General features: G+C 42.9%; 2 protein-coding genes across 3 annotated transcripts; one reads left to right on the top strand and one right to left on the bottom strand.

Moving 5' to 3' along the window:
- Nucleotides 1–52602: 52602 nt before the first annotated feature.
- LOC109898162 (prostaglandin G/H synthase 2) lies at nucleotides 52603–71666 on the bottom strand. Of its 2 annotated transcripts, none has more exons than XM_020493000.2 (10): nucleotides 61245–61367; nucleotides 60788–60904; nucleotides 60543–60686; nucleotides 60186–60329; nucleotides 59610–59791; nucleotides 57510–57593; nucleotides 57155–57401; nucleotides 54873–55159; nucleotides 54442–54589; nucleotides 52603–53542 (listed from the first exon to the last, which is right to left on the bottom strand). In XM_020493000.2, exons 1-10 carry the CDS (start codon nucleotides 61306–61308, stop codon nucleotides 53130–53132), a joined length of 1830 nt encoding a protein of 609 aa, XP_020348589.1. In that variant the 5' UTR covers nucleotides 61309–61367; the 3' UTR covers nucleotides 52603–53129. The 2 variants fall into 2 exon arrangements, with proteins under 2 accessions (XP_020348589.1, XP_020348590.1); XM_020493001.2 differs by lacking the exon at nucleotides 61245–61367 and adding an exon at nucleotides 71448–71666 and having other exon boundaries at nucleotides 52605–53542.
- On the top strand, nucleotides 71456–120844 carry LOC109898161 (cytosolic phospholipase A2). The gene is made up of 18 exons (XM_020492998.2): nucleotides 71456–71927; nucleotides 88731–88866; nucleotides 89789–89870; nucleotides 90165–90313; nucleotides 90448–90564; nucleotides 91010–91047; nucleotides 93001–93145; nucleotides 94038–94174; nucleotides 94373–94595; nucleotides 94736–94850; nucleotides 100295–100432; nucleotides 100608–100697; nucleotides 101474–101539; nucleotides 107699–107944; nucleotides 114945–115129; nucleotides 118109–118298; nucleotides 119641–119798; nucleotides 120471–120844. The coding sequence occupies exons 2-18, from the start codon at nucleotides 88834–88836 to the stop codon at nucleotides 120606–120608; spliced, it is 2250 nt and encodes a 749-aa protein (XP_020348587.1). The 5' UTR covers nucleotides 71456–71927; nucleotides 88731–88833; the 3' UTR covers nucleotides 120609–120844.
- The last annotated feature ends 23335 nt before the right edge of the window (nucleotides 120845–144179 follow it).

The raw sequence follows: 144179 nt of genomic DNA, 5'->3' as shown, positions 1-144179 counted from the left end.
AAAAGTAGCTACACATCAGTCAGTGCTGTCTGCTGATAGAATGCCCATTCATGAATTCTGATTCAAGTGGAGAAGTGCAACTGAAGCACAAAATGTTTCTGATGAGGAGCAGGAATTAGAATAAGAAGCATTTTAGATCTGCATTCACGTTATTAACATTATGGGTTTCTTTTTTTCTGTGTGAAAAACACAGAATTCTGCATTAATGTGACCCTTGAGTACTCCAAACAACCCCAAACGGATACCTGAAATAACCCCAAACAGGTACCCCAATGTACCCCAAACAACCCCAAAACAAGGTACTGCAGGGCGTCTGCGGCCAGATTAGAAGATATATATATAAAAAAAAGATTAATATATTAGTTTTCTTACCATGAGGCAGAGAGAAAACTCTGGGTGCCTGTGGGGTTGTTTGTGGTACTTTAGCGAACCTGTTTGGGGTTGTATGTGGTACATTGGTGTACCTCTTTTGGTGTACTTTCGGGGACCTGTTAGATTTTTTTGTGGTGATTAGTAGAACCCTTTCAGACAACCCCTTATCTACCATTTTATTGCAGGTATTTCCCTTTTATTCATATGAGTGTGTAACTGGCTAAATGGGACGGGTGGAGGGTGTTGTTAAACCCCGGGGATTGTTTGCATTTCAAATTAGGGCGATGTTACACAATGTAAGTGCTGATGAATTTACCTGCAAAAAAGCAGAGAAACATTCACACAGATCCGATACCTGTATTTTGGTTATGGGGTCTGTAAAAATGAAGGAATCATGAATACAGTGGCTTTCGAAAGTATTCACCCTCCTTGGCATTTTTCCTATTTTGTTGCCTAAAGAACCTGGAATTAAAATGGATTTTGGGGGGTTTGTATCATTTGATTTACACAACATGCCTAACATTTTGAAGATGCAAAATATTTTTTATTGTGAAACAAACAAGAAACAAGACAAAAAAAACTGAAAGCATGCATAACTATTGGATGCATGCTTTTTTCATTATGTTCCACTGTTCCGACCAGCAAAATGACGGTCCGAACCGGTTAGAACCCAACATTTTTTAAGGTTTGTATCATTACTTTCTGTTACTTTTTAAACCTATGAAATCTTGATTTACTTTTTTACTTTTTTACAATTAGACTTTTTTGGGGGACTGGGAAAAAATTCCCCCGAGTGTAAAATAACATTATTAACCGGTTTCCATGCTTTTAAAATAACAGTTTTGTTCCTGAATTGTATAGATCACTTTTGTTCCCAGTTCTGAATCTGTTCCTTGAATATTGTCATTATTTTCCAGTTTAACCAGTTCTAACCTCTGGTTTGTATGAGGCTTTATGACCGGCTTTATGTCAGCTTCTGTAAGCTTCTGCCATAGACTCACCACTAGGAGGAGCTGCAGGAGCACAATGGTGTAACAGATTATATGTATATATATTTTTTATGTAACCTTTATTTAACTAGGCCTTTGGTTGTACTCACTCAGGGGGAAATCCATCCTGGTCCTGGCTGTAAATGCCAAGCAGTGAATGACTTAATCCAATCGTTTGTCTAATATAACATAACATAAGACATAGATTAATCTCAAGACTTTTAAGGTCACAAAATGTCCAAGAAAGTTTTGAATTGAACTATCAGATACTTTATAGAGACTTTACTAGAGCTGGGATTAGTGGCCATTCTGTAGTATCAGTGGAAGTGTTCTGACATCTTCCTTTTCACTGTAAAGACTGAAATAAGACATGTATGGGAGAGTTTAACATGCTAATATAAACACCAGCATCTGCAGTAGCAGTGGATGCGTAGCCAACACCTCTGACTCACAGTTCTATTGGCAACAAACTCTGTGACATTTTATAACCAACATGAACACAACTCATCAACTCACTGCAATATTTTATGTTTTCCCAACTTGCCAACCAGCCACCGCCCACTGGGACATCAGGGCAAGGCAGGGCAGGAGGGCTGTTCTAGTTACTTCCAGTATTATGCAGTGGCGACCCTTCATTCAGGGCAGGTGGGACAGAGCCTGTTTTGAGACTCACATTTCTATAAAAATAAATAAATACAATAATAATAATAATATATATATATAAAATCTGTTGTGGTGGGGCGAGCCAGCAAAAAATATGCGCATTGTGCCGTGATTGGCTCAGTGTTCTGTCACTCATGGGGACACTACGTCATCGCAAAGTGTATGTCCTTAGCAAGGGTAGACATCCAAAATGTCTGCCCTTTGGGTCTTGCCATAGAGTTATATTACAAGTTCCCTTCCAAGAAGTCTCAAGGTTATTGGCCACAGATAAAAGGACGTCAAATCACGTTATACTGTAGCTTTGATTGGACTGATCATGTCAACATATTACTTTCAAAGTCTTAGTTAGCAGTCATCATAATGAATCAAGGCAACAATCTACTGGTAAATCCTTTGTAATCCTTGTCATATGAAAATAAATAATTAAGGGAAATTATATATAAAACGTATCATTGCTCATTGGCCATTGGACACAAAGATGACAAAACAATGATTCGTTTGGAAGGAATCAGTGGCTAACTGCAAGCAGTGCAAAGCAACCAGTAGCCTGCTATTCAATGGAGTGGCTGTGTGTTCTTTTCCCGAGTTCCCACCAAAATACCCAGAGAATGCCAGACTTTGAAGAGAAAGTTTGATGACAAAACTGCCACGCCACCTTCATGTTTAAGTGAGCACATCACAAGCCAAGGTCCAAAAATGTCTTGTTTGCTGTTGCATAAATGATGTAATATGCAAGGGAGATATGCATACTGTAGCTAGGAAAATAATACTAAGTGTATGTTGTGTAGTAAGCTGTTAGTAGCCCATGTGCCTCACCCTAATAATTTTGTCTATTTTCACCTCTTAATTTCACCTAATATTACTGTTCTGACTCGATGGTGCTGCACATGTGGCCTATAACCTGTTCTTGAGAAATGTCATCATCTAATATTGTAAAAGGTTTCATTGTCTGCTTATATGTCCTGTTTATTTATCCTATGGTTCTGATTTGGTGTACAGGGAAAATAATGTAAGAGCAGCCCATGTTCTGCATTCTGTCGCTCTACTTTTCAAAAGTGCTGAACACATAGTTATATTAACTACGTCCGTCATAGCTCACTCATTAATATTTTAATTGAAATTACGGAATGCCTCTTATCTGCTCATCGTTCCCTTATGCCATAGTTTGCACATCTCAATTGTCAGTAGAAACCACATTTGTTTAAGAAAGTCAGCCATATTGGCTATGTTTTTTTTTAAAGGCAGTAAACAAGGCTGTATTAATTGTTTCGCTGCCAGACAAGACTCCAGGTGTAGCGGTGGTAAGGTGGTGGTAAGGATTCACTCCATTATGCTGGAAAGAAAGTTCTACTGTTGGGACAGCTTTATGTCGGCCCTAACAGTTTGTGGGAACCGCTTGTCGCCGTTCTGGTACAATTAATGAATTGTTTAGTGTAGTGTTGTGTTGTGTCTTTGCTGGCAAGCATCTACATTTTTGTGGGGGAGTTTGTCCCACCAAGATTTACATGCTAAAATCACCACTGGTGTTATGTATAGTAGTGATGATGTGATGTATAGTAGTAATGTGTCAGTTTTGATGTATCAAATCCTGGTGTGTCAAAACTGGGCATTGACGTGTCACTGTATACAATAAATGGTGAACCAACTGTGCCTGACAGGTGTCACTTGAGTCTGTCCCTTACAATCCCTTCTCCCAGAGAGGATCTTTGCTTCCCCCTCTGCTTTTCACCCCACTTACCACACATTTAAGATGGGTTGTTTAGGCTCCTCGTAGTGTATGCTGTGCTCTTGTATGACTCATCCATATACAAATGTTTGAGGTTTACCATGTATGTTATGGTATTATTGTTGGATGTTTCAAGACCTGGTTGACTAATTCACTTATGAAATGTCCTAGTTGAAGCTGATTTTAGATTTCTAAAGAAAAGTAGAATGCCACAAAGGTAGTTTGTTATTAGAAATGATTTTACGCTTTAGAAGTGGTGAGACAATTTCAAAATTTTCAACCAATTAGTTGCCATTAATTAGTGTGCATTAAGTAGTCTCTAAAACATTCCCATATTTTGTGAGGAAATATGAGAGGACATCTGCTCTCTCCCATACGTCATTCCCTGCTTTCCGACTTCTTGGTCTGTAAACATAAACATACACATAAACATACACAACCATCTGCTGGTCTTCAAATTGTGCAGCTGTAAAACTTTGTGAGGGTTGTAGGTGACAAGACACATTTCTTTAGCCTCCTAAGGTTGAAGAGGCTCTGTTGCGCCTTCTTCACCACACTGTCTGTGTGGGTGGTCCATTTCAGTTTGTCAGTGATGTGTACGCCAAGAAATGTTAAGCTTTCCACCTTCTCCATTGCGGTCTCGTTGATGTAGATAGGGGGGTGCACCCTCTGATGTTTACTGAAGTCCACGATCCATAGGGGGCACAAGGGCACGTGTCCCCTCAGATAATTTTTTAAAAAATTATGTAAATGTTTTATTGACTACTAAATTTCATTTTGAAGCTTACGTTTTATTATAATTAGAAGATCTATCAGATGTATTTTGTGGAGGGGACACACTGACTGGACCAGGCTAAGGCTACCCCCCCCCCCATTCTCCTTAGTAAATGGTTCCTTCCAAGGTGCACCATGGAGCTAAAATATGCTAGATACTCTAGTGCGTGCAGAAATTATCGTCAACATCTTTACCTAGCCAACTAGATAGGTTCCCAATCTCCAAAACTAGCTACCAAGCCATTTCAGGCTATCAATCAAGTTTTTCTTGATTTTTTATTTAAGCTTTATATTTAACAAGGAAAGTCAGTTATTAAGAACAAATTCTTATTTACAATGATGGTCTACAATCTAGAGTAGATTGTCGTACTATTTTAGCTGGCATGTCTGCTGGCAAGGTTGATAGATTTTAGAAAAGCAAGCAATCACTAAATGTACATAATAAGATTCACATTCCTTTCAATCTTTTAGCCAGATTTTAGCAGAGATGCAGAAAAGCATATTGAGTGTTATGATACTATATACCAGTGTGGCAGTTGTACTAAATTCCTAAGACAAAAAAGTTCTTAAAGAATCAATGTGCATCAATAATTAAAATTACAACAATGCTGAATAGGTGTAATGGGCGTAAACAAAGAGGAGCTCTCTAGACAGTGTGAAAATCATTCAAGGGCATTTTTCACCTAAGTGGGATAACAAGTTTATCAACTTAAAAAAAAAAAAAAACTTCCCCATGTTTCCCTCAACTGCACTGTATGATATACCATTTTGAAGTGCTGAGTCTGTACTTTTATATATATATATATATATATATATATATATATATATGTATTATGATTGATTAGAAACTAAAAAAGCCAATCTTGAAAATGTGACATCAGCTCACCTTCCTGAATTAATCTATTTGCATAGGGAGCAACATGTCACATTTTCTGAACTATCCAGACAAATGAAAAATTTTCTGTGCCTGTGTACCTCGTAGCTGTGCTTGCAATAGCACACAGGAAATGGGAGCATCTAGCAGATGAAACGATAGCAGTGTCATCTCACTGTTATGTTCTCAGATGGATTTATAGTGCTCAACAGGAAAAAAATACCACTTTCTCTTGTTGACAGAAGGATGAAATCTTGCTGGAAACTGAATTTGTAATGAGTTGGCACACGTTTGAATGGTGTCTCTGCATCTCTCAGAAGACATTTGGCAGAAAAGTTGTTCTGTCACGAAGAATTATCATATTTATTTTACAGTTATAAAAAAGGTGAAATCTTAGAGTAAATTATTTATAATTTGATTGTTACTCTATGTAGAATGCATTCCTGTCATTTCAAGCCATATTCCCACTTTTGTTGAATAGGAAAAAAATCATATATGATTTTTCATATTTCAATATTTCAGAATATTTGCACTATTATGTACTTGAGGTTATGTGAGAACACCTCAGCAATGTCTAACTATTTTTACCAGAAAGGTGAGTTCTAGACCTTTCTAAATGCCTCTCAGTGTTGTGTGCTATGAAAAATGGTAGAGCTTCAGCATTCTCTAGTCCAGTGGTTCCCGCGAGGGTACAGCAGGTGATCTGCACTACCCTCCTCTTCCTAAAATTGGGCGTATTAATAGTATTATAACCATTTCACATGACTTTTCACAATGCAAATTATTGATGATAATAATAGGTTTAAATATGTTACATTCACTGCTAAAATATACAACATTTGACTGCCAAGATACACTATATATACAAAAGTATGTGGATATCCATTCAAATGAGTGGATTCAGCTATTTCAGCCACATCCGTTGCTGTCAGGTGTATAAAATAGAGCACACTGTCATGCAATTATCCATAGACAAACACTGGCAGTAGAATGGCGCACAATCGGCCCAGCGTCATCTGGGTTTGGCAGGTGTAGGCAGTCATTGTAAATAATAAGTTGTTCTTAACTGACTTGCCCAGTTAAATAAAGGTTAAATACAAATTTTAAAAGTCTTACTGAAGAGCTCAGTGACATTCAATGTGGCACCGTCATAAGATGCCACCTTTCCAACAAGTCAGTTCGACAAAGTTAACCCACTGTTCCTAGGCCGTCATTGAAAATAAGAATTTGTTATTAACTGACTTGCCTGGTTAAATAAAGGTAAAATTAAAAATAAAATAAAAAAAGCTTACAGAACAGGACCGCCAAGTGCTGAAGCATGTAGCGAGTAAAAATCGTCTGTCCTTAATTGCAACACTCACTATGGAGTTCCAAACTGCCTCTGGAAGCAACGTCAGCAAAATAATGGTTTGTCGGGAGCTTCATGAAATGGGTTTCCATGGCCATTGGACTCTGGAGCAGTGGAAATGTGTTCTCTGGATTGATACGCTTCATCATCTGGCAGTCCGACGGATGAATATGGGTTTGACTGACGCCAGGAGAACACTACCTGCCTGAATGCATAGTGCCAACTGTAAAAGTTGGTGGAGGAGGAATAATGGTCTGGGGCTGTTTTTCATGGTTCGGGCTCAGCCCCTTAGTTCTAGTGGAGGGAAATCTTAGTGAGAGCGGATTTGTGAGAGCGGATTTCTTCATAAGTGTCAGCTTGAAGCGAGCCCTTGCTCCTATGGTGTCCTATAGTTTGTAACTTACTGCAAATAATCAGTCGCATCTGATGTCATATGGAATGAAGCCTTATGCCCAGTTCCCTTAACACTTCCCCAGGGTCATATATTTCATACATGACTCTCACTGCCATAAATCTCCACACCTAGCCGCCGACTAGGGTGTTTCCATGACAACTATCACTATGACCTATGACACCAATCAACTATGACTGCGATCTTGTGTTGTGAACACAGATAACACCACCCCTCTCTCCAAAGGTTTTGTTAGAAATATCTCAAGATCATGCTGGTGTGTCCACTGTGTGTACAGTTCCGTTTCAGTTTCCGGCATCGTTATGACCATCACAAGATAGCTCATAACATGAGTGAGTTCCATTCAGTGGTACCTCTGTATACAGTAAATTGTGATCACCATCAGGACTTTCCTCCAGCTAACCATGATGCTCTATGTGAAATCCAAGGCTGTACATAAGATAGATGTTGAATATGAATCAACCACAATGTGAGTGAGTACAGTAGCAGCTTTCATTCAGCTTGTATTCATAAGTAAATAGTGACCCACAGTAGGTTACACCGCCAACTAATTGCTTAGTCAGAGCTCAGTTTCCCATCTGCCAGCTCGATCCAAACACATTAATGACTTGGATGTGTTATTCAGCTGCAGTCCCAGTTACGTGCTGAACGAAGACACCAATTAGACTACGGGTAGCTGCATCGTGTAGAACCTGATCCAAGCATAGCCCAGGACAGCCCAGCAGCCCTGCCAAATATTGTTCCTAAAAGCCTCAGCCAGTCCAGCAGCACTGGCAAATATTGTTACCTAGGAAATGGGGTTTCCCAGAGCACTCTAATAAAGCCAAATTACTGTTAAACCAGGGGTTATCAAAACGACACGTCCAGTCAGAGACGGAAAACTACTGAGGGAAAACGAGCCAAATGATGACATTTAGTTTTTTTGTCATTTACTGCTGTTTTTGTGGCTTAAAACACCCTAGAGTCTATGTCCACTGTGGAAAGGTGAGACTCTCACGAACACTTACAACTCGGTTGTTTTGCTATGGGACGCCCACACAAGACTCGTCTGAAGGTCTCCAGTACCCGTTGAAAGAAATATATGGAGGTATATATGGAGACTGTTTAATGCCAAAATAAGGGGTCAAATACATATACTTTTTTTTACAAATGTTTATTTGTCTTTCTTATATCTCTCAGATATAGGACAAGCACTTCAGAACAAACTTCCTTTAGATTTTTGGGGGGGACTATGTGTTGTTCCATGTAGTAAATATGTTATTCAATGCGTTTGTATGAACTAATAGCAGTAAGGCCAAATACAGTTTTTCATTGAATACTTAAAGATTATTTTTTTAATATATATTTGAAGGGGTCTTAAAATTCAAAATCAAATAGCAAAATGATCCTTGGTATGACCTTCTTAAAACAATTCCATATAGCTTAGTAGAACCCCCTTCCACTGCTTAGTAAAGGGCTTAAACTAATGCCCCCGAGTGGCGCAGTGGTCTAAGGCACTGCATTGCAGTGGAAGAGGTGTCACTACAATCCCTGGTTTTGGCCAGGGTAGGCCGTCATTGTAAATAAGAATTTGTTCTTAACTGACTTGCCTAATGAAATAAAGGTTCAATTAAAAACATTTAAAAAATGGGTTAACTTAAATAATACATTTGTGGCAATAGAGGAAGAACAACGAAATTGGAGCTTGAACCATATTACAGGGCAAGGGCACCTGCACCTGTGCAATATACTGTAGATACCTTGAACCACCCTGTCCCCTTGAATCATCATGCCATCATCTAGACAAATAAGTTGTGCACCTCTGACATATACTAAACAAAAATACAAACGCAACGTAAAGTGGTTGATCTCATGTTTCATGAGCTGACAGAAAAGATCCCAGAAATGTTCCATACGCACAAAAAGCTTTTTTCTCTCAAATGTTGTCCACAAATGTGTTTACACCCTGTTAGTGAGCATTTCTCCAAGATAATCCATCCACCTGACAGGTGTGGCATATCAAGAAGCTGATTAAACAGCATGACCATTACACAGGTGCACCTTGTGCTGGTGCCAATAAAAGGCCACTGAAATGTGAAGTTTTGTCACAAACAAAGTCTTGAGAGAGCATGCAAATGGCATGTTAATTTATCTACCATAAGAGTTCAAATTTGAGATTTTTGGTTCCAAGCACTGTGTCTTTGTGCGACGCAGAGTAGGTGAAAGGTTGATCTCCGCATGTATGGTTCCCACCGTGAAGCATGGAGGAGGAGGTGTGATGGTGCGGGGGTGCTTTGCTGGTGACGCTGTCTGTGATTTATTTAGATTTCTAGTCACACTTAATCAGCATGGATACCACAGCATTCTGCAGCAATATGCCATCCCATCTGGTTTGCGTTTAGTGGGACTATCATTTGTTTTTCAACAGGACAATGACCAAACACACCTCCAGGCTGTGTAAGGGCTATTTGACCAAGAAGGAGAGTGACGGAATGCTGCATCAGATGTACTGGTCTCCACAATCACCCGACCTCAACCCAATTGAGATGGTATGGGATGAGTTGGACCTCAGAGTGAAAGGAAAAGCAGCCAACATGTGCTCAGCATATGTGGGAACTCCTTCAAGACTGTTGGAAAAGCATTGCAGGTGTAATAATAATCATGGCCTCTAAACCTTCAAGCTGCATACTGGATCCTATTCCAACTAAACTAATGAAAGAGCTGCTTCCTGTGCTTGGCCATCCTATGTTGAACATAATAAACGTCTCTCTATCCACCAGAAGTGTACCAAGCTCACTAAAAGTGGCAGCAATATAGCCTCTCTTGTAAAAGCCAAACATTTACCCAGAAAATATCAAAAACTATCGGCCTATATCGAATCTTCCATTCTTCTCAAAAATGTTAGAAGCCTGTGTTTCAGACATAAGGAAGTGGATGGCTGCAAACGTTCTACTTTTAAACTTGGACAAAACGGAGATGCTTGTTCTAGGTCCCAAGAAAGAAAGAGATCTTCTGTTGAATCTGACAATTAATCTTGATGGTTGTACAGTCATCTGAAATAAAACTGTGAAGGACCTCGGCGTTACTCTGGACCCTGATCTCTCTTTTGACGAACATATCAAGACTGTTTCAAGGACAGCTTCTTTCCATCTACGTAACATTGCAAAAATCAGAAACTTTCTGTCTAAAAATTATGCTGAAAAATTAATCCATGCTTTTGTTACTTCTAGGTTAGACTACTGCAAGGCTCTACTTTCCGGCTACCCGGATAAGGCATTATATAAACTTCAGATAGTGCTAAATACGGCTGCTAGAATCCTGACTAGAACCCCAAAAAATTTGATCATATTTCTCCAGTGCTAGCCTCCCTACACTGGCTTCCTGTTAAGGCTAGTGCTGATTTCAAGGTTTTACTGCTAACCTACAAAGCATTACATGGGCTTGCTCCTATCTATCTTTCCGATTTGGTCCTGCCGTACATACCTACAAGACGCAGGCCTCCTAATTGTCCCTAGAATTTCTAAGCAAACAGCTGGAGGCAGGGCTTTCTCCTATAGAGCTCCATTTTTATGGAATGGTCTGCCTACCCATGTGAGAGACGCATTCTCGGTCTCAACCTTTAAGTCTTTACTGAAGACTCATCTCTTCAGTGGGTCATATGATTGAGTGTAGTCTGGCCCAGGAGCGTGAAGGTGAACGGAAAGGCTCTGGAGCAACGAACCGCCCTTGCTGTCTCTGCCTGGCCTGTTCCCCTCTCTCCACTGGAATTCTCTGCCTCTAACCCTATTACAGGGGCTGAGTCACTGGCTAGCTGGTGCTCTTTCATGCCGTCCCTAGGAGGGGTGCGTCACTTGAGTGGGTTGAGTCACTGATGTGGTCATCCTGTTTGGGTTGGCACCCCCCTTGGGTTGTGCCGTGGCGGAGATCTTTGTGGGCTATACTCGGCCTTGTCTCAGGATGGTAAGTTGGTGGTAGACGTTTTCCCTCTGGTGGTGTGGGGGCTGTGCTTTGGCAAAGTGGATGGGGTTATATGCTTCCTGTTTGGCCCTGTCCAGGGGTATCATCGGATGGGGCCACAGTGTCTCCTGACCCCTCCTGTCTCAGCCTTCAGTATTTATGCTGCAGTAGTTTATGTATCGGGGGGCTAGGGTTAGTTTGTTATATCTGTTGTCCTTCTCCTGTCTTATCCGGTCTCCTGTGTGAATTTAAGTATGCTCTCTCTAATTCTCTACTCTCTTTCTTTCTCTCTCTCGGGGGACCTGAGCCCTAGGACCATGCCTCAGGACTACCTGACTGTAACGGGATTCTTCCTGGGAAGGAGAGGCGGACCAAAACGCAGCGTGGTTATTTATAAACATCTTTAATAAAGATGATAACTTGAACAATATACAAAACAAGAACACGTGGAAAACCGAAACAGCCCGATCTAGTGCAACAAACACAAAGACGGGAACGATCACCCACAAAACCCAACACCAAACAGGCTACCTAAATATGGTTCCCAATCAGAGACAATGACTAACACCTGCCTCTGATTGAGAACCATATCATGCCCAAACACAGAAACAGACAAACAAGACATCCAACATAGAATGCCCACTCAGATCACACCCTGACCAAACAAAACATAGAACATACAAAGCAAACTATGGTCAGGGTGTGACAGTAACCCCCCCCCCCCCCCCCCCCAAGGTACAGACTCCGGCCGCAAAACCTGAACCTATTGGGGAGGGTCTGGGTGGGAATCTGTCCGCGGTGGCGGCTCTGGTGCTGGACTTGGCCCCCACTTCACTATAGTCTTAGACCTCCCCATTGTCTGCTTCTGTGGCCTCCTAACCATGACGACCCTTCTAAATGAACCCACTGGACTGAGGGGCAGCTCGGGACAGAGGGGCAGCTCGGGACAGAGGGGCAGCTCTGTACTGACTGGCGGCTCTAGCAGATCCTGGCTGACTGGCGTCACTGGCGGATCCTGGCTGACTGGCGGCACTGGCGGATCCTGGCTGACTGGCGGCACTGGCGGATCCTGGCTGACTGTCGGCACTGGCGGATCCTGGCTGACTGGCGGCAATGGCGGATCCTGACTGACTGGCGGCACTGGCGGATCCTGGCAGACTGGCGGCACTGGCGGCTCCTGGCAGACTGGCGGCACTGGCGGCTCCTGGCAGACTGGCGGCACTGGCGGCTCCTTGCAGACTGGCAGCACTGGCGGCTCCTTGCAGACTGGCAGCACTGGCAGCTCCTTGCAGACTGGCGGCACTGGCGGCTCCTTGCAGACTGGCGGCACTGGCGGCTCCTTGCAGACTGGCGACACTGATGGCACTGGGCAGACGGGTAGCTCAGGCGGTGCTGGGCAGACTGGAGACTCCGGCAGCGCTGGACAGGTGGGAGACTCCGGCAGCGCTGGAGAGGAGGATGGCTCCGGCATCGCTGGACAGGCGGGAGACTCCGGCAGCGCTGGACAGGCGGGAGACTCCGGCAGCGCTGGACAGGCGAGAGACTCCGGCAGCGCTGGACACGCGGGAGACTCCGGCAGCGCTGGACACGCGGGAGACTCCGGCAGCGCTGGACAGGCGGGAGCACCTGTAGGGATGAGAGGGAGAGACAACCTGGTGCGGGGTGCCACCGGAGGGCTGGTGCGTGGAGGTGGTACCGGATAGACCGGACCGTGCAGGCGCACTGGATCTCTTAAGCACCGAGCCTGACCAACCTTACCTGGTTGAATGCTCCTGGTCGCCCTGCCATTGCGGCGAGGTGGAATAGCCCGCACTGGGCTATGCAGGCGAACCGGGGATACCATGCGCAACGCTGGTGCCATGTGAGCTGGCCCAAGGAGACGCACTGGAGACCAGATGCGTAGAGCCGGCTTCATGGTACTTGGCTCGATGCCCACTCTAGCCCGGCCGATACACGGAGCTGGTATGTACCGCACCGGGCTATGCACCCGCACTGGGGACACCGTGCGCTTCACAGCATAACACGGTGCCTGCCCGGTCTCTCTATCCCCCCGGTAAGCACAGGAAGTTGGCGCAGGTCTCCTACCTGGCTTCGCCACACTTCCTGTGTGCTCCCCTCCCAATAAATTTTTGGGGCTGACTCTCGGGCTTCCATCCACGCCGCCGTGCTGCCTCCTCATACCAGCCGCCTCCAGCTCTTCTTTGGGGCGGCGATATTCTCCTGGCTGTGCCCAGGGTCCTTTACCGTCCAACTCATCCTCCCATGTCCAGTCCTCCTTGCGCTGCTCCTGCTGCCGCTGCCTGTCACCATGCCACTTGGTCCTGTTGTGGGGGGTGATTCTGTAATGGGATTCTTCCTGGGAAGGAGAGGCGGACCAAAACGCAGCGTGGTTATTTATAAACATCTTTAAACAATATACAAAACAAGAAAACGTGGAAAACCGAAACAGCCCTATCTGGTGCAGCAAACACAAAGACAGGAACAATCACCCACAAAACCCAACACCAAACAGGCTACCTAAATATGGTTCCCAATCAGAGACAATGACTAACACCTGCCTCTGATTGAGAACCATATCAGGCCCAAACACAGAAACAGACAAACAAGACATCCAACATAGAATGCCCACTCAGATCACACCCTGACCAAACAAAACATAGCGCATACAAAGCAAACTATGGTCAGGGTGTGACAATAACATGATGACTCCTTGCTGTCCCCAGTGCACCTGGCCATGCAGCTGCTCCAGTTTCAACTGTTCTGCCTGCTGCTATGGAACCCTGACCTGTTCACCGGACATGCTACCTGTCCCAGACCTGCTGTTTTCAACTCTCTAGAGACAGCAGGAGCGGTAGAGATACTCTTAAATGATCGGCTATGAAAAGCCAACTGACATTTACTCCTGAGGTGCTGACTTGCTGCACCCTCGACAACTACTGTGATTATTATTATTTGACCATGCTGATCATTTATGAACATTTGAACATGTTGGCCGTGTTCTGTTATAATCTCCACCCGGCACAGCCAGAAGAGGACTGGCCACCCCTCATAGCCTGGTTCCTCTCTAGGTTTCTTCCTAGGTTTTGGCCATTCTATGAAGTTTTGCCTAGTCACCGTGCTTCTACACCTGCATTGCTTGCTGTTTGGGATTTTAGGCTGGGTTTCTGTACAGCACTTTGAGATATCAGCTGATGTAAGAAGGGCTATATAAATACATTTGATTTGATTTGTGTAGCTGATAGAGCGAATGCCAAGAGTGTGCAAAGCTGTCTTCAAGGGAAAGGGTGGCTTCTTTGAAGAATCTAAAATATTACATATATTTTGATTTGTTTAACACTTTTTGTGTTGCGGTCTATATTCAGAACCACATTCCTGTCCATCTTGGAGACGATATCATGTTAAATACTGTTGAAGTAATATGGCTACAGGTTCATCTGCCTCACCTTAAGCCCATTCTTGTGGGAAGCTGCTATCGACCGCCAAGTGCTAATAGTCGGTATCTTGATAATATGTGTGAAATGCTTGATAATATATGTGATGTCAACAGAGAAAAATATTTTCTGGGTGATTTAAATATTGACTGGCTCTCATCAAGCTGCCCACTCAAGAAAAACATCAAACTTTAACTAGTGCCTGCAAACTGGTTCAGGTTTCAAGTCAACCTACCAGGGTATTTACAAACAGCACAGGAATTAATTAATCAACATGTATTGATCACATCCAAATACATAGGATATAGTGATCACAATATCGTAGCCATATCTAGCAAAACCAAAGTTCCAAGGAGTGGACCTTATATATGTAAATAATATCAGCTGGTCTGTGTCATTTATTTATATCTAGGCAAGTCAGTTATGAACAAATCCTTATTTACAATGACATCCTACCTGGGAACAGTGGGTTAAATGCCTTGTTCAGGGGCAGAACTACAGATTTTTTACCTTGTCAGCTCAGGGATTCAATCCAGAAACCTTTCAGTTCTTGGCCCAATGCTCTAACCACTAGGCTACCTGCCAACCCGTGAGGAGCAACCAGACGCTGCACTTAATATATTTAGGAAATTGCTTATTCCAGTTACAAATGAGCACACAACCATTAAGAAAACGACTGTAAAAACTGTTAAATCCCCTTGGACTGACGAGGAATTGAAAAATGGTATGGTTGAGAGGGTCTGGCAGCCCAACTGATTGGCAAATGTAATTGAAAATGTAGAAATCGTGACTAAACTAAATTAACCTTTTTAGGATAGGGAGCAGCATTTTCACTTTTGGATGAATAGCGTGCCCAGAGTGAACTGCCTCCTACTCTGTCCCAGATGCGAATATATGCATATTATTATTAGTATTGGATAGAAAACACTCTTAAGTTTCTAAAACTGTTTGAATGATGTCTGGGAGTATAACATGCATATAATTGGCAGCTTTGGAAAGAAAACACTCTAAGGTTTCCAAAACTGCAAAGATATTATCTGTGAGTGCCACAGAACTCATGCTACAGGCGAAACCAAGATGAAACTTCAACCAGGAAATGGGCAGAATTTTTGAAGCTCTGTTTTCCATTGTCTCCTTATATAGCTGTGAATGCGCCGGGAATGAACCTGCCCTTTCTATCGTTTCTCCAAGGTGTCTGCAGCATTGTGACGTATTTGTAGGCATATCATTGGAAGATTGGCCATAAGAGACTACATTTACCAGGGGTCCGCCCGGTGTCCTTTGTCTAAATTGGTGCGTAATCTACAAGCTGCACGCAGTCATCCAGTGATTGAGAGGAGAGAGGAGGCTTTCAACGAACGATATATCATGAAGAGATATTTGAAAAACACCTTGAGGATTGATTCTAAACAACGTTTACCATGTTTCAGTCAATATTATGGAGTTAATTTGGAAAAAGTTTGGCGTTTTGAAGACTGAATCGTTTTTTTTTTGTAGCCAAACGTGACGCACCAAACGGAGAAATTTCTCCTAAACAAATAATCTTTCAGGAAAAACTGAGCATTTGCTATCTAACTGAAAGTCTCCTCATTGAAAACATCTTCAGTTCTTCAAAGGTAATGATTTTATTTGAATGATTTTCTGGTTTTTGTGAAAATGTTGCCTGCCAATGCTAACGCTACATGCTACGCTAGCTGCGCTAGCTGTTACACAAATGCTTGTTTTGCTATGGTTGAGAAGCATATTTAGAAAATCTAAGATGACAGTGTTGTTAACAAAAGGCTAAGCTTGAGAGCTAGCATATTAATTTCATTTCATTTGCGATTTTCATGAATAGTTAACGTTGTGTTATGCTAATGAGCTGCGGGGATAATTACACTCCTGGATACAGGTTTTTTTCATAGCTAAATGTGATGCACCAAACGGAGCGATTTCTCCTAAACAAATAATCTTTCAGGAAAAACTGAGCATTTGCTATCTAACTGAGAGTCTCCTCATTGAAAACATCTGAAGTTCTTCAAAGGTAATGATTTTATTTGAATGATTTTCTGGTTTTTGTGAAAATGTTGCCTGCTAATGCTAACGCTAAATGGTACGCTACCTGCGCTAGCTGTTACACAAATGCTTGTTTTGCTATGGTTGAGAAGCATATTTTGAAAATCTGAGATGACAGTGTTGTTAACAAAAGGCTAAGCTTGAGAGCTAGCATATTAATTTCATTTCATTTGCGATTTTCATGAATAGTTAACGTTGCGTTATGGTAATGAGCTTGAGGCTGTATTCACGATCCCGGATCCGGGATGGCTCGACGCAAGAAGTTAAGGAGAAGTCTATCTTTAATTCTGTGAATAACACTAGTATCTTTTATCAATGTTTATTATGAGTATTTCTGCTAAAATCACCAGATGTTTTGGAATCAAAACATTACTGCACGTAAGGCACCAATGTAAACTGAGATTTCTGGATATAAATATCCACAATATCGAACAAAACATACATGTATTGTGTAACATGATGTCCTATGAGTTTCATCTGATGTAGATCATCAAAGGTTAGTCATTCATTTTTATCTATATTTCTGCTGCTATGGCTGTGTGTTTTTGTGACTTGACTCTGACCTAACATAATCGTTTGTTGTGCTTTAGCTGTAAAGCATTTTTTAAATCGGACACGATGGGTAAATTAACAAGATGTTAAAAAACCTCAAATGGATAGGGGAGACGCTAGCGTCTCAACTGGCCAATTGCTGGGGGAAATGCAGAGCACCAGATTAAAATAAAATGCTATAAAATTCTAACTTTCATTAAATCACACGTGTAAGATACTCAATTAAAGCTACACTCGTTGTGAATCCAGCTTTTAAAAATGCTTTTCGGCGAAAGCATAAGAAGCGATTATCTGATAGCCTGCACCATCTGCACCAGTAGTAAACAAAGAAGATAGCATAGCAGGCGCTACACAAAATGCTGAAATAAAATATAAAACATGCATACCTTTGACAAGCTTCTTTTGTTGGCACTCCAATATGTACCATTAACATCACAATGATTAATTCCGTCCATATATATCCAAAATGTCCATTTATAAAGCGTGTTTGATCCAGAAAAAAACAGCTCACAAAAACGCAATGTCACTACAAAATATTTCAAAAGTTGCCTATAAACTTTGCCAAAATATTTCAAACTACTTTTGTAATACAACGTTAGGTATTTTTAAACGTTAATAATCAATCCAATTGTAGACGGGGCAATCTGTATTCAATACAGGAAAGAAAAGAAACCAGCACTGCTTTTCACGTCTTGCCCAACTCACAAAAGTGTCCCCAGTTCCGAGTTGGCCTACTTCTTCATAGCACAAAGGAATAACCTCAACCATATTCCAAAGACTGGCAACATCCAGTGGAAGCGGTAGGAACTGAAAATAGGTTCCTATTAAATATCCAATGGCAAAGACATTATAGGGAACAGAGAGGGGGGGGGGGGGGAAATCTGAAAAGTTAGTCCTCAGGGTTTTGCTTGCTACATAAGTTCTGTTATACTCACAGACATGATTCAAACAGTTTTAGAAGCTTCAGAGTGTTTTCTATCCAAATGTATGAATAGTATGCATATCTTATTGGCATGAGTAGCAGGAAATTGAAATTGGGCACGCTATTTATCCAAAAGTGAAAATTCGCCACCTAGTTATAAGAGGTTAAATTACACTTTGTGAAAAAAGACAAACTTGGCTCATTCATTGAATCACATGGCTCATTCATCGCAAAACCCAATGATATTGCCAACTACTTTAATTACCTTTTCATTGGCAAGATAAGCAAGCTTAGGTATGACATGCCAGCAACGTCAGCAACAAACGCTGACACTACATATCCAAGTATATCTGATCAAATTATGAAAGATGAAAATTACACTTTTGAATTCTGTAAAGTCAGTGTGGAAGAGTTGAAAAAATGATTGTTGTCTGTCATAAATGACAAACCACCCGGGTCTGACAATCTGGATGAAAAATTACTGAGGATAATAGCGGACGATATTGCCACTTCTATTCTTCAATTTGAGCCTACTAGAAAGTGTGTGCCCTCAGGCCTGGAGGAAAGCTAAAGTTATTCTGCTACCCAAGAATGGTAAAGCCCCCTTTACTGGCTCAAATAGCCAACCAATCAGCCTGTTACCAACCCTTAGTAAACTTCTGGAAAAAATGGTGTTTGACCAGATGCAATGCTACTTCACAGTAAACAAATTGACAACAGATTTTCAGCACGCTTATAGGGAAGGACACAACAAGCATAGCACTTACACAAATAACTGATGATTGGCTGAGATAAATTGATGATGAAATTATTGTGAAGCTGTCTTGTTAGACTTCAGTGCCGCTTTTGACATTATCGATCATAGCCTGCTGCTGGAAAACCGTATGTGTTATGGCTTTACACCCCATGCTATAATGTGGATAAATCATTACTTGTCTAACAGAACACATAGGATGCTCTTAATAAGTTATTGGAAGCCTCTCAAACATAATCAGGAATTCCCTAGCCTAGCTGTTTAGGCCCCTTACATTTGTCAATCTTTACTAATGACATGCCACTGGATTTGAGTAAAACCAGTGTGTCTATGTATGCGGATGACTCAACACTATACACATCAGCTACTGCAGCAACTGAAATGACTAACAAATGTAACAAAGAGCTGCAGTTAGTTTCGGAATGGGTAGCAGGGAATAAGTTAGTCCTAAATATTTCCAAAACTAAAAGCATTGTATTTGGGACAAATCATTCTCTAAACCCTAAACCTCAACTACATCTCGTAATGAATAATGTGGAAATTGAGCAAGTTGAGATGACTAAACTGCTTGGAGTAACCCTGGATTGTAAACTGTCATGGTCAAAACATATTGATACAACAGTAGCTAAGATGGGGAGAAGCCTGTCCATAATAAAGTGCTGCTGTCCCTGCCATGCACTCTACGTCTCATCATGTGTCTCCCTAACCTGCCGATACTCCTCCAGTGCTCTCGCTCTCTTTGTGTTGGTGTATTTGATTGTGTGAGTGGAGATAGGTGTGCTGGAGTCAGAGCAGATCCCCATCAGCTGCAACCTGTTCCATAATAAAGACCTCTTCAAATACTCAGCCCTGCCAGATTATAGCCTCTGCTCAGTCAGTCTGCATTTCAAGCCGTTTGTTCCGTTTGTTCCATAGAGTGTATTATGCTGTGGTGCCTGTTTTCCCCAGCTTGACTTTGCTTTTTTCTCCACTAGAGTTCCGCCCGCTCTGACTCTGGTCCCTGTCGCCAATCCCTCGTCTCGTCAGTCCTGCTCTGGACCTCCACTCTACTGCTTTCTTGGGTTTCACTCCGGACCTGCTTACTCTGTCCCTGCTCCCTTTGCCACAGACTCAGCCTCAGTTCCTGGTTCCTGGCTACCTGCCCAAGCTCTCCCTGGCCTGCACCCCATCTCCCCCTGCTTTTCAATAAATACTTTGGTTACCTTATCCCTGTCTCCTCATCTGAGTCTGCACTTGGGTTCACCTGCTCCACCCCGCATAACAGCTGCTCTGCCTAAACAACTATCAACAAGGCAGGTCCTACAGGACTACTGTTCAGTAGTCTGATCAGGTGCCACAAAGAGGGATTTAGGAAAACTGCAGTTGGCTCAGAACAGGGCCGCACCCTTGAAAGTACACAGAGAGTTAACATTAATGACATGCATGTCAATCTCTCATGGCTCAAAGTGGAAGAGAGATTGACTTCATCACTACTTGTTTTTGTAAGCGGTGTGGACAAGCTGAATACTTGCACACAGTTCAGACACCCACAAGATGTCTCTTCACACTCCCCATGTCCAGAACAGACTAATAGACTTTATTTTACCTTTTTTTAACTAGGCAAGTCAGTTAAGAACAAATTCTTATTTTCAATGACGGCCTAGGAACAGGTTAACTGCCTGTTCAGGGGCAGAACGACAGATTTGTACCTTGTCAGCTCGGGGGTTTGAACTTGTAACCTTCCGGTTACTAGTCCCATGCTCTAACCACTAGGCTACCCTGCCGCCCTGGGTATCTGATGCAAGTAGATTCAGATAAATTAAAAAAACAGGTAAAAATACACCTTATGGAACAACGGGGACTGTGAAGAGACACGCTCAAAGGTACAGACACATACGCATACATTGTGATATTGTATGGTGGTATTAAACATTTTGTATTGTAGATATGTAGTGGTGTAAGGTTATATGATGTACTGTTTTAAATTTAGTTTTATGTATAATGTAAGTGCTAGCATGTTTGGACCCCAGGAAGAATAGCAGCAACATTTTTATTTATCAATTCTTATTTACAATGACAGCCTTGGAACTGTGGGATAACTGCCTTGTTCAGAATAGATTTTTACCTTGACAACTCAGGGATTTGATCTAGCAACCTTTTGGTTACCAGCCCAACACTCTAGCTACTAGGCTACCTGCCACCCCAATGGGTGTGTAACGGGGATCTCTAATAAATACATAATTCCATATGTGTTATTTCATAGTTTTCTTATCTTCACTATTATTCTACAATGCAGAACATTTTTAAAATAAAGAAAAACCCTTGAATGAGTAGGTGTGTCCAAACCTTTGACTGGTACTGTTTATAGCATTAAATTAGCATTTACCACACCCATTTCGCTCCCCATATCCTATTTTATGCCACCATGAGTGAGAAACCTACATTTAACTGCCAAAATAAAGGAACTACCAAGATGAAGTGTCTTGATAGGGCATTGGGCGACCACGAGCTGCTAGAACTGTGCTTTGTTATAGAGTCTGTTTTATTTATGGTGGTGGAAAATGCTGTCTCATAATTGTCTCCCATAATTGTTCAATTGGGTTGAGATCTGGTGACTGAGATACACACTTTAAACCCCTATGCTCCCTTGAGAAGCCTCTTTCAAAGCGACAGAGATATATTTTTCTAGTCATGGTTGCCAAAATAATGGGCAACTGAACATTTTATACATGGCCCTAAGCTTTGCTTAATTAACACAGGAACCGCACCTGTGTGGAAGCACCTGCTTTCAATATACTTTCTATCCCTCATTTACTCAAGTGTTTCCTTTATTTTGGCAGTTACTTGTACATGCCAAGTATACACCATATATTGTGTTCCCTACAGCTTAAAGAAAAGAGCTGAAGCTCTAAACTATGCGTTCAGTCTCCAGTCCTACCTACCTACAGGTTATGGAAAATGTGCTTTTTTAGTATTTACCCAGTAGGATTCAAGGAGAAAGCTCCCACTTTTATGTCAAAGATAATACAACAAAAATACTACAGTATAGTACAGTCATTTCCGCAAACACAATATTCACTGGAGTGTTTTTACGCTAAAATACTACAGTGAATATTACAGTAAAATCTGCAAAAAGTCTACAGTGTAGGTTGCGTAGCAGCCTAGCAGTTAAGAGCATTAGGCCAGTAACCGAAAGGTTAGGTGAGCTGACTGCTGATATGCCCTTAAACAAGGCACTTAACCCAAATTGCTCTGATGTAAATAGTATAGTAATATTACATTATAGTAATATTACAGTATAGCATTTTTTTAAACTTGGGACCAGACAAAATCGAACCCTCATAGTGCTATGCTTAGATGTTGTCTTTATCCGCTCACTGCCATTATCTGAGGGGTATACCTAGTGTCTAATCTAGTGTTTAGTTTACACTTTGACTCCGATACCCAGATGTCTTGCATAACGTATCAAACATGTAAGTTGTCCGTTGACAGGAACCACCTTTCCGGAGCCATATAAGGACTCTCTGGGAATGATGTAAGACCAGCTGTGACTGAGGAGTTTTAGGCCCACATTAGACAAACACTATCTTTGAATACGCGCTGGAGGGCAGGCAGCTCCAACACATCACGCACAAAAACACACTCAAATACATACAGTATACAACACACACTGTGACATCACATACAGTATATAGTACCGGTCAAAGGTTTGGGCACACCTACTCATTCAAAGGTTTTTCTTTTTTAAAACTATTTTCTACTATAAGGGCACAAGCCGAGACCCGGAAGCAGACACAGGAGGCAGATGGTTGGAGTCTTAGATATTTATTAATCCAAAAAGGGGTAGGCAAGAGAATGGTCGTGTACAGGCAAAAGTTTAAATCCAGTTCAGAGTCCAGTAGGTACCGAAGGGCAGGCAGGCTCGAGATGAGGGCAGGCAGAATGGTCAGGCATGCGGGAATGGAGTCCAGAAAACAGGCAAGGGTCAAAACCGGGAGGACTAGCAAAGAGAAGAGAAAAAGTAGTACAGGAAAAAACATGCTTGTTGACTTGACAAACATACACGACAAACTGGCACAGAGAGACAGGAAACACAGGGATAAATACACTGGGGAAAATAAGTGACACCTGGAGGGGGTGGAGACAATCACAAGGACAGGTGAAACAGATCAGGGTGTGACATCTACATTATAGAATTATAGTGAAGATCAAATCTATGAAATAATACATAATGAATAATGTAGTAAGCAAAAAGGTGTCAAATAAGTATTGAAATGTATTACAGGTGACTACCTCATAAAGCTGGTTGAGAGAATGCCAAGAGTATGCAAAGCTGTTCTTTGGTCTGATGATTCCACATTTCTTGTGAAAGCATGGAGCACTGTGAAGCATGGAGGAGGTGTGAAAGTGTGGGGGTGCTTTGCTGATGACACTGTCTGTGATTTACTTAAAATTCAAGTCGCACTTAACCAGCATGGCTACCACAGCATTCTGCAGTGATATGCCATCCCATCTGGTTTGCATTTAGTGGGACTATAATTTGTTTTTCAACAGGATAATGACCCAAAACACACCTCCAGGCTGTGTAAGTGCTATTTGACCAAGAAGGCGATGGAGTGATGGAGTGCTGCATCATATGACCTGACCTCCACAATCACCTGACCTCAACCCAATTGAGATGGTTTGGGATGAGTTGGACCACAGAGTGAAGGAAAAGCGTCCAACAAGTGCTAAGCATATGTGGGAACTCCTTCAAGACTGTTGAAAAAGCATTCCAGGTAAAGCTGGTTGAGAGAATGCCAAGAGCGTGCAAAGCTGTCATCAAGACAAAGGGTGGCTACTTTGAAGAATCTCAAATATAACATATATTTTGATTTGTTTAACACTTTTTTGGTTACTACGTGATTCCATATGTGTTATTTCATAGTTTTGATGTCTTCACAATTTTTTGAAATGTAGAAAATCGTAAAAATGAAGAAAAACCCATGAATGAGTAGGTATGTCAAAACGTTTGACTGGTACTGTATTTCGTACATCAATCATATGCATCACACAGACATCCTTCAAGTGCACCTTCATGGTACCCAACAGTACAGTGTCATGCCAACATCATTAGTAAGTCCTATACATAGACTGCTAATAGAACAATAATCATTGTCTTAGTGACAGAGAAGACCAAACAAGCGAAATAATTATGGGATTGTCTCTTATAAGTGGGGTAATTGCTAATTAGACTCTCAGCTGAAAGTAGGCTTGAGATATCAGTCAGTCAGCTAGACTTGTAAATTGTGAAATAAATAGCCTAACGCTGCATGCCTAAGACATATTGCATTGGTAACTTGATCTATTATTAATTAAGATTTTTTTAAAGTGTTATTACAATATCATCACAAATATATATTACAAGATTTGCACATGCTTCCAGTTATTACTGGCAAATAATGTAATCTCACCAAGAAATTCCAATATACTGGTAGTCATAGAAGCATACAGAAAACAGAATATCACACAATTTATCACAAGACAGCAAATGACTACCAATGCTACTACTGTAACTGTGTAATGTATACTCAACGTAGGCCGATTGTCTACAATGTGATCACTAGTCTAACTGCTGTAAAATTCTACATTACGCACTACACAATCGAGGGATAGTATAGTGTGTAGTATAGTATTCTACAGTATACTATGAAATTATAAAGTAAGCACTACACATTATCAAGGGTTACTACAGTGTGGAGTATATTATTGTACAGTATATTACAGTTTACTACAGTCTGCTATATAATTCTATAGTAAGTACTTCAGTATTCTCTAGTAAACTGTAATATTTTTTAATGTAGGATTCAATGTAAATAAAGACAACTAAGTAAGTTATACTGTCTATGACAATGAGAACCATTTGGGCTCAATGATCTATTCTCTAGTTTTCCATAGCTGTACAGTTGAAGTCGGAAGTTTACATACACTTAAGTTGGAGTCATTAAAACTTGTTTTTTTCAACCACTCCACAAATTTCTTGTTAACAAACTATAGTTTTGGCAAGTCGGTTAGGACATCTACTTTGTGCATACAGATTATTTCACTTATAATTCAATGTATCACAATTCCAGTGTTTACATTCACTAAGTTGACTGTGCCTTTATACAGCTTGGAAAATTCCAGAAAATGATGTCATGGCTTTAGAAGCTTCTGATAGGCTAATTGACATAATTTTAGTCAATTGGAGGTGAACAAGTCCTATATCGACATAACCTGAAAGGTCACTTAGCAAGGAAGAAGCCACTGCTCCAAAACCTCCATAAAAGAAGCCAGACTACAGTTTGCAACTGCACATGGGGACAAAGATCGTACTTTTTGGAGAAATATCCTCTGGTCTGATGAAACAAAGATAGAACTGTTTGGCCATAATGACCATCGTTATGTTTGGAGGAAAAATGGGGAGGCTTGCAAGCCGAAGAACACCATCCCAACCGTGAAGCATCGGGGTGGCAGCATCATGTTGTGGGGGTGCTTTGCTGCAGGAGGGACTGGTGGCATTATGAGGATGGAAAATGTGGATATTTTGAAGCAACTTCTCAAGACATCAGTCAGGAAGTTAAAGCTTGGTCGCAAATGGGTCTTCCAAATGGACCCAAAGTTGTGGGAAAATGGCTTAAAGACAACAAAGTCAAGGTATTGGAGTGGCCATCACAAAGCCCTGACCTCAATCCTATAGAAAATTTGTGGGCAGAACTGAAAAAGCGAGTGCGAGCAAGGAGGCCTGCAAATTTGACTCAGTTACACCAGCTCTGTCAGGAGGAAACGACCAAAATTCACCCAACTTATTGTGGGAAGCGTGTGGAAGGCTTCCCGAAACATTTTACCCCAGTTAAACAATTTAATGGCAATGATACCAAATACTAATTGTGTGTATGTAAGCTTCTGACCCACTGGGAATGTGATAAACAAAATAAAATATTAAATAAATCATTCTCTCTACTATTAGTCTGACGTGTCACATTCTTAAAATAAAGTGGTGATCCTAATTGACCTAAGATAGGGAATTTATACTAGGATTAAATGTCAGGAATTGTGAAAAACTGAGTTGAAATGTATTTGGCTAAGGTGTATGTAAACGACTGTATATGTAGTAAACAGCCAGTCACAGATAATGTACAGAGCTTTGTCCATCTCCAGCTGGACAACACAGCACATGACTGAGAAGCCCAGTCACACAGCAGCAGAGTATCATGTTTAAAACTATTTGTTTTATTAATCTTTGGTCCTCTGTCCAAAACAAACATGCAAGTCCAGGCTGGATCCATAGCTCCCTGAAGGCATGCTGACTTAGAGTTCTAAGTCAGGCCTAGAAAGTAAAACCCCAAACAACATCCTAGATATTGACTCCCCATCGATTCACACACTGACTGATCTAATTCATCTCTCCAGTCACAAACACATATCAAACTCCAGAGGCTTGAGTCAATGCTTCAGGATCCACTGTATCTGCACTGTTTCATAGTGATTAGTTCCAGCACACACAAGCACGCCAGGGAGGCACGTGTGCAAACCCACACATACATGCGAGCACACACACAGGCACACACACCTAGAAAGACACATGTCAGATTTAATGAGTCATGAGTCATGTTCATCAGGTGTCATCCCATCCGAAAGCTGTCCGCCCCCCTCACAATCTATAGTCCTTCCTAACTTCAAAGAGCTGGGCGTAGGACAGCCTGTCATATGTCGTTTCACTTGGCACGTCATGGCAGGAAAATGACCTGATTGTGCGTGCAACATTATTAGTGTTCCCCTTTCCGAGTGGCCTGGAGGGAAGGCTTACTGCTGCAGAGGGCCAATGTGGCATGCCCATACCTAGGCTATGAGCTCTGAGAGGAGCAAGCGGGGGAACACATCGGTCTTTGTGTGTGTGTAATGAGCGTGATTGGGTCGTGAGTGCTGGTGTGGGAGAGTATTGGGGCGATAGACCTGTGTGTTTTCCCGCTGACCGCTCCTTGCCTCTGCCTCTCCTCCACCTACGCCTCGCATCTGCTGGCCCAAGCCCCAGTGTGGACGCTGACACTGTGCTCTGGGGAAAGAATTACGTGCCGGTCCTCAGGTAGAGGGGAGCCGCCGAATAGGCTACTGGGTCCTGGACGCCACCACCATAGTCTTATATAATGATGGCCTTCCACACACATGAGGGCCTGGCAGGGAGATGACACTGCTAATTGTGATTAATGCTAATGATGTTCAACAGCCGGTCATGTTATGTAGATGCTAAATGTAAACGCACCAGCAGAGCACACATGATATGGTGCCAGTCTTTGGCTGTCAAATAAGTTTTGTTCTTTGTTCAAATTAATATTTTTTGTGCACTGTGTTGTCATTAGATGTGTTTATGTAGGGGGAATATGAGAGTATCTTCACATAATGTGTGAGCCCTTTGAATGGGTGCGTGTGCGTATCATAAATATATGGTGTGTACTGTATGTGTATCTGTATGCATGCGTCTCTATGTCTCGGGGAATGTGTTTATGTGTTTGTTTTGAATGTGTGCTGTAGCTGTGTGGTGACAACCTGTCCATACCTGCCCCAGGGGAGCCTCTGATTGGTTATCTCTGGTGCATGAGGTCACACTCTCAGTCTCACTGAGACCTGATTCTCAGACATGATCTGAGCAAACAAAGAGCACTCTACTAATGACATAAACTTCCCATAACACTGCTCTGTCAGACAGACAGTTACCTGGCTGTGTGTTTATGTTTTGCCTGTCATGGGGACACAAAAGCACTGTATGACACTAGTAGTGAGACGAAGCCTACTGGCACTATGAGTATTAATGTGCCTGGAATCTATCCAACATACAGTGTGGGATTCTGTTTTAAGTCAAAACACTCATCACTCATCATTGACAAAGTGTATCTAATGAACTAAAAAAAACAAGTCCCTGAGTCCAGCACCTGATTCCCTTTTTTGTTCATGCTGGGTTGAAGCTTGTTTGGGTACCCTTTCTATCCAATGTATCTAAAGAACTTTCAGTTGATTGATGCCTTGTTGTTTATCTAAGGTGTCATATATCAACAGATGACATTCCTGAAGAGGAGCAGAGAGATAGTGGCTGGCATGTGGACATACTCTGCGCGTTTGTAAATTCGCTCTGGCTGTCTACTCTGATTTCAGAGCACTCTCGTCTGAATGTTCCAGAGTGCAGAATAACTCATGTTATCACCAACGCTCTGGATAACATGAAAACAGCCTAAACAGCTCTGCTAGGGCAAGTAAAATGGTCAGAGTGAGGTGTTCTCTCATTTATGTCTGGAAGTAGCTAGCAAACTAGCCAACTTTCCCCAACTACCTCTAAGCCAAATGGAGAGAGTTGTTATAACTGCAGTCAACTGAGTGTTGCTCTTTTAATTAGGAAGCGTGGTGCCATCTGTAGATTAAGGAGTGTGTTGAAGTCTGTTAGCTGTCAGTCAAACTGTGTAAATGTGAAACCGAAACTAACCTTGATGGTTAAGGTAAGTAATTAATTCTGACTGGTTTCATTGGGTTAATTAGAATTGGGTTAATTTGCCGCCTCAATAGTCTAGGCAAGCTCCTGGAGAGTGGCTTGGCTGACAGGCTTCAGAAGCATTTTGATGCAATAGGAGCCTTAGGGGTCAACCAGACAAGGTTCCAAAAAAACATGGTCCACCAAGGACAACATTCTGAGATTGACAGAAGACACTCAAAGAGCTTTTAACAAAAAACAAGTTACCATTGATCTATTCTTCGACATCGAAAAAGCATTTGACAATATGTGACACAACGGGCTTATGTACAGATTACAGGACGCCAACTTGAAGTTTCCAAAACAGATGGTTGTGATTTTAATCAGTTTTGTAAACCAGTGAGGGTAGGGGTAGCTACGTCTGACAGGTTCTCCCACAGGTGAGAGTTCAGATATTTATTACCTCAATCCTAGAGAGGGCCAGGTCCCTCAGTTCGCTGCTACCTGTGCTACTGAGCATCATCTTTCAACTTCCCCCATGGAGCAAAAAAGCTCCAAAGAAGCACAAATGACATTTTATCCTGGGCAAACACGTGGAGAGTGAAACTGAACCCGATAAAAACCCAGTGTGTCCTATTCTCCAAGACAAGAAAGAGAAACAAAACAGTTGACCTCGCACTCTATGGGCAGACACTTCAGACCACTCCCCACAACCAAGTTCCTGGGTATTACATTCCAAGAAGACATTAAGTGAAGCACACATATTGAGAACCTGGCGAAGGAGCCCCTATAACAGCCATCAAAGTATACATTTATGTAATTTATACCAAAGCTATATAATATAAGATAATTAGTTTGGTGCTTACTTTTGTCCTATTTCACATATATACAGTACATATACAGTACAAGTGCATGTGTAAATTGGATTTTTTTTTGCATATCCCACTCCCCGAGACACACTTGGAGAGTGGGGTCAAAGCCAGGGATCAGCCACCAGGGGCACATCTTGTGTTTTTAGATAGAATTCAGGCTATATTAGAACAAATCCAGACAGGAACTATTATTTTAGCAGGTGTCACGTTCTGACCTTTATTTCCTTTGTTTTGTCATTATTTAGTATGGTCAGGGCGTGAGTTGGGGTGGGCAGTCTATGTTTGTTTTCTCTATGATTTGGGGATTTCTATGTTTCGGCCTAGTATGTTTCTCAATCAGAGGCAGGTGTCATTAGGTGTCTCTGATTGAGAATCATACTTAGGTAGACTGGGTTTCATTGTTTGTTTGTGGGTGTTTATTTTCCATGTCAGTGTTTGTTTCCACACGGGACTGTTTCGGTTTTCTTATCTATTAACTTGGTTATTTTTGTATTGTTGTCGTGTTCAGTATTTATTAAATATAATGGACACTTACCACGCTGCGCATTGGTCCGACATTTCTTACTCCTCCTCAGACGAGGAAAGCCGTTACAGAAACACCCACCACAACAGGACCAAGCGGCGTGGTGACAGGCAGCGGCAGCAGGAGCAGCGCAAGGAGGAATGGACATGGGATGATGTGTTGGACGGCAAAGGTTGCTACACTTGGGAGGAGATCCTGGCGGGAAAGGATCGCCTCCCATGGGAACAGGTGGAGGCAGCTAGGAGAGCAGAGGCAGCCGGAGAGAGTAGCCGGCGATACGAGGGAACACGGCTGGCAAGGAAGCCTGAGAGTCAGCCCCAAAAATGGAGGCACACAGGGAGTATGGCGAAGCCAGGTAGGAGACCTGCGCCAACTTCCTGTGCTTACCGGAGGGTGAGAGAGACCGGGCAGGCACCGTGTTATGCTGTGGAGCACACAGTGTCCCCAGTGTGGGTGCATAGCCCGGTGTGGTACATACCAGCTCCTCGTATTGGCCGGGCTAGAGTGGGCATCGAGCCAGGTGTCATGAAGCCGGCTCTATGCATCTGGACTCCAGTGCGTCTCCTTGGGCCGGCGTACATGGCACTAGCCTTGCGCATGGTGTCCCCGGTTCGCCTGCGAAGCCCAGTGCGGGCTATTCCACCACGCTGCACTGGCAGGGCGACCGGGATCATTCAACCAGGTAAGGTTGGGCAGGCTCGGTGCTCAAGAGCTCCAGTGCGCTTGCACGGTCAGGTCTATCCAGTACCACCTCCACGCACCAGCCCTCCGGTGGCAGCTCCCCGTACTCGCCCTGAGGTGCGTGTCCTCGGCCCAGTACCACCAATGCCGGCACCACGCACCAGGCCTACAGTGCGCCTCGCCTGTCCAGCACTGCCAGTGCCTTCCTCCTCTCCAGCGCAGCCGGAGTCTCCCGCCTGTCCGGCGCTGCCAGAGCTTCCGTCCCTCAGTCCAGAGGCACCAGAGCCCCTCAGTCCAGAGGCGCCAGAGCTCCTCCGTCCAGCGCTGCCAGAGCCTTCCTCCTCTCCAGCATTGCCGGAGCTGCCCGTCTGCCCAGCGCCGCCTGAGCTGCCCGTCTGTCCAGAGCTGCTAGAGTCTCCCGTCTGTCCAGAGCTGCTAGAGTCTCCCATCTGTCATGAGCTGCCAGAGTCTCCCGTCTGTCATGAGCCGCCAGAGCCGCCAGTCAACATGGAGCCGCCAGAGCCGCCAGTCAGCCAGGATCTGCCAGAGCCGCCATTCAGCCTAGATCTGCCAGAGCCGCCAGTCAGCCAGGATCTGCCAGAGCCGCCATTCAGCCAGGATCTGCCAGAGCCGCCATTCAGCCAGGATCTGCCAGAACCGCCAGTCAGCCAGGATCTGCCAGAGTCATCAGCCAGTGCGGAGCTGTCTTTCAGTCCTGAAATACCCCTAAGTCCGGAGCTACCCCTCAGTCCCCGAGCTGCCCCTCGGTCCCGAGCTTCCCCTCAGTCCAGTGGGGCCATTTAGCAGGGTCGCCGTGTGTAGGAGGCCACGGAGGCGGACAATGAGGCGGAGAAAGACTGTGGTGAAGTGGGGTCCACGTCCCGCGCCAGAGCCGCCACCGCGGACAGACGCCCACCCAGACCCTCCCCTATAGGTTAAGGTTTTGCGGCCGGAGTCCGCACCTTTGTGGGGGGGGGGGGATACTGTCACGTTCTGACCTTTATTTCCGTTGTTTTATCATTATTTAGTATGGTCAGGGCGTGAGTTGGGGTGGGCAGTCTATGTTTGTTTTGGATTTCTATGTTTCGGCCTAGTATGGTTCTCAATCAGAGGCAGGTGTCATTAGTTGTCTCTGATTGAGAATCATACTTAGGTAGCCTGGGTTTCACTGTTTATTTGTGGGTGTTTATTTTCCGTGTCAGTGTTTGTTTCCACACGGGACTGTTTCGGTTTTCTTATCTATTCACTTGGTTATTTTTGTATTGTTGTCGTGTTCAGTATTTATTAAATATAATGGACACTTACCACGCTGCGCACTGGTCCGACATTTCTTACTCCTCCTCAGAGGACGAAAGCCGTTACAGCAGGTGACCAAAATCAAACATTAGATAAGATTGACAGACATTGTAATGCAAAAGGAAAATTAAGGGAGCCTCCAAAGAGACTTAAAATGTTCATCTCTACAAATAATTGACAGAACCTGGAGATTACTATTCCCAACTACAAAGGATTATTCCTTTTTTTCTGAAAGTAAGAAAAGTTATTCAAAAATTGACATTTTTATTTCAAAAAATGCGCTCAACAATTTACTGGATAAAAAAATGTTTTATATAGTGATATCGGATCATTCTCCGGTATCATCTTAAATACACCGACAGAAAATTATACAAGAGACTAAATTCACAAATTCTACAGCTCAATGGCAGAGTCATGTCTTAAGTGTAAAACTAGCAATAATCCATGCTTTCTGGGAATGCTACGAAGTCCAAAAGTTACGGGCAGAGCTAGAAAGTTGGCTATCAGAAGTATTACAATGTAAACCTACTTTGAATCCATCTGTCTGCATATTTCTAGACATAGCATATGGGGTGTAGTGAGATAACTAATTGGCTGGATGATTCTCTTCTCATCACTCATCTTGAAAAAACATGCACTAAAAAGCTGGAAATCATTCCGCCCCATTAACACAATGGAGAAATCAAATGATTTTTATTGAAATACAAATACAATTTGAGGCCATGTGGCAAACAATAATGCAGGCACTAGGGAAGGAGGTGTGAATCTGGGCAGATGAGATGTAGCTGTTGTTTGTGTGCATCTGTAAGTTGTTATTAATATGTGTAAGTTTGTATCTGGTGTGAGGAAAAAATGAAAGAAAACGGAGAAAAAAATATTATTAAAAAAGATGGCTTTCACGAAACCATGGTGGTTGCCATGTTACCACGAGGTTGCCTAGGCAGAGCGTTCTTGTACATTTTGTGATTATGTAATCATAAAAATAAAATAAAATACTTTTTTTTTATGAACATTTTATTTTTGATAATGTCTTCAAGTTACATGACTTTGATTTTACAGTGCCTTCAGAAAGTGTTCAAACCCCTTCACTTTTTACACATTTTGTTGTGTTACGGTTTTTATTACTTAAAATTAGATTTTTTTGTCACTGGTCTACACACAATAACCCATAATATATATTTTAAAATGTGTAAAATTAAATATGAAAAGCTGAAATGTCTTGAGTCAATAAGTATTCAACCTATTTGCTATGGAAAGCCTAAATAATGTCACGGTCATCGTATGGAGGGGACCAAAGCGCAGCGTGGTGTGAATAAATACTTTAATGAAAGGATGAAAAAGGACGAAGTACACTAAACAAAACGAACGTGACTGCTATTGAAACACTGTGCTAACATGCAACATAACATAGACAATAACCCACAAACCCAAACTGGAAATGGCAACCTAAATAGGTTCCCCAATCAGAGACAACGATAAACAGCTGCCTCTGATTGGGAACCAATCCAGGCCACCATAGACCTACAATATGCCTAGACTAGACACACACACCTAGACAAACAAAACTATAGATGAGACAAAAACACACCTACCACCCTAGTCACACCCTGACCTAACCAAAATATATAAAGAAAACAAAGAATACTCAGGTCAGGATGTGACAGTAACCCCCCACAAAGGTGCGGACTCCAGCCGCAAAAAAACGAATCTAAAGGCGAGGGTCCGGGTGGGCCTCTTTCACGGCGGCGGCTCGGGTGCGGGACGTGGACCCCGCTCTACCTCAGTTTTGGCCCCCTTAGGTGGTGCCTTAGGAAAGGGGACCCTCGCATCGAGCCCCGGACTGAAGATCATCGTAGAGGGCGCCACTGGACGGAAAGGTGCCTCTGGACTGAGGAGCGACTCTGGCAGCTCCGGACAGCAGGGCGACTCCGGCATCGCCGGCATGACAGGTGGCTCTGGCAGCTCCTGGCTGGCTGACGACTCTGGCAGCTCCTGGCTGGCTGACGGCTCTGGTAGCTCCTGGCTGGCTGATGGCTCTGGCAGCTCCTGGCTGGCTGACGGCTCTGGCAGCTCCTGGCTGGCTGATGGCTCTGGCGGCTTCTGGCTTGCTGACGGCTCTGGTGGCTCCTGGCTGACTGGCGGCTCTGGCGGCTCCTGGCTGACTGGCGGCTCTGGCAGGTCCTGGCTGGCTGACGGCTCTGGCAGGTCCTGGCTGACTGACGGCTCTGGCAGGTCCTGGCTGGCTGATGGCTCAGGATAGACTGGCGGCCTTAGCAGCTCAGGACAGACGGGAGACTCTAGCAGCGCTGGGCAGGAGGAAGGCTCTGGCAGCGCTGGACAGACGGGAGCACCTGTAGGGATGAGATGGAGAGACAGCCTGGTGTGGGGGGCTGCCACCGGAGGGCTGGTGCGTGGAGGTGGCACAGTCTTCACCAGACGACCCCAAGACGAGTATGGAGAGCTGACCCAGGTGACATCAAATCCCCGACACGCTCCATCGGGCGGCTGTCGTGCCTCAGGCACCAAGACAGCACCTCCCTCATAACTCTCTCCTCCAATCTCCCCATTAACTCCTTCACTGTCTCTGCTTCGCTCACCTCCAATACCGCCATGCCAGGCTCTGGTTCCATCCTTGGCTCCTTACGGTAAGCAGGGGGAGTTGGCTCAGGTCTGACTCCTGACTCTGCCACACTGTCCCTGTGCTCTCCCCCCCCCCCCCCCCCCCCCAATACATTCGGGCTTCCAGCCGCGCTGCCGTGCTGCCTCCTCATATCTGCGCCTCTGCTTTCGCTGCCTCCAGCTCTGATTTGAGGCGGCGATATTCCCCTGGCTGTGCCCAGGGTCCTTCGCCGTCTAGAATCTCCTCCCAAGTCCATGAGTCCTGCGTTCTTTGCCGTTGCTGCTGGCCGTTACCACGCTGCTGGGTCCATTGTAGGTGGGTTATTCTGTCACGGTCGTCGTAAGGAGAGGACCAAAGCGCAGCGTGGTGTGAATACATACTTTAAGGTTGGAACCAACATGCAGTACCTCAAGCAGGAAGAGGCCAGAACCATTAGTCCGCCAGCTCAGGAACTAGCTACACTATTCACAGCCGTGTGTAATGTTTAATGTTATTGCATTGCTGGACTTTTTGAAACTTCCTACATTTTATTTTATTTTTGGTACAAATAAAAGTATTTGTCTTTAATGTTTATTTGTTTTAACTGTTAGTGATATTTTCATAAGTACATTTGTGTTTACAACATTAAGACTTTATGTATGTGCTATGAATGACCAAAGGTGTCAGACATTATAGTAAGTACAGCGTCAAATGATACGAGGCATTTATGTATGTGTTATAAATTACCAAACGAGTCTGACTTTAAACTACAGTTGAAGTTGGAAGTTAACATGCACTTAGGTTGGAGTCATTAACACTCGTTTTTCAACCACTCCACAAATGTCTTGTTAACTTCTTGGATATAGGGGGCGCTCTTTTAATTTATGGATAAAAAAACGTGCCCGTTTTAAGCGCAATATTTTGTCACGAAAAGATGCTCCACTATGCATATAATTGGCATCTTTGGAAAGAAAACACTCTAACGTTTCCAAAACTGCTAAGATATTATCTGTGAGTGCCACAGAACTCATGCTACAGGCGAAACCAAGATTAAACTTCAACCAGGAAATGGGCAGAATTTTTGAGGCTCTGTTTTCCATTGTCTCCTTATATGGCTGTGAATGAGCAGGGAATGAGCCTGCCCTTTCTATCGTTTCTCCAAGGTGTCTGCAGCATTGTGACGTATTTATATGCATATCATTGGAAGATTGGCCATAAGAGACTACATTTACCAGGGGTCCGCCCGGTGTCCTTTGTCTAAATTGGTGCGTAATCTACAAGCTGCACGCAGTCTTCCAGTGATTGAGAGGAGAGAGGAGGCTTTCAACGAAGAGATATTAGTTAATTTGGAAAAAAGTTTGGCGTTTTGATGACTGATTTTCGTTTTTTTTTGGTAGCCAAACATGACGCACCAAACGGAGCAAATTTCTCCTAAACAAATAATCTTTCAGGAAAAACTGAGCATTTGCTATCTAACTGAGAGTCTCCTCATTGAAAACATCTGAAGTTCTTCAAAGGTAAATGATTTTATTTGAATGATTTTCTGGTTTTTGTGAAAATGTTGCCTGCTGATGCTAACGCTAAATGCTACGCTAGCTGCGCTAGCTGTTACACAAATGCTTGTTTTGCTATGGTTGAGAAGCATATTTTGAAAATCTGAGATGAGAGTGTTGTTAACAAAAGGCTAAGCTTGAGAGCTAGCATATTAATTTCATTTCATTTGCGATTTTCATGAATAGTTAACGTTGCGTTATGGTAATGAGCTTAAGGCTGTATTCATGATCCCGGATCCGGGATGGCTCGACGCAAGAAGTTAACAAACTGTAGTTTTGGCAAGTCGGTTATCTACTTTGTGCAGAGAGTACTTTTTCCAACAATTGTTTACAGACATATTATTTCACTTAGAATCCACTGTATCTCAATTCCAGTGGGTCAGAAGTTTACATACACTAAATTGACTGTGCCTTTAAACAGCTTGGAAAATTCCAGAAAATGATGTCATGGCTTTAGAAGCTTCTGATAGGCTAATTGACATCATTTGAATCAATTGGAGGTGTACCTGCGGATGTATTTTAAAGGCCTACCTTCAAACTCAGTGCCCCTTTGCTTGACATCATGAGTGAATCCAAAGAAATCAGCCAAGTCTGGTTCATCCTTGGGAGCAATTTCCAAATGCCTGAAGGTACCACGTTCATCTGTACAAACAATAGCACACAAGTATAAACACCATGGGACCATGCAGGCATCATACCACTCAGGAAGGAGATGCGTTCTGTCTCCTAGAGATGAACGAACTTTGGTGCGAAAAATGCAAGGACCTTGTGAATATGTTGGAGGAAACAGGTACAAAAGTATCTATATTCACAGTAAAACAAGTCCTATATTGGCATAACCTGAAAGGCCACTTAGCAAGGAAGAAGCCACTGCTCAAAAAACGGCATAAAAAAGCCAGATTACGGTTTGCAACTGCACATGGGGACAAAGATCGTACTTTTTGGTGAAATCTGGTCCTCTGGTCTGATGACACAAAAATATAACTGTTTGGCCATAATGACCATCGTTATGTTTGGAGGAAAAAGGGGGAGGCTTGCAAGCCAAAGAACACCATTCAACCGTTAAGCACAGGAGTGGCAGCATCATGTTGGTGGGGTGCCTTGCTGCAGGAGGGACTGGTGCACTTCACAAAATACATGGCATCATGAGGGAGGACAAATATGTTGATATATTGAAGCAACATCTCAAGACATCAGTCAGGAAGTTAAAGCTTGGGTCTTCCAAATGGGTCTTCCAAATGGACAATGACCCCAAGCATACTTCCAAAGTTGTGGCAAAATGGCTTAAGGACAACAAAGTCAAGGTATTGGAGTGGCCATCACAAAGCCCTGACCTCAATCCTATAGAACATTTCTGGGCAGAACTGAAAAAGCGTGTACGAGCAAAGAGGCCTACAAACCTGACTCAGTAGCATCAGCTCTGTCAGGAGGAATGGGCCAAAATTCACCCAATTTATTGTGGGAAGCTTGTGGAAGGCTACCTGAAAAGTTTGACCCAAGTGAAACAATTTAAAGGCAATACTACCAAAAACTAATTGAGTGTATGTAAACTACTAACCCACTGGGAATGTGATAAAAGAAATACAAGCTAAATAATTATCTCTACTATTATTCTAACATTTCAAATTCTTAAATGAAAGTGGTGATCCTAACTGACCTAAAACAGGGAATTTCTACTAGGGAATGGTAAAAAACTGAGTTTAAATGTATTTGGCTAAGGTGTATGTAAACTTCTGACTTCAACTGTATGTACAGCGTCATGTGATATAGAGTCTTTATCGATGTGTTATGAATGACTGAAGGTAACTCACTTCAATACTCAACTGAGTATTATAGGAAATTACATAAAAGTGTCAATAAATAGGTTATTAACGTTCTTCTGATTTATGAAGATTATTTCATGATCCACAGGTTACTGTAGAGTGTGAGAGGTTTTTAAATGGTTTGATGGGCCTGCAAAGTTTGCGTTTGGGTTTGTGTGTGTGTCAGAACCAAGCTGATTTGGAGTAGTCCAACCTAAGACTACCGCACCAGGTACTCCTCTTCTGTTCTCATGCTGGAGACCAGGGCTTGACTTCAACCTGTTACAATGGTGCCAACATTTTGTGGCTGATCTTTCAGCAGGGGAGTGGGTGAATGTGTCAAAGACCTGACTGGGCCCAGCACCACAAGGTATGGCAAATTTTTGTTGTGTGCGTGTTTGTGTACTGAGGAAGAATGTAACTTGGTTCCAGAAGAAATACACTTACAATTTCTTTAGGTTGGGGGCTTTCATCAAGATAAGTGTTTATTTGTCTAATGTTGTCCACAAGATATTGCACACGTAGAATATGTAAGCCTAGGATGTCAATCATTCAAGTTGGCCTTAGTGGGAGTGACCATATAATTCTATTGGAGTGACCGTACTGAGTAAATTATTTGTCATCGTCACTATTTAACACAGTCAAAAAAAGTCATAATTATTGCCAAACCTTGCCCATTTCCTCAATGTATATCCTCTTAAAATGTTATTTTAAAACTAACACTAAATCATGCATTGGTCCACCAGACCTTCCGCCTATTTGGGCTGAAGTGTCGGGAACGAGATTAGGTGTAATGTGACTAACATGACATCACTTTAGAGTGTATGCCATCCTTCAGCACAACATGTCACCCTTTATAAAGCTGCTTATATCATATTCGACATAATGGGTTATGTCACATTTGACATTGGTGATTAAATCACACAGTTATGCCACATTTATAGCATAACTGACATAGGGTTACAGTTGCTTTGTAACACATGTATGTAGTGCTTAGGAAGGCTTTATGAAGCCTTTATAAGTTGAAAGTCATTTAAAGCGAGAGCCAGATAATTGTATGGATGGTGTATAGAGATGATGTAATCATTCAAAAATCATGTTAAACACTATTCTTGCACACGGCGTGAATCCATTCAACTTAGTATGTGACTTGTTAATTGAGCTAAGTTTTACTACTGAACTTATTTAGGCTTGCCATAACAAAGGTGTTAAATACTTATTGACTCAAGAAATTTCAGCTTTTTATTCACTATTAATTTGTAAAAATGAATTCCATAATTCCACTTTGACATTATAGGGTATTATGTGTAAACCAGTGACAATTTTTTAATTTGATACATTTTGAATTCAGACTGTAACACAACAAACTATGAAAAAAGTAAAGGGCTGTGAATATTTTCTGAAGGCATTGTAGATGCCTGGGAGGGTGGGAGCTCAGTCCCAGTGATGTACAGGGCCGTCTTCTCCACCTGGAGGGCCTTGCAGTCAGCAATCCCAGACCAAGCTCTCGACGGTACAGCGGTAGCATCTGGAGAGGACCCAGGGTGGCATACCACATTTCTTCAGCCGTTGCACCCTCTTAACTAGAGTGGTAGTGTTATTGGTCCATGTAACATTCTTGGTGATGTGGACACTGGGGGATTTACAACTGCTGACTCTCTGCTGCAGTCCCATTGATGTGAATCAGGGAATTTTCCCTCCTCTGCTTCCTGAAGTCAACAATCAACTCCTTTGTTTTGCTGACGTTGAGGGAAACGTTGTCGTCCTTGCACCACAACTCCAGTTCACCTTTAGACTGACTCGTCGCTGTTGGTTATCAGGCCTACAACCTTGGTGTTGTCAGCAGACTTTGTGATGGAGTTGGGGTCGTGCTAAGCCATGTAGTTGTGGGTGAACAGGGAGTACAGCAGAGGGCTGAGGACACATCCCTGGTTGGCCCCTGTGTTAAGAGTCAGTGTGGAGGAGGGGTTGTTGCCAATCCTCACAGCCTGTAGTTTGACCGTCAGGAAATCTAGGATCAAGTTGCAGAGGGTGGTGTCCAGACCCAGGGCTCTGAGCTTGGTTTTGAGCTTGGAGGTAACAATAGGGTTGAATGCTGAACTGTAGTTAATAAAGTTTTTTCTCACATAGATGTTCCTCTTGTCCAGATGTGTTACTGCAGTGTGAATAGCTATGGAAATGGCATCTTCCGTGGATCTGTTGGTGGATAGGCAAATTGGAGTGGGTCCAGCATGCCTGGCCTTGATGTGGGCCATGACCAGACTCTTGGCACACTTCATGATGACTGAGGTGAGTGCGACAGAGCGATAGTCATTTGGGCATGTCACCTTGTTTTTCTTAGGCACTTGTCTTATCTTATTAAAGTAAGAGTGTGTGTGTGTGTGTGTCCATCCCTATCTAAGTTTGTAGCTCTGACAGCAGATATGCGTCCCGTTTCAGGAAAATAGGCGTATATCGTGTGTCACAAGAGTCCTTCTGAAACATATGAACTTTCATGTGCCTTAATAACAAACTTGTATGCCATCTGTAAATATAAATAAAATTGTTAAATTACGAGCCTAGTTGGTTTAGCCACAGAAAAGCAACCTTCAGCAACCTTCCCACTAGCCATGATTGGCTGAGATAATGAGTTCAGATTGGTCTGCCATATAGCACGCGTATGTCTATTTAAGAAGGTTAGTATGTGTAGGTAATTCTGTCTAACGCTGCTTTAAAAAAATATATATATTGCTTTATAGAACTGCATAAGTGTTGCTCTCCACTTTCTGGAGGACCGAGTTTTGAAATCAGTGGAATTAGAATATGATAGCTAAGGAGATGGAGAAAATGCCTGTCTCCGGATTCCATTTTCCAACTAAGTGAAACCATGGCATCCATGACAGGGAGAGTGTCCAACCATGATGTATACGGGCTAGCTACATTTTCAGATGTTACTTGTTTCTAATTTTGACAAAGTCGTTTTCATTTCAAGTTAAAGTGTACTGTTAGCTAGCTAGCAAGCGTGCGCTGGCTGGCTGGATCACTAGACAACATTACGTGTATGATCTTATTATTAATTTCTCAGAGCCATTTGCTAGGCTAGTTATAACCTAATATTAGCTAGCTAACATTGAACCTGGTTGGTTAGGTACCTGCAGGTTTATGCTGGGTAGTAACTTAATGAGTTGGGGTTCATTGTTTAGCTAGCTAGCTACATGCCTTAACAAAGGACTCCACTATGCAAGTGTCCTTTAGAATAGAATGTCACTGCGACAACTGTTAGCCAGTTAGATTGGGTGCTTGACTGCTGTTAGGACAGAATACTTTGATCAACCCTTAAAGAGATTGGTGGAGCTAAAGCTTAAGAGAGTGAACGATGCTGAATGGGTGTAGATAAGAGCTCTCCAGTAGGTACCAAAGCAGTCAAGGCCATTTTCTCGAAAGTGAGGTTATAAGTTTATCAACTTTGATAGCAGAATTACTTTCCCAATGTTCCTCAAATGCAGTGCATGATATACCATTTTATCTCTGCTTTTATTCAATGTAAAAAAGCACATTTTGCTACATAAGACCGAGTCAAGGCGGTCGGTCACATATGGAGGACAGAAAAGGGGAGAGAGGGAGGTTTGGCAGCACTGAGACAAGAACCTCTTCAACTACACTTTTTATCTATGCACAAAGTGCCCTCTTAAACAAAAAGACATGAATGAGGATATCACAGTGATGAAGTAAGAGGACTGAATAGCAACCTCTGCTGCAGTGTCATTTAGCAAATGTGAAAAGATAATGGAGTCATGTATTTCATTATAGACAGTGTTTTATTAGAACAATAAGGAGTCAGCTCAAGATTAAAAAATCACAAAGAAAATAGAGAGTATCAAAGTACAATGGACTTTACATACCTAACTAGCTTTTCCCTTGCACAATAAGTGGAGAAGCATCTGTAAGTTAGGTGGAATGTAACATTGTAACATGCAGTTAAGACGGAATGTTAGAGTCATGTTGTCAACTAAAAGTGTTGAATTCAAGTATCAGTTGTTAAACAAAGTAAAATGACAAACATAAACAATATTGCTAGTGCTATTTCTGAGGTCAATAAAATAACAGAATACATTAAATTAGCTCTTAGAATAAATATAACCCAAACGTGAGGATTGGTTTTCTTTAAACTTACAAAAGTCATGTCAAAACAATGAGACATTACAAAAAATGTTCTCAACAACATTTCTCAATAACGCTTCCAGAATACAATAAATTAAATAAATATTAACATAAATAAATACATTAAATGCTTATACATTTAAATGCTGAATTGTCTTATCTGAGCTCAGTGGTCCTTTCTCTTAGAAGTACTGTGGGGTTGCGATCGTTACTTCCCGAATGTGCAGTACTGGAATTATTGACATTGGATCCATTGTCTTTTACGTCGGGCACATGAAAGGATGCCAAAGGGCAGGGGCCCTTGATGTTGCTGCACACCAGCCTCTGTAGGGACGCTGTGTTGATGATGTTAAAGCCAATGCTCCCACCGAAGGTGCTGGGCTTCCAGTACTCTGGCGAACAAATGGGGTTTCCCATCAGGCCTTTCAGGGAATAGGGGGCGCCCATCTCCACCATGGTCTCCCCAACGATGGCATTGGTTCTTTGCTTCTCCACCAGCAGGCCTGGGTAGAACTCCACAGCATCCACATGCCCATACATCTCCTCCAGCTCTGCAGCCATCTCCTTATCAAATCAAATTTATTTATATAGCCCTTCGTACATCAGCTGATATCTCAAAGTGCTGTACAGAAACTCAGCCTAAAACCCCAAACAGCAAGCAATGCAGGTGTAGAAGCACGGTGGCTAGGAAAAACTCCCTAGAAAGGTCAAAACCTAGGAAGAAACCTAGAGAGGAACCAGGCTATGTGGGGTGGCCAGTCCTCTTCTGGCTGTGCCGGGTGGAGATTATAACAGAACATGGCCAAGATGTTCAAATGTTCATAAATGACCAGCATGGTCGTATAATAATAAGGCAGAACAGTTGAAACTGGAGCAGCAGCACGGCCAGGTGGACTGGGGACAGCAAGGAGTCATCATGTCAGGTAATCCTGGGGCATGGTCCTAGGGCTCAGGTCCTCCGAGAGAGAGAAAGAAAGAGAGAAGGAGAGAATTAGAGAACGCACACTTAGATTCACACAGGACACCGAATAGGACAGGAGGAGTACTCCAGATATAACAAACTGACCCTAGCCCCCAGACACATAAACTACTGCAGCATAAATACTGGAGGCTGAGACAGGAGGGGTCAGGAGACACTGTGGACCCATCCGAGGACACCCCCGGACAGGGCCAAACAGGAAGTATATAACCCCACCCACTTTCCAAAGCACAGCCCCCACACCACTAGAGGGATATCTTCAACCACCAACTTACCATCCTGAGACAGGGCCGAGTATAGCCCACAAAGATCTCCGCCATGGCACAACCCAAGGGGGTCTTATAGTCACGCTCTGACCATAGTTCTGTTATTTTATCTTTGTTTTAGTATGGTCAGGGTGTGAGTTGGGTGGGCAGTCTATGTTTATTTTTCTTTGTTGGTTTTTGAGATCGGCCTAGTATGGTTCTCAATCAGAGGCAGCTGTCAATTGTTGTCCCTGATTGAGAATCATACATAGGTAGCCTGGGTTTCAGTTTTGGGTTGTGGGTGTTTGTCTTCCGTGTCAGTGGTTGTCGCCACACGGGAGTGTTTAGTTCATTTCACATTTATTGTTTTGTATTTCGTAGTGTTCAGTTTATGTTTTAAAATAAACATTATGGACACTTACCACGCGGCGTTTTGGTCCTCCAATCCTTCTCGCTACTCCTCCTCAGAAGAGGAGGACGAGATCCCTTACAGAAACACCCACCACAAAAGGACCAAGCAGCGTGGTAACGCGCAGCAGCAGCGATCGCAGGACTCCTGGACTTGGGAGGAGATTCTGGACGGCAAGGGACCATGGGTACAGGCTGGAGAATATCGCCACCCCAAAGCTGAGCTGGAGGCAGCGAAAGCCGAGAGGCGGTGGTACGAGGAGGCAGCACGGCGGCGCGGCTGGCAGCCCGAGTGGCAGCCCCAAAAATGTCTTGGGCGGAGGCACACGGGGAGTGTGGCGAAGGCAGGTAGGAGACCTGCGCCAACTTCCCGTGCTTACCGGAGAGATAGAGGGACCGAGCAGGCACCGTGTTATGCCGTGAGGCGCATGGTGTCCCAGGTGCGTGTGCATAGCCCGGTGTGGTACATCCCAGCTCCTCATATCTGCCGGGCTAGATTGGGCATCGAGCCAGGTGCCATGAAGCCGGCTCAGCGCATCTGGTCTCCAGTGCATCTCCTCGGGCCGGTGTACATGGCACCAGCCTTACGCATGGTGACCCCGGTTCGCCAGCACAGCCCAGCCCGCACTGGCCTGGCTACGGGGAGCATTCAACCAGGTAAGGTTGGGCAGGCTCGGTGCTCAAGACCTCCTGTGCACCTTCATGGTCCGGTCTATCCGGTGCCACCTCCACTTACCAGCCCTCCGGTGGCAGCCCCCGCACCAGGCTGTATCTCCGTCTTCTCCCTACAGGTGCTCCTGCATGTCCAGTGCTGTCAGAGCCTTCCTCTCCAGCGCTGCCAGAGTCTCCCGTCTGTCCTGAGCTGCCAGAGTCTTCTGTCTGTCCTGAGCTGCCAGAGTCTCCCGTCTGTCCTGAGCTGCCAGAGTCTCCCGTCTGTCCTGAGTTGTCAGAGTCTCCCGTCTGTCCTGAGCTGCCAGAGTCGCCCGTCTGTCCTGAGCTGCCAGAGCCGCCAGTCTGACCTGAGCTGCCAGAGCCGCCAGACTGTCCTGAACCGTCAGTCATCCAGGAGCTGCCAGAGCCGTCAGTCAGCCAGGACCTGCCAGAGCCGTCAGTCAGCATGGAGCTGCCAGAGCCGTCAGTCAGCATGGAGCTGCCAGAGCCGTCAGTCAGCCAGGAGCTGCCAGAGCCGTCAGTCAGCCAGGAGCTGCCAGAGCCGTCAGTCAGCCAGGAGCTGCCAGAGATGCCTGTCATGCCGGCGATGCCAGAATCGCCCTTCACTCCGGAGATGCCGGAGTCTCCCGCCTGTCTGTGTTGCCTGAGTCTCCCGTCCGTCCGGTGCTGCCGGAATCTTCCGTCCATTCGGGACCCGTGGCGAGGGTCCTCAGTCTAAGGTCGGCGGCGAGGGTCGCTGCTCTTAAGAGTCCACGGAGGCAAATAGAGAGGCGGAGAAGGACTATGGTGGAGTGGGGTCCACGTCCCGCGCCAGAGTGGGGTCCACGTCCCGCGCCAGAGCCGCCACCACGGACAGACACCCACCCAGACCCACCGCCCCTTTGGGGGGGGGGGGGGGGTACTGTCACGTTCTGACCATAGTTCTGTTATTTTATCTTTGTTTTAGTATGGTCAGGGTGTGAGTTGGGTGGGCAGTCTATGTTTTTCTTTGTTGGTTTTTGAGTTCGGTCTAGTATAGTTCTCAATCAGAGCCAGCTGTCAATTGTTGTCTCTGATTGAGAATCATACTTAGGTAGCCTGGGTTTCCGTTTTGGGTTGTGGGTGTCAGTGTTTGTCGCCACATGGGACTGTTTCATTCATTTCACGCTTATTGTTTTGTATTTCGTAGTGTTCAGTTTATGTTTTAAAATTAAAATTAGGGACACTTACGACGCTGCGTTTTGGTCCTCTGATCCTTCTCGCTTCTCCTCCTCTTCTGAGATCCCTTACACTTATCCCCTGAGAAACACACAGAGAGAGAGGGGGAAATGTTACATTACTCAGTCTGGCTTCTGGGAGAAAGGGTTATGTTAGGTACTCTACTCAACCTGGATTATCTCAGTCTGAATAAACTGATGTGGACATAATGATGATGACACACTGATGTAATGTATCTACATCTGACCTCGTGTCTTGCCATCTGTGTTTTTGTGTTGACTGTGCCTTTAAACAGCTTGGAAAATTCCTTGAAATGATGTCATGGCTTTAGAAGCTTCTGATAGGCTAATTGACATCATTTGAATCAATTGGAGGTGTACCTGTGGATGTATTTAAAGGCCTACCTTCAAACTCAGTGCCCCTTTGCTTGACATCATGAGAAAATCAAAAGAAATCAGCCAAACAACTGTACGCAAGTATAAACACCATGGGACCATGCAGGCATCATACCACTCAGGAAGGAGATGCGTTCAACATTGTAAATATGTTGGAGGAAACAGGTACAAAAGTATCTATATTCACAGTAAAACAAGTCCTATATTGGCATAACCTGAAAGGCCACTTAGCAAGGAAGAAGCCACTGCTCAAAAACCACAGTAAAAAAGCCAGATTACAGTTTGCAACTGCACATGGGGACAAAGATCGTACTTTTTGGAGAAATGTCCTCTGGTCTGATGAAACAAAAACAGAACTGTTTGGCCATAATGACCATCGTTATGTTTGGAGGAAAAAGGGGGATGCTTGCAAGCCAAAGAACACCATTCAACCGTGAAGGACAGGGGTGGCAGCATCATGTTGGTGGGGTGCTTTGCTGCAGGAGGGACTGGTGCACTTCACAAAATACGTGGATATGTGGATATATTGGATATATTGAAGCAACATCTCAAGACATCAGTTAAAGCTTGGTCGCAAATGGGTCTTCCAAATGGACAATGACCCCAAGCATACTTCGAAAGTTGTGGCAAAATGGTTTAACCTGTTATGGCTGCAATCCCCCTATCGGGATAAGTGTCGTCAACAACCGCTGAATAGCATAGCGCTCTATACAAGAATTATTACTATACATATTTATATTCATGAAATCACAAGGGCAATATAGGAAAACACAGTTTAGCCATTTGTTAATCCACCTGTCTTGTCAGATTTTGAAATTATGCTTTACAGCGAAAGCAATCCAAGCGTTTTTTGTAAGTTTATCGATCGCACGATAAAACGTTAAGTACACTTAGCATCAGGTAGCTCGGTCACGAAAATCAGAAAAGCAATCAAATTAATCGTTTACCTTTGATGATCTTCGGATGTTTTCACTTACGAGACTCCCAGTTACACAACAAATGTTCCGTTTGTTCCATAAAGATGATTTTTATATCCAAAATACCTCCATTTGTTTGTCGCGTTATGTTCAGAAATCCACAAGAAAGAGCGGTCACGACAACGCAGATGAAAATTCCAAATAGTTTCCATTATGTCCACAGAAACATGTCCCAAAAAATATTATCAATCCTCAGGTTGTTTTTAAAATACATAATCGATAATATATCAACCGCAAATGTCTTTCACAGTAGGAGAGGGGAAAACAATGGCTGTCCAAATTCTGTTGCGCAAGTAAAACTCATGTGACCACTTGTTATCGTTCTGGCTCATTTTTCTAAATAAAAGCCTGAAACTATGTCGGAAGACTGTTGACACCTTGAGGAAGCGATAGGAAAAGGAATCATATCCCTTTAAATGGAGCAAAGGGAGGCTATGGAACATGGAGTTTTCAAAATAGAAGCCACTTCCTGATTTGATTTTCCTCAGGGTTTCACCTACAATATCAGTTCTGTTATACTCACCGACAATATTTTGACAGTTTTCGAAACTTTAGAGTGTTTTCTATCCAATACTAATAATAATATGCATATATTAGCAACTGAGACTGAGGAGCTGGCCGTTTACTATGGGCACCTTTTCATCCAAGCTACTCAATACTGCCCCTGCAGCTATATGAAGTTAAGGACAACAAAGTCAAGGTATTGGAGTGGCCATCACAAAGCCCTGACCTCAATACTATAGACAATTTGTGGGCAGAACTGAAAAAGCGTGTGCGAGCAAAGATGCCTACAAACCTGACTCAGTTGCACCAGCTCTGTCAGGAGGAATGGGACGAAATTCACCCAACTTATTGTGGGAAGCTTGTGGAAGGCTTCCCGAAAAGTTTGACCCAAGTGAAACAATTTAAAGGCAATACTACCAAAAACTAATTGAGTGTATGTAAAACTTCTGACCCACTGGGAATGTGATGAAAGAAATACAAGCTGAAATAAATAATTCTATCTACTATTATTCTGACATTTCAAATTCTTAAAATAAAGTGGTGATCCTAACTGACCTAAGACAGGGAATTTCTACTAGGATTACATGTCAGGAATTGTGAAAAACTGAGTTTAAATGTATTTGGCTTAGGTGTATGTAAACTTCTGACTTCAACTGTATGTACAGCGTCATGTGATATAGAGTCTTTATCGATGTGTTATCAATGACTGAAGGTAACTCACTTCAATACTCAACTGAGTATTATAGGAAATTACATAAAAGTGTCAATAAATAGGTTATTAACGTTCTTCTGATTTATGAAGATCATTTCATGATCCACAGGTTACTGTAGGGTGTGAGAGGTTTTTAAATGGTTTGATGGGCCTGCAAAGTTTGCGTTTGGGTTTGTGTGTGTGTCAGAACCAAGCTGATTTGGAGTAGTCCAACCTAAGACTACCGCACCAGGTACTCCTCTTCTGTTCTCATGCTGGAGACCAGGGCTTGACTTCAACCTGTTACAATGGTGCCAACATTTTGTGGCTGATCTTTCAGCAGGGGAGTGGGTGAATGTGTCAAAGACCTGACTGGGCCCAGCACCACAAGGTATGGCACATTTTTTGTTGTGTGCGTGTTTGTGTACTGAGGAACATGTAACTTGGTTCCAGAAGAAATACACTTACAATTTCTTTAGGTTGGGGGCTTTCATCAAGATAAGTGTTTATTTGTCTAATGTTGTCCACAAGATATTGCACACGTAGAATATGTAAGCCTAGGATGTCAATCATTCAAGTTGGCCTTAGTGGGAGAGACCATATAATTCTATTGGAGTGACCGTACTGAGTAAATTATTTGTCATCGTCACTATTTAACACAGTCAAAAAACGTCATAATTATTGCTAAACCCTGCCCATTTCCACAATGTATATCTTCTTAAAATGTGATTTTAAACCTAACACTAACTCATGCATTGGTCCACCAGACCTTCCGCCCATTTGGGCGGAAGTGTCTGGGAACGAGATTAGGTGTAATGTGACTAACATGACATCACTTTAGAGTGTATGCCATCCTTCAGCACAACATGTCACCCTTTATAAAGCTGCTTATATCATATTCGACATAATGGGTTATGTCACATTTGACATTGGTGATTAAATCACACAGTTATGCCACATTTATAGCATAACCCTTTAAACAGCATGACATAAGGTTACAGATGCTTTGTAACTTGTATGTAGTGCTTATGAATGCATTATGAAGCCTTTATAAGTTGAACGTCATTTAAAGCGAGAGCCAGATAATTGTATGCATGGTCTACAGAGATTATGTAATCATTCAAAATTCATGTTAAACACTATTCTTGCACACGGAGTGAATCCATTCAACTTAGTATGTGACTTGTTAATTAAGTTTAACTCCTGAACTTATTTAGGCTTGCCTTAAACCTCTAGTGTCTCCCCATCCCGCATGAGGGAGCGTAATCATCGTCTGACACTAATTAGCATAACGCAGCGGACATAAATATTCCTAGAAAATATTCCTATTCATGAAAATTACAAGTGAAATATATTGAGACACAGCTTCGCCTTTTGTTAATCACCCTGTCATCTCAGATTTTCAAAATATGCTTTACAGCCAAAGCTAGACTAGCATTTGTGTAAGTTTATCGATAGCCTAGCATAGCATTTTGTCCAGCTAGCAGCAGGTAACTTGGTCACTGAAATCAGAAAAGCAATCTAATTAAATCGTTTAACTTTGATGAGCTTCGGATGTTTTCACTCACGAGACTCCCAGTTAGATAGCCAATGTTCCTTTTTTCCCAAAATATTATTTTTGTAGGCGAAATAGCTCCATTTGTTCTTCACATTTGGCTGAGAAATCACCCGGAAATTGCAGTCACGAAAACACAGAAAAAGATTCCAAATTAGCTCCATAATATCGACAAAAACATGGCAAACGTTGTTTATAATCAATCCTCAAGGTGTTTTTCAAATATATATTCGATAATATTTCCACAGGAAGAATTAGTTTTTCAGTAGGACCGATTGGAATAATGGCTACCTCTGTATTTTACGCGAGAATCTCTCTGGGAGCATCAGGTGACCACTTGCACAATGTAGCCGCTTACGGGTATTCTTCAACATAAATGCGTAAAACTACGTCACAATGCTGTAGACCCCTTGGGGAATACGGAGAAAAGTAATCTGGTTGATAGTCCATTCACTGCTCAATAGGGACGCATTGGAACGCAGCGCTTTCAAAACATGAGGCACTTCCGGATTGGATTTTTCTCAGGCTTTCTCCTGCGACAATATTTTTGCAGTTTTGGAAACTTTAGAGTGTTTTCTATCCTAAGCTGTCAATTATATGCATATTCTAGCATCTTGTCTTGACAAAATATCCCATTTACTACAGGCACGTTATTTTTCCAAAAATGAAAATACTGCCCCCTAGTCACAAAAGAATAACAAAGGTGTTGAATACTTATTGACTCAAGAAATGTCAACTTTTTATTCATTATTAATTTGTAAAAATGTATTCCATAATTCCACTTTGACGTTATAGGGTATTATGTGTAAACCAGTGACAATTTTTTTATTTGATACATTTTGAATTCAGACTGTAACACAACAAAATATGAAAAAAGTAAAGGGCTGTGAATATTTTCTGAAGGCATTGTAGATGTCCTGGAGGGTGGGAGCTCAGTCCCAGTGATGTACAGGGCCGTCTTCTCCACCTGGAGGGCCTTGCAGTCAGCAATTCCCGGACCAAGCTCTCGATGGTACAGCGGTAGCATCTGGAGAGGACCCAGGGTGGCATACCACATTTCTTCAGCCGTTGCACCCTCTTAACTAGTGTGGTGGTGTTATTGGTCCATGTAACGTTCTCGGTTATGTGGACACAGGGGGATTTACAACTGCTGACTCTCTCTGCTGCAGTCCCATTGATGTGAATCTGGGAATTTTCCCTCCTCTGCTTCCTGAAGTCAACAATCAACTCCTTTGTTTTGCTGATGTTGAGGGAGACGTTGTTGTCCTTGCACCACAATTCCAATTCACTTGCCTCCTCCATTTAGACTGACTCGTCGCTGTTGGTTATCAACCTTGGTGTTGTCAGCAGACTTGATGATGGAGTTGGGGTCGTGCTAAGCCATGCAGTTGTGGGTGAACAAGGAGTACAGCAGAGGGCTGAGGACACATCCCTGGGTGGCCCCTGTGTTAAGTGTCTGTGTGTAGGAGGGGTTGTTGCCAATCCTCACAGCCTGTAGTTTACCTGTCAAGAAATCCAGGATCAAGTTGCAGAGGGTGGTGTCCAGACCCAGGGCACTGAGCTTGGTTTTGAGCTTGGAGGTAACAATAGGGTTGAATGCTGAACTGTAGTTAATAAAGTTTTTTCTCACATAGATGTTCCTCTTGTCCAGATGTGTTACTGCAGTGTGAATAGCTATGGAAATGGCATCTTCCGTGGATCTGTTGGTGGATAGGCAAATTGGAGTGGGTCCAGCATGCCTGGCCTTGATGTGGCATGACCAGACTCTTGGCACACTTCATGATGACTGAGGTGAGTGCGACAGAGCGATAGTCATTTGGGCATGTCACCTTGTTTTTCTTAGGCACTTGTCTTATCTTATTAAAGTACGTGTGTGTGTGTGTGTGTGTGTGTGTGTGTGTGTGTGTGTGTGTGTGTGTGTGTGTGTGTGTGTGTGTGTGTGTGTGTGTGTGTGTGTGTGTGTGTGTGTGTGTGTGTGTGTGTGTCCATCCCAATCTAAGTTTGTAGGTCCTACAGCAGATATGCGTCCCGTTTCATGGAAAATAGGCGTATATCGTGGGTCACAAGAGTCATTTTTTATCTAAATGCGTTTTTTTTTCCAGAAAGGCCTTCTGAAACATGTGAACTTTCATGAGCCTTAATAACAAACTTGTATGCCATCTGTAAATATAAATAAAATTGTTAAATTACGAGCCTAGTTGGTTTAGCCACAGAAAAGGTCAGCAACCTTCCCACTAGCCATGATTGGCTGAGATAATGAGTTCAGATTGGTCTGCCATATAGCACGCTTATGTCTATTTGAGCTGGTTAGTATGTGTAGGTAATTATGTCTAACACTGCTTTAAAAAATATATATATTGCTTTATAGAACTGCATAAGTGTTGCTCTCCACTTTCTCGAGCACCGAGTTTTGAAATCAGTGGAATTAGAGTATGATAGCTAAGGAGATGGAGAAAATGCCTGTCTCCGGATTCCATTTTCAAACCAAGGGCATCCATGACAGGGATAAGTGTTCAACCATGATGTATACGGGTAAGGTATTAATTTCTCAGAGCCATTTGCTAGGCTAGTTATAACCTAATGTTAGCTAGCTAACATTGAACCTGGTTGGTTAGGTACCTGCAGGTTTATGCTGGGTAGTAACTTAATGAGTTGGGGTTCATTGTTTAGCTAGCTAGCTACATGCCTTAACAAAAGACTCCACTATGCAAGTGTCCTTTAGAATAGAATGTCACTGCGACAACTGTTAGCCAGTTAGATTGGGTGCTTGACTGCTGTTGTTAGGACAGAATACTTTGATCAACCCTTAAAGAGATTGGTGGAGCTAAAGCTTAAGAGAGTGAACGATGCTGAATGGGTGTAGATAAGAGCTCTCCTGTAGGTACCAAAGCAGTCAAGGCCATTTTCTCAAAAGTGAGGTTATAAGTTTATCAACTTTGATAGCAGAATTACTTTCCCAATGTTCCTCAAATGCAGTGCATGATATACCATTTTGTCTCTGCTTTTACTCAATGTGAAAAAAACAAATTTTGCTACATAAGACCGAGTCAAGGCGGTCGGTCACATATGGAGGACAGAAAAGGGGGGAGAGAGGGAGGTTTGGCAGCACTGAGACAAGAACCTCTTTAACTACATTTATCTTTGCACAAAGTGCCCTCTTAAACAAAAAGACATGAATGAGGATATCACAGTGATGGAGTAAGAGCTGCAGTGTCATTTAGCAAATGTGAAAAGATAATGGAGTCATGTATTTCATTATAGACAGTGTTTTATTAGAACAATAAGGAGTCAGCTCAAGATTAAAAATACACAAAGAAAATACTTTAAGGGTTAGAGTATCAAAGTACAATGGACTTTACATACCTAACTAGCTTTTCCCTTGCACAATAAGTGGAGAAGCAGCTCTAAGTTAGGTGGAATGTAACATTGTAACATGCAGTTAAGACGGAATGTTAGAGTCATGTTGTCAACTAAACGTGTTGAATTCAAGTATCAGTTGTTAAACAAAGTAAAATGACAAACATAAACAATATTGCTAGTGCTATTTCTGAGGTCAGTAAAATAACAGAATACATTAAATTAGCTCTTAGAATAAATATAACCCAAACGTAAGGATTGGTTTTCTTTAAACCTACAAAAGTCATGTCAAAACAATGAGACATTACAAAAAATTTTCTCAACAACATTTCTCAATAACGCTTCCAGAATACAATAAATTAAATAAATATTAATAAATACATTAAATGCTTATACATTTAAATGCTGAATTGTCTTATCAGAGCTCAGTGGTCCTTTCTCTTAGAAGTATTGTGGGGTTGCGATCGTTACGTCCCGAATGTGCCGTACTGGAATTATTGACATTGGATCCAGTGTCTTTTACGTCGGGCACATGAAAGGATGCCAAAGGGCAGGGGCCCTTGATGTTGCTGCACACCAGCCTCTGTAGGGACGCTGTGTTGATGATGTTAAAGCCGATGCTCCCACCGAAGGTGCTGGGCTTCCAGTACTCTGGCGAACAAATGGGGTTTCCCATCAGACCTTTCAGGGAGTAGGGGGCACCCATCTCCACCATGGTCTCCCCAAAGATGGCATTGGTTCTTGGCTTCTCCACCAGCAGGCCTGGGTAGAGCTCCACAGCATCCACATGCCCATACATCTCCTCCAGCTCTGCAGCCATCTCCGTATCCCCTGAGAAACAGAGAGAGAGAGAGAGAGAGAGAGAGAGAGAGAGAGAGAGAGAGAAATGTTACATTACTCAGTCTGGCTTCTGGGAGAAAGGGTTTATGTTAGGTACTCTACTCAACCTGGCTTATCTCAGTCTGACTAAGCTGATGTGGACATTATGATGACGACACACTGATGTAATGTATCTACATCTGACCTCGTGTCTCGTTTTGTCTACAGAACAAGTGTTAGTGAAAACGATACAAGTTTGAGAGCTGTTTCATAAGCATTTAGAGATCGAGTTTGCATACTTGATGCAATACACATAGAAAGTACTTCAAACTCATTCAACATCTTCCTTTCTCACTCTTACTCCCTCTGTGTGAAAAAGAGCGAGAGACACTCTCTCACACACACACACTTTTTGTTTATTCTCACACTGTCATTAAAGAAAAGCTTCTTCTTTGTGAGAGGAATGCAGCAGGCCTGTGTGAGGCAGTACAGTTTGTCGACCTCCCAGACGCCCCTCTGCCTCTGCCTGTTTACACCCGGCTCTCTGACATCACTAACTGCTTACACTATCTTTAACTAAAGTACACATCTGTTTGCCTTTGCTCCCTTAAAAGGAGCTCAGTATTGCTCCAATATAACTTACAGCAGCAGGCTCAAATCTGCCCAGGCTAGTTTTATTACTATTTTAATGACCTTCCATCCATTCCCTTTACAGGCCTTAATTGAAAGCAGTATACCACAGGATGTCACACCTTCTACTGTTAATTCTACTCTAAAAAGTGAATTACACTAAATGATCACTGTATTACAATCTTATCACTGTATTACAATCTTATCACTATATACTCAATCCCAATGCTTAGGATGATAAGTGTTTATGTAATAGCTGTGATGCTAATGGTGGTTCTCACCTGTGAGGTCTTCGAATGAGATGTATGGCTTCATGGAGAAGCGTTTCCTGTAGGCATTAAGGGACTGGTAGCGCATCTGTCTGCTGTTCTCTATGGACTTCAGAGCCACCATTAGCACTGCAGGGGGGACATTACGACCTCCAGCAACCTAAGGAGGAACGAGGGACAAGATGTAAGTCGACCAGCCTTCAATAACGAGTTTCTCTTTATTTTGAATGACTGACATTCCCTCAGGGTAAGCACCTAAAGTAAAATATCAAGTCTGCTTAAAACTCACATAATAACATGCAAGAATACCATTATCATTCACCCACATTTCAACGTTGGTTCACCAGGCCCCATTTACATTCCTAATTCTGAACCACACCTTAAGCAGCCACCCAGAGCCCACAGTGTACAACCTAAATCCCACACAGAAAGTGCCTCTTTACCCGTCCAGCAATCTGCTTGGTGAAGGACTCCACCAGGTTGGTGATTCCATGTGTGGTGACCACAGAGGTGTTGAAGACAAACTGTGGGTAGGAGTAGACCTGCTCCTGGATGTGGAAGGCGTCGGGCATCAGTGGGTGCCAGTGGTACAGGGTGTTGAACTCTGATGCGATGCGGTTCTGATACTGGAAACGCTCTTTGAAGAGAAGCTCTGGGTCGAACTTCAGCTTGAAGTGGTAGCCACTCAGGTGCTGCACGTAGTCCTCGATCACAATTTTGATGGTCTCACCTACAGCAAGGAGCAAGGAGAGGGGCAATTAGTTATCACCTTTGTTGTTTCTTTATATATGCATGCATCTACTCTTTACTTCAGGTTGTCCCACTGGAACAAAATCCCTTTTGTCAAGAGGGAAGTTATTAAAAATCTCCATAAAGTCAATTTTGACATAATATCAGAGTGATATCAACTCTCAAGTGTTGTTTTGGCGCCATTAAACTGCTGTCATGTTAGGCTTATTTACACAGTGACCGATCGACAACTTTTGTTAACTGACATTAACACATTTAACATTTACATTTTAGTCATTTAGCAGAGCTCTTATCCAGAGCGACTTACAGGAGCAATTAGGGTTAAGTGCCTTGCTCACTCAATCTCAATCACACTCCAATGCTGTTCATTGACTACAGCTCAGCGTTCAACACCATAGTACCCACGAAGATCATCACTAAGCTAAGAACTTTGGGGCTAAACACCTCCCTCTGCAACTGGATCCTGGACTTCCTGATGGGCCGCCCCCAGGTGGTAAGAGTAGGCAACAACACATCTGCCACGCTGATCCTTAACACTGGGGCCCATCAGGGGTGTGTACTTAGTCACCTCCTGTATTCCCTGAACACCCACGACTGCGTGGCCAAACACAACTCCAATGTCATCATTAAGTTTGCTGACGACACAACAATGGTAGGCCTGATCACCGACAAAGATGAGACGGCCTATACGGAGGTCAGAGAACTGGCAGTGTGGTGCCAGGACAACAACCTCTCACTCAATGTGAGCAAGACTAAGGAGCTGATCGTGGACTACAGGAAAAGGCGAGCCATACAGGCCCCCATTAACATTGATGGGGCTGTAGTGGAGTGGGTGGAGAGATTCAAGTTCCTTGGTGTCCACATCATTGTCCAAACATACCGAGACAGCTGTGAAGAGGGCACGACAAAACCTTTTCCCCCTCAGGAGACTGAAAAGATTTGGCATGGGTCCTCAGATCCTCAAAAGGTTCTACAGCTGCACCATCGAGAGCATCCTGACCGGTTGCATCACTGCCTGGTATGGCAACTGCTCGGCATCTGATCGTAAGGCGCTACAGAGGGTAGTGCGAACGGTCCAGCACATCACTGGGGCCAAGCTTCCAGCCATCCAGGACTTATATAATAGGCTGTGTCAGAGGAAAGCCCATAAAATTGTCAGAGACTCCAGTCACCCAAGTTATAGACTGTTTTCTCTGTTACTGCACTGTTTCTCTGGTACCGGAGCGCCATGTCTAGGACCAAAAGGCTCAACAGCTTCTACCCCCAAGCCATAAGACTGCTGAACAATTCATAAAATCGACAATAATATCAACAATTTATGTTGACACCCCTCCCTTTGGTACACTGCTGCTACTCGCTGTTTGTTTGTTACTTATGCATAGTCACTTCGCCCCCACCTACATGTACAGATTACCTCAACTAGCCTGTACCCCCACACATGGACTCGGTACCGGTGCCCCCTGTATATAGCCTCGTTATTGTGTTACTTTTTATTATTACTTTTTATTTGAGTGTACTTGGTAAATATTTTCTTCTTCTTGAACTGCACTGTTGGTTAAGGGCTTGTAAAGTAAGCATTTCACAGTAAAGTCTACATTTCTTGTATTTGGCGCATGTGACAAATAAAGTTTGATTTGATTTATTATCAAGGACTTCATGTAAAAGGAGAAGGCCACTTCCTGTGGTCAGACCCATAGAGAGGAAGTGAAAACAATGAGCACTACTGTAAATATGGGTCCACACTTTGGTTCATTAGGTCGAAATACAATAGAATTTTGGGTCTGGATAGAATTTTGTAGAATATTGGGTCTGCATACAATATAATAGCTGTTTGCAAATAAATGCAATATTTGATGGGCACAAGCTACAATAGACAATGTAAGATCTGCAGGATCTGACCACATGGCTTCCTTGTTATAATAAGCAGCAAGTCCTATACATCTCTCTTCACATACTGCTCGATTAGACTGCTTACCAATGAGAATGAGGCGAGATGTCTGGAAGAGCCTATCATCATCCCAGTCCGGATGTACCTCCTTCAGGACATCACAGACTCGGTTGTGTTCTCTCAGCCAGATGGTAGCATACATCATAAGACCAGGCACCAGGCCGAATGCCTCATGGCCCACAGCGAAGCGGTGAGACTCAGGGACATGGGGAGGGTAGTGCATATCCACCCCTACCTCCTTCACTGTAGGTGGGTACACCTCTCCCTCCAAGACCTATAGAGAGTAAAGGTAAGAGAAGAGACAGTCAGCTGGGAATATGACAAATAGAATCTGTACAGTGATGTTCAAGGTTATTTATAGTTGACTAGATCTGTCCAGTACCTGAAACTTCAGCTTGCCATCCTTGAAGAGCCGCAGATTGTGTTGCCTCTCAAGGTTATCACCGTAAATGTGACCCAGGTCCACCTGGAAATCAAGCACATACAGACATAGGATCTTAATTTGAGTAAATTTGCTACAGCAGGAAAATAATCCTGCAGCAACAGGAAAAGTGAATTATTATGTGGATTATAATTCATGGATATTTTTGTAAGGGTTGATACATTTTTAGTAAGGGAAAATAAAGTCTGAGTTTTCAAAAATGGAAATTAAACTTCAGAAGCTTTTTTAAAACTCAAATATACTACAAAGTTTACATTTCCTACATTGCAGGAAAGCTCTCCTGCAACAGGGTGATCAATTTAAGATCCTACATACAGTGTATTCTGAAAGTATTCAGACCCCTTGACTTTTTCAACATTTTGTTATGTTACAGCCTTCTAAAATAGATTTTAAAATAATTACTACCTCAATCTACACACGATACCCCATAATGACAAAGCAAAAACGTGTTTTTAGAAATGTTTGCAAATTAATAAAAATAAAAAATATCAGTACTCAGTACTTTGGTGAAGCACCTTATAGCCTCGAGCAGCAATTATAGCCTTGAGTCTTGTGTGTAACACTACAAACTTGGCACGCCAGTATTTAGGGAGTTTCTCCCATTCTTCTCTACAGATCCTCTCAAGCTCTGTCAGGTTGGATGGGGAGTGTCGCTGCACAGCTATTTCCAGGTCTCTCCAGAGATGTTCGATTGGGTTCAAGTCCTGGCTTTAGCTGGACCACTCAAGGACATTCAGAGACTTGCTCCGAAGCCACTCCTGCATTGTCTTGACTGTGTGCTTAGGGTCATTGTCCTGTTGGAAGGTGAACCTTCACCCCAGTCTGAGGTCCTGAGCACTCTGGAGCAGGTTTTCATCAAGGATCTCTCTGTACTTAACTCCGTTCATATTTCCCCTCTGCTGACTAGTCTCACAGTCCCTGCTGTTGAAAAACCTCCCAACAGCATGAAGCTGCCACAACCATGCTTCACTATATGGATGGTGCTAGGTTTCCTCCAGGTCAAAGAGTTCCATCTTGCTTTCATCAGACCAGAGAATCTTGTTTCTCATGGTCTGAGTCCTTTAGGTGCCTTTTGGCCATCTCCAAACGGGCTGTCATGTGCCTTTTACTGAGGAGTGGCTTCCGTCTGGCCATTTTACCATAAAGGCCTGATTTGTGGAGTGCTGCAGAGATTGTTGTCCTTCTGGAAGGTTCTCCCATCTCCACATAGGAACTCTGGAGCTCTGTCAGAGTGATCATCAGGTTCTTGGTCACTTCCTTGACCAATGCCCTTCTCTCACGATTGCTCAGTTTGGTTGGGTGACCAGCTCTAGGAAGAGTCTTGGTGGTTCCAATCTTTTTCAATTTAAGAATGATGGAGGCCATTGTGTTCTTGGAGACCTTCAATGCTGCAGAAATGGTACCCTTCCCTCGATCTTTGCCATGACAAAATCCTGACTCAGAGCTCTACGGACAATTCCTTTGACCTCATGGCTTGGTTTTTAATCTGATATTTACTGTCAACTGTTGGACCTTATATTCACAGGTGTGTGCCTTTCCAAATCATGTCCAATCAATTTAAATTTACCACAGGTGGACTCCAAGTTGTAGTAACATCTCAAAGATGATCAATGGAAGCAGGACGCACCTGAGCTCAATTTCGAGTCTCCTATCTGAATACTTACGTAAATAAGGTATTTCTGTTTTTATACATTTTCAAACATTTCTAAAAAATAAAAATAAAACGTTTTTGCTTTGTCATTATGGGGTATTGTGTGTAAATTGATGAGAAAAATAAATAATGTAATCGATTTTATAATAACGCTGTAATGTAACAAAAAGTCAAGGGGTCTGAATACTTTCCAAATGCACAGTACGTAGACCTACATACATAAGAGATGTCTTCTTTCAGTTAACTCAATCTCTATGGTGAGACCAAGGTTGCCAAGACCCCACTAGCCCCCTTGTCACTTGATACCTGGGCAAAACCATGTTGTAATGTTCAGTGCTGGTCTATTATGTGCTGTTATTGTGCTGGTGCTGTCCAGCATTGGTACTCACGCCGTGGCCCTTGGCTTTAGTGAAGGCCGGCCCCATCTTCTGGTCGGATTTAAAGAACTGGTGGGTGAAGTGTTGGGCAAAGAAGGCAAACATCAGACTGGAGCCCTGAGGGTCTGGGATAAACTTCCTCCTGATCAGGAGCTTCTTTGCCAGCACCTCCGCATTAGGCAGCTCCTTCTTACCTGGATGGAGGAAAGCAGAGAGATTGGTTTAATTTAGAGGTTTGCTTTTTTAAATGTTGTAGTTTTATAAGATACACAGGAGATTGGGCTTGTTTTTATCATTAAATGAAATATATTGCCAATACAATATAATAACCTGATCCTATATCCACCAAACCAAAAGCATGCATGGGAATGCCACACGGATTTTGGTGAGGCTCAGTGAGTATGACTTTCCTTCACAGTAAACCTCAGGCAAGCAGCCAGCTCTACTCTACAGGGACTATCAGGCATGTACATGATGTAATGAAGCTATGGAGGTGATGCATCGTTCAAAAATCTGAGAGAACAGGTTCGGATAGAGAGAGAGAGAGAGAGAGAGAGAGAGAGAGAGAGAGAGAGAGAGTTTGATTACCTACGACTCCCATAGGAGTTGGGCAATCCTTGGGCAGAGGAGGGAGCGTGCGTGTGTAGTAGGAGAGATTTGAGTAGGCTTCCCAGCTTTTATAATCATAGTCTGTATTGAAAGTCGGGGGGCTGTCAATCAGATGAGAGCGAGCTGGAGACAGAGAGAGCTCAAGTCATGAACATGAATTCAAAATAAACTGTGATGACTTTGTATGTTATTGTATTAGTAGCCCTACTTATTGAATGGCCTAGTTTTGACTAAGCAAAATCATCATGTCAAAACATCACTAGTTATGACATGATCAACTGGCAGGAGAGAAAACCTCATCAAGACTACTGTATGATGCTATTGAACTCAACTCACATGTCAGAACATATCTCATGATAGCATCCCTGAGGAATGATATGCTGTTGATGATGTTCCAGAGCCCCTTGTAGTGGGTGAGGAGGTAATGCACTGTGTTGGGGGTTGGCTTCAGAGACACTTTAATCCACGTGAATAATTTAGCTGTTAAATCAAGAAAAAAGCATATTAATAAGGTTTCTAGGGAGAACAAAAATAAAGGATTTTTTTAAAATGTTGATTTGTTTATATAGGATATAACTTACGTTGTGTGCAGTTGTGGCCATAAAATCCCGTGCGTGTGCAATCGCACTCATAGTCGTCGGCGCCCATGGCCGTACAAACGCCACGGTTCTGGCATGGCTGTGAGCAGCAAGGGTTGCCTGCATAAAAATATTTTTGGTTAAGTTAGACTAAGTGTAATAAATTATGATCACATAAGCATGGAATTATCTGATTGTTTCGATGTACATATAGGCCTACATATCAAATAATTTACATAGATTGGCTATATAAACAAATATAGCAAAGGCTATCAATTTATATAGCCCTAAAGAAAACGCTCATAATGTTCGACAGCTGATAGAAAAGTAATTAGATTAACTAAAATAAAATATAAAAAGAGTGAAACATTTTGTTAACACATTGCAAATACGATGATAGAAAACAAACACATTTAGACAGCACCAACACATCATAATTACTCTCCCATCATGTTTTTACCTCCTTCGCAGACAAATATTATGCCTAGAGACAGAAATAAAAGCGCCGATATGCTTCTGTTCATTCCAATGCCTTTTACCAATAGCGCGCTTCTGTTTTTCTTTCCAGTTTAAGGCTGTGAATGAAGCTGTCTGCAGCGAGGACAGGTTTTATAGTAGGCCTACTGGGTGTGGGCTTGAGCGTGAGAACCTAAATTATTCGCTCACCAAGTGGTGTCGTCGACCCATCGAAGCGTTATGCTTATCGATAGATTAAAATGGATTGACCAATGGAAATATTTGTGATGATGACTTTGATCACAATGAGCCATCTCAATCTAGCGAATATTAATTAAGCTATAGGAAACACACTATTTTTTAAATGTCATTCAGGTTTCAAGAAGATATAGGATAGGCTATAGATATTGCAGTAATGCTGAATTTGCTATTAATTCATTTAACAAATCCATATTATGTTGCTAATGTTAATCTTACTTGATAATGACTGAATCTCAATCAATTTAATAGTACTGGTCAACGAATAATGTCCACATTGAACGTGTATTATATTACATTGCCAGACTTTTCAAATCCTATTTGGTATGGTTGCTTGTTGGAAATGTAATTTATAGCTTGTATTATAGGCCACAAATAGGTGACATTTAAATGTTTTAAAAAATCCACCTCAGTTTTTTCAGACCACCAGCCACAAAATCTCGCAAATGTCCAGGTTGAGAATCAACAAACAACCTAGTCTTTGCGCGCCCTCGAGTGGAGACATTTTACACACACCAATCACAGAGCATAATGGAAAATGGATTTAAGCTTACACAAATACTGGTACTTGGAAAGCTATTGTGTATTTAACATAATACACTTTTAATAACATAAAAAAATATATGTTATTGGAATTATTGGAGTCTAAGAATTTACATCTAGTCTCTTGTGCTGGGCAACTGGTGTAATACAGAGTACTGGTGACTCCTTAGTCCACCCACTCCATTCACAGCAATGCAATTAATTGTAGGCTATATAAAATATATATTGGGCATACTACATGTCTCAGCTAGAGGGGGTGGAAATTATTCAGTAAGGTCTCTGCTAACCAAATATGTGATCTTTTTGAGGGGAATTGTGTCGTAAATATCCAGCAGCACTTTGCACTTTCCTTTCCATTGCCACCAATGCTATACACTGTTTAGGAAATACATACTGCATTATAGAGAAACAGGTAAAATAGGTAAAAGTGGGGTTGGAAGTACTTAGTAGGGTATGTAGAATCTATATCTGTCATTTCATGGGGGACTAGGGAATGCGGAGTGTTGTGGGTTTTTATTTTGAAGGTTTCTTCATTACCATACATAAATAACGTCGTCGTTTGTGCTGCTGGAAGAACCAAGATGGAAGCAGGGCGGCACTTTTGGAAATGGGCGTACCTAGCATGTAACATACCTACTACATATGCATATAGCGTTCCAAAGGAATTGAAATATCTGCTGGTTACTTTTCTCTGGGGTTTATCTGCAATTTATCTCGCCTACTGTGACCAGTGGTGGAAAAAGTACCCAATTGTCATACTTGAGTAAAAGTAAAGATACCTTAATAGAAAATGACTCAAGTAAAAGTGGAAGTCACCCAGTAAAAGTCTAAAAGTATTTGGTTTTAAATATACTTAAGTATCAAAAGTAAATGTAATTGCTAAAATATACTGAGTTATCAAACATAAAAGTTAAAGTATGAATAATTTCAAATACGGCACCAATTTCGATTTTTTTTAATTTACTGATAGCCAGGGGCATGCTGCAACCCTCAGACATCATTTACAAACTAAGCATGTATTTAGTGAGTGCGCAAGATCAGAGGCAGGGGATGACCAGCGATGTACTCTTGATAATTGTGTGAATTAGACCATTTTCCTGTCCTGATAAGCATTCAAAATGTAACGAGTACTTTTGGGTGTCAGGGAAAATGTATGGAGAAAAAAGTACATTGTTTACTTTAGTAATGTAGTAAAGTATAAAGTTGTCAATACAAAATATAAAAAGTAAAGTACAGATACCCCAAAAAACTACTTAAGTAGTACTTTCAAGTATTTTTACTTAAGTACTTTACATCACTGACTCTCATGGGACGCCTTTGAGGTCAGATAGGTAGGCTAGCCTATAGCAAGATCTCTAATACAACCCATGCGCCACATTTCAGGTTTCGATTTGTCCCCCCAAAAGTTCTGACTTCCTACACTATCAATGCTAGTAGTTGAATTGCACTACAGGGTGCGTAGTTTTTGAGAGACCGTGTTTAGCACCTCCTGCTCATAGTACACAATGGAACCATACTTCTGCATATGATTACATATGTTCTAGGATTTATGAGCTGATACTGTTCTCAAGGTAAGTGGGAAAATAACAGGCATTCCTCTATGTTGCATGTTTGTTACAATACAAACACCTTAGGCCTATTATGTAGGACATAGCCTATTTAACCATTTTGACATGCTGCCCTTGTGAGATTGCTGTGTGCAGTGGTGTGTCTAGTGTATTGACTTCCTGATCTTGATGGATTTGGCAAGTCAAACATAATATATTTGCCTTATTAGACCACTATTTAATTCCATTGTTAGCCAATTCTATCATAACTTGAAATATCTTACATTTTCTACAACTCAGCAAGGAATGATAAACCCTCCTTTGAATGACCTTTATGCGATTCATAAAATGATCAACCACTGAAGATATTTGGCAAATAGTGATATCTGATCTATCTGGGATTGATTATGCTCAGCATCCTTAACTGGATGATTCCAATCTAGCAGATTAGGCTAACATGACTAACCTAGCGATGAGTAGGCTACTAGTGATGGGAAGTTAGGCTCTTTTTACTGTCTCGGATCTTTTCAACTCGTTCAGTCAAAAGCACAAATCTTTCGACTCATTTTCTTAATTTATGCCGAGGTAAAAGTGGGGTTGAAAGTACTTAGTATGGTCTTTGGAATCTACATTGGCAAGAAAAGTTGTGTGAATCCTTTGGAATTATCGGTATTTCTGCATAAATTGGTCATCAAATTTGATCTGATCTTCATCGAAGTCACAACAATAGACAAACATAGTGTGCTTAAACTAATAACACAAAAAAATATATTTTTCATTTAACATTCACAGTGTAGGTTGGAAAAAGTATGTGAACCCCTAGGCTAATGACTTTTTCAAAAGCTAATTGTAGTCAGGAGTCAGCAAACATGGAGTCCAATCAATGAGACGAGATTGGAGATGTTGGTTAGCGCTGCCTTGTCCTATAAAAGACACTCACAAAATGTGAGTTTGCTATTCACAAGAAGAATTGATCGATGTGAACCAAATACCTTGAACAAAAGAGATCTCAGAAGACCTATGATTAAGATTTGTTGACTTGCATAAAGCTGGAAAGGGTTACAAAAGTATCTCTAAAAGCCTTGATGTTCATCAGTTCAGCACTGTTGCTGCTCTCCTTAGTAGTGGCCATCCTGCAAAGATGACTGCAAGAGCACAGCGCAGAATGCTCAATGAGGTTAAGAAGAATCCTAGAGTGTCAGCTAAGGAATTACAGAAATCTCTGGAACATGCTAACATCTTTGTTGACAAGTTTACAATACGTACAGTGGGGAGAACAAGTATTTGATAACCTGCAAAATCAGCAGTGTTTCCTACTTACAAAGCATGTAGAAGTCTGTAATTTGTATCATAAGTACACTTCAACTGTGAGAGACGGAATCTAAAACAAAAATCTGAAAATCACATTGTATGATTTTTAAGTAATTAATTTGCATTTTATTGCATGACATAAGTATTTGATACATCAGAAAAGCAGAACTTAATATTTGGTACAGAAACCTTTGTTTGCAATTACAGAGATCATACGTTTCCTGTAGTTCTTGACCAGGTTTGCACACACTGCAGCAGGGATTTTGACCCACTCCTCCATACAGACCATCTCCAGATCCTTCAGGTTTCGTGGCTGTCACTCGGAAATAAGGACTTTCAGCTCCCTCCAAAGATTTTCTATTGGGTTCAGGTCTGGACCTTGAGCTGCTTCTTGCGGAGCCACTCCTTAGTTGCCCTGGCTGTGTGTTTCGGATCGTTGTCATGCTGGAAGACTCAGCCACGACCCATCTTCAATGCTCTTACTGAGGGAAGGAGGTTGTTGGCCAAGATCTCGCGATACATGGCCCCATCCATCCTCCCCTCAATATGGTGCAGTCGTCCTGTCTCCTTTGCAGGAAAGCATCCCAAAAGAATCCATCCATCCAGCATCCATGCTTCACGGTTGGGGTGGTGTTCTTGGGGTTGTACTCATCCTTCTTCCTCCAAACACAGCGAGAGGAGTTTAGACCAAAAATCTCTATTTCTCTCATCAGACCACATGACCTTCTCCCATTCCTCCTCTGGATCATCCAGATGGTCATTGGCAAACTTCAGACGGGCCTGGACATGCGCTGGCTTAAGCAGGGGGACCTTGCGAGCGCTGCAGGATTTTAATCCATGATGGCGTAGTGTGTTACTAATGGTTTTCTTTGAGACTGTTGTCCCAGCCCTCTTCAGGTCTTTGATCAGGTCCTGCCGTGTAGTTCTGGGCTGATCCCTCACCTTCCTCATGATCATTGATGCCCCACAAGGTGAGATCTTGCATGGATACCCAGACCGAGGGTGATTGACCGTCATCCTGAACTTCTTCCATTTTCTAATAATTGCGGCAACAGTTGTTGCCTTCTCACCAAGTTGCTTGCCTATTGTCCTGTTGCCCATCCCAGCCTTGTGCATGTCTACAATTTTATCCCTGATGTCCTTACACAGCTCTCTGGGCTTGGCCATTGTGGAGAGGTTGGAGTCTGTTTGATTGAGTGTGTGGACAGGTGTCTTTTATACAGGTAACGATGTCAAACAGGTGCAGTTAATACAGTTAATGAGTGGAGAACAGGAGGGCTTCTTAAAGAAAAACTAACAGGTCTGTGAGAGACGGAATTCTTACTGGTTGGTAGGTGATCAAATACTTATGTCATGCAATAAAATGCAAATTAATTACTTAAAAATCATACAATGTGATTTTCTGGATTTCTGTTTTAGATTCCGTCTCTCACTGTTGAAGTGTACCTATGATAAAAATTACAGACCTCTACATGCTTTGTAAGTAGGAAAACCTGCAAAATCGGCATTGTATCAAATACTTGTTCTCCCCACTGTAAAACACTAAACAAGAATGGTGTTCATGTGAGGACACCACTGAAGAAGTCACCGCTGTCCAAAAAAACATCTGAAGTTTGCAAAAGTGCACCTGGATGTTCCACAGCGCTACTGGCAAAATATTCTGTGGACAGATGAAACTACAGTTGAGTTGTTTGGAAGGAACACACAACACTATGTGTGGAGAAAAAAAAGGCACAGCACACCAACATCAAAACCTCATCCCAACTGTAAATTATGGTGGAGGGATCATCATGGTTTGGGGCTACTTTGCTGCCTCAGGGCCTAGACAGCATTCTATTATCGACGGAAAAATGAATTCCCAGGTTTATCAAGACATTTTGTATGAGAACGTTAGGCTATCTCTCCGCCAAATGAAGCTCAATGACCCAAAACACAGAAGCCAACAGAATGGCTTCAACAGAAGAAAATAGAGCTAGCCCATGTTAGGCCCATCTCCCGGCTAGCTGAAGAGTTCCATCAGCCACTCCTGGGCTACTATACCTATTTTGCCAATTGGCCTGGAGCCATTTTACTGTCGGTGCGGATCCCCGCTGGTCCTTCACGACTAGACTACCAACGTAATCTGCCTGAGGGGGTTATTCAACTGGCCCCTCCGTCGTGACATGCCCTGAATGCCCATCTGTTAGCCTGCCAACCACGGACTGCTAGCTGTCTAGAGCATATCGGCTGTTAGCTGAATAGGTCCATCGGACAATTTCTTGGGCCACTATACCTATTCTGGCAATTGGACTGGTCCCCGTTACCACACAGAACCCTACTAATTCATCACGACTGGTCTACCGAAGTAAACGCACGAGGAGGCTATAAACAGACTTCCCCATCGCGACGTCCCTCTGAGGACCTTCTGCTAGCTTGCTAGCCCCGGCCCGCTAGCTGTCTGAATTGCCGTGTCTCCAACCAGCCTCACTACTCACTGGACCCTTATGATCACTCGGCTACGCATGCCTCTCCTTAATGTCAATATGCCTTGTCCATTGCTGTTCTGGTTAGTGATTATTGTCTTATTTCACAGTAGAGCCTCTAGCCCTGCTCAATATACCGTAGTCAACGCTTCAGTTCCACCTCCTACACATGCGATGACATCACCTGGTTTAAATGGTGTTTCTAAAGACAATATCTCTCTCATCATCAGTCAATGCCTAGGCTTACCTCCATTGTATTCACATCCTACCATAACTTTGTACATTATGCCTTGAATCTATTCTATCACGACCAGAAACCTGCTCCTTTTAATCTCTGTTCCGAACGTACTAGACGACCAGTTCTTATAGCCTTTAGCCGTACCCTTATCCTGCTTCTGTTCCTCTGGTGATGTAGAGGTTAATCCAGGCCCTGCAGTGCCTAGCTCCACTCCTACTCCCCAGGTGCTCTCATTTGTTGACTTCTGTAACCGTAAAAGCCTTGGTTTCATGCATGTTAACATTAGAAGCCTCCTCCCTAAGTTTGTTTTATTCACTGCTTTAGCACACTCTGCCAACCCTGATGTCCTAGCCATGTCTGAATCCTGGCTTAGGAAGACCACCAAAACCCCTGAAATTTCCATCTATAACTATAACATTTTTTGACAAGATATATCTGCCAAAGGGGCGGAGTTGCAATCTACTGCAGAGATAGTACTCTGCAGGCTGTCTTACTATCCAGGTCTGTACCCAAACAATTCGAGCTTCTACTCTTAAAAATCCACCTTTCCAGAAACAAGTGTCTCACTGTTGCCACTTGCTATAGACCACCCTCTGCCCCCAGCTGTGCTCTGGACACCATATGTGAACTAATTGCGCCCCATCTATCTTCAGAGCTCGTGCTGCTAGGTGACCTAAACTGGGACATGCTTAACACCCTGGCCATCCTACAATCTAAGCTTGATGCCCTTAATCTCACACAAATGATCGATGAACCTACCAGGTACAACCCCAAAGCTGTAAATACGGACACCTTCATAGATATCATCATAACCAACTTGCCCTCCAAATACACCTCTGCTGTTTTCAACCAAGATCTCAGCGATCACTGCCTCCATGCCTGCATCTGTAATGGGTCTGCGGTCAAACGACCACCCCTCATCACTGTCAAACGTTCCCTATAACACTTCAGGGAGCAGGCCTTTCTTATCGACCTGGCCCGGGTATCCTGGAAGGAATTTGACCTCATCCCGTCAGTAGAGGATGCCTGGTTATTCTTCGAAAGTGCCTTCCTCACCATCTTAAATAAGCATGCCCCATTCAAAAAATGTAGAACCAGGAACAGATATAGCCCTTGGTTCTCGTCAGACCTTGACCAGCACAAAAACATCCTGTGGCGTTCTGTATTAGCATCAAATAGCCCCCGTGATATGCAACTTTTCAGGGAAGTTAGGAACCAATATACACAGGCAGTTAGGAAATCTAAGGCTAGCTTTATCAAGTAGAAATTTGTATAATGTAGCACAAACTCAAAAAGGTTCTTGGACACTAAAGTCCATGGAGTATAACAGCACCTCCTCTCAGCTGCCCACTGCACTGAGGCTAGGAAACACTGTCACCACCGATAAATCCAATATAATTGAGAATTTCAATAAGCATTTTTCTACTGCTGGCCATGCTTTCCACCTGGCTACCCGCCCAAGCCTCCCCCATTTCTCCCTCACCCAAATCCAGATAGCTGATGTTCTGAAAGAGCTGCAAAATCTGGACCCATACAAATCAGCCGTGCTAGACAATCTTGACCCTCTCTTTTTAAAATGATCTGCAGAAATTTTTGCAACAACCTATTACTAGCCTGATCAACCTCTCTTTCATAATGTCTGAGATTCCCAAAGATTGGAAAGCTGCCGCAGTCATTCCCCTCTTCAAAGGGGGAGACACTCTAGATCCAAACTGCTACAGACCTATATCTATCACACCCTGCCTTTCTAAGTCTTTGAAAGCCAAGTTAACAAACAGATCACAGACCATTTCGAATCGCACTGTACCTTCTCTGCTCTGCAATCTGGTTTCAGAGCTGGTCATGGGTGCACCTCAGCCACGCTCAATGTCCTAAACGATATTATAACCCCCATCGATAAGAGACAATACTGTGCAGCCGTCTTCATCGACATGGCCAAGACTTTCGACTCTGTCAATCACCATATTCTTATCGGGAGACTCAACAGCCTTGGTCTCTCAAATGATTGCCTCGCCTGGTTCACCAACTACTTCTCTGATTAAGTTTAGTGTATCAAAACAGAGGGCCTGTTGTCCGGACCTCTGGCAGTCTCTATGGGGGTGCCACAGGGTTCAATTCTCAGGCTGACTCTCTTCTCTGTATACATCAATGATGTCGCTCTTGCTGCTGGTGATTCTCTGATACACCTCTACTCAGACGACACCATTCGGTATACTTCTGGCCCTTCCTTGGACACTGTGTTAACAAATCTCCAGACAAGCTTCAATGCCATACAACTCTCCTTCCGTGGCCTCCAACTGCTCTTAAATGCAAGTAAAACTAAATGCATGCTCTTCAACCAATCGCTGCCCGCACCTGCCCGCCCGTCCACCATCACTACCCTGGACGGTTCTGACTTAGAATATGTGGACAACTACAAATACCTAGGTGTCTGGTTAGACTGTAAACTCTCCTTCCAGACTCACATTTAGCATCTCCAGTCCAAAATTAAATCTAGAATCGGCTTCCTATTTCCGAACAAAGCATCCTTCACTCATATCACAGTGCCATCCATTTTGTCACCAAAGCCCCATAACCTACCCACCACTGCAACCTGTACGCTCTCGTTGGCTAGCCCTCGCTTCATACTCGTCGCCAAACCCATTGGCTCCAGGTCATCTACAAGTCTTTGCTAGGTAAAGCCCCACCTTATCTCAGCTCACTGGTCACCCCCAAAGCCAATTCCTCCTTTGGCCACCTTTCCTTCCAGTTCTCTGCTGCCAATGACTGGAACGAACTGCAAATATCACTGAAGCTGGAGACACAGCTCACAGATCACTGCACCTGTACATAGCCCATCCAACTACCTCATCCCCATACTGTATTTATTTATTTATTTATCTTTCTCCTTTGCACCCCAGTGTCTCTACTTGCACATTCATCTTCTGCACATCTACTATTCCAGTGTTTAATTGCTATATTGGAATTACTTCGCCACCATGTGCTATTTATTTCCTTACCTCCCCCGTATCTTACCTCATTTTCACACGCTGTATATAGACTTTTTTCTACTGTATTATTGACTGTATGTTTGTGTATTCCATGTCTAACTCTGTGTTGTTGTATGTGTCTACCTGCTTTGCTTTACCTTGGCCAGGTCCCAGTTGTAAATGAGAATTTGTTCTCAACTTGCCTACCTGGTTAAATAAAGGTGAAATAAAAAATAACATAAATAAAAAACGATTGAGATGCTGTGGCATGACCTCAAGAAAGCAGTTCATAACAGACATCCCCAAAACATTGCTGAACTGAAACAGTTTTGTAAAGAGGAATGGTCCAAAATTCTTCCTGACCGTTGTTCAGGTCTGATCCGCAGCTACAGAAAATGTTTGGTTGAGGTTATTGCTGCCAAAGGAGGGTCAACCAGTTATCAAATAACACTTTTTGTTGTGTTACAGCCTGAATTCAAAACGGATTACTTTTTTTTTCTCACCCATCTAAACACAATACCCCATAATGACAAAGTGAAAAAATGTTTTGAGAAACCATTGCAAATGTATTGAACATGAAATTCAGACATATCTCATTTATATACAGTAAGTATTCACACCCCTGAGTCAATACTTTGTAGAAGCACCTTTGGCTGCACTTACAGGGATTTTACCATGAGGCCAATGGTGACTTTAAAACAGTTTTTTTAAAGTACCCAATTGATTTTTTAAATTAAAATTTCTCGTTGTTTTTTAAATTCCTTCTTGCGGAATAAGCACAATAAAAAGGCCATTGATTAAAATGTAATATCTTTTGAATTAGTTATCGACATTGACATTTTTAAATGCAGGCTTTTATTTGAAAGGTTTCCACGTTACCATACAGAGTGACTTTGTCGTTTGCGCTGCTGGTGGAACCAAGATGGAAGCAGGGGCGCTCTTTTGGAAATTATTGCGTACCCTACGCATGTAGCGGCGTAGCCTATGGATGTAGCGGCGTACCAAGGTTACCAAAGGAATTTAAATATCTGCAGGTTACTTCTCTATCGGGGTTGCTCTGCAATTTATGTCGCCTTCTCCCATGGGACGCATTTGTGTTCAATGCGTCCCATAACGTTAGGCTAGCCTATAACAATTTCTCTAATACAACCCATGCGCCACATTTAAGGTTTCGATTTGTCCCCCCAAAAGTTCTGACTTCCTTAATTATTACAGCTGGAAGTTCAGTTGCGCTACAGGGGTGAGTACGTTTTTCGTGAGTCAGTGTTTAGCACCTCCTGCTCCTCGTATACAGTGGAACAGTACTTCTGCATAGGATGACATATTTTCCTGGATTTATGAGCTGATACTCTTCTCAAGGTAAGTGGAAAAATAACTGGCATCCTTCTACGTTGCATGTTTTTTACAATACAAACACATTAGGCCTATTATGTAGGACATAGCCTATTTTTGAATTACCTTTATGCGATTCATAAAATGATCAACCACTGAAGATATTTGGCAAATAGTGATGTCTGATCTATCTGGGATTGATTATGCACAGCAACCTTAACCGGATGATTCCAATCTAGCAGATTCGGCTAACATGACTAACCTAGCGATGAGTAGGCTACGAGTGATGAGAAGTTAGGCTCTTTTTACTGTCTCGGATCTTTTCGACTCGTTCAGTAAAATTAACAAATCTTTCGACTCATTTCGTTCAATTGTGTCTGTAATGCCCAGAGCATGCAGTACCTCTACCCGCGAACGATGAACTGAAACTCTCTAAAGAGTCATGATTCTACCAGCATCTCGTTCACATGTCGTTCATCATAAGGGGCTTATTGTAGCTGTCATTTGTGAATGAGACTTGTAACAGTGTGCTGTAAAAACAGTACATTGGTTGATTGCTAGGCATACAAATACTACTATTTCTGGATACATTTGAAACGAGGTCTAGTTGTGACCGCAACCTGACTAGATTGTAAACAAGTCTTGGCGGAATGCATTGCTTGAACGCTCTGAACAGGGCCTGGTTAAGAAATCATAGGCAGTGAGGGGGGGTTTTCCGTGCAAATTATAATTTAATGTAAACAAATCCGTGCACCACGATGCAATTCGATGTGTGGTACATTTACTATTGAAGAAAAATCTATTTAATAATAAAGGCATAATAACTTTTGCAATGTGGCATAGACTCCACTTGAGCAGAAGCATTTTTACGATTTCCACATATGGGGAACATTTGTTAATTGCCTTTCAAAAACGCATTTCATCAAATGTTATATTATATACATGATAGAAGACATCAGCTGAATGTTTTTCAATAGCACACAAATGACTGAAATAGTGACTAACTGAGAAACTGAGATCAATCTGGTCTTGAATTCAAAGAAAAAATAGCCCAGGCCAATGAAACGACACACAGATTGTGCCATATTAGGAGGCTATATCAATCTGTGCGTCGCTTCATTGGCCTGGGCTATTGTATATACACACTTCATACGGAAAGTATTCAGACCCCTTGACCTTTTTCACATTTTATTTTGTTACAACCTTATTCTAAAATTGGTTAAATATCCAATAATGACAAAGCAAAAACTGGTTTTTAGAAATGTTAGCAAATGTATAAAAAACGACAGAAATTTCACATTTATGTAAGTATTCAGACCCTTTACTTTATACTTTGTTGCAGCACATTTGGCAGCGATTACAGCCTCAAGTCTTCTTGTGTATGACTCTACAAGCTTGGCACACCTGTATTTGGGGTTTGTCCCATTATTCTCTGCAGATCCTCTCAAGCTCTGTCAGGTTGGATGGGGAGCGTCGCTGCACAGCTATTTTCAGATCTCTCCAGAGATGTTCGATTGGGTTCAAGTCCAGGCTCTGGCTGGGTCACTTAAGGACATTCAGAGACTTGTCCCGAAGCCACTCCTGCGTTGCCTTGGCTGTGTGCTTAGGGTCGTTGTCCTTTTGGAAGGTAAACCTTCAACCCAGTCTGAGGTCCTGAGCGCTTTGGAGCAGGTTTTCATCAAGGGTCTGTTCATCTTTCCCTCGATCCTGACTAGTCTCCCAGTCCCTGCCGCATGATGCTGCCACCACCATTGCTGCATCACACTTCCTTGACAACAAACATGGAGAACTTTGACAAAAGTTCACAAATCAAAAGCATATTTTTGATACCTCATAGGGATTTCAAAGACACAAAAATGTTTTTGATCTCCTGGAAAGAGATCGGGGAGGTAAACGGAATAGATGCGATTGGTGCACATGGATTGGCGCACATTCAACAAATCTTCTGTCCAAATAAGTGGATATTTGTCAAATCCATTATGATTGATTCATTGTAACAGGCCCACAAAGTGGAAAATCTGATTTCGACATATTTGGCTTTTTTTCACTAGGTAACATTTAGAAGACACTTTTCAGGAAAACTGCTAAATGCTAACTGCCATTCGTATACGCTTGTAACATAGATAGCATACAGAAATTGGTGGTGGTAGTCAAAGTAGTTTTTAACTAATGCAATTGATTGATGACATGAACATGTATTGGGGTTGACATCTGTACAAGCATTATAATCACATTTTTACCTCAACATAGTGTGGTTAAAAAATATGATTTTGCTGGGGGGGCAATGGTGGGCTGCCCCGGTCAACTGTAAGTGTTGTTATTGTGAAGTGGAAACGTCTAGGAGCAACAACGGTTAAGCTGCGAAGTGGTAGGTCACACAAGCTCACAGAACAAGACCGCAGAAGCGTGTAGCTCGTAAAAATCATCTGTCCTCGGTTGAAACGGCAGCACACAAACTATTTGTCAGGAGCCGATGGCCGAGCAGCCACACACAAGCCTAAGATCACCATGCGCAATGCCAAGCATCGGCTGGGGTGGTGTAAAAGCTCACCTCCATTAGACTCTGGAGCAGTGGAAACGCGTTCTCTGGAGTGATGAATCACGCTTCACCATCTGGCAGTCTGACAGACAAATCTGGGTCTGGCGGATGCCAGGCAAACGCTATCTGCCCGAATGCATAGTGCCAACTGTAAAGTTTGATAGAGGAGGAATAATGGTCTGAGGCTGTTTTTCATTGTTCGGGCTAGGCCCTTTAGTTCCAATGAAGGGACATCTTAACAATACAGCATACAATGACATTCTAGACAATTCTGTGCTTCCAACTATGAGGCAAGAGTTTGTGGTAGGTGCTTTCCTGTTTCAGCATGACAATGCCCCTGTGCACAAGCCGAGGTCCATACAGAAATAGTTTTGTCAAGATCAATGTGGAAGAACTTGACTGGCCTGCACAGAGCCGTGACCTCAATCACATCGAACACCTTTGGGATGAATTTTGGTAATGTAGTGTATTCTGTGTCAACCCCTTGTCAGATGAATTATGATGTATGTACGTTTTGTTCCTGTACCTTAGATGTCAGTTCATTTTTAAGTTGAGAATTTATAGGACAGTCTGTTTTTTCATTTCAGTTCAGTTATCCATTTTGTCTATTTTAAAGCACGTTTTGGTTTATTTCCTCTTGTAATTATTTGTATTTTTTAAAATTGAGAATAAAACCCCTTCTTGTTTGCAACCTAGCTCAGTGTTTCTCATTGCCTCCATGGTCATCCCTAATACAGTATTATTCAATTCTAAATGTATTGGCTAGATATTTCACCTGTGTACATGGCAAGCGTGAATGTCTGACTGAACATTTTTTGAGCCATAACTCATCCTTTATTAGGTTAACTGCGTGGTATTGAGAATCCTCACGGCCAAGTGAAGAATCTTGTAGTGTGTGACCCTGTCGCGGCCACAGAATTTAGTGTGCGCACCCCTACGTTGGCAAGACAAAAAACCACAGGAGTTGTTTAATGTGAGAGGCTCAACAATGTTAGGATTTTGAAAGTCGTATAACCTGGTTTTACAAAATTAAAATCTTGATTTCAAGTTGCACGTGGCGCCTTAATCTGACTGCATAATCAGTGCCGGCCGTGTTCCTATTGGTCAGTCACTGGGATCGGCTCATAATACCTGCCACACTACATGATAAAGGCTACATTTTTGACACTGACAGAACTTTGTTGGAGCCTATGACCACACCTAGTGGTACTTAAGTGGCAGACCTAGACCTTGTCACACTGAACAAGCCAAAGACCAGGGCTGGACTGGGACAAGAATTCGTCCCTTCCATTTTATCCACACAAGCCTACATCACTGCACGTGGCGCCTTCTTCACCATACTGTCTGTGTGGTGGACCATTTCAGTTTGTCAGTGATGTGTACGCAGAGGAACTTCTCCACTGCTGTCCCGTCAATGTGGATAGGGGGGTGGTCCCTCTGCTGTTTCCTGAATTCCACAATCAGCTCCTTTGTTTTGTTGACTTTGGGTGAGAGGTTATTTTCCTGGCACCACACTCCCAGGGCCCTCACCTCCTTCTGTAGGCTGTCTTCATCATTGTTGGTAATCAGGCCTACTACTGTTGTGTCATCTGCAAACTTGATGATTGAATTGGAGGCGTGTGTGGCCACAAATAAAGAAGCAACACACAGACATGTGCGCCGGAGCCCATAATGAAGTTGACTAGGTGAGAGACAAACCACAGCGTTACAAACATTCTAAAAATAATACAGGCGGCCAGGGCAAACAGTTCAATCAAAAGAGTCAAAATAGGGAACTTGCTCACGTTGTAAACGCAGCCATGATGACAGTAAAAATTGTCCAGCGCGCAATAAAAGATGCTGGTAGTGTAACAAAATGGGGCACTGTGAGATTGCATGCAAAACAAAAATGGTCGATGAAATAACTGAAGAAGAAAAGCAAATAACATTATTTTAGGGTCATTTACAAGGCCGTCCGTTTCTGATGAAGAGTCATGTTGAGCTCCCAGTGAATTTTATTTATTTATTTTATTTTATTTTTTACCTTTATTTAACCAGGTAGGCAAGTTGAGAACAAGTTCTCATTTACAATTGCGACCTGGCCAAGATAAAGCAAAGCAGTTCGACAGATAAAACGACACAGAGTTACACATGGAGTAAAAACAAACATACAGTCAATAATGCAGTATAAACAAGTCTATATACAATGTGAGCAAATGAGGTGAGAAGGGAGGTAAAGGCAAAAAAGGCCATGATGGCAAAGTAAATACAATATAGCAAGTAAAATACTGGAATGGTAGTTTTGCAATGGAAGAATGTGCAAAGTAGAAATAAAAAATAATGGGGTGCAAAGGAGCAAAATAAATAAATTAAAATTAAATACAGTTGGGAAAGAGGTAGTTGTTTGGGCTAAATTATAGGTGGGCTATGTACAGGTGCAGTAATCTGTGAGCTGCTCTGACAGTTGGTGCTTAAAGCTAGTGAGGGAGATAAGTGTTTCCAGTTTCAGAGATTTTTGTAGTTCGTTCCAGTCATTGGCAGCAGAGAACTGGAAGGAGAGGCGGCCAAAGAAAGAATTGGTTTTGGGGGTGACTAGAGAGATATACCTGCTGGAGCGTGTGCTACAGGTGGGAGATGCTATGGTGACCAGCGAGCTGAGATAAGGGGGGACTTTACCTAGCAGGGTCTTGTAGATGACATGGAGCCAGTGGGTTTGGCAACGAGTATGAAGCGAGGGCCAGCCAACGAGAGCGTACAGGTCGCAATGGTGGGTAGTATATGGGGCTTTGGTGATAAAACGGATTGCACTGTGATAGACTGCATCCAATTTGTTGAGTAGGGTATTGGAGGCTATTTTGTAAATGACATCGCCAAAGTCGAGGATTGGTAGGATGGTCAGTTTTACCAGGGTATGTTTGGCAGCATGAGTGAAGGATGCTTTGTTGCGAAATAGGAAGCCAATTCTAGATTTAACTTTGGATTGGAGATGTTTGATATGGGTCTGGAAGGAGAGTTTACAGTCTAACCAGACACCTAAGTATTTGTAGTTGTCCACGTATTCTAAGTCAGAGCCGTCCAGAGTAGTGATGTTGGACAGGCGGGTAGGTGCAGGTAGCGATCGGTTGAAGAGCATGCATTTAGTTTTACTTGTATTTAAGAGCAATTGGAGGCCACGGAAGGAGAGTTGTATGGCATTGAAGCTTGCCTGGAGGGTTGTTAACACAGTGTCCAAAGAAGGGCCGGAAGTATACAGAATGGTGTCGTCTGCGTAGAGGTGGATCAGGGACTCACCAGCAGCAAGAGCGACCTCATTGATGTATACAGAGAAGAGAGTCGGTCCAAGAATTGAACCCTGTGGCACCCCCATAGAGACTGCCAGAGGTCCGGACAGCAGACCCTCCGATTTGACACACTGAACTCTATCAGAGAAGTAGTTGGTGAACCAGGCGAGGCAATCATTTGAGAAACCAAGGCTGTCGAGTCTGCCGATGAGGATATGGTGATTGACAGAGTCGAAAGCCTTGGCCAGATCAATGAATACGGCTGCACAGTAATGTTTCTTATCGATGGCGGTTAAGATATCGTTTAGGACCTTGAGCGTGGCTGAGGTGCACCCATGACCAGCTCTGAAACCGGATTGCATAGCAGAGAAGGTATGGTGAGATTCGAAATGGTCGGTAATCTGTTTGTTGACTTTGCTTTCGAAGACCTTAGAAAGGCACGGTAGGATAGATATAGGTCTGTAGCAGTTTGGGTCAAGAGTGTCCCCCCCTTTGAAGAGGGGGATGACCGCAGCTGCTTTCCAATCTTTGGGAATCTCAGACGACACGAAAGAGAGGTTGAACAGGCTAGTAATAGGGGTGGCAACAATTTCGGCAGATAATTTTAGAAAGAAAGGGTCCAGATTGTCTAGCCCGGCTGATTTGTAGGGGTCCAGATTTTGCAGCTCTTTCAGAACATCAGCTGAATGGATTTGGGAGAAGGAGAAATGGGGAAGGCTTGGGCGAGTTGCTGTTGGGGGTGCAGTGCTGTTGTCCGGGGTAGGAGTAGCCAGGTGGAAAGCATGGCCAGCCGTAGAAAAATGCTTATTGAAATTCTCAATTATGGTGGATTTATCAGTGGTGACAGTGTTTCCTATCTTCAGTGCAGTGGGCAGCTGGGAGGAGGTGTTCTTATTCTCCATGGACTTTACAGTGTCCCAGAACTTTTTTGAGTTAGTGTTGCAGGAAGCAAATTTCTGCTTGAAAAAGCTAGCCTTGGCTTTTCTAACTGCCTGTGTATAATGATTTATAGCTTCCCTGAACAGCTGCATATCACGGGGGCTGTTCGATGCTAATGCAGAACGCCATAGGATGTTTTTGTGTTGGTTAAGGGCAGTCAGGTCTGGGGAGAACCAAGGGCTATATCTGTTCCTGGTTCTAAATTTCTTAAATGGGGCATGTTTATTTAAGATGGTTAGGAAGGCATTTAAAAAAAATATCCAGGCATCCTCCACTGACGGGATGAGATCAATATCCTTCCAGGATACCCCGGCCAGGTCGATTAGAAAGGCCTGCTCGCAGAAGTGTTTCAGGGAGCGTTTTACAGTGATGAGTGGAGGTCGTTTGACCGCTGACCCATTACGGATGCAGGCAATGAGGCAGTGATCGCTGAGATCTTGGTTGAAGACAGCAGAGGTGTATTTAGAGGGGAAGTTGGTTAGGATGATATCTATGAGGGTGCCCGTGTTTAAGGTTTTGGGGAGGTACCTGGTAGGTTCATTGATTATTTGTGTGAGATTGAGGGCATCAAGTTTAGATTGTAGGATGGCTGGGGTGTTAAGCATGTTCCAGTTTAGGTCGCCTAGCAGCACGAACTCTGAAGATAGATGGGGGGCAATCAGTTCACATATGGTGTCCAGAGCACAGCTGGGGGCAGAGGGTGGTCTATAGCAGGCGGCAACGGTGAGAGACTTGTTTTTAGAGAGGTGGATTTTTAAAAGTAGAAGTTCAAATTGTTTGGGTACAGACCTGGATAGTAGGACAGAACTCTGCAGGCTATCTTTGCAGTAGATTGCAACACCGCCCCCTTTGGCAGTTCTATCTTGTCTGAAAATGTTGTAGTTTGGAATTAAAATGTCTGAGTTTTTGGTGGTCTTCCTAAGCCAGGATTCAGACACAGCTAGAACATCCGGGTTGGCAGAGTGTGCTAAAGCAGTGAATAGAACAAACTTAGGGAGGAGGCTTCTAATGTTAACATGCATGAAACCAAGGCTATTACGGTTACAGAAGTCGTCAAAAGAGAGCGCCTGGGGAATAGGAGTGGAGCTAGGCACTGCAGGGCCTGGATTCACCTCTACATCGCCAGAGGAACATAGGAGGAGTAGAATAAGGGTACGGCTAAAAGCTATGAGAATTGGTCGTCTAGAACGTCTGGAACATAGAGTAAAAGGAGGTTTCTGGGGGCGATAAAATAGCATCAAGGTATAATGTACAGACAAATGTATGGTAGGATGTGAATACAGTGGAGGTAAACCTAGGTATTGAGTGATGAAGAGAGAGATATTGTCTCTAGAAACATCGTTGAAACCAGGAGATGTCATTGCATGTGTGGGTGGTGGAACTAATAGGTTGGATAAGGTATAGTGAGCAGGACTAGAGGCTCTACAGTGAAATAAGCCAATAAACACTAAAATAAACACTAAAATGGCACACGTAAAGTTGACACGGATATTACAGTGATGTCTTCGAGCAAGTAATAGAGCTTGCCACAGTGCCCTCAGCTGGTCAACACTGAACAAGGCTTCTGCAGCCCAGGTGGCAGATTGATTGCGTGGGAAAAGTCCAAACCACAACTGAGCAAAACATAATAAAACTACAAATGCTGGATCTTTGTGACCATATACAAGCAGAACTGTTGCATGCCAGATGGGTTTGATCCTCAGAGGAGACGAGATCAATGCAGATGTGTTACTGAACTGTGAACCAGTTAAGATTGATTTAGGCCAGATGCAGTCCCCTATTCTCTGACTTCGCCACTCAGAATTCCTTATCCACTCGTTCCAAAAGAGGTGGAAGAATTGGACAGAATAGAAAGAAATTACATAATTGAGGAAGTCACCAAGCATTTGTCAACGTATTGTGACAAGGAATCTACGTGGAAAATACATTGGATTTGAAAAAGTAATCAATGTCAACTGTTGTTTTGACGGTGAACTTTCAACCACAGGAATATGTCATATCACTGTAACCAATTTTCAACATTTCTTTATTGAATTTTTATTTAACCAGGTAGGCCAGTTGAGAACAAGTTATCATTTACAACTGCGACCTGGCCAGGATAAAGCGAACAGTGCGACAAAAATAACAGAGTTACACATGGGATAAACAAACATACGGTCAATAACACAATAGAAACATCTATGTACAGTGTGTGCAAATGTAGTAAGATAAGGGAGGTAAGGCAATAAATAGGCCATAGTGGTGAAATAATTACAATTTAGCATTAACACTGGAGTGATAGATGTGCAGATGATGATGTGCAAGTGGAGATACTGGGGTGCAAAAGAGCAAAAAATAAATATCAATATGGGGATGAGGTATTTGGGTGTGCTATTTACAGATGGGCTGTGTACAAGTACAGTGATCGGTAGGCTGCTCTGACAGCTGATGCTTAAAGTTAGCGAGGGAGGTATTTGCAATTCGTTCCAGTCATTGGCAGCAGAGACCTGGAAGAAAAGGCGACCAAAGCAGGTGTTGGCTTTGGCGATGACCAGTGAAATATACCTGCTGGAGCGAGTGCTACCTGTGGGTGTTGCTATAGTGACCAGTGAGCTGAGATAAGGTGGGGCTTTACCTAGCAAAGACTTATAGATGCCCTGGAATAAGTAGCGAGGGCCAGCCAACGAGAGCATACAGGTCGCAGTGGTGGGTAGTATATGGGGCTTTGGTGACAAAATGGATGGCACTGTGATAGACATCTAATTTGCTGAGTAGAGTGTTGGAGACAATTGCCGAAGTCAAGGATCGGTAGGATAGCCAGTTTTACGAGAGTATGTTTGGCAGCATGAGTGAGCCGATTCTAGATATATAATTTTGGATTTGGGGGGGGGGGCAAGTTGCTGCGGGGTGTAGGGCTGTTGGGGTAGCCAGGTGGAAAGCATGGCCTGCCGTAGAAAATGCTTATTGAAATTCTCAATTATTGTAAATTTATCGGTGGTGACAGTGTTTCCTAGCCTCAGTGCAGTGGGAAGCTGGGATGAGGTGCTCTTATTCTCCATAGACTTTACGGTGTCCCAAAACTTTTGGGATTTAGTGCTACAGGATGCAAATTTCTGCTTGAAAAAGCTAGCCTTAGCTTTCCTAACTGTATATTGGTTCCTGACTTCCCTGAAAAGTTGTAAATCGCGGGGGCTATTTGATGCTAATGCAGTACGCCACAGGATGTTTTTGTGCTGGTCAAGGGCAGTCAAGTCTGGAGTGAACCAAGGACTAAATCTGTTCTGCTAATATCTGCAATGCTAAGCATATCCCAGGTTAGGTCACCGAACAGTACGAACTCTGAAGATAGATGGTGAGCCATCAATTCACATATGGTGTCCAGGGCACAGCTAGGGGCTGAGGGGGGTCTATAACAAGCGGCAACCGTGAGAGACTTATTTCTGGAAAGGTGGATTTTTAAGAGTAGAAGCTCAAGCTGTTTGGGCACAGACCTGGATAGCCTTCAGAGTTCTGTCAAACTATCTCTGCAGTAGATTGCAACTCCGCCCCCCCCTTGGCAGTTCTATTTTGATGGAAGATGTTGTAGTTTGGGATGGAAATTTCAGAATCTTTGGTGGCCTTCCTAAGCCAGGATTCAGACACGGCTAGGACATCAGGGTTGGCGGAGTGTGCTAAAGCAGTGAATAAAACACATTTAGGGAGGAGGCTTCTGATGTTAATATGCATGAAGCCAAGGCTTTTACGGTTACAGTAGTCAATAAATGAGAGCGACTGGGGAATAGGTGTAATGCTGGGGCTCCAGGACCTGGGTTAACCTCTACATCACCGTAGAAAGAGTAGAATAAGGGTACGGCTAAAGGCTATAAGAACTGGTCGTCTAGTGTGTTGGGAACAGAGAATAAAAGGAGCAGAATTCTGGGCATGGTAGAATAGTTTCAAGGAATAATGTACAGACAAGGGTATGGTAGGATGTGAGTACACTGGGGGTAAACCTAGTCATTGAGTGACGATGAGCGAGCTTGCATCTCTGGAGACACCAGCTAAGCCAGGTGAGGTCTCCCCATGTGTGGGGTGTGACAAAAGAGCTATTTAAGGCATGTTGACCTGGACTAGGGGCTCTACAGTGAAATTAAACAATAATAACTAACCCAAACAGCAGTAGACAAGGCATATTGATATTAGAGAGAGGCATGTGGAGCCGAGTGAACATCGGGTCCAATGAGCAGCAATAGGTGAGTCAGGGTGTCGTTCGGTCGTCGCTATTATGCTAGGTGAGCGGGAGGCACAGCGTTCAGAAAGCTAGCGAGCCGGGGCTAGAAGATTGGTCTTCGGCGACAGCGTAACGGAAAAGCCTGTTGAAACCACATCGGACGATTACGTCACCAGACCAGTCATGATGGATTGGCAGGGCTCCGTGTCGGCAATAAAGGGTCCAGGCCAATTGGCAAAAGAGGTATTGTAGCCCACGAATTAGCGGGTATACCTCTTCGGCTAGCCGGCAGATGGGCCTAGCTCAAGGCTAGCCCACTTTTTCAGTGGGTGAATAATCTCGTTGATCAACGTCTCGTCCAAATATAAACAAAATGTCCACTTTGAAATTACGTGGTGTGCCCAGTGGGACATGGCTAACCTAGCAATGAGTGCTAGAAGACAGAAGCTCTGTGGACTGCATGTTAAGTTCAGGGCCGTAACCAGAGTTTGAGTTTTAGTGAGGTCCAGAAAACTCCTCAGAAATGATTTGAAAGTTGAAGCTCGATACGGTTACATATCAGGATTTTTTTTTTTTGACAATATCTAAAAATTATTTCAGAGCTAGTTGGCTGTACCTCCACCAAAACTCCAGCACTTTTCCTTCCTAGCTTGTTGTCCATCTTCTTTTTTACATAGGGAAGCAATTTGTTTTCAGCTCTTATTTCCATGACTGATCGAAACTCTCTCTTTTCCCTCTGTAGCAGACATATGGTGAGCAATAGGTTTGGAACATCGAATCGCAGTAAATATAGAATCGCAATACATATCGTATCGGCAGCAAAGTATCGTGATAATATCGTAACTTGATGTCCCTGGTAATTGTCTGCTCTACTGGCCATGTAAAATGTTGTTATTTTATCTTCATTTTTGTCATTGACTTTCATTTGGATCAAAGTCAGGGCATTTAGGTTAGTTAAATGCTATTGTGTCCCGCCAATCTCTATGAGCAGAGTGATACCTTAACATAATAACACAAGTGTTCCAACATGGCATATTACTGCATGTTAGTTACTGGTATGTCTGTGAAAGGAGTTTGGAATATGATTTTAAAATGGAGAGAAAAAGAGTCTACATTCTCTGACCATGGCTTTGTGCTTAGGAACATAAAAATGCAGTCATGATATTCTCATTTAAATGTGATCAACCATTATTGTTATTCCATTCCAATAATGATGCCAGTAGTTATTAAGTACATTGGCACTGCTTTCTTTAATGTCCCTGGCAGCTAAAGAACCAGACGACCACTCAGTAGTGGCAGAGCGTCAGGCCCTGCTGTGTCTGTGTTCCTGTCCAATCTACTCAGCTCTTATTGCTTTGTGGATAATTCAGAAATATGGTGCATATGCAGGTCACCACGTCGCAGACCGAACAAGCTCATTCAAAACTTGGATCATCCATTCGCACTACGTGACCAGCACTGCGAACACACACACCCACAATACGTGCATGAACTGCTCACAGAAATGCTACGCTTTATTGAACAAACAAGCCTTTTAGCCACACTGGGCTTGTGAGACACACACGCGAGGTAACACACACACACACACAACATTATTAAACTGTGGTAGCATCTTTTAATTTGTTGCGTCACATAGGCCTCTGTGTGTGTGTGTGTGTGTGTGAGAGAGGCCTATCTCAGTCCTGTGGCTTTGGCACACTTCCTCTCTCCCCGGTCCTACATTCACTACAGTAGTTGCTAACCAGTTACACAGTTATTTCAAGGCATTATTTTAGTATTTGCATCATCACTGTTGTAGTAAACCTGACCAGCTCCCGTGTAGCGTAGCGGTCTAAGGCACTGCATCTCAGTGCTAGAGGCGCATCGTGAGGCCCCACAACCGGCTGTGATTGGGAGTCCCATAGGGCGGTGCACAATTGGCCCAGCTTTGGCTGGTGTAGGCCATCATTGTAAATAAGAATGTGTTCTTAACCTTTATTTAACTAGGCAAGTCAGTTAAGTAAAAAATCTACCATTTCACACACCAGCACAAATAAAACATTTCACTAACTGCCAGTCTGTAGATGCTACCACACCATCCCTTACATCAGTGGTATACAAATTTGGGGTTTTGGTGGAACTGCAGTGGGGTCACCCAAGTAAAAGTAAATACAAGCATTTTTTTTTCTTTACAAAAATGTATGAGTACAGATTTTTGTATGGAACGATATGCAAACATTTTTGAGAAAGAACATTTGAAATTGACAATTTTATTGAGTACATTTATTTACTGTTTTCTTTTTATTTTGATAAGAGATTATTTGGTTATTTGTTGATGTAAAAATATAAATTTACCGACTACAATGTTGTGTCATTAGATTTGGGGTGGGGTGGGGTCGCAAGATATTATTGTGAAAAGAATGGGTCCCCGCAGAAAAAGTTTGACTACTGCCTTACATGAGGATTCTCTGTGCGTCACCAGTCTCGATGCTACCACAGCATCCCTTACATCAGCCAAACTCAACTTGCGGACCGCGGTCAGGGTTCCGGACTCTGAGACGGGTCAATCTGGGTCGCATTTTGTTATATAAAAGTGAATACATAATTTTTTAGACATCTTAAAAAAAATTCCTGGCTCAGCGGCCTCTTGTTCTCGCTCTCTCTCGAAGCAACGCCCACTGCTACTAGTGCCAGTCTAATCCAATCGCATGGTTATATGCAAATACAAGAGGCCGCGTCTTACCCAATCACATTAATCCAAATATCCTCCGTTGAACCTTGGGACAAGCAGGCAGAAAGAAACCGAAAGATTAGACCGCAGTTCAACTGTAAATATCACAGATTAAAGGAGCTTAGTTACCAGTATCTTTGTTAATATGGCTTGTTTTTTTTTTTAAGTGAGTTGACTCTGAAAACCGTATATTCAAAGTTGAGTGGACGGAACAGTATTTATTCATTCTGCCACAACTAGCACAAAACCAATGTGCCTGATATGCAGTGAGTCCAAAGCTCTCATGAAAAGTGTCAATGTTAAGCGCCATTATGACACCAGGCATAGTACATTTGATCAGATGTATCCCCTGAACACAGAAGTGAGAACAAACAAGGTTAACCAACTCAAATCTCAATATGAGATGTCCAACAAAGTCCTTGTCAATCCCTGAAAGCCCAAGAACTTGCAATTGAGTGTTCACTGAGTATAGCTCCGGTTTTGGGGGAAGAAAATACCAAATTCAGATGCTGAGATGGTAAAGAATGAATGTGTGAACTTGCTGACACCTTGCTTGGAGGTAAACAAAAAGATGAGTTTAGGGAAAAGGCCAAACAGATCCCACTGTCAGATTCCACAGCAATGAGGAGAACTGAAATATTAGCTGAATATTTAACTTCAAAACTTGATGAGGCCATTCAGTATGCACCATGCAGTTCATTAGTTCTGGGTGAATCAACAAATAACACTGATAATGCCCAGCTTCTTGTGTTTGTCAAATTTGATAACGAAACAAAGAGGAATTCTGTGAGGAGCTGTTGGGCTTAACAAATTTAGAAGCACACACACGGGAAGAAGATATGCAGTACCAGTCAAAGGTTTGGACACACCTACTCATTCAAGGGTTTTTCTTTATTTTGTACTATTTTCTACAGAGGATAATAATAGTGAAGACATCAACTATAAAATAACACACGGAACCATGTAGTAACCAAAAAAGGGTTAAACAAATTAAAATATATTTTATATTTGAGATGCTTCAAAGTAGCCACCCTTTGCCTTGATGCACACTCTTTTCATTCTCTCAACCAGCTTCACCTGGAATGATTTTCCAACAGTCTTGAAGGAGTTCCCACATATGCTGTGCACTTGTTGGCTGCTTTTCCTTTACTCTGCGGTCCAATTCATCCCAAACCTTTTCAATTGGATAGAGGTTGGGTGATTGTGGAGGCCAGGTCATCTGATGCAGCACTCCATCACTCTCCTTCTTAGTCAAATAGTCCTTACACAGCCTGGAGGTGTGTTGGGTCATTGTTGAAAAACAAATGATAGTCCCACTAAGCGCAAACCAGATGGGATGATGTATCACTGCAGAATGCTGTGATAACCATGCTGTTTAAATGTGCCTTGAATTCTAAATAAATCACTGATTATGTCACCAGCAAAGCACCCCCACACCATCACACCTCCTCCTCCACGCTTCACTGTGGGAACCACATATGCAGAGATCATCCGTTCACCTACTCTGCATCTCACAAAGACACGGCAGTCGGAACCAAAAATCTCAAATTTGTACTCATCAGACCAAAGGACAGATTTCCACTGGTCTAATGTCCATTGCTTGGGTTTCTTGGCCCAAGCAAGTCTTCTTTTTATTGGTGTCCTTTAGTAGTGGTTTCTTTGCAGCAATTCAACCATGAAGGCCTGATTCACACAGTCTCCTCTGAACAGTTGATGTGTCTGTTACTTGAACTCTGTGAAGCATTTATATGGGCTGCAATTTCTGAGGCTGGTAACTGTAATGAACTTATCCTCTGCAGCAGAGGTAACTCTGGGTCTCCCTTTCTTGTGGCGGTCCTCATGAGAGGCAGTTTCATCATAGCGCTTGATGGTTTTTGCGACTGCACTTGAATAAACTTTCAAAGTTCATGAAATGTTCCGCATTGACTGACATTCATGTCTTAAAAGTGATGATAGGATGTCGTTTCTCTTTGCTTATTTGAGCTGTTCTTGCCATAGTATGGACTTGGTCTTTTACCAAATAGTGCTCTCTTCTGTACACCACCCATACCTTGTCATAACACAACTGATTGGCTCAAAGGCACACCTGTTAATTGAATTGCATTCCAGCCGATTACCTCATTAAGCTGGATGAGAGAATGTTAAGTGTGCAAAGCTGTCATCAAGGCAAAGGATGGCTAATTTGAAAAATCTGAAATATAAAATATATTCAGATTTTTTTTAAACACTTTTTGGTTACTACATGATGTGTAGTATGTGTTATTTCCTAGTTTTGATGTATTCACTATTATTCTACAATGTAGTTAAAAATAAAGAAAATCCCTGGAATGAGTAGGAATGAGTGTCCAAACCTTTGACTGGTACTGTACCTGAGGCCATCAACGAGATGCTGACAAAAATGGGGATAGATCTGAAGTCAGTGGTCTCCATCACCACAGATGGAGCTCCAGCCATGATTTGAAGAGGGAGGGGACTGGTTGCACGTTTGAAAGAGGACAACCCTGACCTGACATCATATCACTACATAATCTGTCAATCTGTCCTGTGTGCCAGTCTGGGACAATAGTATTCTGAGGTCATGACAACAATAACGAAACTGAGCAACATCATCCCTACAACACTGCCTGCTACGAGGCATTCTGACAGTTTTGGTGACTTACTACTGCACACCAATGTCAGAGGGCTCAGCAAAGGCAGGGTTTTGGAACGATTTTGGGCCGTTTAGGAGGAAATCAAAGCTTTCTAATCAGAGCAAAAGAGTGACAAGGCAACTCAATTTTCTGAGTTTTTGGAAGATGAGGAGAAGATGGAAACAGTTGCATTTTTGACAGACATTACATCACACCTTAATCAACTGAATGTTAAGCTGCAAGGACGGGACAACAGTGTGTGATTATCGTAACAGCAGTCCGGACTTTCCAGGAGAAATTGGATGTTGCACATGTTTACATTTGAAATAAGTTCTAATTAATTCAAATTCTTAGTCTCATTTAATGTATTTAATGAACATTTTAGATGGCAACATGTTTCCTAAGTCGTAGACGACTATGTGTGTTACTATCCTGTACCACAGCACCAATAAAGGACGATATCCATCCGGAACTTTGCCACGTAGTAAATATGTGTCACTGGACCTTCTCAAATAGTAGTTGAGTACCCCTGCCTTACATTATGATGCTCTGTGTGTCCCCAGAGTCTGTAGATGGTACCCAGTATCACTGAAGGATCTTCCTGAGTTCAAGGACACTGGAGACTGGACAGAGACTGGACAAGAGGGTAACACCAACCAGCCAACAATGTCTTCCATTGACCCCTACCAGTACATTATTGTAAGTCCACACATGTCCACTTGTATTCAAAGTCTATGGCAGGGGGGACCCACTGCATTGGCTTGTGTGTAAGCTCAGACCCTGTTGAGGAAATAAACAGCAGTATAACTTCAGTTGAAAACCTCTTATCTGTTTTCTGTCTCACTCTATCAGCACATTAGTGGGCAGCACTGCATGTTTCTCGTCATTGAAGCTCTAGGCATACTATATATCATGGTAGGATAAAGAAGACACCCTGCTGGTGCTGGAGTCTGGTCTAGTGGTAGTGCTGCTGACTCAAGACCACACATTGTCCCTTTGTGGGGCATGGGTTCAAACCCTGCCTCCACCTTCATATATGTATTACTCTACCTAGCTTTCTGCTCTTCTCATTTGTGACCTTTCTATTTCAATAAAGAAAACACAAATAAAAACCATTTTTATATGAAGAAGGCGCCCAACTGGCTTGACTAGGAGATATGCCACTTTTCTGTAGCCCCACCATGGCACTCTAGTTCCCAGTGAAAGTCTGTGCCTGCTGCTCACTCATCACTGTTACACTGTAGTGAACACTAGCAGATCTACTGATTCACTACAAGAGGAATGGTGACAAGACAAAATGACGTCGTCATGCCTTATGTTTACAAATTACTGCAAAACAATAGCAAGGCAACAAAAAAGACCAGCGGCTGCCCCTTAGTTGGGGTAAGGGAGCTCTGATAATCTTAAAGAAAAGGGATAGGACTAACTCCTCACCTTGACACGTCTTGTATCACATGGTTGTATCTAAGCCTAGGTTTAGACAAAAAGCACAGTTAATATCGTACACATGGTCCCTAAGTAGTTCTAGGCAGTTGTTGGAGTTCAAGTGTGATAGATCTGTGCATGTGTGGTGAGTGTGTCCTTGCTCACAGGTTATGTTTCCGTTGTTTTTTCTGTGCAGGTGGAGCAGCAGTTCTCTCACAAGTTCAGAGTAACAGTGGTGCGAGCTAAGAATGTCACTAAGGGAGCACTGGGTGACCTGTGTGAGTCTTACAACACCTGTTATTCCACATGCTCCTAGTTCACATGTTAACAATCACAAATTCTCCAACATAAAAACATATCACAGGGAGTTGTCATTTATGTATGTAAAAGCAAATAATTTATATTGTGTCGTGAAATGTAATTATTCCAAATACTCAAGACCTGGCAGAATATTCAAACACTTCATATTAACTTGCTCTTATAGCTATGTAATAACAATATATTCTATGTTAGCTTGTATGTAAATGTGTGTACTGTATGTAACGCATGCATTTGTGTGTTTGTGTCTGCAGTGGACACTCCTGACCCCTATGTGGAGCTGTTCATTCCCACCACCCCTGAGAGCAGGAAACGAACGAGGCACATAGACAACGACATCCACCCAGAATGGAATGAGACCTTTGACTTCATACTGGACCCAAACCAGGACAATGTTCTAGAGGTGAGCGATGGAACCGTGTCAGTTCAACTCAGATCAGCACAGTTTAATTTAAGTCAAATCAACTGAACTCCCAGTCAGGTCAAGATGTGGAAGCTGAAGCTTTAAGCTTGTTGGTTGGTGCTGTACTCAATCAGATAACATTAATGGACGCCAATTACGTGATGGATGAGAAGCTTGGGACTGCATCGTACAACATCTCCAAGATGTTGAAAACTGGCCACACAGAGACAGTGCCTTTCCTCATCGGCAAAGTAAGACCTCTACACTGTCTGTCTGTAGAGTATTCTGAAGGAAAGCGTGTGCCTGAACGACATTAGCTCACACAAATATAATTGTCTGTTGAGTGATGTTGACTAATCTATGGCAGTGAGATTTTCCACTCTTCTCCTCCTACCTCTTACTGAATATCCCTCTCCTTTCTCTTCTCTCACCCTCTATCTATCTCTCTTCCTCCACTCTTCCTCTTCCTTTACTGTAGCTTACCCATCTGCATCTCTCTCCCCTTCTCTCCTCAAATTACCCTCATCCTCCTACAGTGTTTCTCATCCCCCCTCCTTGTGAATGATGTACTGTATCCCAGGGTGTTTTGCTGTTGACAGATTGCTTTTTTGTTTTGTTTTATCCCAGGCTGTTGACAGATTAATCAATGTTTTCTCTTCTACAATAACCACAGCGTCTTTTGTGTTGTTTTGACAGGCAACCAATGTGTACTTAGAGATGGCCCTGGAGGTCTGGTACGTGTACTTCCATTAACACTCCCCTCCTCATCTCTGTTTTATTTATTTTGATCCCCATTTAGCTTTTGCAGAAGCAGCAGCTACTCTTACTGTGGTCAGCTTAAACAAAGCACAGGAATTCACCTCAAGCTATGTGAACGATACCATTGTGTTTTAGTACAAAACTTTTTTTTTTTTTGATGACCAGCTTTTTATTTAGGTTGTCCATTTTCAGAATGGGTTTACAGGTACCACCTTCCTGTACATGTGGGCTACCACTGAAACAAAGAAATCTAAGAAGTGCACACAGAGACAAAGAACAGCATCAGCAGTTTTTTAAATAATATTCTGTATGAATTCTCCCTCCCCTACCGGAAACCATGTTTCCCATCCCTCCTAGCCCCCCTCTTCACACATCTTCATTGCAATTTTTTCCATATTCTGGTCCAGTAAAAAGGACGATTCAGTTACATTTAGATCTGTGGGCCGTACTTTTTTTGATGGCGAGCTTTCCAAAAGTGGTTGAAATATTACCGAGATTAGTCCTTTGGTGAGACCAGATATAATCTGTTTACAAATTCCATCCATTGGATGAATCGACAGCTGGGTTTCCCATGGAACCTTGTAAACCAGAACAGCTGACCTAAGTTGGAGATAAATAAGAAGAAAAAAAGAGTTACCTGGTAATATAAATAAATGCTTCTTTCAGATCTTGGAATATCCTCAAACCATTACTCTCCATGATATCGCAAAGGGTACAGATACCACACTTGGACCATTGAGGCGATGTGAAAGGCCATCCTCCAGATCGCAAGGCATTATTTTTAAATATTGGAGGCTGGGGGTGCCATTTAATTTCCCAGTTGAGTTGCTTGTCAATTTTGCGCTAAATAGATTGTTTGGGCCAAAGTGTAGCTTGTTTAATAAGAGAGAGATCAATAAACACCACTTCTTCCAGGGCAATGGGAGCCACCATATTGCTTTCTATTCCTTTTTTAACAACTGTAGCTGTGTTCAGTAAACACATGGCTAAGATGTACTGGACTGTATATTTTCATATACACTTGGAATGTGTTGTTTTACAGGGTCAGCGATAGTAGTACATCGCCCCTGGAACAAATCGGGGTTAAATGCCTTGATCAAGGGCCCATAGACAGATTTTTCACCTTGTCGGCACGGGTATTCAAACCAGCGACCTTTCGGTTACCGCCCCAATGCTCTAACCAGACTGTTATTTTAGGTGAAGGGGAGGACATGCTTGGCATGATTGTAGTCTCAGTAATGCGGAGGTGGGAGGTCGGAGGTCTTGGGTGTGTTTTGTCTCTGGAGGTCTATCTCAGACCAGACCAACTTGGAGCCAGATCTAGTCACATCTGGAGCCTAAGTTAACTTCAGTCATGGCTGGCTAACCTACAGAACATAAAATCAATCATCATGGCTGACTAAAGAGAATACAGTGATGTCTGTCGTGATGTTTTTAAAGCAGTTGTCGAAATGTAATGACATAAGTGTGAATGTGTTTTGTCTGCTTTCGTTTATGCTTATTATTGTAGGTCTTCTAAACTAATCTTACTTCATTTCACTCAACAACACACAATCCTAAACTCCCTGACCCCACAAACAGGCTTTTGCTAGTGGGACACATTCAACTGAGCACTCTAACAATCTAAATTGATAGTAAATTATTACAGTGGTCCAATATGACATATTTATTGGTAACACTTTATTTGGATAGTCTATAGATGCTCTACATACTATCTACAAACTCTAACCCTAGTTATGGTTAGGGGTATTCTTAACCTAACCGTAACCTTAGCAAGCAGTTGCTTATCGACAAATAATTTATTCGTAGTATGAAAATCCGGACTATCCAAATAAAGTGGGACCTATTTATTTGATAAACATTTTGTCTTGCTTATGATGGCCAAATGCAGGGTTATAACATTATCTTGTCTCTGTGTCCCCATGCAGTGCGAACCTGGACCTGCGGTTCAGCCTGACCCTGTGTGACAAGGAGAAACTATTCAGACGGGCCCGCAGAGAGAGGGTGATGCTGGGCATCAAGAAGCTGCTGGACATGGAAAAGCCCCGCTTCCTCCCCAGCACCCCTCAGGAGGTGTGCATACCTGAGTACTGTAGGCCCAGGCTTGCAAAGCGGCCTACTGCCAACCACAGTGTTCTTTTTTAAATCAGTTTTTGACTTAGTCAAATGCAGTGTTTTACATGTGAAACCTCATGCATTAGGATGCATTGCAGGGTAACCATTTCAAAATGAACGGGCAATATAATAGACATGAGCTAAATAACGCATTTATTGCCATAGAAGGGGGCTTACTCTGCAGCATTACTGAGCATAGTGGTCAAGTTCATAGACGAGACAATATTAGCCAACGGCACCACTTTTTACATGCAAGAACACGTACACCACATCCACAGGTCTCTTAGTATTCAAACATGATCATTTTATAGGCCCTAGCGTCCTCTCACACCGAAAGCTCTGAAGGCTGGTTCAGAGGCAGCTGACATTTGGCCCTGTCCTCCTGGTTGTAGCCTCTATCCGACACCTCTCACTGCCTGCCTGTGTTCTCGGATGATCCGGAAACTACCAGCCATAATGAGATAATAATCCACCACATAAACGTGTTGTTGCAGATCTTCTGAGCTGCCACACCGCATTCCCATTGAGGCTAGTAAATACTAGAACATTTTACAACTCAGTGAAGTGCAGTTGTTGTGTCAGAGTGGGTTATAATATTTTTTGGGAAATGACTGTGGTTCTAGTTCAGAGAAGTCAGTGCAGAGGCGGAAAGAGACCCAGGAACATCAGCAAGTAGAGTGAGGCAACAACAGTCATCTACTGTAGACTGACTGACTGACGAACGTAACATCAGGAAGTAGGGCTTACTGACAGTTGAGCTGCTATGAATCTCAAGGAGTCATGTTATGACAGGCATCCGAATCCTTTCCAATCTCTTCCTGTCTGTGGCTGTCATTGTCTGTCTGTGCAGGTGCCGGTGATCGCCATAGTGGGTTCAGGGGGAGGCTTCAGGGCCATGGTGGGCTTCTCTGGGGTTATGAAGGGCCTGTATGAGTCTGGGGTCCTGGACTGTGCCACCTACATTGCTGGCCTCTCTGGATCCACCTGGTCAGTCAATTATTCATCTGTTTATACCATGCTCCCTCCCACTCCTCTTTTCTCCTACAGTATCTACCTCTGCACCAAAATGTAACCTGTTTTTAGATGGAAGACTGTATGTACTCTACCTGTGTGTTCTCATGCCTCCCTTCCTCCCTCACTATCTCTTTCCCTCTCCCTCCCTCCTTATCTCCGTCCCTCCCGCAGGTACATGTCGACCCTGTTCTCTCACCCAGAGTTCCCCTCTAAGGGTCCTAAGGAGATCAACGTGGAGCTGATGAAAAGAGTGAGCAGTAACCCTCTGAGACTGCTATTGCCCCAGCACATCACCAACTACATCCAGTCTCTGTGGAGCAAGAAGGCCAACGGACAGCCCGTCACCTTCACTGACATCTTCGGCATGCTCATCGGAGAGACACTCATCCCTGCTGTGAGAGGAGAACCGCACACACCTGTTTTTGTTGTTACTGCATTATTTCACCCATCTTTCGCTCTCTCTCTGTCTTCTCTCTGTCTTCCAGAGGATGAAACTAAACTGACTATAACCCAGTCTTTCTCTGTTTTCATCAGAGGATGGACACAAAGCTGAGTGAGTTGCAGGAGAAGGTGAACGAGGGCCAGTGTCCTCTCCCTCTGTTCACCTGTCTGCACGTCAAACCAGACGTGTCCGAGCTCATGTTCGCAGGTCAGTGAGCGTGTGTGTGTGTGTGTCTGTCTGTGTGGGTGGTCGGTGTTTGTTCACACAATGGTTACGCAACAATCACTGTTGTCAGTTTGAGTAGACCTGCGTAAGAGGGGGAGGAGAGAGTGATGAGCCCCTGTTATTGCCTCACTGATTTACATTCATAATGGTGTGTTAACATTTGTTTGTGTGTGTGGGTCTGTGTGTATTACTGTAGATCACAAGGTCAGTGTGGCTCCGAGGCTCTCCTCTGTTCTCAGTTTTTCAATGAAGCGTATCATTTCAGTAGGAGTTCATGTACCACAGGAGGCTGGTGAGAGGAAGACTGCTCATAATAATGGCTGGGATGGAGTGAATGGAAAGGTATCAAACTCAAACTCTTTGATGTATTTGATACAATTCCAAATATTCTGTTCTAGCAATTACAATGAGCGTGTGTGTGTGTGTGTGTGTCTTTGGATCTCTAGTACAATGAATATGTGTATGCCTTTTGCATTATGAGTAATCAGAGATGGTCAGATAATCTCTCCCGCATGCAAATTTCCATTCTCTACATTTGCTTGGAGCACTTATTTCACACACACTGATGTGTCATGGTTGGCTGATATTCAAATGTTGCTTTGAGAGAGTCATCCATGAATGTACTGCAGATAGCCACTGTGCATATGGCCAGCGCTGGTGAAGTTTGTCCCATTCATTTTAAACAAATTAATAGTGACACGAGTCTGAACAATTTGCAGATCTGAAACCGTCTCTGTTACTGAAGGTAAGGAGGAACCTGTTTACTTCCGGCGCCGACAGAGATGGCCGCCTCGCTTCGCGTTCCTAGGAAACTATGCAGTTTTTTTTTTTTACGTGTTATTTCTTACATTGGTACCCCAGGTCATCTTAGGTTTCATTACATACAGTCAAGAAGAACTACTGAACATAAGAGCAGCATCAACTCACCATCAGTACGACCAAGAATATGACTTTCGCAAAGCGGATCCTGTGTTCTGCCTTTCACCCAGGACAACGGAATGGATCCCAGCCGGCGACCCAAAAAAACGACTTCGTAAAAGGGGTCTTCTGGTCAGACTCCGGAGACGGGCACATCGTGCACCACTCCCTAGCATTCTTCTCACCAATGTCCAGTCTCTTGACAACAAGGTTGATGAAATCCGAGCAAGGGTAGCATTCCAGAGGGACATCAGAGACTGTAACGTTCTTTGCTTCATGGAAACATGGCTCACTGGAGAGACGATATCGGAGTCGGTGAAGCCAACTGGTTTCTCCACGCATCGCACAGACAGAAACAAACATCTTTCTGGTAAGAAGAGGGGCGGGGGCATATGCAACATGGTTAACGTGACGTGGTGTGATCATAACAACATACAGGTACTCAAGTCCTTCTGTTCACCTGATTTAGAATTCCTCACAATCAAATGTCGACCGCATTATCTACCAAGGGAATTCTCTTCGATTATAATCACAGCCGTATATATTCCCCCCCAAGCAGACACATCGATGGCTCTGAACGAACTTTATTTGACTCTTTGCAAACTGGAATCCATATATCCGGAGGCTGCATTCATTGTAGCTGGGGATTTTAACAAGGCTAATCTGAAAACAAGACTCCCTAAATTTTATCAGCATATCGATTGCGCAACCAGGGCTGGAAAAACCTTGGATCACTGCTATTCTAACTTCCGCGACGCATATAAGGCCCTGCCCCGCCCTCCTTTCGGAAAAGCTGACCACGACACCATTTTGTTGATCCCTGCCTACAGACAGAAACTAAAACAAGAAGCTCCCGCGCTGAGGTCTGTTCAACGCTGGTCCGACCAATCTGATTCCACATTCCAAGACTTCCATCACGTGGACTGGGATATGTTTCGTATTGCGTCAGACAACAACATTGACGAATATGCTGATTCGGTGAGCGAGTTCATTAGAACGTGCGTTGAAGATGTCGGTCCCATAGCAACGATTAAAACATTCCCAAACCAGAAACCGTGGGTTGATGGCAGCATTCGCGTGAAACTGAAAGCCTGAACCACTGCTTTTAATCAGGGCAAGGTGACCGGAAACATGACCGAATACAAACAGTGTAACTATTACCTCCGCAAGGCAATCAAACAAGCTAAGCGTCAGTATAGAGACAAAGTAGAATCTCAATTCAATGGCTCCGACACAAGAGGTATGTGGCAGGGTCTACAGTCAATCACGGATCACAAAAAGAAAACCAGCCCTGTCACGGACCAGGATGTCTTGCTCCCAGGCAGACTAAATAACTTTTTTGCCCGCTTTGAGGACAATACAGTGCCACTGACACGGCCCGCAATTAAAACATGCGGACTCTCCTTCACTGCAGCCGACGTGAGGAAAACATTTAAACGTGTCAACCCTCGCAAGGCTGCAGGCCCAGACGACATCCCCAGCCGCGCCCTCAGAGCATGCGCAGACCAGCTGGCTGGTGTGTTTACGGACATATTCAATCAATCCCTATCCCAGTCTGTTGTTCCCACATGCTTCAAGAGGACCACCATTGTTCCTGTTCCCAAGAAAGCTAAGGTAACTGAGCTAAACGACTACCGCCCCGTAGCACTCACTTCCGTCATCATGAAGTGCTTTGAGAGACTAGTCAAGGACCATATCACCTCCACCCTACCTGACACCCTAGACCCACTCCAATTTGCTTACCGCCCAAATAGGTCCACAGACGATGCAATCTCAACCACACTGCACACTGCCCTAACCCATCTGGACAAGAGGAATACCTATGTGAGAATGCTGTTCATCGACTACAGCTTGGCATTTAACACCATAGTGCCCTCCAAGCTCGTCATCAAGCTCGAGACCCTGGGTCTCGACCCCGCCCTGTGCAACTGGGTACTGGACTTCCTGACGGGCCGCCCCCAGGTGGTGAGGGTAGGCAACAACATTTCCACCCCGCTGATCCTCAACACTGGGGCCCCACAAGGGTGCGTTCTGAGCCCTCTCCTGTACTCCCTGTTCACCCACGACTGCGTGGCCACGCACGCCTCCAACTCAATCATCAAGTTTCCGGACGACACAACAGTGGTAGGCTTGATTACCAACAACGACGAGACGGCCTACAGGGAGGAGGTGAGGGCCCTCAAAGTGTGGTGTCAAGAAAATAACCTCGCACTCAACAAAACTAAGGAGATGATTGTGGACTTCAGGAAACAGCAGAGGGAACACCCCCCTATCCACATTGATGGAACAGTAGTGGAGAGGGTAGTAAGTTTTAAGTTCCTCGGCGTACAAATCACAGACAAACTGTCCACCCACACAGACAGCATCGTGAAGAAGGCGCAGCAGCGCCTCTTCAACCTCAGGAAATTCGGCTTGTCACCAAAACCTCAAGAAATTCGGCTTGTCACCAAAAGCACTCACAAACTTCTACAGATGCACAATCGAGAGCATCCCGTCGGGCTGTATCACCGCCTGGTACGGCAACTGCTCCGCCCACAACCGTAAGGCTCTCCAGAGGGTAGTGAGGTCCGCACAACGCATCACCGGGGGCAAACTACCTGCCCTCCAGGACACCTACACCACCCGATGTCACAGGAAGGCCATAAAGATCATCAAGGACAACAACCACCCGAGCCACTGCCTGTTCACCCCGCTATCATCCAGAAGGCGAGGTCAGTACAGGTGCATCAAAGCTGGGACCGAGAGACTGAAAAACAGCTTCTATCTCAAGGCCATCAGACTGTTAAACAGCCACCACTAACATTGAGTGGCTGCTGCCAACACACTGACACTGACTCAACTCCAGCCACTTTAATAATGGGAATTGATGGGAAATGATGTAAAATATATCACTAGCCACTTTAAACAATGCTACCTAATATAATGTTTACATACCCTCCATTATTCATCTCATATGTATATGTATATACTGTACTCTATCATCTACTGCATCTTTATGTAATACATGTATCACTAGCCACTTTAAACTATGCCACTTTGTTTACATACTCATCTCATATGTATATACTGCACTCAATACCATCTACTGTATCTTGCCTATGCCGCTCTGTACCATCACTCACTCATATATCTTTATGTACATATTCTTAATCCCCTTACACTTGTGTCTATAAGGTAGTAGTTTTGGAATTGTTAGCTAGATTACTTGTCGGTTATTACTGCATTGTCGGAACTAGAAGCACAAGCATTTCGCTACGCTCGCATTAACATCTGCTAACCATGTGTATGTGACAAATACAATTTGATTTGATTTGACAAACAAAGGATTATGCAAACAGTTATTCCAATACAATGAATGAAGCTGTCAACATATTGACCCCAGGCATTCTTGTCGTTATAGTGCTGTAGGGTGAGAAGGAACATCAACAATGTGTATGTGTTAGTGCTGGGAATTGCCAGCGACCTCACGATATTATCAAGATACTGATTCTCACAATTCTATATGTATTGCGATTCGATACTGTGATTTTATTAGGGTTTCGATGTTCCAAACATATGGCTCCCCATATGTCTGCTGCAGAGGGAAAATAGAGAGCCATGAGAAAACATGTTTTGATTAGTCATGGAAATAAATGTGCTGAAAACAAATTGACTGCCTATTTAAAAAGGAGATGGAGAACAAGCTATGAAGGAAATAGGGGCAGGTACAGCCAACTAGCTCAAAAATAGTGATATTGTCAAAATGACATATCATCAAAAATATAATCCCGATATGTAACTATATATAGATGTAAAATGGACCTCAAAACAGTCCTTAGGGGAAACCAATCCCGTGTTAGGGTGACTGAGTCCATTACTGTATGCTGAGTCATTGGTACTGTGACCAACGTATTTGTAATAATATTCATGCAAATTAATGTTGGTGTTCCAGTGTATTTTACAGATTAGCTGGTATAGAATATTAAATCGGTTAGTCATTTACCTTTTTGTTTTACTGTAAATCCCACACCTTCTATCTCTGATGTGACAAGGTAACGCTGTCACAACTACTCCAGAGAAAGGCAAAAAATAACACCACATAATTTACAGTTCGGTAGTAACATTATACTCCTTAATCCAGGACCAATGATAGGCTGAAAGGTGATAGTGTATTGTCATTCTGAGGAACTCTTGTCAGACTTATCATGTGTGAACAGTGTGTTGTGCCTTACAATTATATGTGTGGGTGTTGTTGTGTCACTAGAGTCAGGTAGGGCATATACCCCCTGTCACCTGGTTCCAGTAATGGAGGTCATAATGACAGTTGCTTCTGGCCTGCACTGTTACTGTAAACCTGGGCTACCCTTTTTCCATAACAAAAACATACACATATTTACTGCAGGATATACACATTTTCCCAATTACATTGCACTTACAGTGTGCTCCCCTAATTAAAGAGTTAGTTAGTTACATACACGGATTGGTTTTTATCAATGGATGTTATTTTATTTAACCATTTTTTTTGACAGACTGGGTGGAGTTCAGCCCGTATGAGATTGGAATGGCAAAGTACGGAACGTTCATGACCCCTGATCTTTTTGGAAGCAAGTTCTTCATGGGAATCACTGTGAAGCAGTATGAAGAGAACCCACTACATTTCCTTATGGGTAAGAAACCCCACACATAGACACACACATACATACACAAACAACAGAATATTGCTGGCACTTCTGCATAGGACTTCCTAAAGAGATTCTTCACATGATAAGCGATCATCAAACATGATATTCATAAGTCATCACATGATATTGATGTTGATCTAGTGGGTTTATCGCTCTCCAGGGGTTTGGGGGAGTGCCTTCTCCATCCTCTTCAACAGAGTGCTGGGTGTCAAAGACACTGTCGGGGGGAGCACCATGGAGGAAGAGCTCGGTAAGAAACCACACACACTTGTCTTATAACCCCAATCCTAACCCTGACCTCTGGTCTGATCTCTGACTCAAATGAAGTCATGCACCCTGTACAGATAAAGTACCACATCATGGTCTCCTCTACAGTTAGTACAGCACACACACGTGTCTTGTATCTAATCACAGTGAAGCTCATACATTGCAGCATATAGACCTGAAGACAATGACTGTGCTTAAGCCCAAAGGCTTAGTTCCTATGTGCTGTGTTAGCCCATAGTCCCGATCCAATGTGTTGGATCTGCTCTGCACAACACAAGCCAACTGCACCTCCCATTGTAGTCTGTTTTATTTTTATTACGTACTGTACGCCTGACTCTTTGTGAACGCAGATAAATGTGATGCCAGCTCACAGATGTGAGTGTGATTCCCTTTTGGTCCAAACAAAGATAATGTTCAGCTTCCTGTCATTATTTATAACAGCTTTTTAAGTTTGTTTTATGGGCTGTTGGTGTTTGATTTGACCTTTTCGCGTGTGTTGCACATGTTGAACTCACTGCATCTGCAAGCAGGTACACCTACACCCATTCCAATAAATGCCAATTGTTTTGTGTTTGCTATGTAAGCCATTGTTGCAAATGAGTTTATAAAAAGGTAGGGCCTAAACAATTGAAAGTTAATTGGACAGCCTAATGTAAGCGATACATGTCATGCTATGATAACCTCTGTTTGAGATGGAGTGAAGACTTGGATATGAGTGAAAGTGTGATTTAAAGAAGATGTCCTTGTCTTTTCCTGCAGAACAGTTAAAGCCTCAACACATTGTGGGGGAGGACAGACTAGATAATGACGAGAGGCCTTGGAAAGGTGAGAACTGCAATATCCATGATGCATAATGATTCATACGAAATACACAGAAACCTGAATAATTGTGTGGTCTACATTATTTTAACACATTCAAACTGTTCAGGGGAAGTCATAGCCTTGATGCTGCAGTGACTGTCTGATGAGGAACAGGCTCTCTCAACATAGTGAGCTAGGTTATAGGGCTACATCATGGGCTGGATAGAAGCAGTCTACCATCTTCAGAATTGGATAATAATTGCTTTATTTGCCTCATAAAATAATAGAACAAACAATTATTTATTTTCTATCTCTCATAAAGCTGTGATTGAGAATAGCATATGCCTAGGCTGAGGCTATAGACTTTCATTCTTGTTATTTTTGAATATCACGACATGCTCGAATACCTTATGTTTTTAGGCTATTCAAATAACCTTTGGAGATGGAACTCTGTTCCATTTTATTGTTTGATTGGGAGAAAGACATGTATAAAACAATGAAGTGTAGCCTTCAGTCATATTCATAGCCTATCGAAGGGAATATAGGCTTCATTACTTTAAACAGCTTGACACTAGATAGTTAAAGGAGTGTCCATTTATAAAACAAAATTAGGTTTAGGCTATTGCCTAATGCCCATGCATCTGACAGAGAGAGAAACAATAGGCTATTTTCTGACTGGACATTGTGCTGCTTTGGGGGAATTCTCTGCTCTGTTTGGCCTATAGTCCTCTCTTGCATTCCTCTCTTTCTATATTCCTCTCGTTCTGTATAGTTGGCTATATAGTTAAAATAGGCTAAACCATTGTCTGTCACATCACAATGTTGTCACCATCAGCGACGGCAGTCAATTATCGTCGATAGACGATGCTATGGTAATATCGCCCAACCCTAGTCGTGCATGTAGGGAAGAACTGGGACGAAAGTAACACTTTTTGTTTTTTCCTAATCACTCAAAGATCGCTAGAACTAGAGAGACCATCTTTCATGACAAACAACTTATGTACACTGAGTGTTAAAAACATTAAGGACACCTTCCTAATATCGAGTTGCACCCCTCCCCCTTTGTGCCCTCAGAACAGCCTCAATTCATCAAAGCAAGATGTCAAAAGCGTTCCACAGGGATGCTGGCCCAATGCTTCCCACAGTTGTGTCAATTTGGCTGGATGTCCTTTGGGTGGTGGCATATTCTTGATACACATGGGAAACTGTTGAGTGTGAAAAACCCAGTAGCATTGCAGTTCTTGACACAAACCGGTGCGCCTGGCACCTACTACCATACCCCATTCAAAGGCACTTAAATATTTTGTATTGCCCATTCACCCTCTCAATGGTAAACATACCCAATCCATGTCTCAATTGCCTCATGGCTTAAAAATCCTTATTTATTCTGTCTCCTCCCCTTCATCTACAGTCATTGAAGTGAATTTAATGGTCAACTGTAGGAGGAAGGTATATGGTGGGTGCAATTAAGCTTAGAATGTAGTGAGTGTTGGGAAAACGATCATATGTGGCAGGCATTGATAAGGGAAGAGAGTCATGTATTAGTGATGAAGGGGGCCAAGGTCGGGTCATGTTAAGGGAGAAGGAAAACGTTATTGCCCGTATCACTTAGTTTCCTGCCTAGCAATAAAGATACAATGTTTAGCAAGAAGGAGGAGGCTCCAACAAAGTGGGATACATATACCACCACTATTGTAAATATGTTTTTGTCGGTTCAGCTGTTCGATTCTTTGGGAAGAATCAACTTGGTTTAAGCTTTCGTAGTGTCCGTCGAGTTCTTACTCTGATAATTACAACCTAACACAGTCAGGTTTTGACACACCTACTCATTCAAGGGTTTTTCTTTATTTTCAATATTTTCTACATTGTAAAATAATAGTGAAGACATATAAACTATGAAATAACACATATGGAATCATGTAGTAACCAAACAAAATGGTTAAACAAATCAAAATATATTTTTTATTTAAAATTCTTCAAAGTAGCCACCCTTTGCCTTGATGACAGCTTTGCACACCCTTGTTATTCTCTACCAGCTCACCTGGAATGATCATCCGACAGTCTTGAAGGAGTTCCCACATATGCTGAGCACTTGTTGGCTTCTTTTCCTTTACTCTGCGGTCCAACTCATCCTAAATCAGGTTGGGTGATTGTGGAGGCCAGGTCATCTGTTGCAGCACTGTCACTCTCCTTCTTGGTCAAATAGCCCCTGCACAGACTGGAGGTGTGTTTTGGATAATTGTCCTGTTGAAAAACAAATGATAGTCCCACTAAGCGCAAACCAGATGGTATGGCATATTGCTGCAGAATACTGTGGTAGCCATGCTGGTTAAGTGTGCCTTGAATTCTAAATAAATCACAGACTGTGTCACCAGCAAAGCACCCCCACACCATCACACCTCCTCCTCCATGCGTCAAGGTGGGAACCACACATGCGGAAATCATCCATTCACCTAATCTGCATCCCACAAAGACACGGCGGTTAGAACCAAAAATCGCTATTTTGGACTCATCAGACCAGAGGACAGATTTCCACCGGTCTAATGTCCATTGCTCGGGTTTCTTTCCCCAAGCAACTCTCTTATTATTATTATTATTATTATTATTATTAGTGTCTTTTAGTAGTTGTTACTTTGCAGCGATTCGACCATGGAGGCCTGATTCACACAGTCTCCTCTGAACTGTTAATGTTGAGATGTGTCTGTTATTTGAACTCTGAAGCATTTATTTGGACTGCATTCCGAGGTGCAGTTAACTCTAATGAACTTATCCTCAGCAGGAGAGGTAACTCTTGGTCTTACTTTCCTGTGGCAGTCCTCATGAGAGCCATTCATCATAGCTCTTTATGATTTTTGCGACTGCACTTGAAAAAACTTTCAAATTTCTTGAAATGTTCTGTATTGACTGACCTTAATGTCTTAAAGTAATGATGGACTGTCATTTCTCTTTGCTTATTTTAGCTGTTTTTGCCATAATATGGACTTGGTCTGTTACCAAATAGTGCTATCTTCTGTATACCACCCCTACCTTGTCGCAACTGATTGGCTGAAATGTAAAAAACATTTTTTTTTAAAGATATTCCACAAATGAACTTTTAACAAGGCACACCTGTTAATTGAAATGCATTCCAGTTGACTACCTCATGGTTGAGAGAATGCCAAGAGTGTGCAAAGCTGTCATCAAGGCAAAGGGTGGCTACTTTGAAGAATATAAAATATATATATTTATTTAACACTTTTTTTTTGGTTACTACATGATTCCATATGTGTTATTTCATAGTTTTGATGTCTTCAGTTTTCCACAATGTAAAATTTTTTTTAAATAAAGAACCCTTGACTGAATAGGTGTGTCCAAACTTTTGACTGGTACTGTATATACTGAACAAAAATATAAACGCAACATGTGACATGAGCTGAAATAAAAGATCCCTGTAATTTTCTCAAATTCTCACATTTTTCTCAAATTTTGTGCACAAATTTGTTTCCATCCCTGTTACTGAGCATTTCTGCTTTGCCAAGATAATACATCCACCTGACAGGTGTGGCGTATCAAGAAGCGGATTAAACAGCATGATCATTACACAGCTGCACCTTGTGCTGGGCACAATTAAAGTCCACTCTAAAATGTGAAATTTTGCCACAACACAATGCCACAGAGCGTGCAATTGAGGGAGCGTGCAATTGGCATGCTGACTGCAGCAATGTCCACCAGCGCTGTTGCCAGAGAATTTTATATTAATTTCTCTACCATAAGCCACCTCCAACGTCGTTTTAGGAATTTTGCAGTACGTCCAACCGGCCTCACAACTACAAACCACATGTAATCACGCTAGCCCAGGACCTCCACATTCAGCTTCTTCACCTGCGGGACAGTCTGAGACCAGCCACCTGGACAGCTGATAAAACTGAGGAGTATTTCTGTCTGTAATAAAGTCCTTTTGTGGGGAAAAACTAATTCTGATTGACTGGGCCTGGAAGGGCATAGGCCCAACCACTGGGGAGCCAGGCCCACCCATGGCTGCGCACCTTCCCAGTCATGTGAAATCTGTAGATCTGGGCCTAATGAATTTATTTCAATTGACTGAATTCCTTACATGAACGGTAACTCAGTAAAATTGTAAAAATTGTTGCATGTTGCTTTTATATTTTTGTTCAGTATATTTTTAACCACTAACCTGTCGCTAAAGGATCATGTGAGAAGCTTCAAGTCAATTAATTAAGACATAATTCTAATGATGTCATATATCATTTTCAAACATTCCGTCACTTGTTGATATTTTGCTAACATTATAAAATCAATATGAACTAGAGGAGACCAAATGGCCTGTGCTTAAACATTTCGTATTTTCTTTTTCAGGTCATCAGTTAACATTTGTACCACCCATCTCTCCTGTAACTTCTCCCAGGCGAACACCCAAGACTAGCTAGCATGATACTTGAAACCTATCCGGTCTCATTAGATGGGTTAAGAAAATTACATATGTTTGGAATCTTAAACAACATAACTGTACAACCGAAAAACACTTCTGGGGACATTTTTTACTTACATTGCTCAAAACCACTTTTTGTTGATAACTCTGTGAAGCATGGTCGATCTGGGCTGTTTTTTGTTGTTGTTGGGAGCTCGTCCTCCGCATTAGGAACATGCTGACTCCTCTACATCATTCAAGCTTCTGTCTTATCTGAGAAAATGGGTGTTTTACTTTAATCCCGGCTCTCCCCTTGCCTTGTAGTATCAGATAATATACCTACTATGCAGTACAGTTCATTCAGAAATTATTCAGACCACTTCCCGTTTTCCACCTTTTTGTTACTTTACAGCTTTATTCTAAAATGGATGAAGTAAAAAAAGATCTCATTAATCTACACAAATTACCCCATAATGACAAAATCAAAACAGGTTTTTAGAAATGTTTGGAAAAAACATGAATACTTAATTAACATAACTATTCAGACCCTTTGCTATGAGACTCGAAATTGACCTCAGGTGAATCCTGTTTCCATTGATCATCCTTGAGATGTTTCTACAACTTGATTGGAGTCCACCTGTGGTAAATTCAATTGATTGGACATGATTTGGAAAGGCGCACACCTGTCTATATAAGGTCCCACAGTTGACAGTGCATGTCAGATTAAAAACCATGCCATGGGGTCAAAGGAATTGTCCGTAGCTCTCCAAGACAGGATTGTGTCGAGGCTTAGATCTGTGGAAGGGTGCCAAAACATGTGGTCTGATGAAACAAAGATTGAACTCTTTGGCCTGAATGCCAAGCATCACGACTTGGGGAAAACATGGCACCATCCCTACAGTGAAGCATGGTGGTGGCAGCATCATGCTGTGGGGATATTCTTCAGCGGCAGGGACTGGGTTTTTTAGTCAGGATCGAGGGAAAGTTTAACTGAGTAAAGTACAGAGAGATCCTTGATGAAAACCTGCTCCTGAGCGCTCAGGACCTGAGACTTGGGAGAAGGTTCACCTTCCAACAGAACAACGATCCTAAGCACACAGCCAAGACAACGCAGGAGTGGCTTCGGGACAAGTTTCTGATTGTCCTTGAGTGTCCCAGCCAGACTTGAACTGGATCGAACATCTCTGGAGAGACCTGAGAATAGCTTTGCTCCCCATCCAACCTGGCAGAGCTTGAGAGGATCTGCAGAGAAGAATGGGAGAAACTCCCCAAATCCAGGTGTGCCAAGCTTGTAGCGTCATACCCAAGAAGACTTGAGGCTGTGCTTCAACAAAGTAATGAATAAAGGGTCTGAATACTTTTGTAAATGTGATATTTCAGTTTTATTTTTAATGCATTTTGCAAACATTTCGAAATACCTGTTTTTGCTTTGTCAGTATGGGGGATTGTGTTGATTAGATTGATTAGGAAAAAATAAAATTTAATCCATAATACGGCTGTAATTTCACAAAATCTGGAAAAAGTCAAGGGGTCTGATACTTCCCGACTGCACTGTATATAATATTTTTATACCTGGCCGTGTTGACTAAACGATTGAACAATTAAACTGTGACCCTCGGGAACTGTGCACTTCAGATCAAGTCCTATCAAGCACCTCTAGCCACCAAATGCATTCTGTAAACCTACTGTACATCCCATGTGGCCTCTCTTTATCAACATTGTCCCCTTCTCTCTCCCTTGCCTCCCTTCTTTTTCTCCATCTCTTCCCTCTCCAGGAGGCAAGGAGAACCCAGGGGCGGAAGATGAGTACGGAACCGCACAGAACAGCTGGGTCCAGCGAATGATCACCTCCCTCTTCAGTGGTGACTCCTTGCTCAACACGCGAGAGGGGCGGGCGGGGAAGGTTCATAACTTCATGCTAGGCCTCAACCTCAACACCAACATGCCCTTCTCTACCTTCGGAGACGTTATGTACCAGAACTCCTGCGCCTCCTTCGAGGATGAGGTTGACGCTGTCACAGGTCAGATGTCAAATCTGGAGATCAAGGAGTTCTAGATGTAACACATTCTAGATTCTAGATTCCAGATTCCAGATATATGACAGGTCTATGACCGTTCTTAGATTCTAGTTAAATCAAATCAAAGTTTATTTGTCAGGTGCACAGTACAGTGAAATGCTTACTTGCTAACTCTCCTCAACAATGACCAATCCATCAAGAATCAAATGCCAAAAGCAAAAGTAAAAAAATAACAAGTAGTAATAAAAAGTCAGATCCTCTGTGATGTGCACGCCGAGGAACTTGAAGCTTTTGACCCTTTCCACTGCAGCAAAGGTTTCCAGACTTTTTCACTCGGGGGGGGGGGGGAACACCCCAGTATTGGGGAACATCCTGTCCCCGCGCGCATGTGCCACATCTATTTCTATGGGCACAAGCACTGTTCATAACAAAAATGTTCACACCCCTCTTGTTGGTGGAGAGAATTTAGCAGGTTTAAAGCTTATTTCGTGCAATTCTGCACATTTTGTCATGGGGTTGTTAGGTTCTAATTCTCAGAGTAAAAAACTCAACAGACGCTATGGAAGTTTAAACCAAGTTTATTCTTCCCAGAGGATCAATACAGCTGCATTAGACAAAACATGTTTCCACCAACACAAGTATATACTCCAATTTAGATGCACTCCTCCTTATCTCCAACCATGACATATGTTATGGTTCAACAGGAAGACGAAGTGATGGGGTAATAAACTGTTCCTCCTCCCTTAACTTCTCTGGGATATGTAGGACGCTAGCGTCCCACCTGGCCAAAAGCCAGTGAAAATGCAGAGCGCCAAATTCAAATAAATTACTATAAAAATCTAATTTTTGTTTCACTTGTTGTGAATCCAGCCAATATGTCAGATTTCAAAAAGGCTTTTCGGCGAAAGCAAACGATGCTAAATTCTGAGGGTAGCACCTCTGTAAACAAAGAGAAAGCATTTTTCAACCCTGCAGGCGCGACACAAAACATAGAAATAAACATATAAATCATGCCTTACCTTTGACGACCTTCTTTTGTTGGCACTCCAATATGTCCCATAAACATCAGAAATTGTCCTTTTGATCAATTAATTCCATCGATATATATATATATATATCCAAAATGTAAATTTATTTGGCGCGTTTGATCCAGAAAAACACCGGTTCCAACTTGCGCAACGTGACTACAAAATATCTCAAAAGTTACCTGTAAACTTTGCCAAAACATTTTCAAACTACTTCTGTAATACAACTGTAGGTATTTTGTATCGTAAATAATTGATAAAATTGAAGACTGGATGATCTGTGCTCAATACAGGAGGAAAACAAACTAGCTAGCTTTCTGGTCATGCGCCTCTATCTACTTCTTCATTACACAAAGGAAAAAGCTCAACCAATTTCTAAAGACTGGTGACATCCAGTGGAAGCGGTAGGAACTGCAAGAACTTCCCTTAGAAATCTGGATTCCCAATGAAATGACATTGAAAAGAGTGACCTCAAAAAATTCATCTGAATGGTTTGTCCTCGTGGTTTCGCCTGCTAAATGAGTTCTGTTATACCCACAGACATGATTCAAACAGTTTTAGAAACTTCAGAGTGTTTTCTATCCAAATCTAAATACTAATAATATGCATATATTATCTTCTGGGGATGAGTAGCAGGCAGTTGAATTTGGGCATGCATTTCATCCGGATGTGAAAATACTGCCCCCTGTCACCAAGAAGTTAAGGTGTCCTGACCTGACCTCAACCCCCATGATGCCTAATCCAAAGCTCCACTCTTATCACCTATAGGCCTCCCTTAACTGCCTCCCCTCTACCCAGCACATCACAAAGCCATCTGGCTCCTACAGATAACCATTTAACTTCTGATGTAAAAATCAGTGTCTATCACTCCTCAGATACTATAGTATTACTCCTTATGTATCATGTCTCTAGGGTAACAATGTACCAAGTTTAACCAGAATCTAACAGACCCCCGTTTTGAACACTTAACTCCATACTGTTCAACATTACATAAACTTGGAAATTACCTATAAATCATTCCCTCCTCTAGAATAAATATCACTCTTATGTTCCATGTATCTCAATGCATACTTAGTCTAAATTGTTCGCAGTGTGTAGACCAACCCTCCCCCCGGCACTTATCATTCTAGCGTGTCTTCTTCAGATAGCATTTACAGTTCATCATCCCAACGGCACATGTAACTCCTGCCTGTCACATTAGATTGGCCCTTGATAATGTCCCGATTTCAATATCCTAATATATACATCCGTTTCTCCCATGTACACAAGTCTCTCACCTGAGCCGTTCTCTCTCCACGCTCACTCCACATGGGCTCTAAGCCCTCCTGCTGTCCTTACTCCGGTTTGGCTCGGACTCAGATTGGAGTGTTAAAAGTCACTGTCGCATTGAATGCTTTTGTCGCTCTTTCTTCAGCCGTTTAGGGAGGGGTTTTGAGGTTCACACACGGGTTCACTGTTTGTGGTCAAATTATTCCTACCATGCATTAATACACGATCTGACGGCACCTTCCATGATAACCTCAAAAAAGGACAGATCAGAACAACAGTTTAGTTCAATTCATATCTGTTTCAGGAAATCCAGACAAGCATTGACTATATGACAAATTATTACATTAACATTCATATCCATAATTTTGATGATTATTTGAATTGCTTGCCCTCCAATTTCAACGGAACGCCTAGCCCTAAGAAGTTTATCTCTACGACAAATGTCAAAGAGCATAGCAACATACTGTTACTGTTAAAAACATTTTCAAGTTAGTTCATACTCCCTTATTTTACTGGCAACCTCTCGGAAGAGTTATCAGATCAGGATGTTAGCACCCTAACCCATCGGGGAATCCCACACTCCATAAGCTGCTGCTCCAGTTTCAACTGTTCTGCCTTATTATTATTCGACCATGCTGGTCATTTATGAACATTTGAACATCTTGGCCATGTTCTGTTATAATCTCCACCCGGCACAGCCAGAAGAGGACTGGCCACCCCACATAGCCTGGTTCCTCTCTAGGTTTCTTCCTAGGTATTGGCCTTTCTAGGGAGTTTTTCCTAGCCACCGTGCTTCTACACCTGCATTGCTTGCTGTTTGGGGTTTTAGGCTGGGTTTCTGTACAGCACTTTGAGATATCAGCTGATGTACGAAGGGGTATATAAATAAATTTGATTTGATAAGTCCCAATCTGGTGAAATTTGTATCGAAACAAAGACAAAACGGAAATCAGCAATACACATGTCACAATCCATTTGGAGTAACTGTCATCCCTATTTAACCCCATAAGGAAATAATAGTATCTCATAAAGTAATGGTAAAATAGAGTAGAAACTGGTGTTTCTCATTCATTTTATAATTCAAGCCCACCTGTTTCTATCATTTCTAGTGAGTTTGATCAGGGCTCACCAGGTACAGGGCATTTGACACAATTAAATATTTCCCCTCCCTTTTCTTTCCCTGTCCTTCAGAAACCATTTCAAAACCTTCCAAACATTTCCATCCTTATGTATACCTAATTTAAAACTGAATTGAAAGGACCCCATCCAAAATAAATCCCACAGTATCAACACCACTAACACATATTCATAACCTGTAAGTTGTGTGTGCGTGCTGGTGTGTGTGTGGTAAACCATAGGTCAAAAACACACATGAACAGGCCTCACTTATCTGGAACTCTGTTTATGGCCTACTCAATTTCTGTATCTTTTTATATAGCATGTACTATTTATTCTCCATAAACACCGCACCACAATGTTCATGAAAAAATTTCAAAAAAAATCTTTTCAACCCCTTTGCTAATTCCTCATTACCCCACCACCCTTTCGTACATTCTAGAAATCAATTTCATAATAGAACCACATAAAATGTCTCATGAGATCAAAAAAAACTAGGCTTTCTGAGTATTTGGCCAGATAATTTAAATTTGTTACCTCTAGAATCCATTCCCCTGGCATTCTGCCTAGATTCTTCAACCCAAAGTACTTTTTCCTGTGGCAAATTTAGAGTAAAGAGTCTGTGATATTTGATCCTGGCATCTATTAAAAAGTTGGGTACGACTTGATCTCATATGTCTTCCTTCACATAAACTGTATGAACCACTATAGATCGAACCGAAAAAACACTTGCATAGCGGCATTCCCTCCGAATGCAGCAGGTTCCATTCCTACACTAATTCTTCCAATCTGATAGTCCCACATCTAAAACAGGGAGCTATCTCCTTATGCTTTGATGTTTTTTCGTTACGTTTCTTTGACTTACTTTGGCCATTGAAGCCACTGTTAGTGACTCACTGTGGCCGTATTAACTCCTCGCACGTCTGAGAATTGAGCGGCGTTATATTCCACTCTCAAAGCATCTTGCTCGATTTCATCCACAACCCCCGCAATTGCCGTTTTGATCACAGGTTTCAAACCTGCCATCAAAGCCAAAGTACAAATTCTATGAATGAACTCACGTACCCAGTCGTTTTGTAGCTAAGTACATCTATTAATTCCCCATATTTGAGCCGAATTGGTAGAATGCTCGTGTGCTTCTTTCAACGCCTCCATTGCTTTATTAAACTCCTCTAGCTCCGCTTGGAGAATCGGGGCCATCTGTCGCCATATCAATAGTTATTATTCCCCAACCTCTCCCATTTGTGTTTAGGGTGTTTTACATTTCTTAACTCCCATCTATAAAACACACGTATTAACTATTTTCCACGGTAGCGCTACCCACTTCCCCGGAGAATAGTTATGGTTTTGTACCTAATTAATTGGTCATGGCACTTAATACCTTATATTAGTACCAATACTATAGCGTCTGCAAATGTATTACTGGAGAATACAGATTCCAATATTGCACCACAAAAATCACTGTTGTTGATAACATACGTTACCAAAATTATTCATCCTTGTCTTCCTAATTTCCACATAATCTTTCATGGTTCCCCCTCCCCATAGGGCATAAACCAACCTCTCTCTGTATTGCTACTGCATGTAACTCAAACAGTGTCCGAATATCTTATTTTTTGTTTAAAGAATTTACTCACTAGCTTCTAGAACTCTCATCTTCTTCTAAAACTCATTAGTTGCTAGAAATCTCATCTTCCTAAAACTCATTATGTTCTAGAACGCTCGTCTTACAAAAACTCACTGCAGCTGGGACTTTTGTCCCTTTTACAGATCTCGCGGGGGAATACCCCCATTAGGGACCTACCCTACACTGTATTGTCACTCCTAGGTCTCGCAGAGGAAAACCTTCACTCGGGACCTATCCTCATGGATCCTACCCTAAACCTGATTTTTACCTGGATCTTGCAGAGGAAAACCTCCACTCGGGACCCATCCTTAAGGAACCTACCCTCCACTAGATATTTACAACCGGTTGTTACACAATGGGCCTACCGAATAAACTCAGGCTCTCTAGGTCCATATCCTATAATTGTTCAGCCTACGTTTTCTCATCTCCCCAAGATGTCAAAATGAGTGAATAACAGGTGTGGGAACTGTGCGTATGTTGTTTGTTGCCAGCTCCTGCTCCACTGATCTGGACTCTCTGGTTTGACTACAAATCGTGGTGAACCCTGCTCGCAGCGCCAACTGTTAGGTTCTAATTCTCAGAGTAAAAAAGTCAATGGACACAATGAAAGCTTTTTTTTTTTACGTTAGCTGACATGAGCTAGTTGATCAGGACATTTCTGACAAATTATAAATAGCTCTCTAAGGTGTGCAAAGACGAACATGCCATGACGAACTGATGATGCACTACCAAATTTCGAAATATCAGCTTGTACACTCTACTATTACTACTTTTAAAGAGTAAGTATAAAGCCAGACTGGGTTCCTTTAAAAAATTAATTGTAGGGTGCGCCCCGTCCTGCCCACCCCTTGCGCCCCCCATAGTTTGGGAACAAAAGTACTAGAGGTCTTCACTTGTCCAAAAAGTTGGAACTGATATGCATGAAATAGAGAATGGATTAAATGTTATTTTTTCCTAATCAATCTAATCAACACAATACCCCATAATGACAAAGCAAAAACAGGTATTTCGAAATGTTTGCAAAATGCATTAAGAACAGACGCGAGGACAACTAGATCTGTTCTGTATTGACCTGGTTGGATCCAGTCTTGGTCCAAACCGGGTGAGGGAAGCACTAAAGTCATTTTTTAAGCTACTTTATCAAGCATAGCTGATAAAGCGTGAGAGGAGGGAGAGAGGTTAAGGTGCCGCTCTAGCCGGCGGGGGAGGGGCCATACTGTGAGTGTGGGAAACGGGCAAGCAGGAGCAAGGGAGACATAAGAGACAGCAACCAACCAAGCCGACTTGCGCTATAGTAGTCTAATAGCTGCCATAGCTAGGTTAAAATGATTACGTAGTATCGGTCTCGACTGCATAAAACTGAGAGACACTTGTCAAGCAAGCTGTTGGCTCTTGGTAGTTGTAGCCTATCCTTCTCCTTTAACTTTTAATTACGTAATTTTAATTCCATCTTTCATTGATTAGACGTCTAACATTTGCCACACATTGAGGCTCTTTGACTGTAACCTATTGCCGCAATGATGACTTATGATTGGCCAACACAACAAGCTACACACGCCACGTCCACTCGAGTGAAAAGCAAGAGCAGCGGCAAAAATTATAGAATTTCTCTCTCTACTGCAACAGTGGCGTTCAAATCTGTATGGGCCCTTCCCAGACAAGTCGGTTAAAATTACACATACCCGAGACCCTTGACAATCATATCATATAACATCCGACCCAAACCCCTGACATTATTTAGAATTATGGATCCGGACCCTCTCGGGTCTCAGACCGGATCTTGGATCGGATCTCGGGTATTTGGGTACAGGTGGATCCATGACGACATCTACTGTGTATATATGGAAACAGTTATAACATGACCATCACACACACACCCAATCAACACACACATCCGTTCCCTTACGCATTTCTACTATAACACCTTCTGTTATTTATTCTGCATTGTATTCCATAACATTCTCAGACCCAGATGAGTTTGCTGGTATCTACGAGCCACTGGACGTGAAGAGTAAGAAGATCCACATAGTGGACAGTGGTCTGACCTATAACCTCCCGTACCCCCTCATCCTGCGCCCGCAGCGTGGCGTCGACCTCATCATCTCCTTCGACTTCTCAGCCCGCCCCAGTGACTCCAGCCCACCCTTCAAGGTTAGTAGATTGTGCAGGACAGTCACACAATTTGGACCTTTGTCCTGAGTCCCGAAACCAATCATGTCCCACATTTTATCAACAAATTCAAACATCACTAATTGTTGTTTTGTTCCATATTTCAGTCAGACATTTCAACCTGTCTCTTCCAGTCACGTTGTGCTTATGAACAAATACATATCATAATGATGTGGTACTGGTGATGTTAAACACTTCTCCAATCGTTGTTGAGATCTGATATTCTGCGCAACGCATATGCCTATTGTCAATCAATCATATTTCTCAAATCTTTTCGGGTTAAATTCCAGCTAAAATTGGAGAGGACAGTTAGGCAGTCCCTCCAGGATTCTGCGATCGCATAATTCAATGCAAAATCAACTAATCAGCGCATATTAAGTGAGAGCTCGCAATTTTGAACAATTCCCGCACTTTTAGCGCATTAAAGGGTCCAATCAAAAGCGGGTTCGTAATTTTGACAAATTACTGCACTGTTACCATGGAAAATGGCCCAATCCAACCACACGTCAACAGTTTTTCTCCCTGGCCTGTCAGCGTATTCACGTGCAAAGATGATGGGTGATTGTTGATGATGGCTGGTGCAATGAACAGAAATCAATCTCATTTGCAAACAAAAATAACAGCTAACGACCGTGCAAAACAATTTCAAAATTAACGTAAAAAAAAAACATTGCAAAATGTATCGCAGAATTTCAGAAAAGCTGCCGCAAAATCAAGCATTTTTGGCCGCAGAAATCAGTCCTGGAGGGACTGGTTAGGCCTAACAACTTGTAAAAAGTGTACTTCTGATGAAGAGCTACAAATTTAATTAAATAGACGTATTAAACTCAAAGATATAAGGTCATTTCATCAAACTTGTGAGGCTCTCCATGCTCATTAGTTTCTCATTCAACATATTTGCTGCTACTTCACTCAATCCTGTTTTAAGTCTCCCTTCCTAACTGTGTTACATTCCCTTTGCTCGCTCAGTGCAGCGGGAGCAGGTGTGGCCGGAGCATTGTGTGAAGCTGAATCAATGTCTAGGAAGATCACATAATGAATAATTAGTACTCTACATAATAGAACCAAATATAATCACATGATATAACATTACTGTTACACCAAAAACACCACCTAATTTGTTATGAGAGTTTAGGATGGTCAGCTGAATAGTAAAAAATTATAATAATAATAATGTGGGCAAATCTCAAAAGCATGCAGAATGATACAGGAAGGCTACAGTATGTGCCTTGCAAAAGTATTCACCCCCCTTGGCATTTTTCCTATTTTGTTGCATTACAACCTGTAATTTAAATGGATTTTTATTTGGATTTCATGTAATGGACGTAAACAAATTGGTCCAAATTGGTGAAGTGAAATGAAAAATATAACATGTTTCCAAAAATTCTAAAAAACAAAAAATTGAAAAGTGGTAAGTGCATATGTATTCACCCCCTTTGTATGAAGCCCCTAAATAAGATCTGGTGCAGCGAATTACCTTCAAAAGTCACATAATTAGTTAGATTGCACACAGGTGGACTTTATTTAAGTGTCAAATGATCTGTAACATGATCTCGGGTATATATACATCTGTTCTGAAAGGGCCCAGAGTCTGCAACACCACTAAGCAAGGGGCACCACCAAGCACGCGGCACCATGAAGACCAAGGGGCTCGCCAAACAGGTCAGAGACAAAGTGGTGAAGTACAGATCAGGTTTGGGTTAAAAAATATATGTCAAAAACTTTGAACATCCCACAGTGCACCATTAAATCCATTATTAAAAAATTGAAAGGATATGGCACCACAACAAACCTGCCAAGAGAGGGCCGCCCACCAAAACTCACAGACCAGGCAAGGAGGGCATTAATCAGAGGCAACAAAGAGACTAAAGATAACCCTGAAAGAGCTGCAGAACTCCACAGCGGAGATTGGAACATCTGTCCATAGGACCACTTTAAGCCGTACACTCCACAGAAATGGGCTTTATGGAAGAGTGGCCAGAAAAAACCCATTGCTTTAAGAAAATAATAAGCAAACACATTTGGTGTTCGCCAAAAGGCATGTGGAAGAAGGTGCTCTGGTCAGGTGTGACACAAATTTAGCTTTTTGGCCATCAAGGAAAATGCTATATCTGGCACAAACCCAACACCTCATCACCCCGAGAACACTATCCATCTAGCATCATGCTGTGGGGATGTTTTTCATCGGTAGGGACTGGGAAACTGGTCAGAATTGAAGGAATGATGGATGGTGCTAAATACAGGGAAATTCTTGAGGGAAATCTGTTTCAGTCTTCCAGAGATTTGAGACTGGGATGGAGGTTCACCTTCCAGCAGGACAATGACCCTAAGCATACTGCTAAAGCGACACTCGAGTGATTTAAGGGGAAACATTTAAATGTCTTGGAATGGCCTAGTCAAAGCCCCGACCTCAATCCATTTGAGAATCTGTGGTATGACTTAAAGATTGCTGTACACCAGCGGAACCCATCCAACTTGAAGGACAAGTTTTGCCTTGAAGATGGGCAAAATCCCAGTGGCTAGATGTGCCAAGCTTATAGAGACATACCCCAAGAGACTTGCAGCTGGAATTTCTGCAAAAGGTGGCTCTACAAAGTATTAACTTTGGGGGGGTGAATAGTTGTGCACGCTCAAGTTCTCATTTTTTTTGTCTTGTTACTTGTTTGTTTCCAAATAAAAAATATTTTGCATCTTCAAAGTGGTAGGCATGTTGGGTAAATCAAATGATACAAAACCCCCCAAAACTATTTGAATTCCAGGTTGTAAGGCAACAAAATAGGAAAAATGCCAAGGAGGGTGAATACTTTCACAAGCCACTGTAGTTTGTTAACATCATCGATTATTTTGATCGATTATTTTGTGTGATGATTAAGTAGTTATGAGTTAAGATAAAAGTTACAATCATTTTACTATTCCGTAGTAATCGAGATGTGAACTTTTTGACTTGTCTTTTGTATATAGGAGCTGCTTCTGGCTGAGAAGTGGGCCCGGATGAACAAGCTGCCGTTCCCTAAGATCGACCCCAAGGTGTTTGACCGCGAGGGCCTGAAAGAGTGCTACATCTTCAAGCCAATAAAGGGGGAACGGAACTGCCCCACTGTCATCCATTTTGTCCTGGTCAACATCAACTTCAGGATGTTCAAAGCCCCTGGTAAGTACTGTATATGTACAGTGTATGCCGTATGTCTGTACATGTTGTTTGTGTACATGTGAAATATGTGAGCCCTGTTTGAAAGTGATTTCCTCTTCAATTAAGCTATGTTTAGCTATAATTAATGTTATTTTAGTGACTGGTCTCCCCTATCTTGGTTTTGGTTCCTAGATCAATTCCAGTGTATTCCGATCAAGTCTGGTCTGTTTCGATGTATTCCATACATAATAGTAGGCCCCTTACTGACTGTTTATCCATAGGGAATATGCCCCTACGGAAGTTGAGGGTTTATAGTGGAGAACTGGGCCATGTGTGGGATTGGTATTTTACAAGTTGCCTAGTGGGGTGACTTATGAACCCATAAGGAGCAGATCTGTGACCAGGTGCTATGGGGGAAATCTCTCACTATGCTGGGAGAGCAGTGTGTGTAAACAGGGTAAACATCATCAGCCATAGGTACACATATATACACTGGCCTGGCCTCTGCGCTGCCTCACACACTGAATTATAGTGTTTAGGGCCTCATGACGAGGGCCACTCACATGTTGTCATACACTGATATATTTATGTCTGTGTAGGAGAGAGAGTAGGTTATATCACTGGTCTGTTAATCCCCTGTATAGTCAGACAAGTGTACCCTCATTTAGGATGCCTTAAGCTAAAGTGTGCCTTAAGCTACATTCCTAGGATGCCTTGAGCTACATGCCTTAAGCTAAGGTGTACGACCCCCGTTGAATATGGCCGGTATCATGAATGAAATAGTTGCCTGCAGAGCTGGTAAGGCTGTTTTCATGTTATCCAGAGGTAAACAAATCATTGACCAGAGCGTCAAGTGTGCGCTCTGAACGTTCAGAGAGTGAAACGAGATGGGTACAGCTAAATCTTAAGAGGGTGTGAACAATGCTGAATGGGTGTAAACAAAGAAGAGCTCTACACTAGATACCAAAACATTCAAAGGCCATTTTCGCTAAAGTGAGTTTACAAGTTTATCAACTTTCAAAGCAGAATGACTTTCCCATTGTTACTCAAAAATGCAGTGTATAATATACCATTTTGTAGCTCTGAGTCTCTACTTGTATTCCATGTCAAAAACATGATTTCAAATTTTGCTACATAAGACCGAATCCAGGTGGTGAGTCACAAATGGCTAACCATCACGTAACTTCGCCATTGTTAAAATGGATTGTCAGTGCGTAATCCACTGGAGTTGGGGCTGAAACAACCGTAGTTCTGAATTAGTCATATGATATAGGCTATTATTAGCTGTATATGACCATTTATTAGTTAGTCATAGTCCCTATCATCCTGAAATAAATATCATCCCTTTGCTGTGTGTCTGAAGGAGTGCCTCGTGAAACAGAACAGGAGAAGAAGATGGCTGACTTTGACATATTTGATGACCCCGAGACGCCGTACTCCACGTTTAACTTCCAGTACTCAAACCAGGCCTTCACACAACTCCACGACCTCATGGAGTTCAATACGCTCAACAACATCGAGGTATGTTCAGCCTTCAACAACATCACCACTGCCTACTGTACAGCCGTCTCTATGTTAGGTCAGACAGTTTTTGTAACAATTAAGTGCTCTTTAAAGAGCCAGGAATATGTTGATGCGGAGCCATACTAGTTTTGTCTGTGGTTGGTGCGTTATCGTGAAGTGCTTTTAATATCCAGGTCAAATTGATTCTTAAGCACTGTGTGTGGGTGTGTAAAAAGATCCCACGAATCAAAAAGTCAGTTCAGTCGGTCAGAACTAAAATGCCAGTGACTGAAGTGGTTTTCCAATATGACATTAGTACTGTATGTGGTAGATGGTAATGTGCATCCTGACTCCTGTTCAAACCACCCTCCACATAGAGGTGAGTTCGGTTAGCCAGAACTAATGTCTGTAAAACAATATTTCAACAACTTAAATGTCAGTTCAGCCAGACAGATTTAATGAATGTTAAACATTCCAGCAACATCAATGTTTGCTCAGTTATCCATCACGAATTATGGGTCCCCTGGACATCAAACGCCTGTGTGTAGGCCTATGCTGATTGTTTTTTTTATCTAACCTATAACCACATTGGAATTCATTATGATTGCTTGTTAACGGTCAATTGACTAACCACATGTGGAATGGATTAAACACTGTATTAACCTACACATCTTCCATCCACCTCTCTAGGTGATAAAAGAGGCAATTAAGGAGAGCATTATGTACAGGAAGGAGAATCCCTCACGCTGCTCTGTGTCCCTCTCACTCAACGAGATCCAGAACAAAATGTTCCTGAAGCGGGAGATGCAGGAGAAAGCCCGGAAGTGAGAGCCGGAATGCTGGCAGAAGCAACATCAAGCTATCAGACAAGACTTTGCGAAATGACATACAGAACCAGTCAAAAGTTATTTCTACTTTTTTTTTTTACTAAATAACACATGGAATCATGTAGCAACCAATAAAAAGTGTTAAACAAATGAAGATATATCTAAGATTCTTCAAAGTAGCCACCCTTTGCCTTGATGACAGCTTGGCAGACATGCTCTCGACAAAGTATTTATTTCAAGTTAAAGTGTACTGTTTTTATTTATTTATTTTCACCTTTATTTAACCAGGTAGGCTAGTTGAGAACAAGTTCTCATTTGCAACTGCAACCTGGCCAAGATAAAGCATAGCAGTGTCAACAGACAACACAGTTACACATGGACTAAACAATTAACAAGTCAATAACACAGTAGAAAAAAAAGTCTATATACATTGTGTGCAAAAGACATGAGGAGGTAGGCGAATAATTACAATTTTGCAGATTAACACTGGAGTGATACATGATCAGATGGTCATGTACAGGTAGAGATATTGGTGTGCAAAAGAGCAGAAAAGTAAATAAATATAAACAGTATGGGGATGAGGTAGGTAAAATTGGGTGGGTTATTTACCGATAGACTATGTACAGCTGCAGCGATCGGTTAGCTGCTCAGATAGCAGATGTTTGAAGTTGGTGAGGGAGATAAAAGTCTCCAACTTCAGCGATTTTTGCAATTCGTTCCAGTCACAGGCAGCAGAGAACTGGAACGAAAGGCGGCCAAATGAGGTGTTGGCTTTAGGGATGATCAGTGAGATACACCTGCTGGAGCGTGTGCTACGGATGGGTGTTGCCATCGTGACCAGTGAACTGAGATAAGGCGGAGCTTTACCTAGCATGGACTTGTAGATGACCTGGCGCCAGTGGGTCTGCCGATGAATATGTAGTGAGGGCCAGCCGACTAGAGCATACAAGTCGCAGTGGTGGGTGGTATAAGGTGCTTTAGTGACAAAACCGATGGCACTGTGATAAGCTGCATCCAGTTTGCTGAGTAGAGTGTTGGAAGCAATTTTGTAGATGACATCGCCGAAGTCGAGGATCGGTAGGATAGTCAGTTTTACTAGGGTAAGTTTGGCAGCGTGAGTGAAGGAGGCTTTGTTGCGGAATAGAAAGACGACTCTTGATTTGATTTTCGATTGGAGATGTTTGATACGAGTCTGGAAGGAGAGTTTACAGTCTAGCCAGACACTTAGGTACTTATAGATGTCCACATATTCAAGGTCGGAACCATCCAGGGTGGTGATGCTGGTCAGGCGTGCGGGTGCAGGCAGCGAACGGTTGAAAAGCATGCATTTGGTTTTACTAGCGTTTAAGAGCAGTTGGAGGCCACGGAAGTAGTGTTGTATGGCATTGAAGCTCGTTTGGAGGTTAGATAGCACAGTGTCCAAGGACGGGCCGGAAGTATATAGAATGGTGTCGTCTGCGTAGAGGTGGATCAGGGAATCGCCCGCAGCAAGAGCAACATCATTGATATATACAGAGAAAAGAGTCAGCCCGAGGATTGAACCCTGTGGCACCCCCATAGAGACTGCCAGAGGACCGGACAGCATGCCCTCCGATTTGACACACTGAACTCTGTCTGCAAAGTAATTGGTCAACCAGGCAAGGCAGTCATCCGAAAAACCGAGGCTACTGAGTCTGCCAATAAAGAATATGGTGATTAAGCCTTGGCAAGGTCGAAGAAGACGGCTGCACAGTACTGTCTTTTATCAATGGCGGTTATGATATCGTTTAGTACCTTGAGCGTGGCTGAGGTGCACCCGTGACCGGCTCGGAAACCAAATCAAATCAAATCAAATTTATTTGTCACATACATGGTTAGCAGATGTTAATGCGAGTGTAGCGAAATGCTTGTGCTTCTAGTTCCGACAATGCAGTAATAACGAACAAGTAATCTAACTAACAATTCCAAAAAAAACTACTGTCTTATACACAGTGTAAGGGGATAAAGAATATGTACATAAGGATATATGAATGAGTGATGGTACAGAGCAGCATAGGCAAGATACAGTAGATGATATCGAGTACAGTATATACATATGAGATGAGTATGTAAACCAAGTGGCATAGTTAAAGTGGCTAGTGATACATGTATTACATAAGGATGCAGTCGATGATATAGAGTACAGTATCTACGTATGCATATGAGATGAATAATGTAGGGTAAGTAACATTATATAAGGTAGCATTGTTTAAAGTGGCTAGTGATATATTTACATCATTTCCCATGATTAAAGTGACTGGAGTAGAGTCAGTGGCATTGACAGTGTGTTGGCAGTAGCCACTCAATGTTAGTGGTGGCTGTTTAACAGTCTGATGGCCTTGAGATAGAAGCTGTTTTTCAGTCTCTCGGTCCCAGCTTTGATGCACCTGTACTGACCTCGCCTTCTGGATGACAGCGGGGTGAACAGGCAGTGGCTCGGGTGGTTGATGTCCTTGATGATCTTTATGGCCTTCCTGTAGCATCAGGTGGTGTAGGTGTCCTGGAGGGCAGGTAGTTTGCCCCCGGTGATGCGTTGTGCAGACCTCACTACCCTCTGGAGAGCCTTACGGTTGAGGGCGGTGCAGTTGCCATACCAGGCGGTGATACAGCCCGCCAGGATGCTCTCGATTGTGCATCTGTAGAAGTTTATGAGTGCTTTTGGTGACAAGCCGAATTTCTTCAGCCTCCTGAGGTTGAAGAGGCGCTGCTGCGCCTTCTTCACGATGCTGTCTGTGTGAGTGGACCAATTCAGTTTGTCTGTGATGTGTATGCCGAGGAACTTAAAACTTGCTACCCTCTCCACTACTGTTCCATCGATGTGGATGGGGGGGTGTTCCCTCTGCTGTTTCCTGAAGTCCACAATCATCTCCTTAGTTTTGTTGACGTTGAGTGTGAGGTTATTTTCCTGACACCACACTCCGAGGGCCCTCACCTCCTCCCTGTAGGCCGTCTCGTCGTTGTTGGTAATCAAGCCTACCACTGTTGTGTCGTCCGCAAACTTGATGATTGAGTTGGAGGCGTGCGTGGCCACGCAGTCGTGGGTGAACAGGGAGTACAGGAGAGGGCTCAGAACGTACCCTTGTGGGGCCCCAGTGTTGAGGATCAGCGGGGAGGAGATGTTGTTGCCTACCCTCACCACCTGGGGGCGGCCCGTCAGGAAGTCCAGTACCCAGTTGCACAGGGCGGGGTCGAGACCCAGGGTCTCGAGCTTGATGACGAGCTTGGAGGGTACTATGGTGTTGAATGCCGAGCTGTAGTCGATGAACAGCATTCTCACATAGGTATTCCTCTTGTCCAGATGGGTTAGGGCAATGTGCAGTGTGGTTGAGATTGCATCGTCTGTGGACCTATTTGGGCGGTAAGCAAATTGGAGTGGGTCAAGGGTGTCAGGTAGGGTGGAGGTGATGTGGTCCTTGACTAGTCTCTCAAAGCACTTCATGATGACGGATGTGAGTGCTACGGGGCGGTAGTCGTTTAGCTCAGTTACCTTAGCTTTCTTGGGAACAGGAACAATGGTGGCCCTCTTGAAGCATGTGGGAACAGCAGACTGGTATAGGGATTGGTTGAATATGTCCGTAAACACACCGGCCAGCTGGTCTGCGCATGCTCTGAGGGCGCGGCTGGGGATGCCGTCTGGGCCTGCAGCCTTGCGAGGGTTAACACGTTTAAATGTCTTACTCACTTCGGCTGCAGTGAAGGAGAGACCGCATGTTTTCGTTGCAGGCCGTGTCAGTGGCACTGTATTGTCCTCAAAGCGGGCAAAAAAGTTGTTTAGTCTGCCTGGGAGCAAGACATCCTGGTCCGTGACTGGGCTGGGTTTCTTCCTGTAGTCCGTGATTGACTGTAGACCCTGCCACATGCCTCTTGTGTCTGAGCCGTTGAATTGAGATTCTACTTTGTCTCTGTACTGGCGCTTAGCTTGTTTGATAGCCTTGCGGAGGGAATAGCTGCACTGTTTGTATTCAGTCATGTTACCAGACACCTTGCCCTGATTAAAAGCAGTGGTTCGCGCCTTCAGTTCCACACGAATGCTGCCATCAATCCACGGTTTCTGGTTGGGGAATGTTTTAATCGTTGCTATGGGAACGACATATTCAACGCACGTTCTAATGAACTCGCACACCGAATCAGCGTATTCGTCAATGTTGTTGGCTGACGCAATACGAAACATCTCCCAGTCCACGTGATGGAAGCAGTCTTGGAGTGTGGAGTCAGCTTGGTCGGACCAGCGTTGGACAGACCTCAGCGTGGGAGCTTCTTGTTTTAGTTTCTGTCTGTAGGCAGGGATCAACAAAATGGAGTCGTGGTCAGCTTTTCCGAAAGGGGGGCGGGGCAGGGCCTTATATGCGTCGCGGAAGTTAGAGTAACAATGATCCAGGGTCTTTCCACCCCTGGTTGCGCAATCGATATGCTGATAAAATTTGTTTTCAGATTAGTCTTGTTTTCAGATTAGCCTTGTTAAAATCCCCAGCTACAATGAATGCAGCCTCCGGATAAATCGTTTCCAGTTTGCAGAGAGTTAAATAAAGTTCGTTCAGAGCCATCGATGTGTCTGCTTGGGGGGGGATATATACGGCTGTGATTATAATCGAAGAGAATTCTCTTGGTAGATAATGCGGTCTGTATTTGATTGTGAGGAATTCTAAATCAGGTGAACAGAAGGATTTGAGTTCCTGTATGTTTCTTTCATCACACCATGTCACGTTGGCCATAAGGCATACGCCCCCGCCCCTCTTCTTACCAGAAAGATGTTCGTTTCTGTCCGCGCGATGCGTGGAGAAACCCGCTGGCTGCACCGCTTCGGATTGCGTCTCACCAGTGAGCTACGTTTCCATGAAACAGAGAACGTTACAGTCTCTGATGTCCCTCTGGAATGCTACCCTTGCTCGGATTTCATCAACCTTGTTGTCAAGAGACTGGACATTGGCAAGAAGAATGCTAGGGAGTGGTGCACGATGTGCCCGTCTCCGGAGTCTGACCAGAAGACCGCTTCGTTTCCCTCTTTTTCTGAGTCGTTTTTTTGGGTCGCTGCATGGGAACCATCCCGTGGCGCTGGTTGTAAGGCAGAACACAGGATCCGCATCGCGAAAAACATATTCTTGGTCGTACTGGTGGTGAGTTGACGCTGATCTTATATTCAGTAGTTCTTCTCGGCTGTATGTGATGAAACCTAAGATGACCTGGGGTACTAGTGTAAGAAATAACACGTAAAAAAACGAAAAACTGCATAGTTTCCTAGGAACGCGAAGCGAGGCGGCCATCTCTGTCGGCGCCGGAAGTTATCACTTCCGGCGGAGAAGGTACGGTGGGATTCGAGATGGTCAGTGACCTGTTTGTTGACTTGGCTTTCGAAGACCTTAGATAGGCAGGGCAGGATGGATATAGGTCTGTAACAGTTTGGGTCCAGGGTGTCTCCCCCTTTGAAGAGGGGGATGACTGCGGCAGCTTTCCAATCCTTGAGGATCTCAAACGATATGAAAGAGAGGTTGAACAGGCTGGTAATAGGGGTTGCGACAATGGCGGCGGATAGTTTCAGAAATAGAGGGTCCAAATTGTCAAGCCCAGCTGATTTGTACGGGTCCAGGTTTTGCAGCTCTTTCAGAACATCTGCTATCTGGATTTGGGTAAAGGAGAACCTGGAGAGGCTTGGGTGAGTAGCTGCGGGGGGGAGGCGGAGCTGTTGGCAGAGGTTGGAGTAGCCAGGAGGAAGGCATGGCCAGCCGTTGAGAAATGCTTGTTGAAGTTTTCGATAATCATGGATTTATCGGTGGTGACCGTGTTACCTAGCCTCAGTGCAGTGGGCAGCTGGGAGGAGGTGCTCTTGTTCTCCATGGACTTTACAGTGTCCCAGAACTTTTTGGAGTTAGAGCTACAGGATGCAAATTTCTGCCTGAAGAAGCTGGCCTTTGCTTTCGTGACTGACTGCGTGTATTGGTTCCTGACTTCCCTGAACAGTTGCATATCGCGGGGACTATTCGATGCTATTGCAGTCCGCCACAGGATGTTTTTGTGCTGGTCGAGGGCAGTCAGGTCTGGAGTGAACCAAGGGCTACATCTGTTCTTAGTTCTGCATTTTTTGAACGGAGCATGCTTATCTAAAATGGTGAGGAAGTTACTTTTAAAGAATGACTAGGCATCCTCAACTGACGGGATGATATACTTCAATATACTTCCAGGATACCCGGGCCAGGTCGATTAGAAAGGCTTGCTCACAGAAGTGTTTTAGGGAGCGTTTGACAGTGATAAGGGGTGGTCGTTTGACTGCGGATCCGTAGCGGATACAGGCAATGAGGCAGTGATCGCTGAGATCCTGGTTGAAGACAGCGGAGGTGTATTTGGAGGGCCAGTTAGTCAGGATGACATATATGAGGGTGCCCTTGTTTACAGATTTAGGGTTGTACCTGGTGGGTTCCTTGATGATTTGTGTGAGATTGAGGGCATCTAGCTTAGATTGTAGGACTGCCGGGGTGTTAAGCATATCCCAGTTTGGGTCACCTAACAAAACAAACTCTGAAGCAAGATGGGGATCGATTCACAAATTGTGTCCAGGGCACAGCTGGGAGCTGAGGGGGGTCAGTAGCAGGCGGCAACAGTGAGAGACTTATTTCTAATTTTTAAAATTAGTGGTTCGAACTGTTTGGGTATGGACCTGGAAAGTATGACATTACTTTGCAGGCTATCTCTGCAGTAGACTGCAACTCCTCCCCCGTTGGCAGTTCTATCTTGACGGAAAATGTTATAGTTTGGTATGGAAATCTCCAAATTTTTGGTGGCCTTCCTGAGCCAGGATTCCGACAAGGCAAGGACATCAGGGTTAGCAGAGTGTGCTAAAGCAGTGAGTAAAATAAACTTAGGGATGAGGCTTCTGATGTTGACATGCATGAAACCAAAGCTTTTTCGATCACAGAAGTCAACAAATGAGGGTGCCTGGGGACATGCAGGGCCTGGGTTTACCTCCACATCACCCGCGGAACAGAGGAGGAGTAGTATGAGGCTATCAAAATTGGTTGCCTTGAGCATGGGGACAAAGAATAAAAGGAGCAGATTTCAGGGCATGGTATAATATATTCCGGGCATAATGCGCAGACATGGGTATGGTGGGGTGCGGGTACAGCGGAGGTAAGCCCAGGCACTGGGTGATAAGAGAGGTTGTATCTCTGGACATGCTGGTTGTAATGGGTGAGGTCACCGGCATGTGGACTTCAGGAAACAGCCGAGGGAACACCCCCCTATCCACATCGATGGAACAGTAGTGGAGAGGGTAGCAAGTTTTAAGTTCCTCGGCATACACATCACAGACAAACTGAATTAGTCCACTCACACAGACAGCATCGTGAAGAAGGCGCAGCAGCGCCTCTTCAACCTCAGGAGGCTGAAGAAATTCGGCTTGTCACCAAAAGCACTCACAAACTTCTACAGATGCACAATCGAGAGCATCCTGGCGGGCTGTATCACCGCCTGGTACGGCAACTGCTCCGCCCTCAACCGTAAGGCTCTCCAGAGGGTAGTGAGGTCTGCACAACGCATCACCGGGGGCAAACTACCTGCCCTCCAGGACACCTACACCACCCGATGTTACAGGAAGGCCAGAAAGATCATCAAGGACATCAACCACCCGAGCCACTGCCTGTTCACCCCGCTATCATCCAGAAGGTGAGGTCAGTACAGGTGCATCAAAGCTGGGACCGAGAGACTGAAAAACAGCTTCTATCTCAAGGCCATCAGACTGTTAAACAGCCACCACTAACATTGAGTGGCTGCTGCCAACACACTGACACTGACTCAACTCCAGCCACTTTAATAATGGGAATTGATGGGAAATGATGTAAATATATCACTAGCCACTTTAAACAATGCTACCTTATATAATGTTACTTACCCTACATTATTCATCTCATATGCATACGTATATACTGTACTCTATATCATCGACTGCATCCTTATGTAATACATGTATCACTAGCCACTTTAACTATGCCACTTTGTTTACATACTCATCTCATATGTATATACTGTACTCGATACCATCTACTGTATCTTGCCTATGCTGCTCTGTACCATCACTCATTCATATATCCTTATGTACATATTCTTTATCCCCTTACACTGTGTATAAGACAGGTCGTGGGTCCGGATATTGTAGCCCAGGAGTATGCTTCGGTGGTAGCACAGGAGCTCTGGCTGGGCTAGCTTCAAGCTAAGTGGATGGAAACGCTAGCCAGGAGTAGTCATCCGGGGTTGCGGTGAGCTAGTTGTGAAGATCCAGATGAAAATGTTCAGTTTGCGGTGGGAATCCGGGGATAAAAATAATAGGTCCGTTATGCTCTGGTTAGAGTCGCGTTGTTCGAACTGGCAAGAGCTTTCTGAGCTAAAGGTTAGCTGATGACCGCTAGCAATGGTTTGCTGACTGATAGCTGGTAGTTAGCTGGCTAGCTTCAGTTGAGGGGTTCCGGATCCGAAGTAAATATAAATACTTTAGAAAAAAAATCAGATCCACGCTACATTGGGTGAGTCTGGTTGCAGGAGAGTATTTAGATGTTGAGGTTTAGCAAAATGTTTTAAAAGATATGCGAAGAAAAATACGTAACAAAACGATATATACAAGAGACACGATACGACAAGACGTCTGACTGCTACGCCATCTTGGATAATTATTAGCTAACATTAGCTGGCTGGCCCGTTAACTAACGTTACGTCATGCATTGGGATTCATAGTTTACCTTAACTCTCGTCTTATTGTGCCAGAGTGCAGAATAACTGATACATTTTTATGCTCAACACCCATTGAATATGTCTGGTGTAAGTTCACGTCGGCAACAAAGCGTAATTCAATTGTTGCCAGCAGCAAAGTTACAGTCACCAACGCTCTGGACAACATGAAAACAGCCTAACCAGCTTCTGCTAGGGTGAGTAAAATGGTCAGAGTGAGGTGTTATCTCATTATTTGCCTGGAAGTAACTAGCCAATGTCAGCCAGTTAGCTTGGGTGCTTGACTGTTGTTGTGAGGTCAGAGCTTTCGGATCAACTCTACTTATTGGCCAGAGCATCCAGTTTGCGCTCTGAACGCGAAACACTCTGAAATTACCAACAGACAATCTGACAGCACAGTTGCAGTCATCAGCCCTCTGGATAACTTAACAGCCTAACCAGCTCTGCTAGGGCAAGTAATGTTCAGTGACCTGTTCTCTCTCAATGTCTGGATGTAGCTGAAAAGTTAGTACAGAATGCTCCGATCAACCCTTAAACATATGGGTGGGGCTAAGGCTGAATGGGTGTAGAAAATTGTAGTACCAAAACAGACGGTTTTCTGAAAGTTGATCAACTTTCAAAGCAGAATTACTTTCCCATTGTTTCCTCAAATGCAGTGTATGATATACCATTTTTTGTAGCTCTGAGTCTCTACTTTTAACTATGTTAAAATTTTCAAATTTTGCTACATAAGACCGAATCCAGGTGGTGAGTCACATACAGTTGAAGTCGGAAGTTTACATACACCTTAGCCAAATACATTTAAACTCAGTTTTTCACAATTCCTCACATTTATTCCTAGTAAAAAGTCCCTGTCTTAGGTCAGTTAGGATCACCACTTTATTTTAAGAAAGTGAAATGTCAGAATAAAAGTTGAGAGAGAGATTTATTTCAGCTTTTATGTATTTCATCACATTCCCAGTGGGTCAGAAGTTTACATACACTCAATTAGTATTTAGTAGCATTGCCTTTAAATTGTTCAACTTGGGTCAAACGTTTTGGGTAGCCTTCCAAAAACCTGAATTTTGGCCCATTCCTCCTGACAGAGCTGGTGTAACCAAGTCAGGTTTGTAGGCCTCCTTACTCGCACACGCTTTTTCATTTCTACCCACAAATGTTTTATGGGATTGAGGCTTTGTGATGGCCACTCCAATACCTTGACTTTGTTGTCCGTAAGCCATTTTGCCACAACTTTGGAAGTATGCTTGTTGTCCATTTGGAAGACCGATTTGCAACCAAGCTTTAATTTCCTGACTGATGTCTTGATGTTGCTTCAATATATCCACATAATTTTCCTGCCTCATGATGCCATCTATTTTGTGAAGTGCACCAGTCCCTCCTGCAGCAAAGCACCCCCACAACATAATGCTGCCACCCCCGTGCTTCACGGTTGGGATGGTGTTCTTCGGCTTGCAAGCCTCCCCATTTTTCACAAAAGTATGTTCATCTCTAGGAGACAGAACGCGTCTCCTTCCTGTGCGGTATGACAACTGCGTAGTCTCATGGTGTTTGTACAGATGAACATGGTACCTTCAGGCGTTTGGAAATTGCTCCCAAGGATGAACCAGACTTGTTCATCCTTAGGAAAACATTTCTGAGGTCTTGGCTGATTTCTTTGGATTTTCCCATGATGTCAAACAAAGAGGCACTGAGTTTGAAGGTAGGCCTTAAAATACATCCACAGGTACACACATAATACATAATTTATCAGAAGCTTCTAAAGCCAGGACATCATTTTCTAAGCGGTTTAAAGACACAGTCAACTTAGTGTATGTAAACTTCTGACCCACTGGAATTGTGATACAAAGCTATAGTTTGTTAATTATTAACAAACTATAGCTTTGGCAAGTCGGTTAGGACATATACTTTGTGCCATACAAGTAATGTTTCCAACAATTGTTAACAGGCATATTATTTCACTTATAATTCATTGTATCACAATTCCAGTTCCTCTTAGAGCTCCCCCCCTACTTTGTGCAATTTCTGCCTGAAGACATACCCAAATCTAACAGCCTGTAGCTCAGGCACAGAACCAAGGATATGCATATTATTGGTACCATTTGAAAGAAAACACTCTGAAGTTTGTGTAAATGTGAATTGAATGAAGGGAGAATAGAACACAATAGATCTGGATTAGATAAAACAATGAAAAAAACTTACATTTTTTATTTTTATATCATCTTTAAACAAGATAAAACAAACATTCAGAGAGGATGATGGGACAATTTCAGTGAAAAATATAAGAGGGCAAAAGTACTTGTGCAAAGTTTCAGAATGATAACTTCCAAAATGAGTATGCTACATGACATTTATCATGAAGTCACCCAGGTGTCCCACACAAGTAGCCCAAATGTACCCAAGTGGCCAAATTGGTGAAGGTATACATTTTGAAACAAATAACTATATACAAATACCAAAATGGTATTCTAACACACCAACCCCCCCCAAAAAATGAGAAAAATACATTTTAAATTTTAAAAATGGGGGGAAAAATTAATATTTATGAAAAAATATGTATATATATACATTTACAAAATAACATGGGTAACTATTTACACACACATTTATAAGACCCTCAGTCCTCTATCAAATCAAATCAATTTATATAGCCCCAGCCTAAAACCCCAAACGGCAAGCAATGCAGGTGTAGAAGCACAGTGGCTAGGAAAAACTCCCTAGAAAGGCAAAAACCTACGAAGAAACCTAGTCCTCTTCTGGCTGTGCCGGGTGGAGATCACAGTGGTTGTAGAGGGTGCAACAGGACTGCACCTCAAGAGTAAAAATTAACAGTTTAGGGTTCCATAGCTGCAGGCAGAACAGTTGAAACTGCAACAGCGGCAAGGCCATGTGGACTGGGGACAGCAAGGAGTCATCATGCCAGGGTGTCCTGATGCATGGTCCTAGGGCTCAGGTCCTCCGAGAAAGAGAGAATTAGAGAGAGCATACTTAAATTCACACAGGACACCGGATAAGACTCCCATTCGGAGTCAGTGTCATTGTGAAAGAAAATGTTTAGTTAGAATAGTTTCACATATGAGCCCTGTATCAACAGGTATAATAAACAGATATATATATATATAGAGAGTACAGGGAACATAAGGTTGAATATATTATTATGACCTGCTAGATCTACTGTCTCATTTATATTATGACAGACCAGCTAGATCTACTTTCTATTTTATATTATGACATTTCAGCTAGATCTACTGTCTCTATTATAGTATGACAGACCAGCTAGATCTACTGTCTTTATTATATTACAACAGACCAGCTGTATCTACTGTCTCCATTTCACTTTGGCCATTGTTGTGGGCAGCCTCAAATAGGCTATTTCATGTGGGTTGGGGTGGGGCGGCAGACACACGCATCTCACATTTCATGACATTACATGTTTATATATTGCTTTTAAAATTTAAAAAAATCACAAATAATATTTTATATTATTAATTTCAAACAAGGGCATTAGCATGATAAGAACTTACCAGTCCAAAACGATGTCCTCTCCCGTTCAAAAATATTCCTCCACAATCGCTAAATGAATCGTCCTACAACAATCGGTCTGCGAATGACTCTCGTTACGCTGGAGCTTACTACATGGGTTGGTCTTGCAACACATAAACATGGCCTATTGTCATTTACCTCAGCTCATTGGCTATCTACCCAGCTAGATTTCAAGACGATCAGTGGTCATTGGGTTAAAAGACAGTCAATCAACGAAACAGCGGGCAAATCATTGGTGCACAATGTCATTACTTGTTGTCTTCAAATCGGTTTCTTTCAGTCAATACGTCCTGCGAAATGGCCCATCACGTTTGATTGTGTTACAAACAAACCAGTTGATTGCAGTGAAACCAAACATGACTGGAAAAGTCACGTTCTGTGTGGGTTATTTACCTGGAATGTGTCGTCGAAAATGGAATGAGACGGAATTCACGACACGAGGTTCACAAAATGTTTCGTGTTAGGCTATAAAAACGGATTTTATCAAACAAAAGATCATTCATTGTGTAACAATGAGCATTGGAATTGCAAACAGACAAAGATCGTCAAAGGTAAACAATTTATTTTAATGCAGTTTGTGATTGTTACGCCTGTGCTGGTTAAAATTGTTTTTTTTTAATGGGGCTCTCTGCTCAGTTAATCACATCGTATTCTTTCGCAATAAATACTTTTTTAAATCTGACAATGCAGTTGGATTAGCAAGATTCTAGGCTTTTGATACATGTGAGACACTTGTATTTTCATGAATGTTTAATATGACTATGTAGCGATCACCGTATGTTGTGGAATTTCAGCCTGCTAGCGGGTTCCGTGCGCAGAGAGGTTATTAAGCAATTACTTTTTTTCAAGAATTTTTTGGAGGGGATGAAAAACGAGTTTTAATGTCTCCAATTTAAGTGTATGTAAACTTCTGACTTCAACTGTATATTTATATTTGTTTAACACTTTTTTGGTTACTATATGATTCCGTATGTGTTATTTCATAGTTTTATTCTACAATGTGACTGGAACGAATTGCAAAAATCGCTGAAGTTGGAGACTTTTATCTCCCTCACCAACTTCAAACATCTGCTATCTGAGCAGCTAACCGATCGCTGCAGCTGTACATAGTCTATCGGTAAATAGCCCACCCATTTTTACCTACCTCATCCCCATACTGTTTTTATTTATTTACTTTTCTGCTCTTTTGCACACCAATATCTCTACCTGTACATGACCATCTGATCATTTATCACTCCAGTGTTAATCTGCAAAATTGTAATTATTTGCCTACCTCCTCATGTCTTTTGCACACAATGTATATAGACTCCCCTTTTTTCTACTGTGTTATTGACTTGTTAATTGTTTACTTCATGTGTAACTCTGTGTTGTCTGTTCACACTGCTATGCTTTATCTTGGCCAGGTCGCAGTTGCAAATGAGAACTTGTTCTCAACTAGCCTACCTGGTTAAATAAAGGTGAAATAAAAAAATAAATTTAAAAAATGTAGAAAATAGTAAAAATACAGAAAAACCCTGGAATGAGTACTTGTATACAAGATTTTGACTGGTACTTGCTTACATTTATGGTGTTTCTACTCTAAGTAAAATGAAAAACCCTCTGGGTTTCCGTTAGGATGGAACGGAAAATATAGCACTCTACAACGTGACGGTCTTGAGTAGTCTACAGTGCTGGGCTATTTAGCTGAAGAATCATGCAGGAGACTGGGGTTCAATCCCTCAATGGGGAGGAAGAAGTAGGCTGTCCTTGTAAATATACATTTGTTCTTAACTGATGCCATGTTATTTCAGAGTTGTGATGTCTTCACTAATCATTCTACAATGTAGAAAATAGTACAAAATAAAGAAAAACCCTGGAATGAGTTGGTGTGTCCAAACTTTTGAGGCCATCAAGACATTTTGTCTAGAGAAATTGAAAAGCTCCAATGCAACAAATACATTGATCATCTCAGCAAGGATTTACCTGTGGTTGTGGAGCTGGGTGGAAGTGCAACTAAAATGTAGTTTATATAACCATCTGCATTTTGAATGTCTTTTTTCGAGTTATTTTATTAACGAAAGCATAAAGATGAAGAAATACTGTACCGCTGTTTTGAGTTAGAAATGTAACACTTCAGAGTACTTAATACGTAAGCTTCGAATACATTGTAGGTAGGGGGATGTTCACACCTACAGAAGCCAGGCTATAAAGGGTCCATTGTCCTGCTAATCGGGCTATTACTAAAAGTGTTCTGCTAAAAGTGTTTGAAAACCTGTTTTCAAAATGCCACCAGCTGTCCATCACTACTGTAAATAAAAACACAGCATCTTGTTTACATACTTTATTGTAACCACATCACAAATCATTTGTATCTACCTTTCCAATTATTTTTAGAGTTTGGGATTCATTTGATTAATATTATGTTTATATTCCAAGAAAACCGAAAAACCCTCTGTTTCCATTAGGATGGAATGGAAAATATGGTGCTGTACAAAGTTACGGTTGGGTGTAGGTTATACAGTACTGGGCTATTTAGCTAAAGCATCCCCGTGTTGTGCAGACACACAGGAGACTGGGGTTCAATTCCCCAACGGGGAGGAAGGAGTAGGCTGTCCTTGTAAATAAGAATTTGTTCTTAACTGACTTGCCTAGTTAAATAAAGGTTACACTAAGCATAACATTTGTGCACCATAATTTTAGTCTAAGCAATACCAAAACAGAGGTTCAGTGAAAATAAAAATCTCATTGATTTATAAAGACCAGTCCCCATGCTTGTCTCAGAGCAGCGCAAAACAGTGCTAAAATAGTTGTAGGCTATCAAATCCTATTGCTTCTAAATTCAATATGCTCTTTAAATAAATAGGACCTACACCACTTGTAACAGCACATTACTCAACACTAGTGAGACTCATGTCGCCTACTGTAGACCTACAGGATATTCAAATCAAATGTATTTATAAAGCCCTTCGTACATCAGCTGATATCTCAAAGTGCTGTACAGAAACCCGGCCTAAAACCCCAAACAGCAAGCCATGCAGGTGTAGAAGCACGGTGGCTAGAAAAAAAACTCACTAGAAAGGCCAAAACCTAGGAGGAAACCTAGAGAGGAACCAGGCTATGTGGGGTGGCCAGTCCTCTTCTGGCTGTGCCAGGTGGAGATTATAACAGAACATGGCCAAGATGTTCAAATGTTCAGCATGGTCAAATAATAATCACAGGCAGAACAGTTGAAACTGGAGCAGCAGCACGGCCAGGTGGACTGGGGACAGCAAGGAGTCATCATGTCAGGTAGTCCTGAGGCATGGTCCTAGGGCTCACGTCCTCCGAGAGAGAGAAAGAGAATTAGAGGGCATACTTAAATTCACACAGGACACCGGATAGGACAGGAGAAGTACTCCAGATATAACAAACTACTGCAGCATAAATACTGGAGGCTGAGACAGGAGGGGTCAGGAGACACTGTGGCCCCATCCGATGACACCCCCGGACAGGGCCAAACAGGAAGGATATAACCCCACCCACTTTGCCAAAGCACAGCCCCCACACCACTAGAGGGATATCTTCAACCACCAACTTACCATCCTGAGACAAGGCCGAGTATAGCCCACAAAGATCTCCGCCACGGCACAATCCAAGGGGGGGGGGGGGCGCCAACCCAGACAGGAAGATCACATCAGTGACTCAACCCACTCCCCTCCTAGGGACTGTATGAAAGAGCCCTAGTAAGCCAGTGACTCAGCCCCTGTAATAGCCCCTGTAATAGGGATAGAGGCAGAGAATCCCAGTGGAAAGAGGGGAACCAGCCAGGCAGAGACAGCAAGGGCGGTTCGTTGCTCCAGAGCCTTTCCGTTTACCTTCACACTCCTGGGCCAGACTACACTCAATCATATGACCCACTGAAGAGATGAGTCTTCAGTAAAGACTTAAAGGTTGAGACCGAGTCTGCGTCTCTCACATGGGTAAGCAGACCATTCCATAAAAATTTAGCTCTATAGGAGAAAGCCCTGCCTCCAGCTGTTTGCTTAGAAATTCTAGGGACAATTAGGAGGCTTGCGTCTTGTGACCGTAGCGTACGTGTAGGTATGTACGGCAGGATCAAATCAGAGAGATAGGTAGGAGCAAGCCCATGTAATGCTTTGTAGGTTAGCAGTAAAACCTTGAAATCAGCCCTTGCCTTGACAGGAAGCCAGTGTAGGGAGGCTAGCACTGGAGTAATATGATCAATTTTTGGGGTTCTAACCAGGATTCTAGCAGCCGTATTTCGCACTAACTGAAGTTCATTTAGTGCGTTATCCAGGTAGCCGGAAAGTAGAGCATTGCAGTAGTCTAACCTAGAAGTGACAAAAGCATGGATTAATTTTTCTGCATCATTTTTGGAAAGAAAGTTTGATTATTTGCAAGGTTACGTAGATGGAAAAAAAACTGTCCTTGAAACAGTCTTGATATGTTCTTCAAAAGAGAGATCAGGGTCCAGAGTAACGCCGAGGTCCTTCACAGTTTTATTTGAGACGACTGTACAACCCTTCAAACAGAAGATCTTTGTTTCTTGGGACCTAGAACAAGCATCTGTTTTGTCCGAGTTTAAAAATAGAACGTTTGCAGCCATCCACTTCCTTGTCTGAAACACATGCTTCTAGCGAGGGCAATTTTGGGGCTTCACCATGTTTCTTGGAATGTACAGCTGTGTCATCTGCATAGCAGTGAAAGTTAACATTATGTTTTCGAATGACATCTCCAAGAGGTAAAATAAATAGTGAAAACAATAGTGGTCCTAAAATGAAACCTTGAGAAACACCAAAATTTACAGTTGATTTGTCAGAGGACAAACCGATATCTTTCCGACAGATCAGATCTAAACCAGGCCAGAACTTGTCCGTGTAGACCAATTTGTGTTTCCAATCTCTCCAAAAGAATGGTGATCGATGGTATCAAAAGCAGCACTAAGGTCTAGGAGCACGAGGACAGATGCAGAGGCTCGGTCTGATGCCATTAAAAGGTCATTTACCACCTTCACAAGTGAAGTCTCAGTGCTATGATGGGGTCTAAAACCAGACTGAAGCATTTCGTCTACATTGTCTTCAGGAAGGCAGTGAGTTGCTGCGCAACAGCCTTTTCTAAAACTTTTGAGAGGAATGGAAGATTCTATATAGGCCGATAGTTTTTTATATTTTCTGGGTCAAGGTTTGGCTTTTTCAAGAGAGGCTTTATTACTGCCACTTTTAGTGAGTTTGGTACACATCCCGTGGATAGAGAGCCGTTTATTATGTTCAACATAGGAGGGCCAAGCACAGGAAGCAGCTCTTTCAGTAGTTCAGTTGGAATAGGGTCCAGTATGCAGCTTGAAGGTTTAGAGGCCATGATTATTTTCATTGTGTCAAGAGTTAGTACTAAAACACTTGAGCGTCTCTTGATCCTAGGTCCTTGCAGAGTTGTGCAGACTCAGGACAACTGAGCTTTGAAGGAATACACAGATTTAAAGAGGAGTCCGTAATTTGCTTTCTAATAATCATGATCTTTTCCTCAAAGAAGTTCATGAATTTATTACCGCTGAAGTGAAAGCCATCCTCTTGGGGAATGCTGCTTTTTAGTTAGCTTTGCAACAGTATCAAAAAGGAATTTCGGATTGTTCTTATTTTCCTCAATTAAGTTGGAAAAATAGGATGATCGAGCAGCAGTAAGGGCTCTTCGATACTGCACGGCACTGTCTTTCCAAGCTAGTCGGAAGACTTCCAGTTGTGTGGCGCCGTTTCCCTTCCAATTTTTTTTTCATTTTTAGGGGTGCAACTGCATCTAGGGTATTGCACAAGGTTAAATTGAGTTCCTCAGTTAGGTGGTTAACTGATTTTTGTCCTCTGGCGTCCTTGGGTAGACAGAGGGAGTCTGGAAGGACATCAAGGAATCTTTGTGTTGTCTGTGAATTTATAGCACGACTTTTGATGTTCCTTGGTTGGGGTCTGAGCAGATTATTTGTTGCAATTGCAAACGTAATAAAATGGTGGTCCAATAGTCCAGGATTATGAGGAAAAACATTAAGATCCACAACATTTATTCCATGGGACAAAACTAGGTCCAGAGTATGACTGTGACAGTGAGTGGGTCCAGAGACATGTTGGACAAAACCCACTGAGTCGATGATGACTCCAAAAGCCTTTTGGAGTGAGTCTGTGGACTTTTCCATGTGAATATTAAAGTCACCAAAGATTAGAATATAATCTGCTATGACTACAAGGTCCGATAGGAATTCAGGGAACTCAATGAGGAACGCTGTATATGGCCCAGGAGGCCTGTAAACAGTAGCTATAAAAAGTGATTGAGTAGGCTGCATAGATTATGACTAGAAGCTCAAAAGACAAAAACGTCTTTTTTTTATTGAAATTTGCTATCGTAAATATTGAAAGATATGTTACTCTCCGCCAGTAATTACATATAGAGGATTGGAGGATTCTAAATTAAAACCAAAAGCTGCCTCATGGGTCTCCCGGTGGCAGCCAGGACAGATATCTGTAGCAACGCATTTTGCGTTGTGATGTGGTGACTTAGACAGCTGCGCCACTGGAGGGGCCCCATCCACAAAGTGTCAAACTACAGAGAGGTGTTGGTAAAGGTAAATTGTTATGCTAATAGCCCATAATGGGTTATTATAATAATGTACATGGTGTCCAGGTCAGGATAACCAAAACATTTATTTATTAAAGACTATCAGAAAGAATGTTGGTACTTATTTATTTTGACCCAAAGCCATGAATGAGTGAGTCACACAGCTTTATGTAGGTGCCGGCTATGTGACTGTGCCATCAACTTGATAATATATAACGATTTTTTGGGAGGTTATTTCGTTTTCAAAAAAACAAAAGTGAGCAATTGTAATCTGATTAAAGGCCAAAATAATATTTGTGAAGGCCAAAACATTTCTATTTTTAGAGGGAGAAAAACGCTGGGCCAATTGTTCACCGCCCTATGGGTGTTACGTTCGTTGATGGAATGATCGGACCAAGATGCAGCGTGGTCGTGTACATCATACATTTATTAAATGAACACCAAAAAACAAGAAAGATAAACGACACGTAAAGTTTTGTAGCGCTAACACAGCAACTATACAAAAACAAAATCCCACAATCTAAGGTGGGAAAAAAGGCTGCCTAAGTATGATCCCCAATCAGAGACAATGATAAACAGCTGCCTCTGATTGGAAACCATACTAGGCCAACAAAGAAATAGAAACATAGATTTGCCCACCCAAGTCACACCCTGACCTAACCAAATAGAGAATAAACATGGCTCTAAGGTCAAGGCGTGACAATGGGACTCCCAATCACGGTCGGATGTGATACATAAGTATTATTATTATTAACTTAGAACCTAACTTAGAAATACATCTGACAATGAAATTCTCCCCCTACCCCTCCATCAAGGTAAGTCTATTGTCCAGTTCCCTGCTAGAACAGCGGGAACGTTTCCCTCGTCAGTGCCATTATTAGTGCAATGCCCATTAAAGTGTCCCTCTGTGCTACTGGCGTGGGGGTCCACCCCTCCTCCTCTTCCCAATGGGCTAGGTCGATCTTCTGTGCGTGGCTCTGCGGCCAATCCCGTGCCCCCTACCCTCGTGCCTTGAACCTCGCGCGCTTTCAATGGATACAGCTGGAGAACAGCAAGGCAATACCATTGTGCGCCACTCGGGAGACATGGGCAATATGGCCAAAATATATTGTCCTACTAATAACAGGGTTAATGATATCTGTGAAAATATCCAAGGGGCTTTTATATACATTTTTAATTAATATTAATAGTAGCTGTGTTTAAAAAATAACTATTTTGGAGATGATTTAGTCTTCAAATCATGTAAAACCACTTCCGGCGCCGACAGAGATGGCCGCCTCGCTTCGCGTTCCTTGGAAACTATGTTTTTTTACGTGTTATTTCTTACATTGGTACCCCAGGTCATCTTAGGTTTCATTACCTACAGTCGAGAAGAACTACTGAATATCAGAGCAGCGTCAACTCACCATCAGTACGACCAAGAATATGACTTTCCTGAAGCGGATCCTGTGTTCTGCCTTTCACCCAGGACAACGGAATGAATCCCAGCCGGCGACCCAAAACAACGACTTCGTAAAAGAGGGAAACGAAGCAGTCTTCTGGTCAAACTCCGGAGACGGCCACATCGCGCACCACTCCCTAGCATACTTCTCACCAATGTCCAGTCTCTTGACAACAAGGTTGATGAAATCCGAGCAAGGGTAGCAGAGGGACATCAGGTAGCATTCCAGAGGGACATCAGAGACTGACGTTCTTTTGCTTCACGGAAACATGGCTCACTCGAGAGACGCTATCGGAGTCAGTGCAGGCAGCTGGTTTCTCCACGCATCGTGCTGACAGAAACAAACATATTTCTGGTAAGAAGAGGGGCGGGGGCGTATGCTTCATGGTTAACGAGACGTGGTGTGGTCACAACAACATACAGGAACTCAAGTCCTTCTGTTCACCTGATTTAGAATTCCTCACATTCAAATGTCGACCACATTATCTACCAAGGGAATTCTCTTCGATTATAATCACAGCCGTATATATTCCCCCCCAAGCAGACACATTGATGGCTCCGAACGAACTTTATTTGACTCTTTGCAAACTGGAAACCACATATCCTGTGGCTGCATTCATTGTAGCTGGGGATTTTAACAAGGCTAATCTGAAAACAAGACTCCCTAAATTGTATCAGCATATCGAGTGCGCAACCAGGGCTGGTAAAACCTTAGATCATTGCTATTCTAACTTCCGCGACGCATATAAGGCCCTCCCCCGCCCTCCTTTCGGAAAAGCTGACCACGACTCCATTTTGTTGCTCCCTGCCTACAGACAGAAGCTAAAACAAGAAGCTCCCGCGGTCTGTTCAACGCTGGTCCGACCAATCTGATTCCACGCTCCAAGACTGCTTCCATCACGTGGACTGGGATATGTTTCGTATTGCGTCAAACAACAACATTGACGAATACGCTGATTCGGTGAGTGAGTTCATTAGAACGTGCGTTGAAAGCGAACCACTGCTTTTAATCAGGGCAAGGTGACCGGAAACATGACCGAATACAAACAGTGTAGCTATTCCCTCCGCAAGGCAATCAAACAAGCTAAGCGTCAGTATAGAGACAAAGTATAATCGCAATTCAACGGCTCAGACACAAGAGGGCATGTGGCAGGGTCTACAGTCAATCACGGATTACAAAAAGAAAACCAGCCCAGTCACGGACCAGGATGTCTTGCTCCCAGGCAGACTAAATAACTTTCTTGCCCGCTTTGAGGACAATACAGTGCCACTGACACGTCCCGCAACCAAAACATGCGGACTCTCCTTCACTGCAGCCGAGGTGAGTATAACATTTAAACGTGTTAACCCTCGCAAGGCTGCAGGCCCAGACGGCATCCCCAGCCGCGCCCTCAGAGCATGCGCAGACCAGCTGGCTGGTGTTTACGGACATATTCAATCAATTCATATCCCAGTCTGCTGTTCCCACATGCTTCAAGAGTGCCACCATTGTTCCTGTTCCCAAGAAGGCTAAGGTAACTGAGCTAAACGACTACCGCCCCATAGCACTCACTTCCGTCATCATGAAGTGCTTTGAGAGACTAGTCAAGGACCATATCACCTCCACCCTACCTGACACCCTAGACCCACTCCAATTTGCTTACCGCCCAAATAGGTCCACAGACGATGCAATCTCAACCACACTGCCCTAACCCATCTGGACAAGAGGAATACCTATGTGAGAAGGCTGTTCATCGACTACAGCTCAGCATTTAACACCATAGTACCCTCCACCCTGGGTCTCGACCCCGCCCTGTGCAACTGGGTACTGGACTTCCTGAGGGGCCGCCCCCAGGTGGTGAGGGTAGGTAACATCATCTCCACCCCGCTGATCCTCAACACAAGGGCCCCAGAAGGGTGCGTTCTAAGCCCTCTCCTGTACTCCCTGTTCACCCACGACTGCGTGGCCACGCACGCCTCCAAGTCAATCAAGTTTGCGGACGACACTACAGTGGTAGGCTTGATTACCAACAATGACGAGACTGCCTACAGGGAGGAGGTGAGGGCCCTCGGAGTGTGGTGTCAGGAAAATAACCTCACACTCAACAAAACTAAGGAGATGATTGTGGACTTCAGGAAACAGCAACACCCCCCTATCCACATCGATGGGACAGTAGTGGAGAGGGTAGTAAGTTTTACGTTCCTCGGCGTACACATCACAGACAAACTGAATTGGTCCACCCACACAGACAGCATCGTGAAGAAGGCGCAGCAGCGCCTCTTCAACCTCAGGAGGCTGAAGAAATTCAGCTTGTCACCAAAAGCACTCACAAACTTCTACAGATGAACAATCGAGAGCATCCTGTCGGGCAACTGGTACGGCAACTGCTCCGCCCACAACCGTAAGGCTCTCCAGAGGGTAGTGAGGTCTGCACAACGCATCACCGGGGGCAAACTACCTGCCCTCCAGGACACCTACACCACCCGATGTCACAGGAAGGCCATAAAGATCATCAAGGACAACAACCACCTGAGCCACTGCCTGTTCACCCCGCTATCATCCAGAAGGCGAGGTCAGTACAGGTGCATCAAAGCTGGGACCGACAGACTGAAAAACAGCTTCTATCGCAAGGCCATCAGACCACCACTAACATTGAGTGGCTGCTGCCAACACACTGACTCAACTCCAGCCACTTTAATAATGGGTATTGATGGGAATTGATGTAAAATATATCACTAGCCACTTTAAACAATGCTACTTAATATAATGTTTACATGCCCTACATTATTCATCTCATATGTATACGTATATACTGTACTCTATATCATCTACTGCATCTTTATGTAATACATGTATCACTAGCCACTTTAAACAATGCTACTTACCGTAATTTCCGGACTATAAGTCGCTACTTTATTCCCACACTTTGAACCTCGTGTTTTATACAATGACGCGGCTAATTTATGGATTTTTCCCACTTTTTCCCATTCATGCCGCCAAAAAACTGAGCACCGTCACATAATGTGACGTAAATCGAGCGCGCTCAAACTTCCCATCATTCTGATTACGGTAGTAATTTTGTCACCCTCATCATGGCAAAGACACGGAGAAATGCATATGATGCAGCTTTCAAGTTGAAGACGATCGATCTGGCTGTTGGAAAAGGAAATAGAGCTGCTGCATGAGAGCTTGTCATTAATGAGTCGATGATAAGACGTTGGAAACAGCAGCGTGAGGAACTGACTCAGTGCAAAAATACAACAAAAGCTTTCAGAGGGAAGAAAAGCAGATGGCCCAAAGTATTTGCA

Source organism: Oncorhynchus kisutch, linkage group LG10 (assembly GCF_002021735.2).
Source record: "Oncorhynchus kisutch isolate 150728-3 linkage group LG10, Okis_V2, whole genome shotgun sequence".
Taxonomy (NCBI): domain Eukaryota; kingdom Metazoa; phylum Chordata; class Actinopteri; order Salmoniformes; family Salmonidae; genus Oncorhynchus; species Oncorhynchus kisutch.
Note: the sequence above shows the minus strand (reverse complement) of the source record. Positions and strands in the feature narration are given on the sequence as shown.

What these genes read in the sequence shown, in the direction of transcription:
- LOC109898162 (XM_020493000.2), bottom strand. Translation starts at nt 61,308, where the DNA reads ATGAACAGAAGCATATCGGCGCTTTTATTTCTGTCTCTAGGCATAATA. An exon ending in AATATTTGTCTGCGAAGGAG is followed by an intron (nt 60,905 to 61,244) that starts GTAAAAACATGA and finishes ATTTTTATGCAG; the next exon opens with GCAACCCTTGCTGCTCACAG. An exon ending in ATGGCAAGCTGAAGTTTCAG is followed by an intron (nt 57,402 to 57,509) that starts GTACTGGACAGA and finishes TACTCTCTATAG; the next exon opens with GTCTTGGAGGGAGAGGTGTA.
- LOC109898161 (XM_020492998.2), top strand. Translation starts at nt 88,834, where the DNA reads ATGTCTTCCATTGACCCCTACCAGTACATTATT. An exon ending in GTCCGAGCTCATGTTCGCAG is followed by an intron (nt 94,851 to 100,294) that starts GTCAGTGAGCGT and finishes TTTTTTTGACAG; the next exon opens with ACTGGGTGGAGTTCAGCCCG. An exon ending in TGAGGTTGACGCTGTCACAG is followed by an intron (nt 107,945 to 114,944) that starts GTCAGATGTCAA and finishes TAACATTCTCAG; the next exon opens with ACCCAGATGAGTTTGCTGGT.